Source organism: Anomaloglossus baeobatrachus, chromosome 9 (genome assembly GCF_048569485.1).
Source record: "Anomaloglossus baeobatrachus isolate aAnoBae1 chromosome 9, aAnoBae1.hap1, whole genome shotgun sequence".
Lineage (NCBI taxonomy): Eukaryota > Metazoa > Chordata > Amphibia > Anura > Aromobatidae > Anomaloglossus > Anomaloglossus baeobatrachus.
The window spans coordinates 22150630-22294808 of NC_134361.1; the positions used below are offsets into that span (position 1 = coordinate 22150630).

The following is a 144179-nucleotide window of genomic DNA, read 5'->3' on the forward strand; positions in this document are numbered from 1 at the left end:
CCGCTTCCAAAAGGAACTGGACATCTAAATATTATGGTATCCACCACCCTAAAGAGTGCGGTGGAACAATATGAATGTATTACATTAGCAAATCTTCATGGGCTGGAAAAAAAAATGTAAAAAAAAATATACGGATTGGTGGTGCAGTCATCCAGTTAGAAAACAAAAAGTTACTAAAAGAGGGTCATAAAAAAACAAAAATAAGTGGTGACAAAGGTTACACAATGTGGCAAACCGAAGAGACAGAAGGATTAAAAAGCGAGGGAAGGAGATAGTGCGGAGAAGCAAAACGAGGAGGAACTACACAAATACAGGCATCACAAAAAATCCAGAAAATAAAGAGCTACAAAGCTGGAGGGAAAGCAAAAAAGTAAAAAATGACTTTAATTCTCCTCACTCCTTCCCTCCAGAATCTACCCAGAATCCTTTGAGGCTCAGCCAATCAAAGAACAGCGTTATTACCTCATAGCGGCTCACATAACCAATAGAGAAGACTTTTTTCTTTTTTTCTTTTTTTTTTCAGAGTTTTCTTTTGTTCACGCGTTCGCAAGTTTGACTACCTCCAAAGGGAAAAAAATAAAGTTATATATATCTCTCACGTCTACACGGGGGGGGTGGCAGTGAGGTGTGTGAGAGTTGTGTCTCCCTCTGATCCCCTTCACGCCCGCTTATCTTTTTTTTTCTATTATTCGGGGGTGTTGGGTTATGAATACGGTTGGTTTTAGAAAACTTTGTGTTTTGTTTTTGGGGTTTTTTTTGAAGGGGGGAGGGATGTCCTATTTTCATATTGCTTTTGGAGAAAAAGGTTACAGAACTGGAGAGGGGGGACGTGTGTTGGTGTACATATATATAAAATGACATTCATGGGTGTGACTGAGGGTGTGGATGAGTTTTCGGGCTTGGTGGTATACTTGTATCTTATAGTCTATGTAGACATAGGGGGTCGGGATGACTATTGGTACTTGACACAATTGGTACAATAAAGAGACTAAAAAGCGGAACATCATTAAATGGAAACTACCGAGTGGGGCCGACCTGTGAAATGATGGAACGTTTGGGCCCCGCTATTCATAACTTGCCCTGTTTGGTGGCTTACAGATACTTAGTTAGTTCAGTCATCAGCAGAGTATTCTTCTCAGGGAGATATCACAGTATTTCTTATCTGGCCAAGAATGTCTTCTCCCAATAATTTGGGTATTTTAAACCTACTGAGTGAGGCAAGTGCCATGTAGACATCTCTGGGCCTGATATATTGGGAGAGGAAACCAAGAGTTGGGCATATCTCCATCAGATGTGCCTGCGGAACCCTTCAGAGCAGATGGTTTCCACCAATAGGTCGTGACATTGGGCCACTACAATGATTACTGCATGGAGATATGTACATGTAGCTTTACCTCCTACAGGTGAGGACGTCCCAGCTTTTATCCAGTGCCCCGAATGGATAATTGAACCACATTTTTCACCAAGCACTTCGAGATTTATGGAGTTGAACAATATCTGCTGGTCCACAAAGATGGTGTTTCGAGACTTCTTACTCAAAGTCCCTTCAACCTGATGTGGCCATATTGATTTCTATGGGTCAATAAACTCTTTAGTAGAGAGTATGGTATACACTCATGCGAGTACTAATCCATTCTTAGTCTGTGTTCCTTAGTTTTGACCTTGACGTTGCGGTTAGAAGCCCCATTGGGACCTCTCACTAGCTGAGTGAGAGAAAAGAAAAAGTGAAGGCGAGGCTCACCTTGACAAGGATAATAATAGACCCAAATAGTGCTTGAAGACCTTTAGATGACCATGCATGTTCATCCTGATCTGGAGGGACTTTGGCCATCAATGGTTTCTCAAGGACCAAATTATAAGTTCCTCTAGACTTTCCAGAGTCCGGACTCCACCATACACATTAGATAGATGTGAGCTTAACCCACCGATTTCGGCACAAGGAGCCAATAATATATATGGTGGTGTTCTCATTCTCCCAAGGGCAAATATTGGGGAAAAGAAGGGTCAGCCATATTGGATTTCAACATGCCTTATCTTTTTGTCTTTAAGTGAGATAAGTCAATGCTAGAGATGTCCGGTATAGGTTTTCTCCTCTCCCTATATGGAGCATATATTGATGTTTAGCCATGATGGGTCGGGGAGAATGGCGGTCTTTCAAGCTTTAATGATCCTATTTAGCTTTCACCAAATGGATTGATTATATCGGGACTTTTTCACATTTCTATAATGAACTATAGTACCACCCACTGTATGGACGCGGCTTTCACATTATGGACATGGTATAAGGTAGACCGTCCAAAAATGTTCACGTTACTTCTGCCCATGCATATAAGTGTACCCGGCCCCTCCAGGCAATGGCGGCGTTCGTTTTGTCAGCCATACAACATTGATTCACTAGTAACCAGTGATGGTGAGGCTCAGATATATGAAATAATGGGCACAATTTGGTTGCCTTCTTGACGGTATAGGTGCCCAGTCCCATTTCGAGGGGGGGTGGGGCGGTCAGGAGCACGGTGTATGAATGTGTCTTTGTACATACGGGGGGATATATTCGGGTGTGCGTGTGTTTTGTAGGGTGAATGTGTACGTACACACAACCCCCTCTCCCCCTGTACTCTCCGGCCCCCATCGTGGGCTATAGAATGCTACGTTTTGGGGGAGACATTGTGTTGAGTGTATTATCATTATTACTTTCTGCTCTTCCCTCTTATTTTTGGGGGGGGGGGTCTTTTCTTGGTTTCTTTCAATTGTTGTTTTTTTTGGGGGGGGGGTTAGAATCAGATTTTTTTTTTCTTTCACATTTATTAAAAGGAATCACTAAGAAACTGTATTGTGGTCTCCTCCGTTATTGCTGCTCCAGTGTCTCGCCCCCCGCCCGGTCTTGACGTTTCTCGTTATTTTAACTTCGACCTCTCTTTTTTTATCATTTCTTTTCCTTTATTTCTATGTTGCACCCCCCCTTCGCTGCTTGGTTCCAATTTTCTCCAGCGCTGTCAGTCCCTCTGTTTATTCTTCTCCCGTACCCCCCCCTCCCCACCCCCCTCTCCTTCCTGTATCTTCTAATGATTTTAGAAATTGCCTCCCTGGTTTCCATGGTAACTGTCACTGTCTTTAGATTCCCTTTGTATAAAAGCACCCCTCCCCTCCTATTAACCCCTTCATTGCCGCAGCTGTGAACGCTTCGCTCCACCTGTCTTATTGCTTTCGTCTGCACTGTAGGATGTGGATGATGGAAGGTCCTAATTTTGTAAAAAAAAAAAAAAAAAAAAATTTAAGAAAAAAAAACAACCCCAAAAATTTACTATAGTCAGAGGGTCAAAGATCGAACCTTGTCCGTCCGCATTCTTGGCTTTTGCAGCATAATTCTCCGCCATCAGGGGCTTGTCTTATTCCGGTCACACACTGCATAAGCTGCAGAGATATCTGACTCGGTCCCGGTGGGACTTGGCCCCGTGGCCTTCGCTAAATTTGATTAAAATCAATGTGGTCAATATTAGACGTATCGGCAAAAGCCGCTTTAATATTGACCACAGATGGCCGCCGCAGAAATTGATCAGAACTTAAGAGGACATGATAGTAATTGCTGCTGAAATATAAATGAAGATGGCCGACCCCGGCCTGCGTGTGGTGGCACCACAAAGCCCCCGACATGGCAGAAGATGGCCGTCTGTATGGCCTGAGTGGTCATCCATGACAGATGGCTGACCCCAGCCTATGTGTGCTGGCACCACAAAGCCCCCGACATGGCAGAAGATGGCCGTCTGTATGGCCTGAGTGGTCATCCATGACAGATGGCTGACCCCAGCCTATGTGTGCTGGCACCACAAAGCCCCCGACATGGCAGAAGATGGCTGTCTGAGTGGTCATCCATGACAGATGGCTGACCCCGGCTTATGTGTGGTGGCACCACAAAACCCCGACATGGCAGAAGATGGCCGTCCGTGTTGCCTGAGTGATCATCCATGACAGATGGCTGACCCTGGTCTGTGCGTGGCGGCACCACAAAGCCCCCGACATGGCAGAAGATGGCCGTCCGTGTTGCCTGAGTGGTCATCCATGACAGATGGCTGACCCCGGCCTGTGTGTGGTGGCACCACAAAGCCCCCGACATGGCAGAAGATGGCCGTTGTGTTGTCTGAGTGGTCATCCATGACAGATGGCTGACCCCGGCCTATGTGTGGCGGCACCACAAAGCCCTCGACATGGCAGAAGATGGCCGTCTGCATGGCCCAAGTGGTAATCTTGAGTATTAATATTTGCCCATTCAATTATGCGATGTCCGTTGTGTCCCATTACTAAAGCATTTTTATAGTTAATTGCTTTTTGGTATCAGCCATTTCAGACTAGGAAGAAAATGATTTCTGTATAAATTCCTGCCCCTGTAATCAAGAGATTATGTAACGTCTCCAGTGTTAATATTTGGGATGGAGGAGAAGCTCAGTAGATAGATCCGCCAAGCAAAGGTTTCCAGTCCCCAAACAATAAAAAAACCCAGCATATAGTGTACGGGAATTAGCCTGTCTGTGCAGGGCCGGAGAGCAGAGAGGGTCAGACAGGGAGAGTCCTACACACAGGCTGAATACAGTGTATGGATCGTGCTGAGCGGCAGGTGTAAGCAGCTACTAAAGGAGTATAAACAACACGGCACTATGGACAATCGATCCTTTATCACAACATGTCAGAACTAAACTCCAGCATTTGGACTGGTGGTCATTTAACATCCAAACTACACAGTCCGATGATTCTGTGTACATAGGACTTGTGCTGCCGTGAACAATGACAGTCAATGTACACAGGACAATGTGTTGCTGAGAAAGAAGACTTGAAGGGAATCTGTCACCAGGTTTTTGCCCCCCCATCTGAGAGCAGCATAATGTAGAGACAGAGACCCTGATTCCAGCGATGTGTCACTTACTGAGCTGTTTGCTGTCATTTTGATAAAATCAATGTGTTCTCTGCTTCAGATCTAGCAGTTATACAGAGCTCATGAATATGCTGGACTACCTGCAGCATGCCAAGTAGTCCTGTAATGATAATCTACTGCTGATTAAGATTGATTTTATCAAAACTACACTAAGCAGCCCAGTAAGTGACACATCGCTGGAATCAGGATCTCTGCCCCTATGTCATGCTGCTCTCAGATTAGGTGGCAAAAACCTGGTGACAGATTCCCTTTAAGCAATCATAAAAATCATTTACCCCAAACAGTCATCATTTGATTATTGACACTGCCCGATTATCGGGAAACGATGTTGTAGTCTGTGGCCAACGGACCTGAGCCCTGCAAAAATGCTACTACCTACAGCTTCCCTGTCACCTCTTCTAATTAGAAGGCCATGCAACATGATTACTTTATGGTATTAAGTTGGGAGAGGCCAACTACCTATAAACTGGGCAACTGTGCAAAGCTCTTATCTAAAAAAGGGACACAAACTGCATTATTTGTATTATTATTATTGAGTATCCAAGGATAGAATTGTAAAAGGACCTTTGGTGACATTACAGTCATGTGACCAAAGGAGAAATGGAAAATAAGGAGGAGAATCTGGTGCGCACTGCCAAAATGTGAGACATAAATAGTGTGTGTCACATACAAATGTATGTGCGTAACATGTAGCTTCTAGCAAGCTTCCTACAGTCAAGCCTTCCGGAAACCAGGATGCTTCCATCATTATACAAGAGCTTGGGCACATAAGTGTACATGGTCCATGGATGGTGCACGGCCTCCAAAAAGGCACATGACTATTGGTAACAAGTTTTGGCACGTTGCAAACCTGCCTCTCTGGGAATGGCGCCTCTGAAGGACGGCACATGCGGTTACTTTTCCCTTAGTATGTGACCCCCATGGAGCAGCGGAGGTGGTTGTTACACTCCTCCGGCTGTGTACGGCTATGAATGCCATAGCTAGGGTCTGGCTTGGAGCCACGGTGGCCCACCCCCGGGTATACCGGCCTCCATACATATCTAACACATAGGAGACGTGTGTGGACGAGGCCCCCGGGACCTCTCCTCTCGATAGCTCTGGGGGGACCTTTTCTTCCTGGCACCTAACAGCTTCCTAATGAATACTAATTATTGCAGGAATTCGTCATCACCGCTCTTCTAATTGCATTTTAATTAAGCATGTTAATTAGTCTAATTAGCGGCAGATAGCGGTGACAGTAACACTGAGCGCAGGAAGTGATGGGAGACAGCCGGGGTGACATGGAGGGTAATTATAGATGTGCGGCCCATACATTGCTATACTCAGCTCTGCGTCTATGCAGCTGGTGGGACTACAACTCCCAGCAGGTCCTGACAGAGTGCTGGGGGCCGGAGAGCCTATAGTTTCCTGTGGCGCCTTCATCACCTCATATTTCACACGATTTATTACCATAAATTACAACTCGGCGGCGGCGCGGCTGGAGATTTACATTTCGGCATCTATATTTAGGAACGTGCGCTGCGATTTACATACGATCCATATATTTCCATGTCTTCATAATCTGCCGGGATCTGACGTATTCAACATAAAGCCGTGATCCAGCGTTTATCGAGGAGCCGTCACTCCTCATAAATATGGAATCTTATTACCCGGTGTGAATCCCGCCGCTCTCCTGAATCTGGCGATGTCTTCCTTTTCTTCCTCGGCCCCTCCGTTCCTGAGATATGGCCACCTCTTCTCAGGGTATAAATCTAGAATTGTTACCAAGTGGGCGTGGTCCCCTACACGTTATAGGTGTGCTCATGAGGACCACGCCCATTTGGCTAACAAGACTGGATTTATATACCAGGATATCTCGGGAACGGAGAGGCGCAGGAAACAAACCGCCAGATTCAGAACAGCGGGATATTTGAGGCAAGTAATAGGTCCTCTTTAAAGAGTGAATGGAGTAGTAGCGCGCATGCATGACTGCGGCTCCATTCACTGTCTAAAGGCCGCTTTACACGCGGCGGTTTATCGTGCGATCGCACCCGCCCCCATCATTTGTGCGTTACGGGCAATTTGTTGCCTGTGGCGCACAAAGTCGTTTACCCCCGTCACACATACTTACCTTCCAGACGACCTCGCTATGGGCGGTGAACATCCTCTTCCTGAAGGGGGAGGGACGTTCGGCGTCACAGCAACGTCACACAGCGGCTGCCCAATAAAAGCGGAGGGGCGGAGATGAGCGGGACGTAACATCCCGCCCACCTTCCTTCCGCATTGCCGGCAGGACGCAGGTACGCTGTTGTTCGTCGTTCCCAGGGTATCACACGGAGTGATGTGTGCTGTCTCGGGAACAATGAACAACCGGCGCGCAGAAGGAGGAACGACATTATGGAAATGAGCGACGTGTCAACGAGCAACGATAAGGTGAGTATTTTTGCTCGTTCACAGTCGCTCGTAGATGTCACACTACGATATGTCATACGATGCTGGATGTGCGTCACTAACGACGTGACCGCAACGACATATCGTTAGATATATCGTAGCGTGTGACGGGGCCTTAATGGTGAGATGTTGACGCATGCGCATTACTTCTGAAAAGAGACTATATAAGTGGAAGGATCAGTGGTGACGCATGCGCACTACTGCTGAGAGTCCATAGCAGTGAAAGGATCAGTGGTGACGCATGCGCATTACTGCTGAAAGACCATAGAAGTGAAAGGATCAGTGGTGACCACCATTGTAATCACAGAACTGAATGATTTGATGCCTCCGCACTAACATTCAACATAGAGGTAAAGGGCGAGGTGGTCACACATGTAAACTACCTTTCCATTCCCACGGACGACACTCTACCACCACTAAGGATGGGGGGGTGGGGGCTGATAAATGTTGTTTATGGAATAATGCCTTTAAACGAGGCCATATAAGTCACCCCGATCTTCAACAGCTGAGGCTTCATTACGAGGTCACAGAAGGCGCCCTTTTATTTTTCGGAGTCTAGTGCTGGATGATAATTTGTCTAGTAGAGAAGGGAGACATCCAATATGTCTGGAATCACCCAGCTTTCCTGTAACCCTGAATGATAAATTATATATTATACATATATACACATACATACATACATACATACATACATACATACATACATACATACATATATATATATATATATACACATACACTAATTAGTCTATGAAGTATCCCACTCAGAATATTGAGGTTTCTTGGCTAGACCACAACACAAAAAGTGTTGTCATGGGGAATGACGCAGAGGAAGAGGAGCTGCGCACTAATGACACAGTGATAAGATCCTGTATGGCAGAATCAGATCTGCTTATTTTCCCTGAAATAGCGCCACCTTGAACGATGGCCAATTTTGGTACTGCAACTCATTCCATATAGAAAAATCAAGCTTAGGGCTTTTATGAGAGCGGTGCGGATATACTATATACGCTGGCTGTATCTACGCTGCTGCCAATTGCCACCCAGATCTTATACACACACAAGCAAAAAGTTGAAGGGGGTCAATTATCTCTAGTTTTTAATTTGCGCTGTTTTAAGCAAAATTTATTTGATATCGTCTGTTTTTAATTTGCAACTATGGGCGAGAATTTGGTACCCAGATATTTTTGGGGGAGAAATCATCATTTGTGACTTTTCTGAAAATTTCACTTTTTTTGAACGATTTTATTTCAGCGCCCAAATGGAAAAAACGAGATCTTATATTTATTTATTTTTGCACAGATAGAAACGAACGTGCAACATCTTGGGCGACTTTTCACTCTAAAAAGTTCCAAAAAAAAAACCAAACCCAAAACATTCGTTTTTTAAAAAAGCAATGGGGTCTGATCTAAAGAAAAAAAAGCAACGGGTCTGATCTAAAAAAGAGAAAAAAAGCAATGGGTCTGATCTACAAAGAATAAAAAAAAGCAATGGGTCTGATCTACAAAGAATAAAAAAAAGCAATGGATCTGATCTAAAAAGAAAAAAAAAAAGCAATGGGTCTGATCTACAAAGAATAAAAAAAAGCAATGGGTCTGATCTAAAAAGAATAAAAAAAAGCAATGGGTCTGATCTAAAAAGAATAAAAAAAAGCAACGGGTCTGATCTAAAAAGAAAAAAGCAACGGGTCTGATCTAAAAAGTTCTAAAAAAACAAAACAAACAAAACATAGTAGTTTCTGTATTTCTAATTCTTCGAGCTTTGTGCTCTCGTTTATGAATTCTCCAGGACGGAAGTGTCCAGTGTGAAAATGGAAAGACGACAAGAATTAAGTCGGTTAATAATGATCGGGATATGATGGAGATTTTTTTTTTTTCTTCGTAAACTAAATGCAACACAAAAACCTGATTTAAACAATGGGTGGTTTTCTGATGGTGGCGCCCCCCCCCCCCTCCTTCCCCCTGAATTGTACTGAGCCCCGTAACCACAGGAAGAAGGGTTATGCAGAGGGAAGGGTCTCTGCCGTGTAAGAGGCGAGGACAGAGAATAAGACACAGGAAGTGTTCACACAAGACGTCAGACGCAGCCGCCCCCTCCCCCCACACTGCGTGATGAGATCATCAGCGAGCAGGCGGCTCAGTGCTGCCATCTGGTGACACACATGGGCCATACGTGCAGGATGTGCAGTGACATCCCCCATCTGACCGGGGTTATATTATCATCTCCAGCCATCAATCACATTGCTTTCTTTTACTATTATTTAGTTGTATATAGTTACATATGTAAAATATGTATGTGGGGGGGAGGAAATGGGTACGATCTAAATAAAAAAAAAAGTTTCTCATCTATAAAAGGAAAAAAGCAATGGGTTTGATCTAAAGTAAAAAAAAGCAATGGGTCTGATCTAAAGTAAAAAAAAGCAATGGGTTTGATCTAAAGTAAAAAAAAGCAATGGGTCTGATCTAAAGTAAAAAAAGCAATGGGTCTGATGTAAAGTAAAAAAAGCAATGGGTCGGATCTAAAGTAAAAAAAGCAATGGGTCGGATCTAAAGTAAAAAAAGCAATGGGTCTGATCTAAAGTAAAAAAAGCAATGGGTCTGATCTAAAGTAAAAAAAGCAATGGGTCTGATCTAAAGTAAAAAAAGCAATGGGTCTGATCTATAAAGAAAAAAAAACAATGGGTCTGATCTAAAAGGAGAAAAGAAAAAAAGCAATGGTCCGATCATTTGCATTTTTTTCTTAGTTTTTTTTTGTATGCGTTGACTTTTTAAAACAATAAATTTTCTCTAAATTGTGCAATCAATATTATTTTTATGCTAAGTTTTAACACTTGCACAAAAATTGAAGGCACACAACCCTCCCCCCCAGAAAAAAAAAAAAAAAAAAGACAATGTAATGATGAATTGGGGATAATTTTTTTTCCTCCCAATGTCCCATCTGTATTTGTTGGCACTCCTCGCCCCCATCCTTATATCAGTGAGGTACGACTATCAGCGCCCCCAACTGATGGATAGGGTCGGGGGTGGAGATGAGCAAATCAATTCGAGAAGAATCCGAGTAAGTTTTAAAATTTGGGATTTTCCAGCTGTTGACTTTTTTTTTTGCTCCCGGCCTTTCTGCTGGATATGGGGTGACATAATATATTACACTCCCCTCCCTGTATCCTGGTGCTCTTCTTCTGTCCGGTTTGGTTTTTAGCCTGATTAGACCCCGCAACATCGTGACAAGCCGCGCAGAGTCCGGTCCCTCCTGGAGGCCCCGGGAGACTGGTGGGGGGGGGGGGGGGGTAGAGACTTTATACTAATTTATTCCATCCAAATCAGACTTCCCTGTGGAAGTGTGGCCGATCTGCTCATCCTCAGTCGAGGTTCTCCACTAAGCTCCACAGCGCCTCACTCTTGGTAGTGGTGACGTCTGGTATTACAGCTCAGTGGTGTTCAGTTGAGACGCTGCACATGACATTATGAAGCAATCCACAGGGTGCAAAGAATCAAACCCAAAACGGATCCAATACGGATAGCCAATTATACAGATCAGATTAATGCCCATTCAATTATGCTTCTAGCGTTGTAAGCGGGGGCCTTATCTAGTATGGCGCTTATTTAATAATTTATATATATCTGTCCGTTAATCCACATTGTATTATATTCATTTAGTCACATTTTTAGTGTTGTAAGCGAGGGCCTTATCTAGTATGGCGCCTTTACTCCTAAGTACCTGCTCCAAGTAATGCAGTATCGTAGCGGTACCTCCATTTCAGCCTATAAAATAGAATAAAACACTAAGTATTCCCTCTATGTTACCGCGCATGCGCGGGAATACTCTGCTCTGGATTATCATGTGACATCCATTCAATAGAAGCGCCGTAGTATTTGAGGCCCCACGCATGCGCGGTGTTATTATTTCTGATTAATTGTGGCGCTGCCGGGCTTCCGTCTGCACATGCGCGCTGCTTGTAACGTTCTGGGCACGCGCAATGTGGACGGCGGAGCTTGATTAACCCGGCTATTGGGCTTCTACCCACGTGTGCTCAATGCTTGGAATTCATTGGGCATGCGCATTTGTAGCGGTGACGGCATCTGCACGATTGCCCTGACCGCTCACAGCTGATCAGGGGAATACAGGCTATTTAAACCCCATGTTAGTGTGCAGCTCCATGACGCCTCTCCGGACTGTGGCAACATTATCTCTTCAGCATTGTCTGTCTTGCTATGGGTCTTTGACTGGCGCCATGGACCTGCAGATCTGATACCATACCTGTTTGGGCAAGTACCTTTATATCTCTGTGGTTTTTCTATTTTTCATGCCTTATGTGGTGCAGCTCTTAATCGTGTATTCTATGTTTAATACTATTACAACTTGTTGCTGATAGAATCTATCTGTCGTATAGCCTCCTGATGAACCACACGTCCATTATGTGGGGAAACGCGTCGCGTGGAGACTGCTGTAATTTTACCATTGAAATTGATGGCTCACTCCTACTAAAAGGGACACTTGGAGAGCACCAGTATATACTTACCTGGACCTATATGGACAGCAAACCTCCTACACCTTCTTTATTGTGTGGCGCTGCCTGAATAGACCAAATTATGGTCTCCAAGTTAAGTCCTGGGCTCTGACTTGATCCCTTCTATGTGAACCTTTATTTCTGTTGAATATCTGTGCCTATCCTTCAATTGTTTTGTACTATGTATATATTTATGCCACCTTGATGGTCATTATCTTTTTACTATAAATACACTACTGGTGTGATTTTCTATATCTTAATAAAGATTGTTATTTGGAAATATATATATATTTATATTTTTTACTGTTGAAATAATATTCCCGGGATTTGGTCCCAATTTAATATTACAGATTAATGCCAAAACCCGCTCATTGGTGGCCCTGGCCAATCAGCTAATGCATACGGGCGAGTAAAGACTCCCCCAACAGGCGGGTAAGAGAAGGGTCAGGCGTGAGTCTTATCCCCTGAACTAAACAGCGGCTTACTTCACTCTCCAAACTGAAAAGCTCAATGTGTATGGAGACAAGGGTAGTCCAGAAAAACCCTGTGGGGCGCCTGACCCACATTACTGATCCTGAGTTACCTCCTGTATTATACTCCAGAGCTGCACTCATTATTCTGCTGGTGCAGTCACTGTGTACATACATTACATTACTGATCCTAAGTTACCTCCTGTATTATACTCCAGAGCTGCACTCACTATTCTGCTGGTGCAGTCACTGTGCACATACATTACATTACTGATCCTGAGATACCTCCTGTGCACTCACTATTCTGCTGGTCCAGTCACTGTGTACATACATTACTGATCCTAAGTTACCTCCTGTATTATACTCCGGAGCTGCACTCACTATTCTGCTGGTGCAGTCACTGTGTACATACATTACATTACTGATCCTGAGATACCTCCTGTATTATACTCCGAAGCTGCACTCACTATTCTGCTGGTGCAGTCACTGTGTACATACATTACATTACTGATCCTGAGGTACCTCCTGTATTATATCCCAGAGCTGCACTCACTATTCTGCTGGTGCAGTCACTGTGCACATACATTACACTACTGATCCTAAGTTACCTCCTGTATTATACTCCGGAGCTGCACTCACTATTCTGCTGGTGCAGTCACTGTGTACATACATTACATTACTGATCCTGAGATACCTCCTGTATTATACTCCAGAGCTGCACTCACTATTCTGCTGGTGCAGTCACTGTGCACATACATTACACTACTGATCCTGAGTTACCTCCTGTATTATACTCCGAAGCTGCACTCACTATTCTGCTGGTGCAGTCACTGTGCACATACATTACACTACTGATCCTAAGTTACCTCCTGTATTATACTCCGGAGCTGCACTCACTATTCTGCTGGTGCAGTCACTGTGTACATACATTACACTACTGATCCTGAGATACCTCCTGTATTATACTCCAGAGCTGCACTCACTATTCTGCTGGTGCAGTCACTGTGTACATACATTACTGATCCTGAGTTACCTCCTGTATTATACTCCGGAGCTGCACTCACTATTCTGCTGGTGCAGTCACTGTGTACATACATTACTGATCCTAAGTTACCTCCTGTATTATACTCCGGAGCTGCACTCACTATTCTGCTGGTGCAGTCACTGTGTACATACATTACATTACTGATCCTGAGATACCTCCTGTATTATACTCCGAAGCTGCACTCACTATTCTGCTGGTGCAGTCACTGTGCACATACATTACACTACTGATCCTAAGTTACCTCCTGTATTATACTCCGGAGCTGCACTCACTATTCTGCTGGTGCAGTCACTGTGTACATACATTACACTACTGATCCTGAGATACCTCCTGTATTATACTCCAGAGCTGCACTCACTATTCTGCTGGTGTAGTCACTGTGTACATACATTACTTCTGCATTATCCTCCGGAGCTGCGCTCTGCTCTCACACTTGTGTTACACAGACACGGTGTTGTAGACGGCGTTTAATGAGCGGTAACAGAGGACTGTACATCACACGCTGTCAGACATATTTACATTCCAAGAAACATCAGATAACATTTCCACTTTTACATTGATGTTTGTTAGTGAAAAATTAGTAGAAAAATAGCTGCCCCCTGGAAGGGTGTGAGGATGGGGCGAGTGCGGGGGATGGGATAATCACTGCTCAGGGCCAGAGTTTCCTACTGAACTACAACTCCCAGCAAACCACAACCTCAGAGCCATCCACCCTGTGTCCCGTGGCTTCTGTAAGACCCCATCTTCCAGCATGTTGGGGGGGTTGTAGTAGTGGGAGCTCTGGAGATCCGCGCACGGTGTGAGGGGCAGGGGCCCACATTCTGCTCTGCTGTGCCTATGTCCCACCCACGCAGTCACGTATGGGGGAATTTTCTTATAGCCTAGAAAACTGAGGGGGCATCCAGCTCCAAAAAAGATAAAAACAAGCTGCTGTGCCCCGGTGGCTTCAGCCCAGGACAGAACATCACCAGAGCTGTGTGAAGGGGGCTGGCCGCTCTGCTAAATAGCCAAGCCAGCCGCCTTTCTGTCACAGTCTATGCACAGACGGAGCAGGGGGCTGGTGAGCAAATAAAGTCACAGGACCTCGTTACAGGGGCCAGGTCCGGAGGCCGTAGCCCCTGGACGGGAGCCTTGTGAGCCCTCCCACAACCTAGCGGCATCCCCAGAGCAGCTGATCAGCCGCCCTGGTGTGAAGTCACTGTTGTGGAGTGCAGCACGCAACGTTACATCGGGCCTGGAGGAAGAGGAATCGGGGATGCCGGGGGAAGATGGGGGTGGGGGTGGGGGTGGGAGTTTCACAAGGCTCCAGTCCAGTGACCACATACTACTGACCCGGCCGGTGGACCAGGGTCCTGCAAATTTAGTCAAACATCTCTAGAAGTCGGCCAACCCCAGCCCGCGTCCGGGACGGCCAACCCCAGCCCGCGTCCGGGACGGCCGACCCCAGCCCGCGTCCGGGACGGCCGACCCCAGCCCCTCATCCAGTGCCCAAACCCGAACTTGGATCTGTGATACCAGAACCATAGATAATTGAAGTATGTGCATATTTACACTGCAGAAATCAGTACAAAAATGATGAGCCGACCTATATACAGTGCAGGTTTATTTTTGACATTTTTCATGGGTTTTTTTAATCAAATTTCCCAAATGTCTTTTTTTTTTTTTTTTTTTTTTTTTTAATAGGAATTGTGCAAAAATTACCTGACTATAAGAAAGAGCACCACAGGAATAAAATTGCAAAAAACGCCTAAAGTTCATGATTTTTTTTTATTTATAATATATATATATATATATATATATATATATATATATATATATATATAAATAAATAAATTATATTTATATTCTTTTTTTTTTATTTTATTTCTTTTATTTTTTCTTTTTTTTGCAGGCAGAAAATCCGCAGTGTGCTATTGCATCTTACCAAACCTAATCATGGAAAAAACCTGCACTGCATAAATGTCCTCAGGTGCGAATTTTTTTTTAACCCTTATCCCTCACATTGGACGCACGGATGCACCTTTATAATAATTTTTTTTTTTTTTTTTTTTTTTTTGAGCTGGACAACCCCCCATCAAAGTAAAAAGATGAGTTCCAGATAAGGAGCTCCTAACCGACCTTTGAAGGGTTATTCCCATCTATGTGAGTTATTATATGTTTCTCATCACTGGGGGCCGACCACTGGGACAACCACGGATCCTAAAAGGGCAGTACCACCCCCGACAGTCCCCGTGTCGTTCACACCGGGCCGTGTTCCCGGGATCGGTGGGGTACGGGCAATCAGCCCTATGTCTCTGTAATATCCCTTTCATTTTTCCGATACTCTGGCCCGTTGTATAATCCGGCAGATTATAGACAGTTACTGCCGTGTGCCGTCCCCCATGGACATCGCTGGGTTCGGTCGTCGGCAGATTGTGTCGCCATCTACTGCGCTTTAGTTAGAAATCTAAAAAGAATTAGAAATTTTGCAACGACATTTTAAGGGTTAAGACGAGGAGTGAAGACGTTCAGCCTCGGTGCAAGGAGCCGCCCGCACCGGGAGACTGATCTACATCCTCCAGCAGCGGCGGGAGACTGAGATCTAAATCCAGCAGCGGCGGGAGACTGTGATCTACATCCAGCAGCGGCGGGAGACTGTGATCTACATCCAGCAGCGGCGGGAGACTGTGATCTACATCCAGCAGCGGCGGGAGACTGTGATCTACATCCAGCAGCGGCGGGAGACTGTGATCTACATCCAGCAGCGGCGGGAGACTGTGATCTACATCCAGCAGCGGCGGGAGACTGTGATCTACATCCAGCAGCGGCGGGAGACTGTGATCTACATCCAGCAGCGGCGGGAGACTGTGATCTACATCCAGCAGCGGCGGGAGACTGTGATCTACATCCAGCAGCGGCGGGAGACTGTGATCTACATCCAGCAGCGGCGGGAGACTGTGATCTACATCCAGCAGCGGCGGGAGACTGTGATCTACATCCAGCAGCGGCGGGAGACTGTGATCTACATCCAGCAGCGGCGGGAGACTGTGATCTACATCCAGCAGCGGCGGGAGACTGTGATCTACATCCAGCAGCGGCGGGAGACTGTGATCTACATCCAGCAGCGGGAACGTCCAACCGTTTACAAAGTGCAAATAACAAAAAAGACCAGGACAAATACTTACAAATCTAAAAAGATTTACCGTGCCCCGGAGAATAGGTACATAAAGTGCTCGGAGGGGAGGAGATGATTGGAGGAGATCTGGGGGTGCGCGTGTACGGAAACCGTCTGGCGGGCCGAGGAGTGTATGGCGGGAGGGGGTGGAGGCGCGCAGAGCGGAGCCGGGAGGGATCGGGATGACTAAGGCCCCCTGCTGGCGAGTGGCATGAACTGCAGCCTCACACGCTGATCAACCACAGGAAAAAGAAGGCAGCGATGATGAGGAAGAGGGAGTCCGGCAGCCCGAGCATCCGTCCCGGGGGGAGTCCAGTGTCTGCAAGAGGGAGACAAAGAGGATAAAGCTGCTTGTGCCCAGTATATCACAGAGCAAAAACCAAAGCCGAGAGCGACGGCCGCCTCCCTCCCCGCACACAGCACTGACCTGTATACAATCACTAATGAGGTGGAGGCAGCAGGTCCACAGCAGCACAGAGAATTTAAGAAACATTGTGCTTGAGGAAGGATAACTTGTCCAGCAGTGATTATAAGAGGAGGCGTCTTTGTGACAATTAAATAAGACTGCATTTCCGATCCTATCCACCAGATGGCCACGCAGGCACATACAGCAGCAACATCTCCCCATAGAGTATCATGAAATCAAGGAGCCCCCCATATCACAGAGAAGAGGCGAGGAAAGCTCTTACCTGCACGCGGAGCCGACTGGAAATCATTAGTGTTAAAGACTGTAGTAAAAAAGCCAAACGGGAACGCTCCGATGCCGAAAGACATGTGGAAGCCGGTGTCTGTGAACCCCGGGACCCCCTGAAAAACGGAGAAGACCGTGGTGAATATGACAGAGAGGCGTATATAGTGCACCAGCCCAGCTACTGCTAAACCCTGGAAGAACACGGCGCCCTCTGTGTGAGCAGCAGGCACCTAGTGGCAGGACAATGTCCCCAGTGCTGCCCCCCGGAGGACACAGCCCGCAATACAGTACAAAGCCACCTGCAGCCCAACAGCGCCCTCTACCTGCAGCAAGTGGAGGCTGCACCACCCAGCAGAGCCGCTCGCCCCTCACAATGCCCAACACAACTGGTGTGAACCTCCGAAAACCCAAACAGGACGGTGGAGAGAGATACTGTATAATGGGCGTCTGAGCAAAGCGGCAATACACGGGCAGCGGAGGACACGACGAGTGTAAGCTCTGGTACCGATCCCACAGACGTTAGTCACACGGCATCTGAGCCCCCATTCATGGGCTCAATATAAGAGGCCCCTGACAGGGGGGGGAGCAACTCACCCCCGCGGCCCGAGTCTCCGGTTCTGGCCTCTGTCCCTGAGGTCTCGGGGGAGTCTTCAACCTGAAGAGAAAATGGACAGAAATGAGGCAGAGGATAGTGGAGGTGACCGGAGCACGCGGTGTCTGTGCACTCCGCCGATACGTCAGGAGCAGCTACCCGAGACCCCCCCATTCATCAGACAGAGGGCACCACATTATTTTGGCCCCGGTCCGATCACCCCATCCCCCCCCCTGCAACCACGGAGATAAATCCGCACAGAAGCGGTATACGGGTGGAGGGTTTTATATGACCCCACAGCGATGTGCGGCCCTGCGGACGTTACCTGGGGTCCTGCTGATTCGTGTCCCCTCGGCCGTAGATGGGGATCACGTTCTCGCGGCTGATTCCTGCTTTGCACACCGGACACTCCTGACGCTCCGGCCGCGTCTCGAACCACTGGGGAGAGCAGAGAGGATGAGTGCGGGCGACGCCGCGAGAACTGTGTTATTAGCAGAGCCTTATGAGAGGGCACCACACGGCTGCCCCTGCGCGCCTGCCCCCGCACGGCTACCCTTGCACGCCGCCCCCGACACGCCTGCCACCACACGGCTACCCTTGCACGCCGCCCCCGACACTCCTGCCACCACACGGCTACCCTTGCATGCCGCCCCCGGCACGCCGCCCCCACACTACCTGCCCCCACACTACCTGCCCCAGCACACCACCCCCACACTACCTGCCCCAGCACACCGCCCCCACACTACCTGCCCCCACACTACCTGCCCCAGCACACCACCCCCACACTACCTGCCCCAGCACACCGCCCCCACACTACCTGCCCCCACACTACCTGCCCCAGCACACCGCCCCCACACTACCTGCCCCAGCACACCGCCCCCACACTACCTGCCCTCACACTACCTGCCCCAGCACACCGCCCCCACACTACCTTCCCCCACACTACCTGCCCCAGCACGCCGCCCCCACACTACCTGCCCCAGCAAGCCGCCCCCACACTACCTGCCCCCACACTACCTGCCCCCGCACTACCTGCCCCCGCACTACCTGCCCCCGCACTACCTGCCCCCGCACTACCTGCCCCAGCACTACCTGCCCCCGCACCACCTGCCCCCGCACCACCTGCCCCCGCACCACCTGCCCCAGCACCACCTGCCCCCGCACCACCTGCCCCAGCACCACCTGCCCCAGCACCACCTGCCCCAGCACTACCTGCCCCCGCACTACCTGCCCAAGCACTACCTGCCCCCGCACTACCTGCCCCCACACTACCTGCCCCAGCACACCGCCCCCACACTACCTGCCCCAGCACTACCTGCCCCAGCACACTACCTGCCCCAGCACACTACCTGCCCCAGCACTACCTGCCCCAGCACTACCTGCCCCAGCACACCGCCCCCACACTACCTGCCCCAGCACACCGCCCCCACACTACCTGCCCCCACACTACCTGCCCCAGCACACCGCCCCCACACTACCTGCCCCCACACTACCTGCCCCCACACTACCTGCCCCCACACTACCTGCCCCCACACTACCTGCCCCCACACTACCTGCCCCCACACTACCTGCCCCAGCACACCGCCCCCACACTACCTGCCCCAGCACACCGCCCCCACACTACCTGCCCCCACACTACCTGCCCCAGCACGCCGCCCCCACACTACCTGCCCCAGCACTACCTGCCCCCACACTACCTGCCCCCACACTACCTGCCCCCACACTACCTGCCCCAGCACTACCTGCCCCAGCACTACCTGCCCCCGCACCACCTGCCCCCGCACCACCTGCCCCCGCACCACCTGCCCCAGCACTACCTGCCCCCACACTACCTGCCCCCACACTACCTGCCCCCACACTACCTGCCCCCACACTACCTGCCCCAGCACACCGCCCCCACACTACCTGCCCCAGCACTACCTGCCCCAGCACTACCTGCCCCAGCACTACCTGCCCCAGCACACTACCTGCCCCAGCACACTACCTGCCCCAGCACACTACCTGCCCCAGCACACCGCCCCCACACTACCTGCCCCAGCACACCGCCCCCACACTACCTGCCCCAGCACACCGCCCCCACACTACCTGCCCCAGCACACCGCCCCCACACTACCTGCCCCAGCACACCGCCCCCACACTACCTGCCCCAGCACACCCTGCCCCGGCACACCCTGCCCCGGCACACCCTGCCCCGGCACACCCTGCCCCGGCACACCCTGCCCCGGCACACCCTGCCCCGGCACACCCTGCCCCGGCACACCCTGCCCCCACACTACCTGCCCTGGCACGCCGCCCCCACACTACCCCCACACTACCTGCCCTGGCACGCCGCCCCACACTACCTGCCCCCACACTACCTGCCCCCACACTACCTGCTCTGGCACGCCGCCCCCTTTAGCAGCGAGTCCGGCCGCTGCCGATCGATGTGAGGTCATTTCTAATAATAAAGTGACTTCTAGTAGTAGAATCGATTCTTCCCTTCTTATGCTGAGTGCGGCCACCCTAAACCTTCACCTCCTGCCGGCCGGCCGCTCCCACACATTATGGAGCAAGAGGCACAGGGCAGACTTAACTCCTTCATCACCAGACCTCTTCTAGCAATGTATTTACATCATCATTTTTTTTATGTTTCAATTTTTAAGTTTGTTCTGGAAACCATCAGCAAGCAGGAAAACTGAACACATCAATGTCAAAAATAACCACAATAATTTCCAGCCTTTTCTTAGGCTCTGCTGGGCGCAGGCTCAGGGTGAATCTGTCTCCTGCCCCCTCTGGCAGCTGCCAGTGTGACGCGGTTTGCTTAGCTGTAGTGCCGTGTGTTTCGGTCCCGACAAGAAGGCAGAAATCGACTTCTCATGGCCGCTCGGCAGGTCACCGGGGATCATTCAGAGCAGATCTGGCTGTTTGGGACATTTGACAGCGGCGCAGTTGGAGAGTTTGAGAAGACGTCCATCTAATCAAAGCGAGTCACAAGGCTTTGTAGGGCTGCACTGGTGGGAGCAATAGTGGGGGGGGACGGGGGGTCCGACATATGTAACATTCTTATAGTTCTGTTAATGGCGCAGTGTGAGGTTCGTGTTTTAAGCGGCGGATTGCTAATATTTTAGAACACAATGTTTTGATTGTGATTTATTGCATTTTTTGTGGAACAGGCAGCTGCCGAAATATGTGTATGTATTATATGTTAATGTCATTTATAGCGATACAATAGTATGCAAAAGTTTGGGTACCCCTGGTCAAAATTACTGTTATTGTGAGCAATTACGCAAGGTGATGAAATGATCTCTAAAAGGTAAAGTTACAGATGACAGATTTATTTTGTATTTTAGGCAAAAAAAAAAAAAATAAAATATATATATATATATATTTTCATCTTTCACATTTAATAAATTATAAAAAAGATAATAGACTGATGCAAAAGTTTGGACGCCCCTGGAGATTTGAATACTAATAACTTTGACCAAGATTTCAGACCTTAAATTATCCTGTTAGGGTTACAGCTTGTTCACCATTATCAGGTGATGTAAACTTCACAGCTTTATAAAAACCCGGCCTCCTTCAAAAACCAGCAGCCATGGATTTTTCTAAGCAGCTGCCTAGCACTCTGAAAATGATGGAGGCCACAAAGGAGGAGAAGGACATAAGAAGATAAAGCATCTTCAAGTTGCCATTTCCTCAGTTTGAAAAGTAATTAAGAAATGGCAGATACCAGGAACAGGGGAGGTCAAGATAAGGTCTGGAAGACCAATTTCTGTGAAAGCTGCTGGTAGGATTGCTAGAGGTAAATCAGAGCTCCTGCGTGACTGTAAAAGACCTTCAGGAAGAATTAGCAGACTCTGGAGTTGTGGTATATTGTTCTACTGTTCAGAGACACCGGCACAAATGGCCTTCATGGAAGAATCATCAGAAGAAAACCTCTCCTGCGTCCTCACCATATAATTCAGCATCAAGAGTCTGCAGAACATCTCAAACAAGGCTGATGCATTTTGAAAAAAACGATCAAAGCTGTGTGTGGATAAAAAAAAAAACAACCACACAGAATTCAAGAAAAGAACAACCATACAGCATTGGGGTGGATCAATCACGCTGTGGGGTTGTGTTGCTGCCAATGGCAGGAGGAACATTCCATGGGTAGAAGGAAGAATGGATGCAAAAAGAACAAGAGGTGTGAGAAAGAGATGGAGAGGAGAGAAAAAACAAAAGATGGATGAGAAAAAAAAAAATAAAAAAAAAGGGAGGAGGATGGATTTTACAACTGGATAATGATCCAAAACACATGTCAAAATCTACAATAGACGACCTCAATAGGCGCAAGCTGAAGGTTTTACAATGGCCTCACAGTGCCCTGATCTGAACATCATTGAAAATCTGTGGCCAGACCTCAAAAGAGCAGTGCATGCAAGACGAGCCAGGAATCTCACAAAACTGGAAGACGTCTCCAAGGAAGAGCAGAGCATGAAAGACGAGCCAGGAATCTCACAAAACTGGAAGACGTCTCCAAGGAAGAGCAGAGCATGAAAGACGAGCCAGGAATCTCACAGAACTGGAAGACGTCTCCAATGAAGAACAGTGCATGCAAGACGAGCCAGGAATCTCACAGAACTGGAAGACATCTCCAATGAAGAGCAGAGCATGCAAGACGAGCCAGGAATCTCACAGAACTGGAAGGCGTCTCCAAGGAAGAGCAGTGCATGAAAGACGAGCCAGGAATCTCACAGAACTGGAAGACGTCTCCAAGGAAGAGCAGAGCATGCAAGACGAGCCAGGAATCTCACAAAACTGGAAGACGTCGTCAAGGATGAGCAGAGCATGCAAGACGAGCCAGGAATCTCACAGAACTGGAAGACGTCTCCAAGGAAGAATGGATGAAAATCCCTCAAAACAAGAGCTGAAAGACTCTGGGCTGCTACAAAAAGCATTTACAAGCTGTGATAGTTGACAAAGGTGATGTTACTAACTATTAACTATGCAGGGTGCCCAAACTTTTGCATAGGGGCATTTTCCATTTTTTTTATTTAAAAATGTAAAAGATGAAAAAAAAATCTGCCTAAAATACAAAGGAAATGCGTCATCTGTAACTTTCTGCTTTTTAGAGATCATTTCATCATCAACTTGCTTAAATGACACAATAAGTCATTTTTACCAGGGGTGCACACACTTTTGCATGCCACTGTAGAGCAGACATTTCCCTTTTCTTCACTTGACGCTTCCTACTTTGCAGCATTCTCCTGCCTGTTTCCCCAGCTCTGTACATTCAGCGGATAATACAGAATATAGAGACGAGAACTCACCTGGTGAAGACACGGCCAGCTGCGGGAGAAAGCGAGAACACAGTCAGTAACCACCTGGCAGGGCATGCTGGGAGTTGTAGTCCCAGAGAATCGATATAGTGAATATTTACAGACAACAGACTGCTACATTTACCCAGAAAACAGCGCGGCCGCTTCCCTCCCAAATATCAGCTGTATGAAGCCTGACGAGAAAGTCAGGACTGTACAAGAGTGCAGACAGGTAGGGGTCCGGGAGGGGGGGGGGCTCCTCTCTTTCAGGGGTCCGGGAGGGGGGGGGCTCCTCTCTTTCAGGGGTCCGAGAAGGTAGGGGGGGGCTCCTCTCTTTCAGGGGTCCGAGAAGGTAGGGGGGGGGGGGGCTCCTCTCTTTCAGGGGTCCGAGAAGGTGGGGGGGCTCCTCTCTTTCAGGGGTCCGAGAAGGTGGGGGGGGGCTCCTCTCTTTCAGGGGTCCGAGAAGGTAGGGGGGGCCTCCTCTCCTTCAGGGGTCCGAGAGGGGGGGGCGCCTCTCTTTCAGGGGTCCGAAAGGGGGGGGGGCGCCTCTCTTTCAGGGGTCCGAAAGGGGGGGGGGGGGGGGGCTCCTCTCTTTCAGGGGTCCGAGAGGGGGGGGGGCGCCTCCTCTCTTTCAGGGGTCCGAGAGGGGGGGGGCGCCTCCTCTCTTTCAGGGGTCCGAGAGGGGGGGGGGCGCCTCTCTTTCGGGGGTCCGAGAGGGGGGGGGGGGCGCCTCTCTTTCGGGGGTCCGAGAGGGGGGGGGCGCCTCTCTTTCGGGGGTCCGAGAGGGGGGGCTCCTCTCTTTCAGGGGTCCGAGAGGGGGGGCTCCTCTCTTTCAGGGGTCCGAGAGGGGGGGGCTCCTCTCTTTCAGGGGTCCGAGAGGGCTAGTCTCTTTCAGGGGTGGGGTCTTCTATTTCTGGGGGTGCTCCAGGTGCCCATGCATGTTTTTCCCCTACGAGCTGTGATCCCTCCTTTCTCCTGCGGGGGCGCTGCAGGTAATGGGCACCGGTGGTATTTCATGCGCAGATCCCGGCGGATCTCGGGGACAGGACTCCCTGGAGACCGGCAGATCCCTCATTATAGGGGTCAGACACTGGGGAGAGGCCATATTTCTGGTGGAGATCCCCTTAAAGCCCTCAGCCTCACTATGTGGCAGAATATTTCCTGACTTCTCCCTCATAGTATCCGAGGTCGCACACACAGGATAATAAGACTAAACCCGTCAGTAACGTAAAGTGAGAACTGACCGTCCACAGAAACTCACCAGTACAGGTGTCCGCACACACTGACCACCGGCTCCCGAGCGGTCTCCAGGCAGATATTACATTCATAGGCCACACCGGGGCTGCCGGCAGCCGCCGCCATGGCAACCGAGAGACCGGAACCTTGCCGGGCCAAGGCGGAGCATAACGGTAGAGGTGCGGCATGTGATTGGGGCACAACGTAACCAGATCAAGCATCTGATTGGTACAACTGCCTGTCCATCAAGATAGCATGTTCTCATTGGCCAAGATTGACAGTTTGATGCAATGAGGTGTAATCCCTGAAAGAAAACGTTGATTGGCTGCAGGGAGTAAACTGCGACTATGAGTGGGCGAGATAGCTGTCTGTCAAATACTAGCCCCGCCTTGTTTATGTGTATTACATAATCACATGGCATTCAGACGTAACATACTCTGCTTTTTTTATTCAAGTAACTTTATAGGTACAAAGGATGAGTCGCAATGAACAAATCCTGTTTGTATACAGTAATGGTATCATTAACCCCTTTCTTTAGGGCCTATTTTGGCTTTAGAACTATACACAATAAAAAAAATTATTTTAAAGGAAAACTGTTGCCCATAGCAACCAATCAGAGCTCAGCTTTCATCTATTAATCTTGTTTGTTTGTTGTTGGTTTGTTGTTTTTTTAAAGGACCACAACCAACATTTTTTTTTACTTCTCAGCTTTTAAATCCCCCGACCCCTGTTTCATTCTTATGCTTCGGAGTGTTCACCTTTTATCTTGTGACTGGCCGGAAGTCAGAAGTTACGTCACAAGCTCTCAATGCATCATTATGAGAGACAGAATAAGGCCAGGACAGGACCAGGATGAGGCAAGAATGGGACCAGAACGAGGCCAAAAGAAGGAGAGAACGGGACCAGGATGAGGTGAGAATGGGACCAGGACAAGGCAGGAACGGGACCAGGACAAGGCAGGAACAGGACCAGAACAAGGAGAGAAATGGGCCAGGATGAGGCAAGAATGGGACCAGAACGAGGCCAAAAGAAGAAGAGAATGAGACCAGGATGAGGCGAGAATGGGACCAGGACAAGGCAGGAACGGGACCAGGACAAGGCAGGAACAGGACCAGAACAAGGAGAGAAATGGGCCAGGATGAGGCAAGAATGGGACCAGAACGAGGCCAAAAGAAGGAGAGAACGGGACCAGGATGAGGCGAGAATGGGACCAGGACAAGGCAGGAACAGGACCAGAACAAGGAGAGAAATGGGCCAGGATGAGGCAAGAATGGGACCAGAACGAGACCAAAAGAAGAAGACTATGAGACCAGGATGAGGCGAGAATGGGACAGGAACGAGGCGAAAAGAAGGAGAGAACGGGACTAGGATGAGGCAAGAATGGGACCAGAACGAGGCCAAAAGAAGGAGAGAATGGGACCAGGATGAGGCGAGAATGGGACCAGGATGAGGCGAGAATGGGAACAGGACAAGGCAAGAACAGCACCAGAACAAAGAGAGAAATGGGCCAGTATGAGGCAAGAATGGGACCAGGATGAGGCAAGAATGGGACCAGAATGAGGCCGAAACAAGCTGAGAACGAGGCCAGAGTAAGGCCAAAATTAGGTCAGGATGAGGCCAGAAGGAGACCAGAATGAGGCCAGGATAAGGCTAGAACGAGGTCAGGATGAGGCCAGAACAAGGAGAGAATGAGGCCAGAATGAGGTCAGGATAAGGCTAGAACGAGGTCAGGATGAGGCCAGAACAAGGAGAGAATGAGGCCAGAATGAGGCCAGGATAAGGCTAGAACGAGGTCAGGATGAGGCCAGAACAAGGAGGGAATGAGGCCAGAATAAAGTCAGAATGAGGTCAGGATGAGGTGAGAACGGGACTAGGACAAAGCCAGAACGAGACCAGGATCAGGCTACAACGAGGTCAGGACAAGGTCAGAACGAGGCTAGAATGAGGCAGAATAAGGCCAGAACAAGGAGAGAATGAGGCCAGAATGAGGTCAGGAAAAGGCCAGGATGAGGTCGGACCAGGATGAGGTCAGAACGGGGTCAAGATGAGGCTAGAACGAGGAGAGAGGAGAGAACGAGGCCAGAACAAGGACAGAACGATGCCAGGTTAAGGTGAGAACGGGACCAGGATGAGGCCAGAACAAGGTCAGGACAATACCAGAACGAGGTCAGGACAATACCAGAACGAGGTCAGGACAATACCAGAACGAGGTCAGGACAATACCAGAACGAGGTCAGGACAATACCAGAACGAGGTCAGGACAATACCAGAACGAGGTCAGGACAATACCAGAACGAGGTCAGGACAATACCAGAACGAGGTCAGCACGAGGCCAAGATGAGGCGAGAACGGGACCAGAACGAGGAGAAAATGAGGCCAGAGCGAGGCTCTCATAGACTTAGGCTAGGACCCCACTTTGCGTTTTTACCTTCGTTTCTGCAGCGTTTTGAGAAGCACCTTTTTCATGCCAAATGGCCTGCGTTTTGCGTTTCCATGATATTCAATGGATAAATGGTAATTTCCAGACCCCACTTTGCGTTTTAAAACGCTGCATTTAATTTGCATATTTTGTGGCAAAAACCATGCGTTCAATGAAGCACCTTGTCAATTGTTTTTGACATTTTGGGTGCGTTTTGCTAACATTGAAGTCAATGAGAAATGACAAAAAACCAAGATTCCTACAAATTCCTGTGTTTTACCTGCTTTTTCTGCAGAAAACATGCGTTTTGGACTTACAAAACGCATGCTTTTTGCACATTAATTTAACCCCTTCACGACCTTGGACGGATCTATCCGTCATGGATCGTGTCCCGTTAAGCCCCGCCCCCTGCCGCGGGCAGGCGGCGGTCGGCACACATATCAGCTGACATGTGTGCCTGCATGTTGCGAGTGGAATCGCATCCACTCGCAACATTTAACCCCTTAAATCTCGCTGCCAAAGTCTGGCATCGAAATCTATATGCGCGCGGCCATGTTTTTTTCTTACCGCCGCCCCCACCGGAAGTCACGTGAGTGATCACGTGACTTTCTGTGCTTGCCATTGTAGCACAGGGTCATGTGATGATGCCTGCAGCTACAAAGTTTCACTTTTGTTTTTCCTCGACACGGAGCAGAGGGAAACAGGAAGTGATTGAATCTGCTGTTTACAGCGGTATAGCTGTGATCAGCAGATAGGGCAGAGCGATCGGATTGCTGATCGCTATAGCCCCCTAGGGGGACTAGTAAAATAATAAAAAAAAAAAAGTAAAAAAAGTTTTAAAAAATAAAAAAATACAAAAAACCTAAAAGTTCAAATCACCCCCCTTTCACCCCATTGAAAATTAAAGGGTTAAAAAATAAATAAATATACACATATTTGGTATCGCCGCGTTCAGAAATGCCCGATCTATCAAAATATAAAATCAATTAATCTGATTAGTAAACGGCGTAGTGGCAAAAAAATTCCAAACGCCAAAATTACGTTTTTGGTCGCCGCATGTTTTACATAAAATGCAATAACAAGCGATCAAAACGTAGCATCTGCGCAAAAATGGTACCGTTAAAAATGTTAGCTCGAGATGCAAAAAATAAGCCGTCACTGAGCCATAGATCCCGAAAAATGAGAACGCTACGTGTTTCGGAAAATGGCGCAAAACGTGCGCCACTTTTATTGGACAAACTTGTGAATTTTTTTTAACCCCTTAGATACAAGTAAACCTAAACATGTTTGGTGTCTACAAATTCGCACCGACCTCAGGCATCACATAAATACATCAGTTTTACCATATAGTGAACACCGTGAATAAAATATCCCAAAAACTATTGTGCCATCACACTTTTTTTGCAGTTTTTCCACACTTGGAATTTTTTTGCATTTTTCCAGTACACTATATGGTAAAACCTATGGTTTCATTTAAAAGTACAACTCGTCCCGCAAAATACAAGCCCTCATATGGTAAGATTGACAGAATAATAAAAAAGTTACGGCTCTCGGAAGAAAAGGAGCAAAAAACAAAAACGCAAAAACGGAAAGTGCCCGGGGGCTGAAGGGGTTAATGATTTCATATATCCCTTTTCACACACACACATAATCCGACAATTAAATTAAAGAAAATTTATATTTTATTGCTATTTTTATAATAAAAACTATATCACAGCTATAATTTCATTATATATTTCTATTTTCTTTATAATTTCTGAAATTATGTATATAATCCTTTTTTTCTCTTTTTTCATTATTTTTGACAGTTTAAACTTTATTTAGCAGTGTCAAGATTTACAAAACGCATCTGCCAAAAAGCAGGTGGAAACGTATGTAAAAAGCGCTGGAAACGCATCAAAAACGCAGCAAATACGCATGCGTTTTTAGCGCTAAAATTCTGGAAAAGGCAACTTTGGTCAAATCAATTAAGTCCAAAACATGCGTTTAGAACTGCAGGTAGGTGAACGCAAAGTGGGGCCCTAGCCTAAGAGAAGGGCAGGGGGGGTTAGATATAAAGCATCGATCCACTGAGGAAAGAATAATAATAAAAAAAAAACACTGGAGTGCTAAAAACTGCCCCCCTCAAACTGCTCAAAACCTCATCCATGAAGTTTGTTAACCATTTAAGTGTGTCACAGGAACCAACCCAATGTGGAAGCAAAAAATTAAAATTTTACTTTTTCCCACAAAAAAAATTCTATAGCCATAAAATTTTGCATTTTCACAAAAGTAATAAGAGAAAATGCACCATTAAATTTGTTGTGCAATTTCTCCTAAGTACACTCATACCTCATATGTGGTGGAAATCTACTTTTGGGCGCACAGCAGGGCTCGGAAGGGAAGGAGCGCCATTTGAACTTTAGAGTGTAAAATTGTCTGGAATAGATAGTGGACGTCATATCGCATTTGGAGACCCCCTGAGGTGTCCAAACAGTGGAGCTCCCCCACAAATGACCCCATTTTGGAAATAAGATTTCTCAAGGAATTTATCTAGATGGTTGCTGAGCACTTTGAACCCCCGGGGGCTTCACAGAATTTTATAACGTTGAGCCATAAAAATAAATAAAATACACTTTTGCCACAAAATTGTTACTTCAACCAGATAGCTTTTTTTTCCAATAAGATAACAGGAAAAAATACAATTTATTGTACAATTTCTCCTTAGTACGTTGATACCTCATATGTGGTGGAAATCAACTGTTTTGGTGCATGGTGGGGTTCGGAAGGGAAGGAGCGCCATTTGACTGCAAAATTGTCAGGAATCATTAGCGTTTGTAGAGCCCCTGAGGTGCCTAAACAGTGGAGCTCTCCGAAAAGTGACCCCATTTTGGAATATAGACCCCCTCAAGGAATTTATCTAGATGTTTGGTGAGCGCCTTGAACCCTTAGGTGCTTCACGGAATTTTCTAACGTTGAACCGTGTTTTACCACCAAATCTTTTATTTTCACTAGGGTAACTGGACATAATGCACCATACAGTTTGTTGTGCAATGTCTCCTAAGTATGCTGATATCTCATCTGTGGTTGAAAATTACTTATGAGGCACAGGGCAAAGTGAAGAAGGGAAGGAGCGTCATATTGGAGTTCAGATTTAGTTGTAATCTATTGCGGGTGCTATGTCACATTGACAGAGCCTCTGAGGTGCCAGAACAGCAGAAACCCCCCACAAGTGACCTGATTTTACAAACTACACCCCTCAATGAATTGATCCAGGGGTCCAGTGGGCATATTGACCCCACAGGTATGTCACAAAATGTTATACTATTGGATGGCGAACAAAAATAATTACATTTTTACCACTTAACCCAAGATTTCCAATTTTCACAAGGGGAATAGGTAAAAAAAGCCCCATAATGTGTTGCACAATTTCTTCTGAACGTGGCAATACCGCACATGTGACTGTACAGTACTGTCTGGCTGCACCACAGGGCTCAGGAGGGAAAAAGCGCCATTTGATACTTGGTGCACAGGGTTTCCTAGAATAGTTTGCACACTCCATTTGCAGAGTGCCTCAGTGCCAGAACAGAAGAAACCCCCCCTCAAGTTACAATATTTTGGAAATTACACCCCTGTGTGAATTCATTTATGGGTATAGTGATGATTTAGTCTAAGGAAAACACCCATGCTGTCAAACACAGTGAATGTTGTAGAATTAAAAATTGCAGATAAGTCCTCGTTGTGCCCAGTACACTGTAGTGCCCGTACATTGTGCCCAGCTCGTTCTTCTGGAAACCTGCACCCTGTACATTTAAGTAGACAACAATGCCAAACATGTGGATCCTAACTATGGTTTAGGCACATTGTGGGGCTCAGAAGAGAGGGGAGCATTTGGATTTGGGGAACCAGATTTTGCTGGATGTCTTTTTTGAGGAGGGGAGCTATAGCGTTTTTTCAGGCTTTTGTGCTACTAGTAATGTGGAAGCCCCCTATATTCTGGTTAACTGATCAGGGACCTGAGTTGGGACAGTACGATTACAGCGATACCAGATTTATATAGTTTTTTTTTAGGTTTGGTGACTAACACACTAAAAATGCTTTTTACAAAATAAAGGTGTTTAGCATCACTGAATTCTGAAGGCTATAGTTTGTTCTTTTTTCCTGACACAGTCATGTGAGGGCTTGTTTTTTTTTTCAGGATGAGTTGAAGTTTTCATTAGTACCATTTTTGGCACATAATATTTTTTGATCGCTTTCTATTCCACTTTTTGTGAGGCAGAATCAGTAAGAAACAAAAATTCAGGAATTGGGTGTTTTTTTAGGGGGGGGGGTTAACGCCGCTCACTGTGCCCTGCCATAAAAGTGATAAGCTAGCTTTATTCTTTGGCTCAGTGAGATTACAGGGATAACACATCTATGTAGTTTTTTTTATGTTTTGCCCCTTTTACACCATAAAAACTATTTTATAGGAAGAAAAAAACAACCATGGATCACCATATCTGACAGCTGGAACCTTTGCCTCCTGATGATCCTTATATCCATAAGAAAGGGGAAACGCGTCGAGGCCATATAGAAATGATCATCTGAAGGGAAGTAACTGCATCTATATTCCCTTTTTCTTTCTTTTATATATAGTTTTGTGCAATCTGTACGATAAGTTATGGTAATCAGAAATTTACCCTATCACCTGTTTCAAGGGGTGACATCTTGATTTTCAGTAAACACTCTGTAATATATCAGTGAAAATCTTATCTGAACTGTAGGATGTATATGTACAGTTTCTTTTTTCTTTGTAGAATCATGTGTGATTTTTGAAAAACTGTTTAGAGAGTGTTCACCTTTGAGGCAGGGTGTATTAAGGGAAAGCCGACGTGGAACGGGGGCGCCCAAAACAGTTACGGCGTCAAACCCTCCGTTGGTAGGTAGGAGTTAGTGTGTATAGGGTGAGATAGGGACCCCATAGAGAGTGTCTCCCCTTCCACCTTACTCTGCCCCCATGGTTTCAATTATTATGTGATGATCAGAATGCATTGAGGATTAGTCATTTAGGCCCCTTTGCATATTTTTCATACAGATTGTACAATAATTGCATTTGATCTGATCCATGAATGTTTTAAAAAATGTTTTTGAATTTCTAAAAAATTGTTTAGTAATCATTCACCTTGAGGTAGGGTGCATAAGGGTAAGCCGACGTGGAACGGGGGCGCCCAAAAAGCTACGGCGTCAAACCCCCCGTCGGTAGGTAGGAGCAAGCATGTATAGGGTGAGATAGGGACTCCATAGAGACTGTCCACCCCTTCTACCTTTTTGTGCACCTATGGTGTAATGAATGCTTTTTGATATCTGGGGGGCATCAACAAAAAAAAAAAAAAAAAAAAATTAATTTTCTAAAAAAAAGGGGGTGTATGCTACACACACGCCAGCATATAATTCCCCATAGTTAAGGGCAGTCCCTTCCTTCTTGATTTAGAGGGATTCCATTTGGTAATGCCCCTTTTTTTGCTTGTATGCCCCTATGTGTGCTCACAGTCACTGGGTGTATTTTAACTAAATCTAGATATTAATAAAGGTTACATTTTATTCTGGTAATTGAGGTTCTTTATATTATTGTCTTTAAAACTCAATTCAATTGAACTGTTTTTTTGATAAAGATTTATAGGAAGAAAAAAACAAACAGTTTTTGCATTGCTGTATTCTGAGAGCTATAACTTTTTTCATTTTTCGCTGATGGAGCGAACGAGATGACGTTTGACAAGATGATGTTTTCAGCGGTACCATGTTTATTTATATATGACTTTTTGATTGCGTTTTATGCCACTTTCAGCTTCTTTAACGCCAAACTGTCGACCGCATGGGTACCCGGAGAGTGTGCTCACGGATCGGGGTCCGGCCTTTGAAGCAGAAGTGTTCCAGGAGTTTTGCCAATTATATGGGTGTAAGAAAATCAGGACCACACCATACCATCCCCAAACCAATGGGATGTGTGAAAAGATGAATCACCTGGTCCTGGGTCTCCTCAAGACACTACCGTTGGAAGAACGAAACCTGTGGCCGGAGAAGTTGCCTGACCTGGTAGACATGTACAACAACATTCCCTGCGGTTCTACCAAGTATACACCCGCGTATCTAATGAGAGCCCGACCGGGCCGGCTGCCGGTGGACCTGGGAATGGGCCTGGACGCTCCAGAGGCTCTTCCCTCCACTGCAAACTGGGATACCAAGCGACAGGCGCAGTACCGACGGATCCAGGAATATGTGGAAAAGAATCTGCGTCAGAGCCGAGAAAAACAAGAGCAGCGCTTCAACAGACGGGCTCCAGCTGTTCCCTTTGAGCCTGGAGATGTAGTGCTGAAACGGAAGAGGAGAACCCATAAACTTGATGATCACTGGGAAAGAACACCGTATGTCATACAGCCCACTGGATGGGAGAACGAGAAGACTTATCTGATTAGACGCGACCAGGGTAGAACCACGGTTACAGTTTCCAGGGACCACCTGAAGAAATGTCCACACCCCTTACGATTGGCGAATGAAGTTCCAGTCCCCATACCGAACGGGAAGAAGAAAGAGGTGATCCACACAGTGATGGGTGACTTCCCAGTAGACTGGCCTATGCAGAACGGTGCGGTGATTATTCCGGTGATAATGCTCCCACAACCCGTGGAAGAGGTGGAAATGGAAATAACCGCCAGTGAACCGCTTCAACCAGTGCCCATGGATGCACCTATACCAAGCCCCCGTAGGTCTCCACCTGCCATACCCGACAGACGGGAAGAGGAACCAGTTGTCTCCTCTGTCCCAGTGCCCCCCAATGACGTCATTGGGCCCAGAAGGTCCACGCGCCTCAACCTAGGTAGGCCCCCGCTTAGTTATAGGGAAAATGCCATCTAGGGGTGCGGTATGTTGATTGTGTATATATGTCGAATGAACCAGTAACTAATTAACCAGACACTCACCTGATTTGTAAAAAGAGTCCCTGTTGGCTATGAAGAGTTGGCCCCCGTTGGGACCTTAAGTCACGTGTCTCTTTTAAATACCCAAATCCACATGAGAAACTGCTCATGAACACGGCCGAGAACTTGCAGGCCACCCACGAACTAGTGGGTTTGTAAATAATTGTGGGCAGGAGTCCCGTTGACCACCTCCGGAGAGGCAGGTTGGAGGAGGGACCCGCAGCGGAGCAGGTTGGGGTCCGGTCACCACCAGGACCGGTGACCATCCTCCGGGGTTGGGGGTCCCCCTGGACGTGGGTCCCCCAGAATGACAGTCGGGTGCGAGATACCGTACCCGTTCCCGCTTGGGCAACCTGGACTTTGTTCTGCTTTCCGGACTGGGGAAGAGGGGTGCTGCCCGTTTCATAGGGGCAGCATCAAGGTTGAGGTTGTTTGGGTGGGTAAGCGGAAGAAATGGGACCCGTCCGTTATTATTAAAAATGTTTTATTACCATTAGTAACGTTAAAGTGACATGCCTCCCGTAAGGGAAGATTTGAAAAATGCATACTGTTTTTGTTTTATATCTTTCAGAAAAATAAAACCGGTGGCGGACGGGCAGCCCGCGGACGGTCTGCGTTTTACCAAGGGGGAGTGTGACGCCCTGGACCCCAGGGGTCACAGTACAGAACAACACACACACCCTCCCCCTCTCCTGGTAGGGAACACCCGTCAACAAAACCCTTGTTGCCTCCTCCAGGGTCTGATGTCCACACCAGGTGGGGCGGAGCCAGGTGGTTGGCCCCGCCCACCGAGGAGTTCACAGGCCTGGAGGCGGGAAAAACAGTTAGTTAGAGTTTGGAGTTCAAGTGTAGTGGAGTTGAAAAATGAAGGAGAGACTGTGTGTGTGTCTGGGTCGGAGCACAGGCACAGTCAGCAAGGTCGGCAGATGGTGGTGGCCGTCTGCAGGAGTTAGTGGACGTCCGCGGAACCATAGGACCGGGTCGGGCGGTGGCCCGCCGGTACCGAACCGGGGAGCGGAGGGAAGCTAAGCACCAAGGCAGGGTACTCAGACCCCGACTAGGCTCGGAAGTCGCCGTAACGGTCAAATTCTCTGATTGCGGTCTGGACCTCAGGGGTTCATTCTCACACAAGTCCCGTCAGAAGGCAACAGCCCAACCCGTCCAGATAAGAGCCACCGCCAACGGCCAGAGATCCAAGGGCCAGCGCCTGTGGGCAAACCGGGTTCTCCCGACACGTACAAGCCGGGGAGCGGACAACCCGTGGGAATCCATAGGGGTCAAACACTTACACACAGGTGCAGGGAAAGACAGCCACCATCAACCCGTCCGGGGAAAGTGAAGAAGCCGCAGCCGACTGCGGGCCCTGTCCATCCAGCCGTTTGGTTTACCAGAGACTCTGTCATTGATTCCCTGAGTGAGTACACCAGTGCCATCCGGCACAGCGCTGCACGGCTGCCCCGCATCCGCGCTGGCTCCCAGCATCGACACCTGCACCTAGCTCCTGCCCACCAACATCCATCCATCCCCCAACCGGGGCCCCGGGACCAACTGCCCCTACCTACGGAGGGGCTAACACCTCAGCTGCTCTCCGCCATCGCTCACGGGAACCCCCGTCACCAGCAGCGGTGGTGCCCACCATCATCACAACCCCGTGGGTGGCGTCACAACCGACATCCCACCACCAAACCTCCCCTTTTCACTCGTGGGCGAGGAGGCGCTGCTCGAGCCCCGGGTCCGGCCCCGTGCTCGAGCCACCGAGGAGCAGAAGCACCGGACCCGAGCGCCAGAGAGAGTCCCCCAGGCGAGCGGCGTTCCCCGAAAACCCCTCTCCGCCCGCAACAGTGCGCATGACCCAAACTTCGGGGTCACGCGCAATGAGCCGAAATCCAGCATCGGGCGGCGATGGCAGCGGAGAGGTGAGTGATATCATCCTGTGATGCTGCGTATTCATTAGCATGATAGCACACCCACAGGGGCCCACAAGCGCGTACTAACATGCTAATGGGGCTGACTAGCCAGGGGAACTAATGCCAGGGGGACTAGTCCCCTCCCTCATTATCATACAATACAAGATCTTTAGGAATACGTTTTGTAAAGATCTCATTATTTATGCTACTAGATACAGGGACGGTTAGGCAGGGATTAGCAATATGCACCCAGAACTGCTCGTGGTCCTGGGCGCATATTGGACCTGACAGATTCCTTTTAAGGGGAAAGACATGAGAGCATCAAATAGGGGGCATGGACGTGGCGATGCTGGTTGTGTAGCTGGAGAGGATGTGGCTGAAATTAAACATCTTCTTCTGGTAGTCGCAGGTGACTGACGGCTCTGGGTCATTTCGTAATCCTGAGTATCGCTGGGCAAATGGTGAGGCCAGAACAAGTAGAGGCTGAGAATGTCTCCAGCTGCTTTGCATTGTCTTCCACCCGGTCTCCTGAAATTGCAGAGTTGGCACCAGAGGATCACGGGCATCTTTCTTCCACCTCACCTCCCTACAAATTAGGCAGAAAGTCTAAGGCTATGTGCGCACTTACCGGATTTTGCCGTGGATTTTTGGCGGTTTTGCTGCATATTTCGCTGCAGAAAATGTTCATAACATCTCTGCAGTGATTCACCAGCAAAACCTATGGGCAAAAAAAATCTTGTGCGCACTGGGCGGAATTTGACAGCTGCATGTTTTGCTGCGGGATTCCCGCAGCAAAAACAATTGCATGTCAATTCTTTTCCGCACATCGCTGCGGGATTTCACTCCATTGACTCCAATATTAATCATGAAATCCCGCAGGGAATAACACAGCCAGCAAATTCTGTGCGGTTCACTGCGTTTTCCTGCGTTATTCCCTGCGGTATTTCGCGGTTTACCTCCGGTAATGTACATCGCTGCCTGCGGTTTTGCAGGGAAGTGATGTCATTACAGGAAGAGGAAGCCGTGCAGAGTAAACACACACAGATCACACACACACAGACATCACAGACACACACACACACACACACACAGACATCACAGATATAGAACACAGACACATCACAGACACACACACATCACAGACACACACACATCACAGATACATAGAACACACATAGAAAGAAAACGGAAATATAGAAAACAAAGAACGTGGGCTCCGCTGCATATTCACCGTCCAGCCGAGGTAAGCACACAGCGGCGGCCCGGTATTCTCAGGCTGGGGAGGGAGAGGGGCAGGGGTAATGTCCCCCGCCTCACTCCCCCTCCCGCAGCCAAGAATATCAGCCGCAGCTGCCCTGAGACTGTCGCATGCATTATGCGGCAGTACCGGAGTGTCCCCGGCTCTTCCTGCCGCCGTGTAGCAGTGGCAGCAGGGTAATACAAGGGGTTAATGGTGGTGGATCACCGCCATTAACTCCAGGCTTGATCATGGCAGCGTCTATGTGACAGCTGACATGATCAACCCGTAAGTAAAGTGAATAAAACACAGACACCGAAAAATCCTTTATTTTAAATAAAACAAACAAGCCTCGTTCACCATTTTATTAACCCCTCCCGCAGCAAAGCTCCGGCGTAATCCACAGCTCCGACATCCACAGCTCCGGCGTAATCCACAGCTCCGACGTCCTGCGCTGCTTACATCCAGCCGCGACTGTCACAGACACAGCGCTGAATGAAAGCAGCAGACAGCAGAGGTTATTACCGGTCATTTCCCACGGCCGGTAATGTGAACTCACTGCCGACCGTGGGAAATGTAGCGATCTGTCCTCTATCTGTCTGTCTATCTATCTATCTATCTATCTATCTATCCCTCTATCTATCCCTCTATCTATCCCTCTATCTGTCTGTCTATCTATCTATCTATCCTTCTATCTATCCCTCTATCTGTCTGTCTATCTATCCCTCTATCTATTCTTCTGTCTATCTATCTACTATCAAAGAATTAAATGACTTTTTTTTTTTTTCAATGTGCTTTATTGCATTGAATGCAATAAAGCACATCCCAACCCACACGCGGCAATACCGCGAACAATACCGCGGTGAAACCGCAGCAAACCGCGGCAAACCGCATGCGGTTTTCGGGTGCGGTTTGCCGCGGTTTTTTACCGCGGGTGCGGTAATCTTTAAGAGCATGCGGAATTTTCTCAAGAAAATTCCATTTCCCAGTGCGCACATAGCCTAAAGGCTGCTTTACATGGTACGACCGATTGTGCGATTTCACAATCGATCGTACCCGCCCCCATCCTTTTTGCGTCACGGGCAAATCGCTGCCCGTGGCGCACAAAGTCGGTAACCCCCGTCACACATACTTACCTCTCGTGCGACCACGCATTGGGCGGCGAACGTCCACTTCCTGGAGTGGGAGGGACGTTCGGCGTCACAGCGACGCCACACGGCCGCCGGCCAATAGAAGCGGAGGGGCGGAGATGAGCAGGATGTAAACATCCCGCCCACCTCCTTCCTTCCACATAGAGCCGGCGGCTGATGCGGGAGGCAGGTTCGCGATGTTCATCGCTCCCGTGGTGTCACACAAAGCGACATGTGATGCCACGGAAACGATGAACAACCGGCGCCCGATTTCAGAACCGATATTATGGAATCTAGCGAGCAGTACACGACTCACAATTTGTGAGCGATACTGCGTCGCTAGGAGGTGTCACACAGGCCGGCATCGCCAGCGATGCCGGATGTGCGTCACAAAAACCGTGACCCCGACGATCTATCGCACGATAGATTGTCTGGTGTAAAGCAGCCTTTAGGCTAAGTTCACACTTCCGTTGTTTTGCATCAGTCACAATCCGTAGCCTTGAGGAATTACGGTATCTCGCAAAATATTTTGCAGGAATCCTGTTTTTCCCCATAGGCTTCTATTAGTGACGGATTGTGACTGATGATGTGCATCCGCTGCGTCGCGGTCAGTCGTTTTTTAACTGACCGCCGGGCAGGAGCAACGCAGCCTGTAACGTTTTTTGAGCAGCGCGATCCGTAGGATTTCGCTGCGCATGCGCTCTCTGGCTCTCCGCCCCCATAACCAGGATAAACATCGGATAACCAAGCAATGCGCTTTGGTTAGTTACCCGATATTTACAGTGGTTACGGGTGCAGGGAGCCCGCGCTAAGCTGGTATCCAAGATAAATATCGGGTAACCAAGCAAAAAGTGCTTTGCTTATACCCGATGTTTACCCTGGATACAGTGTGCAAGGAGGCTGACACTTCACCACTCTGCTCCGCCCCCTCCCGCACTCCGCATGTGTACTCACACACACAAACTCACACTCACTCACTTGTCCCCAGCCCTGCAGTCCCCGCGGCATTGACGTCCTCAGCTCCACGGCCCGGCTCTGCTCCGCCCCCTCCCGCACTCTGCATGTACACACGCATGTAGACACACACACACTCACATACATACACACACACTCACTCACTCACTCACCTGTCCCCATCCATGCAGACCGCGGCACTGACGTCCTCAGCTCCGCCCCCAAACTCCGCCCTCCGCACACAACGGAGTCCGACAAAGAAATTCTTTTCTTTGTCACCGTTGTCATCCGTTGTACAACGCATCAGTCACATGCGTCAAGCAACGCACGTGACTGATGCAAAACAACGGAAGTGTGAACTTAGCCTAAAGCGGACCTTCTACGCTACGATATTGCTAGCAATATCGTACGCAAAAGCACCTGCCACCGTCATGCATGCGATTTCATGTGATCGCTGCCGCAGCGAACATTATCGCTACGGCAGCGTCACACGCACATACCTGGTCGGCATCGTCACTGTGACTGCCGAACAATCCCTCCCTCAAGGGGGAGATGCGTTCGGCATCACAGCGACGTCACTAAGCGGCTGGCCAATCAAAGCGGAGGGGCGGAGATGAGCGGGACGTAACATCCCGCCAACCTCCTTCCTTCCTCATTGTGGCCGGCCGCAGGTAAGGAGATGTTCCTCACTCCTGCGGTGTCACACACAGCGATGTGTGCTGCTGCAGGAGTGACAAACCACATCGATAAACAACCATTACCGATTTTTTGTTTTGGGACGACCTCTCCGTGGTGAACGATTTTCACCATTTTTCAGGTCGCTTAAGGTCGCTGGTAAGTGTCACAGCGATATCGTTAATGACACCAGATGTGCGTCACTAACAACGTGACCCGATAAAACATTAACGATATTGTAATGGATCAACCATTCAGACTGCATCATCAATGTAGAAATGGATTTGAACATGGCTTCAGCACTTGCCCACAAGGGGGCAGTGTCAGACTGTGCAATCACAGACACAGAGGTGGGAAATCCCCTACAGCTCGTGTGTTCTAGCCAGGAGGAAAAAGAGCGGCAAGAGAGGACAGACCCGGAGCTCAGCCAGGACAGAGCTACGTGTGGTCTCCCTGAACAGAGGGCTCTTTTGCAACCGGATTCTTGGAAGAATCACCCTGTGGAGGTGGTTTCTGCCAACCCCGGTCTGCAGGACTTTGTTTTCACCGAGGATCTAACCGGACTGCAGAGCATCGCGCCCGGAGTGCATATCCAGGGGCTGTGACAACTTGACTGCAGAGCATCGCACCCTGAGTGCAAGTGCAGGGGCCGTGACCTCCCTTTTTCTGCTCGGTGTTCCCCGGGACTAAGAGACTGATTAGAATCCGTTACCAGCGGGAGAAGATCAAAGGAGAAAACCGAGGAGCTGCATCCCTTCAGCGCTGCACTGGGACCCATCATCGTGAGACTCCAGGCCTGCGACGTGGGAACGGCATCTTCTTCTGGGATAGACTGGTACGTGACTGTAGGGAAAGTTAGGGAAAGTTGACGCCATTTCTTTGGTTTTTTTTTCTCTTTTCTTTTTTTTTCCTTGCTGCGTACCCGGAAGGAGTGAAGATCCGGGGACTCCACCATACACATGTGCGCAGATAGTTCGGTTGACTGTGTTATAAATATGTTTCATAGTAAAGAAATGTTACTACCGGTAAAATCTGAGTATGGGGATTTTGTTGGAATAGAGCATACACACACACCCGCGGCCCTACCACCGGTCGCTTCATGTGGCGTAGTCGGCAGGATGTGTGACCAACAAAATCATCCCCCGGTAGTAACTTATAACCGGACAGCTCCCCCGCCGTCTATTGTCAATCAGGTGAGAAAGTTTGACGGACGGAACTATCCTGTAACTGAATGGACTGAACAACTTAAGATAGTGGGGGAAATGTATAACACTGATCCTAAGACCTTAGCAGAAATGGCCATGCTAACATTAGAGGGGGAAGCGTGGACGACAGTCAGGCTGGAGACGGTTAGGGGCCAGCGTACGTTGGATGACTTGGTGCGGGTGCTGGAGAACACCTATGGGCCGACCACATATGCAGGAACATTGCGTTATATGTTCTTCCGGCGTACTCAGCTCGAGTCGGAGGACATTCCTCAATATGCCAATGCCCTTCAAGTGCTGCTAGAACAAGCCTGTAGAAAAGAAGAACAGATAGCTAGTACGGGTGCCCGTGACCTGGTGTTGAGAGATCAGTTCGTGACCAGATTGAGAGACCCGTACCTTAACCGCTCATTGCAAGATCTACTCCGGATAAATCCGGCCTTTACGTTCGCTGAGGTCAAACAAGAAGCTATAGAACGTTCAAGGGGACCTGTCGTGGAGACACAGACATATACCGCGGCTTGCAGGTCCATATCTGGTATCGGGACTCCGAACAGCGACACGGAGGAACTGAAGCAGATGGTGGCAGAGTTGCAGAAACAGGTGTTACAGCTCACCCTGGACCAACAGGTGGGCCGGCAAGCGAGACAACAACTCAGCCGGCCGATGGGAAGATGCTGGACATGCGGCGACCCCCGCCATAGAGCAAACCGTTGCCCCCAGAACGTTCAAGTTCATCCACGGTCCGATCTACCAGAACCAGCAAGTCATGTCTCACAACAGCGGCCGCCTTTAAAACTAGACGCCCCTGCCAAAGAGGCTCACTCGGCAGGGGAGGCCAGAGCGAGGGGTGTGGGAAAACAGAGCCAGCCACGGAGCAAACTTGCATCAAATAGCCCCACCCTGGAAGTATTACTGGAAGGGATCGCCGTACAAGGGTTAATGGATACTGGGTCTCAGGTATCCACCATCTCCGAGCAGTTCTACGAAGAATGTCTAAAGCCGCGGGTTGCCTATGACCCTGATACCGCCATCAAGATCAAAGCAGCCAATAATCTACCCATTCCGGTGACGGGAGTTGCCTGGATGAACACCGAAATCTGTGGCCAAGATCTCGGGAAGAGAGGGATAATCGTGGTCAGGGAAGGCTTTGGATCAGAAACGCCCATGATTATTGGGATGAACATCTTGAAAGACCTGAATCTGGTGTTGTTTACCAAGAGGGGGCCCAAGTACTGGCAAGAAGTGACCGCACATAGGGCCACCCGCCGTGCCTTTCAGCAAGTGGCCCGGACCTGCAACCTCCAGCGAATGACAGAAGAACAACTGCCACTGGCCACGATCACCGTACCCCGCCATACTAGGATCACCTTACCGGCTGGGAAAGAGACAGTTATCTCACTACCCCTTAGCACCACGAGACAGCTTGAAGGCGTGGAGGTGCTGATTGAGCCGCGCACCCCGAAGGAAGGGAAGCTGAATCCACTAGTCGCTCGAACTCTAGCAGTAGTGAGAAAGGGAAGAATTCCTGTCAGGCTGGGCAACACGGCTAACGTGAGCGTTGACCTAGAAGCCGGGACACAGCTCGCCCGAGTCTACGCTCTAACCGAAGAGGTGAACCCTATGAGCCCCCTCCAGTTTGTACTGTCTACAGAGGGAGATTGGACAGTGACGGTCTCTGCCATGGCCGCTGTCGCGGGTGACACCAACGCGGGGCGAGAACTACGAGAGAAGTGTCAGTTGGACGTATCCCAATACTCCAAACGGGAGGTGTCCCACGTGGAAGAGCTACTTCAAGAGCATCAGGCGTCCTTTGCCCGGCATGACACCGACTTTGGGTGCACCACCAGTATCAAGCACGAAATCCCCACAGGTGACGCTGCTCCTATCCGTGAAAGGTACCGCCAAATACCTCCCCAGCAATACCAAGAAGTGAAAAATCTCCTGAATTCCATGCTACACGCTGGAGTGGTACGAGAAAGCCAGAGCCCCTGGGCTGCACCGGTGGTGATAGTCAAGAAGAAGGACGGGTCCCTGAGGTTCTGTGTGGACTACCGCCGTTTGAATGCTTGCACCACCCGGGAATCATACCCTTTGCCAAGGATCGAAGAATCCCTGACAGCCCTGAAGAAAGCCAAATACTTCTCTTCGTTGGATCTGGTCAGCGGATATTGGCAGGTACCCATGCACGAGAAAGATAGAGAGAAGACTGCTTTCATCCTACCCATGGGCCTGTACGAGTTCGACCGGATGCCCTTTGGTCTGAACAACGCGCCGGGGACTTTCCAGCGGCTGATGGAGCGCTGCTTGGGAGACTTCAACTTCGACTTCACCCTCATCTACCTGGACGACATTGTAGTCTATTCGGCCACATTTGAAGAACACCTGCAGCAGCTGGGCCGTGTGTTCAGTAGGTTGAGAGAACATGGCCTGAAGTTGAAACTCAGCAAGTGCCGTCTTCTGCAGCCCGAGATCAATTACCTGGGCCACCGGATCTCAGCTGAAGGTGTCCAGCCATCTTCAGAGAAGATAGCCGCCGTACGGGATTGGCCGCAGCCCACAAACGTCAAGGAGGTCAGGGCTTTCCTGGGGTTGGCCGGTTCGTCAAAAACTTCGCCCGGCTTGCTGCACCCTTGCATGACCTGCTTCGAGGGACCACCAACAGCCCCAGAGGACGACCCATCAGCTGGGGACCCAGCCAGGAAGAGTCCTTCCAAGCCCTAAAGGGTGCCTTAACGTCTCCCCCCATCCTGGCATATGCGGACTACAACCTGCCCTTCCAACTACACACCGATGCCAGTCTACAGGGTCTAGGGGCAGTACTTTCACAGGTACAAGAAGGCAAGGAACGGGTCATAGCCTATGCCAGTCGGTCCCTACACGAGGGCGAGAAGAACACCACCAATTATAGCTCGCTCCGGCTGGAGCTGTTAGCCCTAACGTGGGCTATGGCGGAGAAATTTGCAGGGTACCTCACGGGGACCGAAGTACTAGTCCTGACCGATAACAACCCATTGGCCCACTTAGAAAATGCGAAGCTCAGAGTCATGGAGCAGCGTTGGATGGCTCGGCTCTCCAAGTTCAATTACAAGATCAAATATAGGGCTGGAGCTGAGAACCAAAATGCGGACAGCCTGTCTAGAGTGTCATACCCCTTACTCAACCGAGACCGGGATGAAGAATTAGAAGGGGACGAGACGCCTGACTTTGCAAAGCTCGCCCAACAGATGATGGATTACCGCCAGTTCGTTGTGGGCGAAGCTGGAACTCCAGTGGGGGTCGCCTTGCCACCCCAGGAGTGGTGCAGGCTCCAGGACCAGAACCCTGAATGGGCTCTACTCAAACAATGGGTGAAGCGGCAGCAGAAGCCTCCCGCCGATATACGGGCACGACTGTCTACCGGGACCTTGATCCTGCTCAGTCAGTGGGACCGGCTGATTCTGAGAGAAGGAGTGCTATACCGAAAGGTTCTCTTGTCGCACATGCTGGAGGAATGCACACAAGTTGTGGTGCCTGATCAATTGGCTCGTGAGATGGTGGCCAAAGCCCACAAAAGGAATGGACACTTCGGAATAGACAAGACCTTTCGGTGGATTCAACAGTCCATCTATTGTCCGGGGCTCCGCAAGCTGGTTGAAGACGTCTGCCAAACCTGTCGCACCTGTGAACTACACAAGTCCCCTGAGCAGCGTGCACCTGTCCAGACAATTAAAACATCCAGGCCCCTTGAGCTGTTGATGGTGGACTATCTGCTGATTGGGACGGCGAGCAGTTGCTATCAGTACTGCCTAGTCATGGTGGATCACTTCACAAAATTCGCTGTCGCTCTTGCTACCAAAGACCAGACGGCTGAATCGGCTGCACGGGCCATCTGTCGACAGTTCATCCACGTCTATGGGTGTCCGGAGAGGTTGCACTCCGACCAGGGGGCTTGTTTCGAAGGCCGAGTCATCGAAGAGCTGCATCGGATGTATGGGATCCAGAAGTCGAGGACCACTCCTTACCACCCACAAGGGAACGGTGCATGTGAACGCTTCAACCGGACTCTACTCCAGCTGATCCGCACCTTGGCCGATGATAAGAAAGACCAATGGCCCCAATTCCTTCCCGATCTAGTATGGGCCTACAACAACCAGGTCCACTCCGTGACTGGTTACACCCCACACACCCTTCTCTTTGGCCGCCCCGGAAAAGGGGTCCATGACCTGAACCTATTCCGCCCTGGAGAGGATGTCTGTCATAACTACCCCTCCTGGCTAAATGCTCACCGACAGAAGATGGAGACTGTACACCGGCTGGAGAGCCAACAAATCCGGGGCCAGATACATGCTGACCCACTCCCCGTGCAAGAGCACCCCTTGAAGTTGGGACAGCTAGTCCTGCTCCGTATCAAGAAGCCACAAGGGAAACTTCGAGCCAAGTGGGAGACTGAGGTCTACCGGGTAATCGAACGCCCCTACCCCAACGGGCATGTATACCGAGTGCGGGGTGAAGACAGTCGCAGCATCCGCACTGTGCACCGAAACATGTTGCGTCCCTGCCGATCCCAGCCTGACTCCCCCACCACAGTACCCGGAGGGGTGACGCTGCCGACACGACTGACGTCACGGACGTTTCCCAGCATAGTGATCACGTCGACTCTGAGACTGGTGACCCACCTACACAACCCAGTTCTTCCCCCGGAGTGCTGACTGAAGTGGGGCGTAAAGACAGTGACGGGGAGGGGAACAACCGACCCTTGAGACGCACTGACCGCACCACTGCTAGGATCCCGCCAGGGCGGTCTTACAGGGACAAGTATATATGGCCCACTTCTCAACCAACCCCTGTGACATCTGCAGTCATCACTGCCTGGGAACCGACGGTAGTTGACAGGGACTGCCAACCTTTAAGTGGGGGGGTATGTAATGGGATCAACCATTCAAACTGCATCATCAATGTAGAAATGGATTTGTGCAATCTGAGACTGTGCAATCACAGACACAGAGGTGGGAAATCCCCTACAGCTCGTGTGTTCTAGCCAGGAAGAAAAAGAGCGGCAAGAGAGGACAGACCCGGAGCTCAGCCAGGACAGAGCTACATGTGGTCTCCCTGAACAGAGGGCTCTTTTGCAACCGGATTCTTGGAAGAATCACCCTGTGGAGGTGGTTTCTGCCAGCCCCGGTCTGCAGGACTTGGTTTTCACCGAGGATCTAACCAGACTGCAGAGCATCGCGCCCGGAGTGCATATCCAGGGGCTGTGACAACTTGACTGCAGAGCATCGCACCCTGAGTGCAAGTGCAGGGGCCATGACCTCCCTTTTTCTGCTCGGCGTGCCCCGGGACTAAGAGACTGATTAGAATCCGTTACCAGCGGGAGAAGATCAAAGGAGAAAACCGAGGAGCTGCCTTCCTTCAGTGCTGCACCGGGACCCATCATCATGAGACTCCAGGCCTGCGACGTGGGAGCTGCATCTTCTTCTGGGATAGACTGGTACGTGATTGCAGGGAAAGTTAGGGAAAGTTGCCGCCATTTCTTTGTTTTTTTTTCTCATTTCTTTTTTTTTCCTTGCTGCGTACCCGGAAGGAGTGTATGTGTCGACCTGGCAGTAAACGACTTTAATAACATCCTATATACCATGGCAGAGCTAGCAGGCCTCAGAAGGACCAACTCCAAGAGACCTACAAATAAACAAGGCCAAAAATGGTTTGATAAAGAATGCAAGGCACTGCGCAACTCCCTAAGGGTAGCCTCAAATCAAAAACACAGAGACCCGGACAACAAGGAGCTAAGAGTGGTCCATGACACCCTACAGAGGCAATACAAGCGAACCCTCAAGGAGAAAAAACAAAAGCACATCTCCCACAAACTGCAGCAGCTCGAAGACTCCCTCCAGGACAACTCATTCTGGGAGACATGGAGCCATATCGGTACAAGTCCCAAGCAAAGCACCCTCCACATTCAAAATGGCAACATCTGGCACAGCTACTTCAAGGGCCTCTACAAGAATATCCCAGAAGACTACCTAACCCCAGAACAAGAGCATATAATGACTAAACTGAGGGACATGGAGGAGACAATCAAGGACTTTCAAAATCCTCTGGACATACCAATCAGTGTGCTGGAAATAAAAGACAGAATCAAACTGCTAAAATGTAAGAAGGCCGCGGGCAGTGATGGCATCCTGCCAGAGATGATCAAATGCAGTTCCCCAGAAATACATGCAGCACTGGCAAAACTATTCACCCACGTCCTGAGTGCCGGCTACTTCCCTCAAAGCTGGAATCAAGGTCTCATAACGCCCATCTACAAGGATGGAGACCGATATGACCCAGCAAACTACAGAGGGATCTGTGTCAACAGCATTCTGGGAAAACTGTTTAACAGCATCATTAATAAAAGGATTATCGCCTTCCTCACCCAGGGTGATGTCCTCAGCAGAAGCCAAGCTGGGTTCATGCCAAACCACCGCACCACGGACCACATTTACACCCTGCAAAGCCTCATCAAGACCCACGTCCACGACAAAAAACAGGGGAAAATATTTGCATGTTTCGTGGACTTCAAAAAGGCCTTTGACTCAGTGTGGCATCCAGGCCTGTTCCTGAAACTTCTGGAGAGCGGAATAGGTGGCAGAACCTACGACGTGATCAAGAGCTCATACACTGAGAACCGATGCAGCGTGAAGGTGAACGGGAAGAGGACGGCTTTCTTCCGACAGGGCCGTGGGGTCAGACAGGGCTGCAGCCTGAGTCCAACTCTATTCAACATCTATATAAATGGACTAGCAGCAGCTCTAGAGTCCTCCCCCACTCCAGGCCTCAGTCTGCATGACCAAGAGGTGAAGTTCCTGCTGTACGCAGATGACCTCCTGCTACTCTCCCCAACTGAAAGAGGCCTCCAAGATAGCCTGGCAGTACTGGAAACATTCAGCACCACATGGGCGCTTCCCATCAACCAAAAGAAGACCAAAGTCATGGTGTTTCAGAAGAGGAACCAGAACAAAATAAACACTCCCTCCTTCACATTAAATGGCTCCACGCTGGAGAAAACCAGCAGCTATACCTACCTCGGTCTGGAGCTAAGCAATAACGGGAGCCTCAAGCAAGCAGCAGAAGCCCTGAAAGGAAAAGCATGCAGAACCTTCTATGCCATCAGAAGACAACTGTACCACCTCAAACCACCTGTGAGAGTCTGGCTCAAGATATTTGACAGCGTCATCACCCCTATACTGTTATATGGCAGCGAGGTATGGGGCCCAGTGACCTACCCAGACCACACAAAGTGGGATTCCAGCCCTACCGAAGTCTTCCACATGGAGTTCTGTAAATATCTCCTCCAAGTCCATCGCAGCACCTCAAACATAGCCTGTCGGGCAGAGCTGGGCCGATTCCCCTTATGGTTCACTATACACAAGAGGGCGCTATCACACCAGGCGCACATACAGAACAGCAACCCCAGCTCCTACCATCATAAAGCCCTGCTGAGCCGGAGCCCAGAGCAAGCCAGGAACCCCGGCAGCCAGTCCAGCCAAAGTCAGCAACACCCCCTGACAAAAGCCCAAATAAAAGAGATCTCAGAGAGCCGCAAGATGCAATACATAGAGGACTGGAAGAGTGAATTAGAGAACTCCCAGAAACTCACCATCTACCGGTCACTGCGGAGGGACTACACTCTGGCCCCATATCTGGAAAGGCTACGCCACCCCAAAGACAGGCAGACCCTGAGCCTGTACAGACTGAGTGCCCACAGCCTAGAGGTGGAAACAGGGCGGCACCGACAGACATACAAGCCGCGGGAGAACAGACTGTGCCACCACTGCCAGCAGGGGGCTCTGGAGGACGAGACGCATTTCCTACTGCACTGTGACAAATACTCAGCAGTGAGGGCCTCCCACTTCCAGAAATTTACCACCCATAGCCCGGGCTTTCCATCCATGGATGAGGACATGAAACTCCGCAACCTACTGGGGGAAGAGGAATCAATGGTGGAGATCGCCGCCCAATATGTCACCACATGTCATAAGCTGAGGGGAACCTAAGACCCCTAAATGGACTGTCAGAGCCCAAATTGTGCCTCCCAACTCCCCATAACCCTGATCCCCTCCCACCTTACTTACTGTATTACTCTTGCTTTGGCAACACTAACTGCATTTTGGTCCTGCCAATAAAGCATATTTGAATTTGAATTTGAATTTGAATTTGAGTGAAGATCCGGGGATTCCACCATACACATGTGCGCAGATAGTTCGGTTGACTGTGTTATAAATATGTTTCCTAGTAAAGAAATGTTACTACCGGTAAAATCTGAGTATGGGGATTTTGTTGGAATAGAGCATACACACACACACGCGGCCCTACCACCGGTCGCTTCAATATCGTAGCGTGTAAAGCCCCCTTAAGACCCAAGTCATGCAGCAGTCACTCCTGCTTTTTGATGGTGCCTCTGGTTGGGGTAACATGGGCCATCCACGGCGACCTGCTCCAGAGATAGAAGAGACCGAGTGCACTGATACCCAACCACTTGTGTTGGTGGATGAGTCTGTAGGAAGACTACTGCACACGGTCAGAGGACCCACAGGTCTCTGCTGCTTTCTGCAGTGTGCAGATCAGCAAAGAGGGGAGGGGAGGACTGGGTGGAACATGATAATACGGGGGATGGGAGGAGAAGGGGGAGGATGAGATCCTAGATCCCACATGGCTAAAGACCTTCTGAGTGTTGTGCACAGTTTAGAGGAAGAGGAGGTGCTCATACTGACCCAGCAGTGCAACAGAAAAGGAAACAGCCAGTACGTCGGCTGCTAGTGTCCCGTACCGAGGAAATGAGCACACCAAAGCCAACTCATAGGAGCTCCCTGGTATGGCATTTCTTCCAGGAATGTCCAGACGACAGGAGACGGGTGGTCTGCACGCTGTGCAGTCAGATCCTGAAGCGAGGCACAAATGCTCTGAACCTGAACACCACCTGCATGATGCGTCATATGAATTCAAAGCACATGCAGCAGTGGAGAGCACTGAAAGACCAGGAAAGATCTGAGGCTCCTCCTGCTCCTTCTAATGGTACGTTCTCAGATTCTTCCTCCAGCTCACAATCACCAGGACCACCTGGCTCCCCACAAGAAGAGGACGTGACCGCACCACCACCAGCAGCGTCACCGAACATCTCCACACAGTCCAATGGAAGTCCTCAGCTCTCCATCCCCCAAACCCTGAAGAGAAAGAGGAAGCACCCCACTACCCACCCACGAGCCATGGTCCTGAATGACAGAATTTCACGATTCCTGACCTTTGAAATGCTGCCATTCCAGCTGGTGGAGACTGACAGTTTTAAAGAACTGATGGCGGTAACTGTCCCGTGGTATGTTGTTCCCAGCCGCTACTATTTTTCCAGGCAGGCCATCCCTGCCCTGCGCACACATGTTGCGGACAACATCAGGGATGCACTGCGCAACGCCATCAGTGGCAAGGTCCACATAACTGCGGATACGTGGACTGGTAAGCACGGGCAGGGACGTTATATCTCCCTAACCGTCCACTGGGTAAATGTAGTGGAGGCTGGGCCAGAGGTGGAAGGCGTTCTAGCACATGTCCTACCACCACCGAGGATTGCTGGACGTTTCTCTGTGCATGTTCCCTCCTCATCCGTCTCCACTTCCTCCACCACCTCCTCATCCAGTCAGAGTAAGACCTGCACCACCAACTTCAGCACAGCCAGGGGGAAACGACAGCAGGCTGTTCTTAAACTCATCTGTTTGGGGGGAAAATCCCACACCGCTCAGGACCTGTGGACAGGGATCAAACAACAGACAGATGAGTGGTTGTTGCCGGTGAACCTCAAGCCCGGCCTAGTGATGTGCGATAACGGGCGAAATCTCGTAGCAGCCCTGGGCCTAGGCAGTTTGACGCACATCCCTTGCCTGGGGCATGTGCTGAATCTGGTGGTGCAGAGCTTTCTTACAAATTACCCACATATGTCAGAGCTGCTGCAGAAAGTGCGGGACGTCTGTGCACACTTTCGGCATTCTAACCCTGCTGCTCGTCTATCTGTGCTGCAGCGTCACTTCGGCCTTCCTGCTCATCGCCTCATTTGTGACGTACCAACACGGTGGAACTCCACGTTGCATATGTTGGAGAGACTGTGTGAGCAGCAGGAGGCGATAGTGGAGTTTCAGCTGCAGCACCACAACTTCACCACCAAGGAGTGGGCCTCCATGCGGGACCTGTGTGCCGTGTTGCGCTGCTTTGAATACTCCACCAATATGGCCAGCATTGATGATGCCATCATCAGCCTTATTATCCCACTTGTATGCCTGCTTAAAAAAACACTCCAGGCAATGATGGATGAGGAGGTGGCACAGGAGGAAGAGGAACAGGAGGAAGAGGAACAGGAGGAAGAAGGACCTTTCACACCATTATCAGGCCAGTCATCCACACATGGCTCGGAGGGTGGTTTCCGGTACCAGCAGCGGTCAGGTACACAACTCTCCAGCCAGGGGACAATTTGGGAGGATGAGGAAGAGGAGGACGACGAGGAACTGTGTTCACAGCCGAATGGCACTCAAAGCAGCTCAGGGGCATCACTGGAGCGTGGCTGGGGTGATACAGAGGACACAGACAATATACCTCCCACCGAGGACAGCTTGTCATTGCCTCTGGGCAGCCGGGCACACATGAGCCAATACATGCTGGTGTGCCTGCACAACGATCAGCGAGTTACCAGGATTGTGACCAGTGCTGATTACTGGGTGGCCACCCTGCTGGATCCCCGCTACAAGGACAATGTGCCATCCTTACTTAGGTCTGTGGAGAGGGATCGGAAAATGCGAGAGTTCAAGCTCACTCTGGTAGAGTCACTACTGACGGCGTTCCCACCTGACAGCGAGGACTCAGGGAAAGAACAAGGCAGAGGAGGAGAAGGCAGTGGCCCAAACAGCTGGAGCACCGGTACCACTTCTAAAGGGAGGTTTAGCATGGCTAAAATGTGGAATACCTTCCTCAGCACACCACAAGATCCAGAACCTCGATCTAATTCGATCCGTATTAGCAGGAAGCAGCGTTTCAACAACATGGTGGAAGACTATGTGTCCTCAAGTATCCAAGTACTGAGTGATGGATCTGCCCCATTTAACTTCTGGGTCTCGAAATTGGACACATGGCCCGAGCTTGCCCTTTACGCTCTGGAGGTGCTGGCCTGCCCTGCCGCAAGTGTACTGTCGGAACGTGTGTTTAGCACGGTAGGAGATGTGATCACAGACAGGCCTAGTTACCTGTCCACAGCTAACATGGACAAGCTAGCATTCATTAAATTGAACCAGGCGTGGATCACACAGGACTTGTCCGGACCTTTGCCTGAATAGAGAACTATACCAGCCATTGTTATACTCTATTTGCCATTCCCTGTGTTTTGGGAGCTCCCCAATTACATTTGTATAAAAAGCAAAACCAGTCTTGGCTCCCTCCTTCTCTACCTCTTCCACCTGCACCGCCTTGTCCAACTCCACCTCCTCTTCCATTTACATCTCTGCCTCAAGGTTCAAGGTTTTTTTTTCTTGTATTTATTATTGGTTATTTTCAGTCATTTTCCTAAGCACAAAAACAAAAAAAAAGAGTTGGCTACCTCCTTCACATCCTTTACCTACACCACCATGTTCACCTCCACCTCCCCCTCAACTTGGACCTTCACCTCCTGGTTCCAGAATTTTTTTTTTGTTTTTTTATTCTGATATTTTAAAGGATGATGTTTGTGATCTGTGGGGAACTCTTCCAACTTTGGTTGTCTGGATTCATTCTGAAAACTGGCTCTGTAGGGGCATTTTTAGCATTGTTGCTCTGTTTGGGGACTCTTCCAAGCCTCTCGGCAGAACATCAGCTGCTCTATGTCCACAGCAGCTGTAGGGTACGTAACTGGAGCTGAAAATTTGGCTCTGTTAGGGAACTGTGAAAATACACTTTGTGTGGGGGCACTCTTAAAACGTTTTATCTGTGTGGGAACTTGGAAATCAGTCTTCATGGGGGGCACTCTTATAATTTTGGCTCTGTGGGGGAACTCTTAAAATTTGACAAATGACAACAAACAAGTGTGGTGCCGCACCACCGTGTTACCTGAGCCCGTGGTGCGATGGATCAGAGACGGGAGGGAATTGCACGATGACTCCGTGCTTTATTGTAGGTGCATAAAAAATGAGTGGGGCCGGATGCTGGCGCTCAGAAGGACGATGGCCATTTAGCGCAACTGCACTTCTACGGGTCCTTGCAATACCTAAGCAAGGACCCGTAGAAGCGCAGTTGCGCGAAACAGCCATCGTCCTTCTGTGCGCACGTATCCGGCCCCACTCATTTTTTATGCACCTACAATAAAGCACGGACTTTTATGTGACAGCGTGTGCCACTCTCCTCTCGTGGATACTAATACACTTTCTTTTTACTTTCTATTTAACCATGATTGCAATGGTGTCAAACATCTTTGTCATTTCCCAATCCACATTTGTGTGCAGAGCCATCGTCCCCGTTTTGCTTCCTTTTACAGCCCCCGAAGCCTTTACGCTGACCATTTTACATCTTTTAGAGCACAGAAGTTTGGGTCACCATTGACTTCTTTGGGGGTTTTGGTTTGGGTCAAGTTCAAGGACCAAACTTTTAAATAAAGTCCTGCCAAACCCGAATATCCACGGGTCCAGTCATCACTACTCTTAATATAAAGAGTCCTCACCTTCTGACAATTCTTTTTCAGCAAAGACACCAAAAAAAGTAAAGGGAAGGTGTCGTCAAAAAACAAAAAAAAATCAATAACTGAAAAACGGTGAAGTAGTGTTTTCATTTTATGTTTAAATATTATTTGTTTTTAATTGAGTAAAATATACATAAAAAAATAACACTAGGGGGCGCAGCTGCTGAAATACTACTGTAGAGCTAGCTCACATTACAGCTGCAGTAAAAGTGGGTGGAGTCTGCTCTCCTGTGTGTGATGTCACCTCCCCCTTCCAATCTGGGTGTTTCCAAAAGGATAAGAGAGAATGAAGTTTAGGATCACAGTGCGGAGCCATTTTGTTGGTGACTGCAAAGTGATCCTAATATGTCTAAGTATCACAGAGGACTGCTGGCATAGTGCGCCACTGTATACTATGCCCCTATGTATACTGTGCTCCACTCTATACCACGCCCCATGCTATATACTGTGCTCCGCTGAATACCGCGCTCAGCTGTATACCATGCTTCTCCTTGCGGTTTATTCAGGAAATCTTTTGCGGGGAACTCATTGCTGTATGCAACTAGTTGTCGCCTGAGACATGTTATAAATAATATATCCACGGGTGAATGTATACGTGCCAGGAGATGATGTACGGATACAGCATTTTATGATAATGAATGTAAAATCATTAATAACAGATTCAGATCTAGAGGATACAGCCCTACTGTGATTGAGAGAGCAAAACAGAAAGTGACCCAGCACAATAGAACACCGACCCAACGGACAAAGACGCACATAACACTCCTGATAAAGGAAATACGGAGGTAGTATTCTCAACTACCGTATTTCTCGTTTTATAAGGTGCCCCGGATTATAAGACGCACCCCAAATTTAGAGCTAAAAAGGTAAAAAAATTAAACATCTGGGGTTCATTTTATAATCCGGTGGTGTCTTACCGGAAAGTGGCAGCAGCGGTGGTGGAGCGGGGGTCACCGGAAGCATCAGTGGTGGTGGAGCAGGTTGATGTTGCGGGCGCTGCACAGGGAGGCCCAGATGCTCAATGCAGAGCTGTGCTGGGGTGGTCGGTGCTGCTCTATGCTGGGGTGATGGGCGCTGCTCTATGCTGGGGTGGACGGCGCTGCTGTGTGCTGGTGCTCGCTGCGGGCACTGGTCATTTATGATGATGTCGGCGATGCGGGCTTCAAAGAAATGGCGCTTGCGCAGATGAGAGCTTGAGAGCGCAAGCACCGACTCTGGGCGCCATTATTTGAAGAACTTACTGCAGTGCTGACATCTTAAGCAGCAGCGCCGGCCGATGCAAACAGCCTTACCGAGCAGTGTTGGGCGGCCGCAGAGCCTAACCAGGCGGCCGCCGGTCGTCGCACAGAGCTGCGTCAGCCACTGCACAGAGCCTCGCCGGGCAACTCCGGCTGCTGTACAGAGCAGCACAGCATTGCCCTTCCTCAAGTGACCACGCCTCCCCCCCTTCCGTTAACCTATATTTGGATTTTAAGATGCACCTATCATTTTTCTCCCAAATTTTTGGGAGGGAAAGTGCGCCTTATAATCCGAAAAATACGGTAAATACACCAATGATTACTATAAGGTGGTCGATATCATCAAACAATTCCTTCCCATTCTTTCAGTAGACGATAGCCTAAAAACTCTTAGATGAAGGGGTTAAATTCGTGTCTAAATGGGATCTAAGATTAGGAGGTATTATTTCCCCAAGCGACCACACAAACCGATCTGAACGGAAAAAAGAAAAATTTCAATATTTGGCTCATTTAAGTATGAAAAAAAAAAATCATGCGGATTATGCAAATATATGAATAATACAAACATTACCAAGTGATGTGTTTCAGGTAAAGAGTATAATATAAGATCCATGATGAATTGTGGTACAGACGACTTAGTATATGCTATGTCATGTAATTTATGTCAGACAATATATTGGAAGCACTACATGCACGTTAATAAGGCAGAGGGTTTCAGAACATATATATGATGCCTGTAATGCAACCACTAGGAGCCTTTCTGGAGCCTCACACCATTTTCTGAACAGGCACCAAGGATATTGTGATAGTTTAAGGGGTACTTTGCACGCTGCGACATCGCTAGCCGATGATAGCGATGCCGAGCGCAATAGCACCCGCCCCCGTCGCACATGCGATAACTTGTGAACATTATCGCTAAGGCAGCTTCACACGCACTTACCTGCCCTGCGATGACGTTCTGGCCGGCGACCCGCCTCCTTCCTAAGGGGGCGGGTCGTATGGCGTCACAGCGACGTCACACGGCAGGAGGCCAATAGAAGCGGAAGGGCGGAGATGAGCGGGACGTAAACATCCCGCCCACCTCCTTCCTTCCGCATTGCCGGTGGAGGCAGGTAAGGAGATGTTCCTCGCTCCTGCGGCTTCATGCACAGCGATGTGTGCTGCCGCAGGAACGAGGAATAACATTGTACCTGTTGCTGCAGCGAAATTATGAAAATGTCTGACACTACACAGATCACCGATTTACAACGCTTTTGCAATCGTTTATCGGTGCATCTAGGCTTTACACGTTGCAACGTCGTTACCGGCGCCGGATGTGCGTCACTTTCGATTTGACCCCGACGATATCTCAGTAGCAATGTCGCAACGTGCAAAGTACCCCTAAGGGTTAATGCCCTAGAAAAGGGGTTCATGCCCAAGAGAGGGGGAGATCTGAAAACTATTTTCCATCATAGAGAAAATAAATGGATCTCGCAGATGGAATCACAGACTCGCTTGGGCATGAACATCAAAAACTAATTAACCTATGTACAGTATATTATCATTGCCCTCTGTCTTATGCTAATCTGTCCTGCATTGTTTGTTAATTAGCTTGTCTCACCTGGTTTAAGGGGTACTTCTCACAAGGGAGATCTCTGCTGAATCACAGGTTTTGTGACGTACCTGTGACCTCATCAGCGATCTCGCTGTGTGTGACACTAAGCAGCGACCTGGCCCCTGCTGTGAAATCACTGATCATTACACACTGTTCTGGTTCATTTTTTGCTCGTTGGTCTCCCGCTGTGCAGCACGCATCAGTGTGTTTGACGGCGGGAGACCAACGAGCACCGACTCTGTATAAGCAGCATACGCTGGTAACCAGGGTAAATATCGGGTAACTAAGCAAAGCGCTTTGCTTGGTTACCCGATATTTACCCTGGTTACCAGCATACACCGCTTAGCGCTGGCTCCCTGTATACGTAGCTAGGGTACACATCGGTTCCTTGAGGAATAAACTGTTTCCTACAACGGCTACCGTAATTCCTCAAGGCGGCGGATAGCAACGGATGCCATTCAACGCAAGTGTGAAAGTAGCCTTATACAGCCTGGTGCAGACTGCTCTAATACAGCCCGGTGCAGACTGCTCTAATACAGCCTGGTGCAGACTGCCCTAATACAGCCTGGTGCAGACTGCCCTAATACAGCCTGGTGTAGACTGCCCTAATACAGCCTGGTGCAGACTTCCCTAATACAGCCCGGTGCAGACTGCCCTAATACAGCCTGGTGTATACTGCCCTAATACAGCCTGGTGTATACTGCCCTAATACAGCCTGGTGTATAATGCCCTAATACAGCCTGGTGCAGACTGCCCTAATACAGCCTGGTGCAGACTGCTCTAATACAGCCTGGTGCAGACTGCCCTAATACAGCCTGGTGCAGACTGCCCTAATACAGCCTGGTGTATACTGCCCTAATACAGCCTGGTGCAGACTGCCCTAATACAGCCTGGTGCAGACTGCCCTAATACAGCCTGGTGTATACTGCCCTAATACAGCCTGGTGCAGACTGCCCTAATACAGCCTGGTGCAGACTGCCCTAATACAGCCTGGTGTATACTGCCCTAATACAGCCTGGTGTATACTGCCCTAATACAGCCCGGTGCAGACTGCCCTAATACAGCCTGGTGTAGACTGCCCTAATACAGCCCGGTGCAGACTGCCCTAATACAGCCTGGTGTATACTGCCCTAATACAGCCTGGTGTATACTGCCCTAATACAGCCCGGTGCAGACTGCCCTAATACAGCCCGGTGCAGACTGCCCTAATACAGCCCGGTGCAGACTACCCTAATACAGCCTGGTGTAGACTGCCCTAATACAGCCTGGTGTATACTGCTCTAATACAGCCCGGTGTATACTGCCCTAATACAGCCCGGTGCAGACTACCCTAATACAGCCTGGTGTAGACTGCCCTAATACAGCCTGGTGTATACTGCCCTAATACAGCCTGGTGTAGACTGCCCTAATACAGCCTGGTGTATACTACCCTAATACAGCCTGGTGTATACTGCCCTAATACAGCCTGGTGTAGACTGCCCTAATACAGCCCGGTGCAGACTACCCTAATACAGCCTGGTGTAGACTGCTCTAATACAGCCTGGTGTATACTGCCCTAATACAGCCTGGTGTAGACTGCCCTAATACAGCCTGGTGTATACTGCTCTAATACAGCCTGGTGTATACTGCCCTAATACAGCCTGGTGTATACTGCCCTAATACAGCCTGGTGTATACTGCTCTAATACAGCCTGGTGTAGACTGCCCTAATACAGCCTGGTGTATACTGCTCTAATACAGCCTGGTGTAGACTGCCCTAATACAGCCTGGTGCACACTGCTCTAATACAGCCTGGTGTATACTGCCCTAATACAGCCTGGTGTATACTGCCCTAATACAGCCGGGTGCAGACTACCCCAATACAGCCCGGTGTATACTGCCCTAATACAGCCTGGTGTATACTGCCCTAATACAGCCTGGTGTATACTGCCCTAATACAGCCGGGTGCAGACTGCCCTAATACAGCCTGGTGTAGACTGCCCTTATACAGCCTGGTGCAGACTGCCCTAATACAGCCTGGTGTATACTGCCCTAATACAGCCGGGTGCAGACTGCCCTAATACAGCCTGGTGTATACTGCCCTAATACAGCCTGGTGTATACTGCCCTAATACAGCCTGGTGTATACTGCCCTAATACAGCCCGGTGTATACTGCCCTAATACAGCCCGGTGTATACTGCCCTAATACAGCCCGGTGTAGACTGCCCTAATACAGCCCGGTGCAGACTGCCCTAATACAGCCTGGTGTATACTGCCCTAATACAGCCTGGTGTAGACTGCCCTAATACAGCCTGGTGTATACTGCCCTAATACAGCCGGGTGCAGACTTCCCTAATACAGCCCGGTGTAGACTGCCCTAATACAGCCCGGTGCAGACTGCCCTAATACAGCCTGGTGCAGACTGCCCTAATACAGCCTGGTGTATACTGCCCTAATACAGCCTGGTGTATACTGCCCTAATACAGCCCGGTGTATACTGCCCTAATACAGCCCGGTGTATACTGCCCTAATACAGCCCGGTGTATACTGCCCTAATACAGCCCGGTGTAGACTGCCCTAATACAGCCCGGTGCAGACTGCCCTAATACAGCCTGGTGTATACTGCCCTAATACAGCCTGGTGTAGACTGCCCTAATACAGCCTGGTGTATACTGCCCTAATACAGCCGGGTGCAGACTTCCCTAATACAGCCCGGTGTATACTGCCCTAATACAGCCCGGTGTAGACTGCCCTAATACAGCCCGGTGCAGACTGCCCTAATACAGCCTGGTGTATACTGCCCTAATACAGCCTGGTGTAGACTGCCCTAATACAGCCTGGTGTATACTGCCCTAATACAGCCGGGTGCAGACTTCCCTAATACAGCCCGGTGTAGACTGCCCTAATACAGCCCGGTGCAGACTGCCCTAATACAGCCTGGTGCAGACTGCCCTAATACAGCCTGGTGTATACTGCCCTAATACAGCCTGGTGTATACTGCCCTAATACAGCCCGGTGTATACTGCCCTAATACAGCCCGGTGTATACTGCCCTAATACAGCCCGGTGTATACTGCCCTAATACAGCCCGGTGTAGACTGCCCTAATACAGCCCGGTGCAGACTGCCCTAATACAGCCTGGTGTATACTGCCCTAATACAGCCTGGTGTAGACTGCCCTAATACAGCCTGGTGTATACTGCCCTAATACAGCCGGGTGCAGACTTCCCTAATACAGCCTGGTGTAGACTGCCCTAATACAGCCCGGTGCAGACTGCCCTAATACAGCCTGGTGCAGACTGCCCTAATACAGCCTGGTGTATACTGCCCTAATACAGCCTGGTGTATACTGCCCTTATACAGCCTGGTGCAGACTGCCCTAATACAGCCTGGTGTATACTGCCCTAATACAGCCTGGTGTATACTGCCCTAATACAGCCTGGTGTATACTGCCCTAATACAGCCCGGTGTATACTGCCCTAATACAGCCTGGTGCAGACTGCCCTAATACAGCCCGGTGTAGACTGCCCTAATACAGCCCGGTGCAGACTGCCCTAATACAGCCTGGTGTATACTGCCCTAATACAGCCCGGTGCAGACTGCCCTAATACAGCCCGGTGCAGACTGCCCTAATACAGCCCGGTGCAGACTGCCCTAATACAGCCCGGTGCAGACTGCCCTAATACAGCCCGGTGCAGACTGCCCTAATACAGCCCGGTGTATACTGCCCTAACACAGCCCGGTGTAGACTGCCCTAATACAGCCCGGTGCAGACTGCCCTAATACAGCCGGGTGCAGACTTCCCTAATACAGCCCGGTGTAGACTGCCCTAATACAGCCCGGTGCAGACTGCCCTAATACAGCCTGGTGTATACTGCCCTAATACAGCCCGGTGCAGACTGCCCTAATACAGCCCGGTGCAGACTGCCCTAATACAGCCTGGTGCAGACTGCCCTAATACAGCCCGGTGCAGACTGCCCTAATACAGCCTGGTGTATACTGCCCTAATACAGCCCGGTGCAGACTGCCCTAATACAGCCTGGTGCAGACTGCCCTTATACAGCCTGGTGCAGACTGCCCTAATACAGCCTGGTGTATACTGCCCTAATACAGCCTGGTGTATACTGCCCTAATACAGCCTGGTGTATACTGCCCTAATACAGCCTGGTGTATACTGCCCTAATACAGCCTGGTGTATACTGCCCTAATACAGCCTGGTGTATACTGCCCTAATACAGCCCGGTGTATACTGCCCTAATACAGCCTGGAGCAGACTGCCCTAATACAGCCTGGTGTATACTGCCCTAATACAGCCTGGTGTATACTGCCCTAATACAGCCCGGTGTATACTGCCCTAATACAGCCTGGTGCAGACTGCCCTAATACAGCCTGGTGTATACTGCTCTAATACAGCCTGGTGTATACTGCCCTAATACAGCCCGGTGTATACTGCCCTAATACAGCCTGGTGCAGACTGCCCTAATACAGCCTGGTGTATACTGCCCTAATACAGCCTGGTGTAGACTGCCCTAATACAGCCTGGTGCATACTGCCCTAATACAGCCTGGTGCAGACTGCCCTAATACAGCCTGGTGTATACTGCCCTAATACAGCCTGGTGCAGACTGCCCTAATACAGCCTGGTGTATACTGCCCTAATACAGCCCGGTGCAGACTTCCCTAATACAGCCTGGTGCAGACTGCCCTAATACAGCCTGGTGTATACTGCCCTAATACAGCCTGGTGGGGGGGGGTGGTCGAAGGAACAGCCAGGGGCAGAGTGTGGAGCTGAGTGGGCAGAAAGAAAGAAGGGAAGAAGAGAAGAAGTGTCCTCAAGGGTGAAGCAGAATTGGTGTGGGTCCAGTCTGTGTTAGCCGGAGTGGGAGCCAGGTGAAGTGGAGTAGCCGGGCACATCCCCCACTAGAGGAGACGACAAGGAAAGATTTCCCCGGACAGGAATTGTGACCGTGCGCTGCAAAATCCGTGCATTGAGCTGTCTGTGAAACTCTGTGCAATAAAGATGTCGTCTGGTTTATCTGATCCCTGCCTGAAGAGTCTTCCTGCGGCTGACAGTATGCTCTTTTCCACCACACTCTGCCCCACAGAACAATCCCCTGTCCCAATAGTGACGGCGGAGCCGGGGGTAAGCCTGATAGAAAAAGGGGCCACGACTACAATCCCCGAGGCACCCCTAGCACCCCGTTACACAAGTAGAGGCTGAGAATGTCTCCAGCTCCTTCACATTGTTTTCCACACAATCCCCTGTGAAAATGCAGAGTTGGCACCTGAGGATCACGGGCATCTTTCTTCCACCTCACACCCTTCTAAATTAGGCAAAACGTCTGAGCCCCAAGTCATGCAGCCGTCACTTCTGCTCTTTGATGGCTCCTCTGGGTTGGGTAACATGGGACATCCACCACGACCTGCTCATGAAGTAGAAGAGACCGAGTGCACTGATGCCCAACCACTTGTTGTGTTGGTGGATGACTGTGGGAAGGCGAGTGCACAGGGTCAGCGGACCACCAGAGCACATCTCACAGGATGAGGGGACACAGGTCTCTGCTGCTGCTTTCTGCAGTGTGCAGCCCGGCAAAGAGCGGAGGGGGAGGAGTGGGTGGAAGCTGATAATAGGGGGGAGTGGGTGGAAGCTGATAATAGGGGGGAGTGGGTGGAAGCTGATAATAGGGGGGGATGGGAGGAGAAGGGGGAGGAGGAGATCCTAGAAGCCACATGGAGTCCATGCCTTGTGAGTGGCGTGTGGAGTTGATAGGAAGAGGAGGTGCTCATACTGATCCAGCAGCACAAGCAAAGAGGAAGCAAGCCCCGTGTACAGCCCATAGCCGGTATGTCGGCTGCTACTGCCCACCGTGCCGAGGAAATGAGCGCACCAAAGCCAACTCAAAAGATCTCTCCGGCATGGCATTTTTTCCAGGAGTGTGCTGACGACAAGACACGGGTGGTCTGCACGCTGTGCAGTAAGGTCTACAAGCGAGGCTTAACTGTTAAGACCCTGAGCACCACCTGCATGTCGAGGCATCTGAATGCAGAGCACAAGCTGCAATGGAGTACACACCTGAAAAACCTGGAAACATCTGAGGCTCCTCCTGCTCCTTCTAATGGTACGTTCTCAGATTCTTCCTCCTGCTCACAATCACCAGGACCACCTGGCTCCACGCAAGAAGAGGACGTGACCGCACCACCACCAGCAGCGTCACCGAACATCTCCACATCGTCCCATGGAAGTCCTCAGCTCTCCATCCCCCAAACCCTGAAGAGAAAGAGAAAGTACCCCCCTACCCACCCACAAGCCATGGTCCTGAATGACAGCATCGCACGATTCCTGGCCTTTGAAATGCTGCCATTCCAGCTGGTGGAGACTGACAGTTTTAAAGAACTGATGGCAGTAACTGTCCCTTGGTATGTTGTTCCCAGCCGCTACTATTTTTCCAGGCGGGCCATCCCTGCCCTGCACACACAGATTGCGGACAACATCAGGAGTGCACTGCGCAACGCCATCAGTGACAAGGTGCACATAACTGCGGATACGTGGACTGGTAAGCACCGGCGGGGACGTTATATCTCCCTAACTGCTCACTGGGTAAATGTAGTGGAGGCTGGGCCAGAGGTGGAAGGCGTTCTAGCACATGTCTTACCACCACCGAGGATTGCTGGTCGTTCCTCTGTGCATGTTCCCTCCTCCTTCAACTCTGCTTCCTCCACCATCTCCTCATCCGGTCAGAGTAAGACCTGCACCACCAACTTCAGCACAGCCAGGGGGAAACGACAGCGGGCTGTTCTGAAATTCATCTGTTTGGGGGAAAAATCCCACACCGCGCAGGACCTGTGGACAGGGATCAAACAACAGACAGATGAGTGGCTGTTGCCGGTGAACCTCAAGCCCGGCCTAGTGATGTGCGATAACGGGCGAAATCTCGTAGCAGCCCTGGGCCTAGGCAGTTTGACGCACATCCCTTGCCTGGGGCATGTGCTGAATCTGGTGGTGCAGAGCTTTCTTACAAATTACCCACATATGTCAGAGCTGCTGCAGAAAGTGCGGGCCGTCTGTGCACACTTTCAGCATTGTAACCCTGCTGCTCGCCTATCTGTGCTGCAGCGTCACTTCGGCCTTCCCGCTCACCGCCTCATTTGTGACGTACCAACAAGGTGGAAGTCCACCTTGCATATGTTGGAGAGACTGTGTGAGCAGCAGCAGGCGATAGTGGAGTTTCAGCTGCAGCACCACAACTTCACCACCAACGAGTGGGCCTCCATGCGGGACCTGTGTGCCGTGTTGCGCTGCTTTGAATACTCCACCAACATGGCCAGCGCTGATGATGCCATCGTCAGCCTTATTATCCCGCTTGTATGCCTGCTTAAAAAAACGCTCCAGGCAATGATGGATGAGGAGGTGGCACAGGAGGAAGAGGAACAGGAGGAAGAGGGACCATTCACACCATTATCAGGCCAATCATCCACACATGGCTCGGAGGGTGGTTTCCGGTACCAGCAGCGGTCAGGTACACAACTGTCCAGCCAGGGGACAGTTTGGGAAGATGAGGAAGAGGAGGAGAACGAGGAACTGTGTTCACAGCAGAATGGCACTCAAAGCGGCTCAGGGGCATCACTGGAGCGTGGCTGGGGTGATACAGAGGACACAGACAATATACCTCCCACCGAGGACAGCTTGTCATTGCCTCTGGGCAGCCGGGCACACATGAGCCAATACATGCTGGTGTGCCTGTGCAACGACCGGCGAATTACCAGGATTGTGACCAGTGCTGATTACTGGTTGGCCACCCTGCTGGATCCCCGCTACAAGGACAATGTGCCATCCTTACTTTCATCAGTGGAGCAGGATCGGAAAATTCGAGAGTTCAAGCTCACTCTGGTAGAGTCACTACTGACGGCGTTCCCACCTGACAGCGGGGACTCAGGGAAAGAACAAGGCAGAGGAGGAGAAGGCAGTGGCCCAAACAGCTGGAGCACCGGTCCCACTTCTGAAGGGAGGTTTAGCATGGCTAAAATGTGGAAAACCTTCCTCAGCACACCACAAGATTCAGAACCTCCATCTAATTCGATCCGGATTAGCAGGAAGCAGCGTTTCAACAACATGGTGGAAGACTATGTGTCCTCAAGTGTCCAAGTACTGAGCGATGGATCTGCTCCATTTAACTTCTGGGTCTCGAAATTGGACACATGGCCCGAGCTTGCCCTTTACGCTCTGGAGGTGCTGGCCTGCCCTGCCGCAGGTGTACTGTCGGAACGTGTGTTTAGTACGGTAGGAGATGTGATCACAGACAGGCCTAGTCACCTGCCCACAGCTAACATGGACAAGCTAGCATTCATTAAATTGAACCAGGCGTGGATCACACAGGACTTGTCTTGACCTTTGCCTGAATAGAGAACTATACCAGCCATTGTTAGGCTATGTGCCCACGTTGTGTATTTGCGTGCAGTTACGCTGCGTATTCCACTGCAACGTAACTGCATGCGTCCTGTGTCCCCAGCACAATCTATGAAGATTGGGCATTAGCCACGCGCACGTTGCGTTTTAGAACGCAGCGATTTGCCTTGCTGCCAAAACACTGCATTCTAAAAAGCAACATGTCACTTCTTTTGTGCGTTTCGGTTGCAATGTCTGTCTCTCTGTCTGTCGGTCGGTCGGTCTCCGTCTCCCCCCTCTCTCATACTCACCGATCACTGACCGAACACCGGCGCGGCACTGCATGGCTATCACACTTCAGCGGCTTCTCCAGCTTTTGAAAATGCTGGCCGCTCATTATTCAATCTCGTATTCCCTGCTTCCCCCGCCCACCGGCGCCTATGATTGGTTGCAGTCAGACGCGCCCCCATGCTGAGTGACAGCTGTCTCACTGCAACCAATCACAGCCGCCGGTGAGCGGGTCTACGTAGTGCAGTAAAATAAATAATTTAAAAAAAAATGGCGTGCGGTCCCCCCCCATTTTGATATCAGCCAAGATAAAGCCACACGCTGAAGGCTGGTATTCTCAGGATGGGGAGCGCCACGTTATGGGGAGCCCCCCAGCCTAAAAATATCAGCCAGCAGCCGCCCGGACTTGCCGCATCGATTAGATGCGACAGTCCCGGGACTCTACCCAGCTCATCCAGAACTGCTCTGGTGCGGTGGCAATTTGGGTAATAAGGAGTTATTGGCAATCCATAGCTGCCACTAAGTCCTATGTTAATCATTGCAGGCGTCTATGAGACACCCCCAATGATTAACCTGTAAGTGAAAGTAAATAAACATATAGACCCAAAAAAATCCTTTATTTGATATAAAAGACAAAAAACACCCTCTTTCACCACTTTATTAAAATCCCTCCAGGTCCGGAGTAGTCCTCACGAGGTCCCAAGACGCATCCAGCTCTGCTACATGAAGCTGACAGGAGCAGCCAAAGAACACCGCCGCTCCTGTGAGCTCCACGCAGCAACTGAAGTGAGTCGCACTGTCAGCGGAGACGTCACTCAGGTTACCCGCGACCACAGGTCTCGGGTGGAGGTCTCGAGCTAGCTGGGTAACCTGAGTGACGGCATTGGTGATCACGCGGCTCACTTCAGTCACTCAGGAGATTTGCAGTCACCAGTGAGTCCTTCACCTGTGATTGCAAATCAAGCCGCGGCACACGCACAGAGATGCGCGATCACAATGAAGTCGGGTGAAGTTCATTCTGATCGTGCGGCTGTCTCTCGCAGCCAGCCATGCTCTTTTTGACAGTCCGGTCCCACTCGTCTCTGCTGCAAGTCTATGGGGATTAATAAAACGAAAAACTTATGACACATAATGCAAAGTGACAGTGGCCCTGCAATACCATGAGAGCAAAGGCTCACTGTTTACTCCATTGAATTGAGGAACCAGAGGAGAAAGGAGTAGTTTTCAAAAAAGGTTAAAACAGCTTTATTTATCATACTATTAAAATCAATGACAAAACAGTATACAAATATCTGACATGCAATAAAAGCTGCAAACATGAAATGACATGTGAGGAGAGGTGAAAAAAGCCTGTGCCAGTGCTGGCAATATACCGAGTGAAATGCACCCAAAATTACCTCCTGACAATGGGGTCAGCCCGAGGGCGGATAATAAATCCCAGCAGGAAAAAGGGGGAACAGACCGGGGGTCTGTGGTTACCGGCTCCCAAAAATGACCTCCTAAAAATCAGATCAGCCCAGTGGCGTTAATCATCCATGATTAAGCAAATAGTATAGCGACAGCGAAACGTACGTCGGATGCCTTAGGGGGTTTCCCTTGCCTACCGCCTGCCTGTTCCAGTGCCACCCCTGACTGGTAATTATAGACCCTATGGTTTCTCTCCCTCCCTCCTGCTGGGACTCATTGTTCGCCACTGGGCTGATCTGATTTTTAGGAGGTCATTTTTGGGAGCCGGTAACCACAGACCCCCGGTCTGTTCCCCCTTTTTCCTGCTGGGATTTATTGTCCGCCCTCGGGCTGACCCCATTGTCAGGAGGTAATTTTGGGTGCATTTCACTCGGTATATTGCCAGCACTGGCACAGGCTTTTTTCACCTCTCCTCACATGTCATTTCATGTTTGCAGCTTTTATTGCATGTCAGATATTTGTATACTGTTTTGTCATTGATTTTAATAGTATGATAAATAAAGCTGTTTTAACCTTTTTTGAAAACTACTCCTTTCTCCTCTGGTTCCTCAAGTCTATGGGGATGCAGCAGAGCCGAGTAGGACCGCACTGTCAGAAATGTGCGTTCTGGATGCTTTTCCCATAGCAGAGCAAGCATCCAAAACGCATGAATTCTGTAGTTACAATGCGTCTCAGAACGCAGCTTTTCGGCTACACATGCAGTGACTTACACGCTGTGGAATAGAACGCAACGTTTGCATACAGCCTTATACTCTATTTGCCATTCCCGGTGTTTTGGGAGCTCCCCAATTACATTTTGTATAAAAAGCAAAACCAGTCTTGGCTCCCTCCTTCTCTACCTCTTCCACCTGCACCGCCTTGTCCGACTCCCCCTCCTCTTCCATTTAGATCTCTGCCTCAAGGTTCAAGTTTTTTCTTTATTTCATTTATTATTGGTTATTTTTAGTCATTTTCCTAAGCACAAACACAAAAAACAATAGAGTTGGCTACCTCCTTAAAAATCCTTAACCTACACCACCATGTTCACCTCCACCTCCCCCTCCACTTGGACCTTCACCTCCTGGTTCCAGACTTTTTTTGTTTTTTTTTATTCTGATTTTTTTAAAGGATGATGTTTGTGATCTGTGGGAAACTCTTCCAATGTTGTCTGGATGAACTCTGAAAATTGACTCTGTAGGGGCATTTTTAGGAATGTTGCTCTGTGGGGGAACTCTTCCAAGGCTCTCGGCAGACCATCAGCTACTCTATACCCGCGGCAGCTGTAGGGTATGTAACTGGAGCTGAAAATTTGGCTCTGTTGGGGAACTGTGAAAATAGGCTTTGTGGGGAGGGGCACTCTTAAAATGTTTTATCTGTGTGGGAACTATGAAATCAGCCTCTGTGGGGGCACTCTTATAATTTTGGCTCTGTGGAGGAACTCTTAAAATGTAACAAATGACAACAAACAAGTGTGGTTCCGCACCACCGTGTTACGCTGCGGTGGATCAGAGAGGGGAGGGAATTCCACGAGGACTCAGTGTAGCGGTGCTCACCAAAAGGAACAAGTCCAGAGAGAATCCACGAGAGAGCTGAACAGTGGCATACGCTGTCACATAAAAGTCCTTGCTTTTTTTGTAGGTGCATAAAAAATGAGTGGGGCCGGATGTTGGCGCTCAGAAGGATGATGGCCGTTTAGCGCAACTGCACTTCTACGGGTCCTTGCAATACCTATGCAAGGACCCGTAGAAGCGCAGTTGCACGAAACGGCCGTCGTCCTTCTGTGCGCACTTATCCGGCCCCACTCATTTTTTTTTATGCACCTACGATAAAGCAAGGACTTTTATGTGACAGCGTGTGCCACTCTCCTCTCGTGGATACTAATACACTTTCTATTGTCTTTCTATTTAACCATGATTGCAATGGTATCAAACATCTTTGTCATTTCCCAATCCACATTTGTTTACAGAGCCATTGTCCCCATTTTGCTTCCTTTTACAGCCCCCGAAGCCTTTACGCTGACCATTTTACATCTCTTTTACAGCACAGAGGTTTCGGTCCCCATTGACTTCTATGGGGGTTTGGGATCAAGTTTGGGTTAAGTTCAAGCACCAAACTTTTAAATAAAGTCCTGTCGAACCCAAACATCTACGGGTCCAGTCATCACTACTCTTACTATAAAGAGTCCTCACCTTCTGACAATTCTTTTTCTGCAAAGACACCAAGAAGGTAAAGGGAAGGTGTAAAAAAAAATTAAAAATTCAATAACTGAAAAACTGTGAAGTAGTGTTTTAATGTTATGTTTAAAAATTGTTTTGTTTTTTTTTGATTGAGTAAAATATACTTTTTTTTTAAAACAAAAGTTTCATATTTTCCACTCTTAAACACTAGGGGGAGCAGCTGCTGAAATCCTACTGTAGAGCTAGCTCACATTACAGCTGCAGTAAAAGTGGGTACAATCTGCCCTTCTGTGTGTGATGTCACCTCCCCCTCCCAATCTGGCTGTTTCCAAAAGGATAAGAGAGAATGAAGTTTAGGATTACAGTGCGGAGCCATTTTGTTGGTGACTGCAAAGTGATCCTAATATGTCTAAACTATCACAGAGGACTGCTGGCATAGTGCGTCACTGTATACTATGCCCCTATGTATACTGTGCTCCGCTCTATACCATGCCCCATGCTATATACTGCGCTCCGCTGAATACCGCGCTCAGCTGTATACCATGCTTCTTGCGGTTTATTCAGGATATCTTCTGCGGGGAACTCGTTGTTGTATGCAACTAGTTGTCACCTGAGACATGATATAAATACTATATTCACGGGTGAATGTATACGTGCCAGGAGATGTTGTACGGATACAGCATGTTATGATAATGAATGTAAAATCATTAATAACAGATTCAGATCTAGAGGATACAGCCCTACTGTGATTGAGAGAGCAAAACAGAAAGTGACCCAGCACAATAGAACACCGACCCAACGGACAAAGAGGCACATAACACTCCTGATAAAGGAAATACGGAGGTAGTATTCTCAACTACTGTATTTTTCGTTTTATAAGGCACCCCGGATTATAAGACGCATCCCAAATTTAGAGCTAAAAAAGGTAAAAAAAAAAAAGTAAAAATCTGGGGTTCGTTTTATAATCCGGTGGTGTCTAACCGTAGGGGGGCAGCAGCAGTGGTGGAGCGGGGGTCACAGGAAGCATCAGTGGTGGTGGAGCAGGTTGATGTTGCGGGCGGTGCAGAGCTGTACTGGGGTGATCGGCGCTGCTGTGTGCTGAGGTGGTGGGCACTGCTGTGTGGTGGGCACTGCTGTGTGCTGGTGCTCATTGCGAGCACTGGCCATTCTGATATCGGCGGTGCGAGCTTCAAAGAAATAGCGGCCAGAGTTGACGCTTGCGCACAGGAGGGCTGTAGCTGAGAGCTCCATCTGCGCAAGCACCGACTCTGGTGCCATTATTTGAAGAACTTACCACTGACATCTTGAGCAGCAGCGCCGGCCACCGCACAGAGCCTTGCCGGGCAGCGTCCGGCGGCTGCCCAGAGCTGTCGGACAGAGCTGCGCCAGCCATTGCACAGAGCCTCGCCGGGCAACTCCGGCCGCCGCACAGAGCAGCACAGCATTGCCCCACTCTTCCCCCCCCCCCCCCCTCCCGGTAAGCTATATTTGGATTTTAAGATGCACCCATCATTTTTCTCCCAAATGCTGTCATGTGACCGGAGCATGTGACCCGGAAGTTACAACACTGCCACTGTACTGTATACACTGTACTGGCATGCGCCGGAACCGGCGAAAAGCAGGATATGTGAAACCGGCCTAAGATTAGGAGGTATTATTTCCCCAAGCGACCACACAAACAGATCTGAACGGAAAAAGAAAAATTTCAATATTTGGCTGCCCACGAAGGGGTCATTTAAGTGTGGAAAAAATCATGCGGATTATGCAAATATATGAATAATACAGACATTACCAAGTGATGTGTTTCAGGTAAAGAGTATAATATAAGATCCATGATGAATTGTGGTACAGACGACTTAGTATATGCTATGTCATGTAATTTATGTCAGACAATATATTGGATGCACTACACGCACGCTAATAAGGCAGAGGGTTTCAGAACATACGGTATATATGATGCCTGTAATCCAAACACTAGGAGCCTTTCTGGAGCCTCACACCATTTTCTGAACAGGCACCAAGGAAATTATGATAGTCTAAGGGTTCATGCCCAAGAGAGGGGGGGGGGCCTATTTCTGGTTTAATTCCTTTTCTACCCCCAATCCAGTATGTGAAAGACTAGGAGTGGATAAGGACGTGTAGTCTAAATTGCGTCCCTCTTCTTAATTTTTCATTGGATTTTTTAACTCCCAGATGGATTGATGTATTTTAGTACTGAGTAAAATAAAGGATTTTTATTTTTAATACAACTGGGACGTGATAGCTGGACATCTTCCTTTTTCATACCGCGCTCCTCAGTATACCGCGCTCTCCTGTATTCCGTGCTCCGCTGTATACCGCGCTCCTCAGTATACTGTGCTCTGCTGTATACCGCGCTCCTCAGTATACTGTGCTCCGCTGTATACCGCACTCCTCAGTATACTGTGCTCCGCTGTATACCGCTCTCCTCAGTATACTGTGCTCCGCTGTATACCGCGCTCCTCAGTATACTGTGCTCCGCTGTATACCGCGCTCCTCAGTATACTGTGCTCCGCTGTATACCGCGCTCCTCAGTATACTGTGCTCTGCTGTATACCGTGCTCTGCTGTATACCGTGCTCCGCTGTATACCGCGCTCCTCAGTATACTGTGCTCTGCTGTATACCGCGCTCCTCAGTATACTGTGCTCCGCTGTATACCGCGCTCCTCAGTATACCGCGCTCTCCTGTATTCCGTGCTCCGCTGTATACCGCGCTCCTCAGTATACTGTGCTCTGCTGTATACCGCGCTCCTCAGTATACTGTGCTCCGCTGTATACCGCACTCCTCAGTATACTGTGCTCCGCTGTATACCGCTCTCCTCAGTATACTGTGCTCCGCTGTATACCGCGCTCCTCAGTATACTGTGCTCCGCTGTATACCGCGCTCCTCAGTATACTGTGCTCCGCTGTATACCGCGCTCCTCAGTATACTGTGCTCTGCTGTATACCGTGCTCCGCTGTATACCGCGCTCCTCAGTATACTGTGCTCTGCTGTATACCGCGCTCCTCAGTATACTGTGCTCTGCTGTATACCGCGCTCCTCAGTATACTGTGCTCCGCTGTATACCGCGCTCCTCAGTATACCGCGCTCTCCTGTATTCCGTGCTCCGCTGTATACCGCGCTCCTCAGTATACTGTGCTCTGCTGTATACCGCGCTCCTCAGTATACTGTGCTCCGCTGTATACCGCACTCCTCAGTATACTGTGCTCCGCTGTATACCGCTCTCCTCAGTATACTGTGCTCCGCTGTATACCGCGCTCCTCAGTATACTGTGCTCCGCTGTATACCGCGCTCCTCAGTATACTGTGCTCCGCTGTATACCGCGCTCCTCAGTATACTGTGCTCTGCTGTATACCGTGCTCCGCTGTATACCGCGCTCCTCAGTATACTGTGCTCTGCTGTATACCGCGCTCCTCAGTATACTGTGCTCCGCTGTATACCGCACTCCTCAGTATACTGTGCTCCGCTGTATACCGCACTCCTCAGTATACTGTGCTCCGCTGTATACCGCGCTCCTCAGTATACTGTGCTCCGCTGTATACCGCGCTCCTCAGTATACTGTGCTCCGCTGTATACCGCTCTCCTCAGTATACTGTGCTCCGCTGTATACCGCGCTCCTCAGTATACTGTGCTCCGCTGTATACCGCGCTCCTCAGTATACTGTGCTCCGCTGTATACCGTGCTCCTCAGTATACTGTGCTCCGCTGTATACCGCTCTCCTCAGTATACTGTGCTCCGCTGTATACCGCACTCCTCAGTATACTTTGCTCTGCTGTATACTGTGCTCCGCTGTATACCGCGCTCCTCAGTATACTTTGCTCTGCTGTATACCGTGCTCCGCTGTATAGCTCACTCCTCAGTATACCATGCTCTGCTGTATTTTGTGCTCCGCTGTATACCGCGCTCCTCAGTATACTGTGCTCTGCTGTATACCGTGCTCCGCTGTATTCCTCACTCCTCAGTATACCATGCTCTGCTGTATTCCGTGCTCCGCTGTATACTGCGCTCCTCAGTATACTGTGCTCTGCTGTATACCGTGCTCTGCTGTATACCTCACTCCTCAGTATACCATATGCTCCGCTGTATACCGCGCTCCTCAAGAGAGTAGTGGCGAGGAGAACGGCAGGGGGGAGAGCGGCAGCTGGGGGGAGAGCAGTGGTGCTGGCGTTGTGGACTCCACAAAGATGGCGACAATCACCTTCCTCTGCTGTGATCTGGACAGCCCAGGGGGCGTGTCCATTTCACAGCAGAATCTGTTTCTGTGTTAGGCTATGTGCGCACTTACCGGATTTTGCTGCAGATTTTTTGCGGTTTTGCTGCATGCTTCGCTGCAGAAAATGTTCATAACATCTCTGCAGTGAATCACCAGCAAAACCTATGGGCAAAAAAAATTCTGTGCGCACTAGGCGGAATTTGACAGCTGCATGTTTTGCTGCGGGAATCCCGCAGCAAAAACAATTGCATGTCACTTCTTTTCCGCACGTCGCTGCGGGATTTCACTCCATTGACTCCAATGTAATCGTGAAATCCCGCAGGGAATAACGCAGGCAGCAAATTCTGTGCGGTTCACTGCGTTTTCCTGCGTTATTCCCTGCGGTATTTCGCGGTTTACCTCCGGTAATGTACATCGCCTGTCTGCGGTTTGCAGGGAAGTGATGTCATTACAGGAAGAGGAAGCCGTGCAGAGTAAACACAAACACATCACACACACACAGACATCACAGACACATAGAACACACATAGACACAGACACATAGAACACACATAGAAAGAAAACGGAAATATAGGAAAAAAAACACGTGAGCTCCGCTGCATATTTACCTTCCAGCCGAGGTAAGCACACAGCAGCGGCCCGGTATTCTCAGGCTGGGGAGGGAGAGGGGCAGGGATAATGTCCCTCGCCTCACTCCCCCTCCCGCAGCCGAGAATATCAGCCGCAGCTGCCCCGGCACTGTCGCATGCATTATGTGGCAGCACCGGCGTGTCCCCGGCACTTCCTGCCGCCATGTAGCAGTGGCAGCAGGGTAATACAAGGGGTTAATGGTGGTGGATCACCGCCATTAACTCCAGGCATGATCATGGCAGCGTCTATGTGACAGCTGACATGATCAACCCGTAAGTAAAGTGAATAAAACACAGACACCGAAAAATCCTTTATTTTAAATAAAAGAAACAAGCCTCGTTCACCATTTTATTAACCCCTCCCGCACCAAACCTCCGGCGTAATCCACAGCTCCGGCGCTGCTTACATCCAGCCGCGACTGTCACAGACACAGCGCTGAGTGAAAGCAGCAGACAGCAGAGGTAATTACCGGTCATTTCCCACGGCCGGTAATGTGAACTCACTGCCGACCGTGGGAAATGCAGCGATCTGTCCTCTATCTATCCCTCTCTCTCTGTCTGTCTATCTATCTATCCCTCTATCTATTCTTCTGTCTATCTATCTACTATCTCAGAATTAAATGACTTTTTTTTTTTTCTTTTCAATGTGCTTTATTGCATTGAATGCAATAAAGCACATCCTAACCCGCACGCGGCAAAACCGCGGCAATACTGCGAACAATACCGCGGTGAAACCGCAGCAAACCGGGTGCGGTTTGCCGCGGTTTTTTACCGCGGATGCGGTAATCTTTGAGAGCATGCGGAATTTTCTCAAGAAAATTCCATTTCCCAGTGCACACATAGCCTTAAAGGGAAACTGTCAGCAGAAATTTCGCAATTAAACTAAAAGATTCCCCCTCTGCAGCTCCTGGGCTGCATTCTATAAAGGTTCCTCTTGCTACTGGCCCCCCTTTCAGACCTAAATAAACACTTTATAAAACCTTACCTTTTGGTATGCTAATGAAGTTTTATGGCCACGAGGGCAGATTGTTTTTTGTCCGTTATTCGCCCTCCACGGGCACGAGATTATGGGCGGGTACTTGGATGACGCTGCTGATGACATTCACAGCGCCGCCCATAATCTCGTGCCTGTGCAATAACCTCACCAGCGATTACGCTTTGCACAGGCTCAGTCCCGCGATAGTGCCACTGGGCATGCGCGAGACTGCGGGAGAACTGCGTTACATGAGGGCGGCGTCCTCATGTATGTAAATGAGCAATGGGGGACGGCGAGCAGCGGCAGGATGGCGAATAACGGACGAAAAACAGCCCGCCCTCGTGGCCATAAAACCACATTAGCATACCAAAAGGTAAGATTTTATAAAGTGTTTAATTAGGTCTGAAAGGGGGGCCAGTAGCAAGAGGAACCTTTCTAGAATGCAGCCCAGGAGCTGCAGAGGGGGAATCTTTTAGTTTAATTGTGAAATTTCTGCTGACAGGTTCCCTTTAAGTATAGGGTCGAAGCCCGACAACGGTCTTCTATGCACAGGGAGCTGCCGTATTTGAGGTGAGTAAATGTCGTTACACACAGCAAATCCAAGATGGCAGCCCCCAGTGTTTCAGTAAAACTAGAATTAAATAAAAACTAAATAAACAATGAATTTAATTTTGAAGTAAAAATACTTGATTCCATAATCACTATTATTAATACAAAAATAAAAAAACGCGACACCTTCCCTTTTAACATTCAGGTGGATGTTGTGGACGAGCTCATCCTCGGACATTGTCATATGGCCAAGTGAAAGAGCCAGACACAGGGCCTTGTTCATCTGGAATTTAATGGTGGACTTTACTTCATCAAATTTTGCCACCATGTTTTCATTGTGTGTTAGAAAGGAAGGAAATTCTCCAGTCTTGTTCAAACCAGGTCCCAAAATATGAGGAATCTGCGTGATCCGTGCTTCAGAGGCTTCTTAAGGCCTTCTATGTCCATGTGTATATATGAGTCCTGGCCGCTGTGTAGAAAGTAAAAAACACTTTATAATACTTACCTAAACGGTTGATGCGGTGCAGATGGGCATCTCCGTTCTCCGGTACCACCACCGCCTCTTTCGGCCATCTTTGTCCTCCGTCTTCTGAAGCCTGGGTGCAGGACGCATCCTACGTCATTCAAAATAGCCAACACTAGGGTCCTTTGATCTGACCTGAGCAGGGCAGATCAAAGTATTGTAGTGCGCATGCGGGGGACCTCAATGCCGGGTATTGTGGATGACGTCGGACGCGTCATCCACACTAGTTTCAGAAGAAAGAGGACAAAGATGGCGGAACGGAGATTCCCATTCAACCAGGGCTGTGGAGTCGGAGTCGTGGAGTCGGAGTCGGAGCTCATTTTGGTGGAGTCGGAGTCGGAGTCGGTATAAAATGCACCGACTCCGACTCCTAAAATATATAATAAATTGGGGACAGGAGTGCAATGCAGAATGTGCTGAATATTTTACTAAATAATAACATTTAGTATAATGCTTATATTTAAGTGAAAAATTTATTGTAGTACAATGTGAACATCAGACATTTAATTGTTTTTATGATACAATAATCAAGATATTTGGATAGAACATAAAATATTTATTGGAATACAACTTTAGAACACAAAAAACTAATAAATTGTAAATATGTAAAATATATATATATATATACAGTGTATATACACACACAAGATATATATGTAATCTACTGTATATTACATAGTGTATTACATATTTACAATTTATTACAGTTTTTTGTGTTCTAAAGTTGTATTCCAATAAATATATTTTATGTTCTATCCAAATATCTTGATTATTGTATCATAAAAATTATTAAATGTCTGATGTTCACATACACATGTTCATGTATTACAATAAATTTTTCACCTAACTATAAGCAATATATGTAGGAGTCGGAGTCGGAGTCGGAGTCGGAGTCGGAGTCGGAGTCGGAGTCGGAGTCGGAGTCGGAGTCGGAGTCGGAGTCGGAGTCGGTGCAAGAGAATTTGAGGAGTCGGAGTCGGAGTCGAAGGTTTGGCTTACCGACTCCACAGCCCTGCATTCAACCCATCTGCTCTGCACTGACCGTTTAGATGAGTATTATAAAGTGTTTTTTACATTCTACACAGCTGCCTCGGCTCTTATATAGATCATGTTAGAATACTGTATATAAGATCCCACTGGTGGTGGCCGCAGCTTATAGGTCCCAAATCTAGTGACAGGTTCCCTTTAAGGAATGTGCTCCTCAAAACATCTGAGGTCATGACAACCCCACCAGACCTCAACCAGAAGACAATAAAATATTACACTCCTTATCTAAGAACTACTTCAATATTTACTCTCACAAGTGTTTCTCCTCTTCCTATCCTCATCTGCACTTGTGTTATACAGCCCAGTGCAAACTGCCCTAATACAGCCTGGTCCATACTGCCCTAATACAGCCTGGTGTAGACTGCCCTAATACAGCCTGGTGTATACTGCCCTAATACAGCCTGGTGTATACTGCCCTAATACAGCCTGGTGTAGACTGCCCTAATACAGCCTGGTGTATACTGCCTTAATACAGCCTGGTGCAAACTGCCCTAATACAGCCTGGTGTATACTGCCCTAATACAGCCTGGTGTATACTGCCTTAATACAGCCTGGTGCAAACTGCCCTAATACAGCCTGGTGCAAACTGCCCTAATACAGCCTGGTGCAAACTGCCCTAATACAGCCTGGTGCAAACTGCCCTAATACAGCCTGGTGCAAACTGCCCTAATACAGCCTGGTGTATACTGCCCTAATACAGCCTGGTGTAGACTGCCCTAATACAGCCTGGTGTAGACTGCCCTAATACAGCCTGGTGTATACTGCCCTAATACAGCCTGGTGTAGACTGCCCTAATACAGCCTGGTGTAGACTGCCCTAATACAGCCTGGTGTAGACTGCCCTAATACAGCCTGGTGTAGACTGCCCTAATACAGCCTTGTGTATACTGCCCTAATACAGCCGGGTGCAGACTGCCCTAATACAGCCCGGTGTAGACTGCCCTAATACAGCCCGGTGTAGACTGCCCTAATACAGCCCGGTGTAGACTGCCCTAATACAGCCCGGTGTAGACTGCCCTAATACAGCCCGGTGTAGACTGCCCTAATACAGACTGGTGTAGACTGCCCTAATACAGCCTGGTGTATACTGCCCTAATACAGCCCGGTGCAGACTACCCTAATACAGCCCGGTGTAGACTACCCTAATACAGCCCGGTGTAGACTGCCCTAATACAGCCCGGTGTAGACTGCCCTAATACAGCCCGGTGTAGACTGCCCTAATACAGCCCGGTGTAGACTGCCCTAATACAGCCTGGTGTAGACTGCCCTAATACAGCCTGGTGCAGACTGCCCTAATACAGCCTGGTGTATACTGTCCTAATACAGCCCGGTGCAGACTGCTCTAATACAGCCTGGTGTGTACTGCCCTAATACAGCCCGGTGTATACTGCCCTAATACAGCCTGGTGTATACTGCCGTAATACAGCCTGGTGTAGACTGCCCTAATACAGCCTGGTGTAGACTGCCCTAATACAGCCTGGTGTATACTGCCCTAATACAGCCTGGTGTATACTGCCCTAATACAGCCTGGTGTATACTGCCCTAATACAGCCTGGTGTAGACTGCCCTAATACAGCCTGGTGTAGACTGCCCTAATACAGCCTGGTGTATACTGCCTTAATACAGCCTGGTGCAAACTGCCCTAATACAGCCTGGTGTATACTGCCCTAATACAGCCTGGTGTATACTGCCTTAATACAGCCTGGTGCAAACTGCCCTAATACAGCCTGGTGCAAACTGCCCTAATACAGCCTGGTGTATACTGCCCTAATACAGCCTGGTGTAGACTGCCCTAATACAGCCTGGTGTATACTGCCCTAATACAGCCTGGTGTAGACTGCCCTAATACAGCCTGGTGTAGACTGCCCTAATACAGCCTGGTGTAGACTGCCCTAATACAGCCTTGTGTATACTGCCCTAATACAGCCGGGTGCAGACTGCCCTAATACAGCCCGGTGTAGACTGCCCTAATACAGCCTGGTGTATACTGCCCTAATACAGCCCGGTGCAGACTACCCTAATACAGCCCGGTGTAGACTACCCTAATACAGCCCGGTGTAGACTGCCCTAATACAGCCCGGTGTAGACTGCCCTAATACAGCCCGGTGTAGACTGCCCTAATACAGCCCGGTGTAGACTGCCCTAATACAGCCCGGTGTAGACTGCCCTAATACAGCCCGGTGTAGACTGCCCTAATACAGCCCGGTGTAGACTGCCCTAATACAGCCCGGTGTAGACTGCCCTAATACAGCCCGGTGTAGACTGCCCTAATACAGCCTGGTGTATACTGCCCTAATACAGCCTGGTGTATACTGCCCTAATACAGCCTGGTGTATACTGCCCTAATACAGCCCGGTGCAGACTGCCCTAATACAGCCCGGTGCAGACTGCCCTAATACAGCCCGGTGCAGACTGCCCTAATACAGCCCGGTGCAGACTGTCCTAATACAGCCCGGTGCAGACTGCCCTAATACAGCCTGGTGCAGACTGCCCTAATACAGCCTGGTGCAGACTGCCCTAATACAGCCTGGTGCAGACTGCCCTAATACAGCCTGGTGCAGACTGCCCTAATACAGCCTGGTGCAGACTGCCCTAATACAGCCTGGTGCAGACTGCCCTAATACAGCCTGGTGCAGACTGCCCTAATACAGCCTGGTGCAGACTGTCCTAATACAGCCCGGTGCAGACTGTCCTAATACAGCCTGGTGTATACTGCCCTAATACAGCCCGGTGCAGACTGCCCTAATACAGCCCGGTGCAGACTGTCCTAATACAGCCCGGTGCAGACTGCTCTAATACAGCCTGGTGTATACTGCCCTAATACAGCCTGGTGTAGACTGCCCTAATACAGCCCGGTGAATACTGCCCTAATACAGCCTGGTGCAGACTGCCCTAATACAGCCTGGTGCAGACTGCCCTAATACAGCCCGGTGCATACTGCCCTAATACAGCCTGGTGTAGACTGCCCTAATACAGCCTGGTGTATACTGCCCTAATACAGCCTGGTGTATACTGCCCTAATACAGCCCGGTGTATACTGCCCTAATACAATATTAAGACCACAAACCAGCAGTGTAATATACATTCTTATACTCTCATAATTTCTGATATTACTTATATAATAATTCAATTAGACACTGGGACTATATCAGAGCAGGGCATAAATCGTATCATATATAGTGAGAAGAAAGAGGAACAAACGATCAAAGCCCAATAAAGTCAATTTTATACAAAAAGTGATTTTTTATTTTGCAAGTGTTATTACAAGTATTACAGTGGGCACAAATTATGCATCATATATATCATAAAACTTGAATTTACACAGCGGAACTGTGAAGTTGTGACCAACAATAGCATATCCTATTACAGTATATATCCACCAATCATATTTACAGTATCTATGTTGATGTAATAGAGAATATGATACTCAAAGATATCCAGCATATTATCTATATATATATATATACCAATAATTTTTATAAAAATAATTTTTACAAATAACCAGCCGGGGTCACTATATACCAAAAATACCTGATACTGATATCAAAAATAGAGACCTCTATGTCATATGCTGGATATTGAACTTTTATTCAGTGATACCATACTAAATATCAAAGTTGGTGGATAATCCCATATTATGTGGCATGTCTGCATGCTAGAATACTCCTAAAAGAGATTGTGCCAAACAGGCAGCAGGGATCGCTATATCATGATTTAATTTAAGAGTCAATACATGGCAAGAGGGGAGACCTTAATATCATGTGCTAGATATCAAGCCAGATATTCAAAGCATGCAAGCCTCCAATCCGCATACCATACTGGATGTCCAGCTGACGAACAGACTCATGTATTATGGTGATACCATTGGTTCTATTAATAATCAATATATAACCAGACTGGCAAACAATCCCGTATATTATGGCATATTGTAATCACCCAAGTCAATGGTCACCAAAATACATAGAGTGTATTTATCACTGCATGCCATATTCCACAGGATAGTTCTAACAAGTAAACGGCAGGGGTCACCATACCATAGGTTTTACTAGTGGAAAGAACAGACCCATATCACCTATACTGGCTGTCCGAGTTGTAAAATCTCAAATCGACCTCACCGCGTTCAGGCCAAGGTTACCTAAACTACCGCTATTGCAGCATGTCACAGACATCAAGCCATAATGGACACTAAAACACATAGATTATAATTACCGCTGTATAGAGGACTCCCGACACGTGTTTCGGCTTCTCAACCTTCGTCAGGGGGCGTGAGACTGCCCTAATACAGCCTGGTGTATACTGCCCTAATACAGCCCGGTGTATACTGTCCTAATACAGCCCGGTGCAGACTGCCCTAATACAGCCCGGTGCAGACTGCCCTAATACAGCCCGGTGCAGACTGCCCTAATACAGCCTGGTGCAGACTGCCCTAATACAGCCTGGTGTATACTGCCCTAATACAGCCTGGTGTATACTGTCCTAATACAGCCCGGTGCAGACTGCTCTAATACAGCCCGGTGCAGACTGCTCTAATACAGCCCGGTGCAGACTGCTCTAATACAGCCCGGTGCAGACTGCTCTAATACAGCCCGGTGCAGACTGCTCTAATACAGCCCGGTGCAGACTGCTCTAATACAGCCCGGTGCAGACTGCTCTAATACAGCCCGGTGCAGACTGCTCTAATACAGCCCGGTGTAGACTGCCCTAATACAGCCCGGTGTAGACTGCCCTAATACAGCCCGGTGCAGACTGCCCTAATACAGCCCGGTGCAGACTGCCCTAATACAGCCCGGTGTAGACTGCCCTAATACAGCCCGGTGTAGACTGCCCTAATACAGCCCGGTGTAGACTGCCCTAATACAGCCCGTTGTAGACTGCCCTAATACAGCCCGGTGTATACTGCTCTAATACAGCCTCTTCTCTACTGGGAATTTTTTTATGGGGAAAGACATGAGAGCATCAAATAGGGGACATGGCCGTGGCGATGCTGGTTGTGGCTGGAGAGGACGTGGTCTGTGCCTTCTACATCCTCAAATTAAACATCTTCTGGTAGTCGCAGGTGAGTGAAGGCTCTGGGTCATTTCGTAGTCCCGAGAACCTCTGGGCAATGGTGAGGCCAGAACAAGTAGAGGCTGAGAATGTCTCCAGCTCCTTCGCATTGTTTTCCACATGATCCCCTGGTGAAAATGCAGAGTTGGCACCTGAGGATCACGGGCATCTTTCTTCCACCTCACACCCTTCTAAATTAGGCAAAACGTCTGAGCCCCAAGTCATGCAGCCGTCACTTCTGCTCTTTGATGGCTCCTCTGGGTTGGGTAACATGGGACATCCACCACGACCTGCTCCAGAAGTAGAAGAGATCGAGCGCACTGATGTCCAACCACTTGTTGTGTTGGTGGATGAGTCTGTGGGAAGGCTAGTGCACAGGGTCAGCGGACCACCAGAGCACATCTCACAGGATGAGGGGACACAGGTCTCTGCTGCTTTCTGCAGTGTGCAGCCTTGCGGAGGGGGGAGTGGGTGGAAGCTGATAATAGGGGGGATGGGAGGAGTGGGTGGAACATGATAATACGGGGGATGGGAGGATGAGATCCTAGAAGCCACATGGAGTCCATGCCTTGTGAGTGGCGTGTGGAGTTGATAGGAAGAGGAGGTGCTCATACTGACCCAGCAGCACAAGCAGAGAGGAAGCAAGCCCCGTGTACAGCCCATAGCCAGTATGTCGGCTGCTACTGCCCACCGTGCCGAGGAAATGAGCGCACCAAAGCCAACTCAAAAGATCTCCCCGGCATGGCATTTCTATCACGAGTGTGCTGACGACAAGACACTGGTGGTCTGCACGCTGTGCAGTCAGATCCTGAAGCGAGGCTTAACTGTTAAGACCCTGAGCACCACCTGCATGTCGAGACATCTGAATGCAAAGCACAAGCTGCAATGGAGTACACACCTGAAAAACCTGGAAACATCTGAGGCTCCTCCTGCTCCTTCTAATGGTACGTTCTCAGATTCTTCCTCCTGCTCACAATTACCAGGACCACCTGGCTCCACGCAAGAAGAGGACGTGACCACACCACCACCAGCAGCGTCACCGAACATCTCCACACAGTCCCATGGAAGTCCTCAGCTCTCCATCCTCCAAACCCTGAAGAAAAAGAGGAAGTACCCCCCTACCCACCCAAAAGCCATGGTCCTGAATGACCGCATTGCACGATTCCTGGTCTTTGAAATGCTGCCATTCCAGCTGGTGGAGACTGACAGTTTTAAAAAACTGATGGCACTAGCTGTCCCACACTATGTTGTTCCCAGCCGCCACTACTTTTCCAGGCGGGCTATGCCTGCCCTGCACACACAGGTTGCGGAAAACATCAGGAGTGCACTGCACCACGCCATCAGTGGCAAGGTCCACATAACTGCGGATACATGGACCAGTAAGCACCGGCAGGGACATTATATCTCCCTAACTGCTCACTGGGTAAATGTAGTGGAGGCTGGGCCAGAGGTGGAAGGCGTTCTAGCACATGTCTTACCACCACCGAGGATTGCTGGACGTTCCTCTGTCCATGTTCCCTCTTCCTCCAACTCCGCTTCCTCCACCACCTCCTCATCTGGTCAGAGTAAGACCTGCACCACCAACTTCAGCACAGCCAGGGGGAAACGACAGCGGGCTGTTTTGAAATTCATCTGTTTGGGGGAAATATCCCAGACCGTGCAGGACCTGTGGACAGGGATCAAACAACAGACAGATGAGTGGCTGTTGCCGGTGAACCTCAAGCCCGGCCTAATGATGTGCGATAATGGGAGAAATCTCATAGCAGCCCTGGAGTTAGGCAATATGACGCACATCCCTTGCCTGGGGCATGTGCTGAATTTAGTGGTGCAGAGCTTTCTTACAAATTACCCACATATGTCAGAGCTGCTGCAGAAAGTACGAGCCTTCTGTGCACACTTCCAGAGTTCTGACCCTGACGCTGCTTGCCTGTCTGCACTGCAGCGTCACTTCGGCCTTCCAGCTCACCGCCTCATTTGCGATGTACCAACAAGGTGGAACTCCACCTTGCACATGTTGGAGAGACTGTGCGAGCAGCAGCAGGCGATAGTGGAGTTTCAGCTGCAGCACACATGGGTGAGTCGCTCTTCAGAACAGAACCACTTCACTATGAATGAATGGGCTTCCATGCGGGACCTGTGTGCCGTGTTGCGCTGCTTTGAATACTCCAGCAACATGGCCAGCGCTGATGATGCCAGCATCAGCGTTACTATCCCGCTTGTATGCCTGCTTAAAAAAACGCTCCAGGCAATGATCGATGAGGTGGTGGCACAGGAGGAAGAGGAACAGGAACCACCATTATCAGGCCAGTCATCCACACATGGCTCGGAGGGTGGGTTTTTGTACCAGGAGTGGCCGCCAGGTACACAAGTGTCCAGCCAGGGAACAGTTTTCAAGGATGAAGAAGAGGAGGAAGAGGAATCATGTTCACAGCAGGATGAAAGTCAAAGCAGCTCAAAGGCATCACTGGAGCATGGCTGGGGGGATACAGAGGACCCAGACAATATACCTCCCACCGAGGACAGCTTCTTGTTGCCTCTGGGCAGCCTGGCACACATGAGCCAATATATGCTGGTGTGTCTGCACAACGACCTGCGAGTTGCCAGGATTGTGAGCAGTGCTGATTACTGGTTGGCCACCCTGCTGGATCCCCGCTACAAAGACAATGTGCCATCCTTACTTCCATCAGTAGAGCGGGATCGGAAAATGCGAGAGTTCAAGCTCACTCTGGTAGAGTCACTACTGACGGCGTTCCCACCTGACAGCGAGGACTCAGGGAAAGAACAAGGCAGAGGAGGAGAAGGCAGTGGCCCAAACAGCTGGAGCACCGGTACCACCTCTGAAGGGAGGGTTATCATGGCTGAAATGTGGAATACCTTCTTCAGCACACCACAAGATCCAGAACCTTCATCTGATTCAATCTGTATTAACAGGAGGCAGCGTTTCAGCAACATGGTGGAAGAGTATGTGTCCACACGTGTCCAAGTACCAAGTGATGGGTCTGCTCCATTTAACTTCTGGGTTTCCAAATTGGACACATGGCCCGAGCTTGCCCTTTACTCTTTGGAGGTGCTGGCCTGCCCTGCCGCAAGTGTACTGTCACAACGTGTGTTTAGCATAGCAGGGGGTGGGCATAACGACAAGCGCGCCAACCTATCGGAGTACAATGTGAGCAAGCTAACATTCATTAAAATGAACCAGGCGTGGATCACACAGGACTTGTCCGGACCTTTGGCTGACTAGAGAACCATACCAGCCGCACCCAGACATTGTTATACTCTATTTCCCATTTCCTGTGTTTTGAGACCTCCCCATATAAATTTTTAAAAAAACAAAATCGGTCTTGGATCCCTCCTTCTACACTTCTTCCACCTGCACCGCCTTGTCCAACTCTACCTCCTCCTCCACTTGGCTCTCCGCCTCCTGGTTACAGATTTGTATTAGTTTAGTTGTTTTTTTCTTCGTAATTTTTTTTGTCATTTTCTTAAACCAAAAAAAAACAAACAAAAAACAAACCTGTGTTGGCTCCTTTCTCCTCCACCACCGCACACACTTCCACCTCTGCCTCCACTTGACGTTCCATATATATATATATAAAATGCTATTTGAAAGGGATTGTGTGCTCTGTGGGGGAACTCTTCCTGATGTGGCTGTGTTGGTGAAGTGTGAAAACTGGCTTGTAGGGTATTTTTAACATTGTTGGTAGGGTACGTACCCACGATCAGGACTCGCTGCCTCCTAGATGCGGCGGGTCCTGACTTTTGGGGCCACAAGTCTCCTCAACAGGAGAGACCACAGCTGCTTGTATCCAGAATCTGGGCTCGGGCAGTCCTGGTCTCTTCTGTTCTCCCGGCGTTTTGGCCTCAGCGTTTTGGATAGAGCTGAAACATGCTGCGTCCTAAACGCTGTGAACACTGATCGTGGGCACGCAGCCTTAAGGGTATTTTTTTAAATCCGATAAATTTTTATTTTTCACCAGGTATACAAAACATGTGTTTATATTTTCAGCAATAATGAGCAGAACTATAAACTTTCCCTCCCCAACACCCCCCCCCCCTCGGCGTACATATTACCCATATCAATATCAAAGATCTTACATTTTAACCCTTCAATAGCATATATTAGAACGTATAGAACTATCTATCTCTGCCCATAGTCCAACATCTCCCAACTGTAATATTTATCCATATTGGAACCACGGATTCCACAATCTCAAAAAGTGCAAGTTGTTTCCTTTTCCCATATCTGCTTCTCTCCATTCGAGCAATATGAATAACATATGTGACCAATCCCCCTCTAGTCGGTGGGTCCCCGGCATCCAGCGTTTGGCAATTCCTTTCCTCGCCGCATACAGCAGTCTGGCTATCACTATTGTAAAATTGTTGTCTATTCTAATTTCCTCCACGTAACTTAGAAGACAGACCAGGGGATGTCTGGGACGTTTACATCTATAAGCTCCTTCTATTCTATTAACAACAGTTATCCAAAAGGGGGCCAACATCATGTGTAAAATGCCGGCCCCTTCTCCATTACATCCAGGACAGTCGGAGTTACTCCTCAATCCCGTTTTACACATATTAGCGGGGATCTATATGCCCGATGCACCACGTAGAGGTGGGATAATCTGGCTGGTCACTCATTGATAATTTCGGTATGTATTCCAGGACACTCTCCCACACCTCATCAGTGATCCCGTCTATCTCTGCCTCCCATTTAGTCCTAGTGTTTACAGGGTGATCAAGCAAATATGTATACACTAGGTCCCTATATATAGTAGATATGATTCCTCTTGTGGGTCCATTACTACACACATATTTCAGTACTAGGTCTGCCTGTACCAGCAATGATTGCTTAACCCCCTGAGCCACCATTGCATGCGCCAACCGTTTATAGTGGAACCACCCAAGTGGGGATATCCCAAACTCCTCCTGTATTTGTGTAAACGGTTTCAGACATCCCTGGCTAAGAATTTGACCCATATACCATATACCTTTACGTGCCCATTCCTTAATTTTGCCTCTCTTGTATTTCTCAGAGCAGTTTTCATTGTCCCAGAACGGAGAGAATTCAGTTATTGCTGTAATCCCTCTTATTTGCTTGATCTTCCTCCAGATTCTATTCATCAGGCTAGGTGTGGGGCTCGTTTTTCCTACTCTCCCAAATGATCCGTCCTCCAGTCCGAACACTAATGGTTTCCGATGCAGAACATGCCCTAACAGTCTGGATGCCTTAAGGGTACTTTACACGCTGCGATATCGGTACCGATATCGCTAGCGAGCGTACCCGCCCCCGTCTGTTGTGCGTCACGGGCAAATCGCTGTCCGTGGTGCACAACATTGGTTATACTCGTCACACGTACTTACCTGCCTAGCGACATCGCTGTGACCGGCGAACCGCCTCCTTTCTAAGGGGACAGCTAGCGTCACTAGCGCCATAGCGACGTCACTAGGCGGCCGCCCAATAGAAGCGGAGGGGCGGAGATGAGCGGGCCGAACATCCCGCCCACCTCCTTCCTTCCTCATTGCCGGCGGGACACAGGTATGGTGAGGTTCCTTGTTCCTGCGGTGTCACACGTAGCGATGTGACCTCGCTACTCCCCAGTCAACGATTTTTGGTAAATGAACGACCTCTCCAAAACCAACGATTTTTACCTCTTTTGCGATCGCTTTAGGTCGCTCAAAGGTGTCACACGCTGCAATGTCGCTAACGGCGCCGCATGTGCATCACAAACACAGTGACCCCGACGATATAACGTTAATGATGTCGCAGCGTGTAAATGGCCCTTAACTCTGTGGGGGAACTCTTCAGGGTCCCGCACCGTCCAATCCGGATCCAATATCATCTGATCGGTTTGCTGGAAGGTAAAGCGATCAGATGATGTGTCAGGTTCAAGGATGTGAATCACACGACACAGCAGCTGATTGTATAAAAGCTGTGTATATAAGTATATAATCAGCTGATGCATCAGTGAAAAAAAAAGTGCTAATTACCGGCAGGCAGGAGTCTGATCCCGTCCGATCGCTGCAGGAGCTGCCGGTAATCAGTGCGGTCTCCTGACGGCAGGATCAGCTGATAGGTTAAGCCGTCCGGGCGCTAAAAAGCCGGCGTCACCGTGAGACTTACTATCAGCTGATGCGTCAGGTGACCGCATCAGGTGATCCACCACCAGGTCCTGCAGCCATCGGACGTGCCCGGGGAGACTGCACACAGCCGGAGCGGCAGTACCGGGAGAGGAGCCGGGAGTCTGCAGACAGGTGAATATGACTTTTTTTCTACTGTTCACTTTTGATTTTGCAGCTGCTTCCATCTCCCGCCCGGACATGGCGCAGGACGAGAGGTGGAAGCAGCGGTGGCGGTACCGGGAGGATTCACGCTTCTGTGTTTACTGACAGAAGGAATCCTCTTCCTGTACACGTCACTTTACTACCCACCTCCTGCGTTTATAGCTGCGTTGTTAGTCATAGAACCGCACTAAAATGCAGCTATATTTGCAATTTGCGTTTTCATTGTGTTTTTGAACATCTCATTGAACTCAATGGGTGGAAAACGCAGTGAAAAACGCAAAAATAATTGACATGCTGCGTTTTTGTGGGCACCACAAAAACGCAGCTAAAAAAAACGTGTGCAGACAGCAAAAATGAAAACTCATAGACTTTGCTGGGGAAGCAAAGTCATGCAGTTTTCTGAGCAAAAACGCACCCGAAAAACGCGCAAAAACACCGCGAAAAACGCACTGTGTGAACTTACCCTAGGTGAGTATTATAAAGTGTTTTTTACGTTCTACACAGCGGTCTGGGCTCTTATATACGGTATGTTAGAATGCTGTATATAAGATCCCACTGGTGGTGGCCGCAGATTATAGTCGCGAAATCTGGTGACAGGTTCCCTTTAAGGAATGTGCTCCTCAAAACATCTGAGGTCATCACAACCCTCAACCAGAAAACAATAAAATATTACACTCCTTATCTAAGAACTGCTCCAATACTTACTCTCACAAGTGTTTCTCCTCTTCCCATCCTCATTTGCACTTGTGTTATACAGCCCGGTGCAGACTGCCCTAAAACAGCCTGGTGTATACTGCCCTAATACAGCCCGGTGCAAACTGCCCTAATACAGCCCGGTGCAGACTGCCCTAATACAGCCTGGTGCAGACTGCCCTAATACAGCCCGGTGCAGACTGCCCTAATACAGCCTGGTGTATACTGCCCTAATACAGCCTGGTGTATACTGCCCTAATACAGCCCGGTGCAAACTGCCCTAATACAGCCCGGTGCAGACTGCCCTAAAACAGCCTGGTGCAGACTGCCCTAATACAGCCCGGTGCAGACTGCCCTAATACAGCCTGGTGTATACTGCCCTAATACAGCCTGGTGCAGACTGCCCTAATACAGCCTGGTGTATACTGCCCTAATACAGCCTGGTGCAGACTGCCCTAATACAGCCTGGTGCAGACTGCCCTAATACAGCCCGGTGCAGACTGCCCTAATACAGCCTGGTGTATACTGCCCTAATACAGCCTGGTGTATACTGCCCTAATACAGCCTGGTGCATACTGCCATAATACAGTGTGGTGTATACTGCCCTAATACAGCCTGGTGCAGACTGCCCTAATACAGCCCGGTGCAGACTGCCCTATTACAGCCTGGTGCAGACTGCCCTAATACAGCCCGGTGCAGACTGCTCTAATACAGCCTGGTGCAGACTGCCCTAATACAGCCTGGTGCAGACTGCCCTAATACAGCCTGGTGTATACTGCCCTAATACAGCCCGGTGCAGACTGCCCTAATACAGCCCGGTGCAGACTGCCCTAATACAGCCCGGTGCAGACTGCCCTAATACAGCCCGGTGCAGACTGCCCTAATACAGCCTGGTGTATATGTGGCGCCCTGGACAAGCCAGGTCGTCACAGAACTACACCAACACACCCCACACCCCGGCTAGGCACACCGAAGCCAAACACAAATCTTTGTTGCCTTCCTCCAGGGGCTGATATCCACACCAGGGGGTGGGCCCCGTGGGCCCCGCCCACTGAGGAGTTCACAGTCCTGGAGGCGGGAAAAGGAGTTAGAGATCAGTTTCAGAAGTGAAGTGGTAGAGGAGCAAACAGAAAGTGGTCCGGGTGTGTGGCCCGAGCACAAACAGCAAGGTTGGCAGATGGTGGTGACCGTCTGCAGGAGTGGCCGATTGGAGCAAACCGTAAGGACCGTGGACGGGCGGTGGCCCGGCGGTACCGGACCGGTGAACAAAGAGAAGCCAGCACCATCCGGCAGGGCTTACGGACCCCGACAAGGCTAGGAATCGCCGTTGAAATTGTCAAATCCGTTAGCGAAGGGAACCTCCAGGGTTTCCCAGCAGTCAGTCCCGATAGAAGGCGACAGCTCAAACCGTGAAGGGAAACACAGTCACTGCCAAGGCTAAAGTTCCCAGGGCCAGAGCCTGCGGGCAAAAAGGGGCTCCTTCAGCACCCATCCAAGCTGGGGAGCGGGTTACCGGTGGGAACCCATTGGAACCGCACATACTACACAGGTGCAGGGAAAGGCAGTCACCATCAACCTGCCGGGGAGGAAAAACACCGCAGCCGTCTGTGGGACCCGTCCATCCAGCCGTTTGTTTCACCGGAGACTGTGTATTCGTTACTGGCTGAGTGAGTACCACCGTGCCGTGCGGCACAGCGCTGCCCCCGCGACCCTGCACCTCGCCAGGCCCCGTAACCCGCCTGCCAAACATCCCTACCCCATCACCGGGCCCCGGGACAACCAACCCCCTACCCACGGAGGGGAGAACCAACATCCAAGCTGCTCCCTGTCACCGCTCCCGGGATCCCCGTCCAGAGCAGCGGTGGTGTCACCAACCTCACCACAACCATGGGTGGCGTCACGGACAATATCCCTAAACCACAAACATTCCCCTTTTTACTCACAGGCGAGGAACGCCGCTCGAGTCCCCGGGATCCGGCCCACCGCTCGAGCCACCACCGAGCAGCAGCAGCAGCCGGACCCGAGCAGTGGGTGAGCGCAGCGTCCCCTCCTCCGCCCTCGACATATACTGCCCTAATACAGCCTGGTGTATACTGCCCTAATACAGCCTCTTCTCTACTGGGAGGAATTTTTTTTATGGGAAAGACATGAGAGCATCAAATAGGGGACATGGCCGTGGCGATGCTGGTTGTGGCTGGAGAGGACGTGGTCTGTGCCTGCTACGTCCTCAAATTAAACATCTTCTTCTGGTAGTCGCAGGTGAGTGAAGGCTCTGCGTCATTTCGTAGTCCCAAGTGCCTCCGAGCAATGGTGAGGCCAGAACAAGTAGAGACTGAGAATGTCTCCAGCTCCTTCACATTGTTTTCCACACGATCCCCTGTGAAAATGCAGAGTTGGCACCTGAGGATCACGGGCATCTTTCTTCCACCTCACACCCTTGTAAATTAGGCAAAACGTCTGAGCCCCAAGTCATGCAGCCGTCACTTCTGCTCTTTGATGGCTCCTCTGGGTTGGGTAACATGGGACATCCACCACGACCTGCTCATGAAGTAGAAGAGACCGAGTGCACTGATGCCCAACCACTTGTTGTGTTGGTGGATGACTGTGGGAAGGCTAGTGCACAGGGTCAGCGGACCACCAGAGCACATCTCACAGGATGAGGGGACACAGGTCTCTGCTGCTTTCTGCAGTGTGCAGCCCGGCAAAGAGCGGAGGGGGGAGTGGGTGGAAGCTGATAATACGGGGGATGGGAGGAGAAGGGGGAGGATGAGATCCTAGAAGCCACATGGAGTCCATGCCTTGTGAGTGGCGTGTGGAGTTGATAGGAAGAGGAGGTGCTCATACTGATCCAGCAGCACAAGCAAAGAGGAAGCAAGCCCCGTGTACAGCCCATAGCCGGTATGTCGGCTGCTACTGCCCACCGTGCCGAGGAAATGAGCGCACCAAAGCCAACTCAAAAGATCTCCCCGGCATGGCATTTCTATCACGAGTGTGCTGACGACAAGACACTGGTGGTCTGCACGCTGTGCAGTCAGATCCTCAAGCGAGGCTTAACTGTTAAGACCCTGAGCACCACCTGCATGTCGAGACATCTGAATAGAAAGCACAAGCTGCAATGGAGTACACACCTGAAAAACCTGGAAACATCTGAGGCTCCTCCTGCTCCATCTTCTGCTGTGGTCTTGGAATCTTCCTCCTGCTCACAATTACCAGGACCACCTGGCTCCACGCAAGAAGAGGACGTGACCGCACCACCACCAGCAGCGTCACCGAACATCTCCACACAGTCCCATGGAAGTCCTCAGTTCTCCATCCTCCAAACCCTGAAGAGAAAGAGGAAGTATCCCCCTACCCACCCACAAGTCATGGTCCTGAATGAGAGGATTGCACGATTCCTGGTCTTTGAGATGCTGCCATTCCAGCTGGTGGAGACTGACAGTTTTAAAAAACTGATGAGGGTAGCTGTCCCGTGGTATGTTCTTCCCAGCCGCCACTACTTTTCCAGGCGGGCTATGCCTGCCCTGCACACACAGGTTGCGAACAACATCAGGAGTGCACTGCGCAACGCCATCAGTGGCAAGATCCACATAACCGCGGATACATGGACCAGTAAGCACCGGCGGGTACGTTATATCTCCCTAACTGCTCACTGGGTAAATGTAGTGGGGGCTGGGCCAGAGGTGGAAGGCGTTCTAGCACATGTCCTACCACCACCGAGGATTGCTGGACGTTCCTCTGTCCATGTTCCCTCCTCCTCCAATTCCACTTCCTCCACCATCTCCTCATCTGGTCAGAGTAAGACCTGCACCACCAACGTCAGCACAGCCAGGGGGAAACGACAGCGGGCTGTTTTGAAATTCATCTCTTTGGGGGAAATATCCCACACCGTGCAGGACCTGTGGACAGGGATCAAACAACAGACAGATGAGTGGCTGTTGCCGGTGAACCTCAAGCCCGGCCTAGTGATGTGCGATAACGGTCGAAATCTCGTAGCAGCCCTGGAGTTAGGCAATATGACGCACATCCCTTGCCTGGGGTATGTGCTGAATCTGGTGGTGCAAAGCTTTATTAAAAATTACCCACATATGTCAGAGCTGCTGCAGAAAGTGCGGGCCTTCTGTGCACACTTCCAGAGTTCTGACCCTGATGCTGCTCGCCTGTCTGCACTGCAGCGTCACTTCGGCCTGAAAGCTCACCGCCTCATTTGTGATGTACCAACAAGGTGGAACTCCACCTTGCATATGTTGGAGAGACTGTGCGAGCAGCAGCAGGCGATAGTGGAGTTTCAGCTGCAGCACACATGGGTGAGTCGCTCTGCAGAACAGAACCACTTCACTACAAATGAATGGACCTCCATGTGGGACCTGTGTGCCGTGTTGCGCTGCTTTGAATACTCCAGCAACATGGCCAGCGCTGATGATGCCAGCATCAGCGTTACTATCCCGCTTGTATGCCTGCTTAAAAAAACACTCCAGGCGATGATCGATGAGGTGGTGGCACAGGAGGAAGAGGAACAGGGACCATTCACACCATTATCAGGCCAGTCATCCACACATGGCTCGGAAGGTGGGTTCCTGTACCAGGAGTGGCCGCCAGGTACACAACTGTCCAGCCAGGGAACAGTTTTGGAGGATGAAGAAGAGGAATCATGTTCACAGCAGGATGAAAGTCAAAGCAGCTCAAAGGCATCACTGGAGCATGGCTGGGGGGATACAGAGGACCCAGACAATATACCTCTCACCAAGGACAGCTTCTCGTTGCCTCTGGGCAGCCTGGCACACATGAGCCAATACATGCTGGTGTGCCTGCACAACGACCAGCGAGTTGCCAGGATTGTGAGCAGTGCTGATTACTGGGTGGCCACCCTGCTGGATCCCCGCTACAAAGACAATGTGCCATCCTTACTTCCATCAGTAGAGCGGGATCGGAAAATGCGAGAGTTCAAGCTCACTCTGGTAGAGTCACTACTGACGGCGTTCCCACCTGACAGCGGGGACTCAGGGAAAGAACAAGGCAGAGGAGGAGAAGGCAGTGGCCCAAACAACTGGAGCACCGGTACCACCTCTGAAGGGAGGGTTATCATGGCTGAAATGTGGAATACCTTCTTCAGCACACCACAAGATCCAGAACCTCCATCTGATTCAATCTGTATTAACAGGAGGCAGCGTTTCAGCAACATGGTGGAAGAATACTTGTCCACACATGTCCAAGTACCTAGTGATGGGTCTGCTCCATTTAACTTCTGGGTCTCCAAATTGGACACATGGCCCGAGCTTGCCCTTTACGCTCTGGAGGTGCTGGCCTGCCCTGCCGCAAGTGTACTGTCACAACGTGTGTTTAGCATAGCAGGGGGTGGGCTTAAAGACAAGCGCATCAACCTATCGGAGTACAATGTGGGCAAGCTAACATTCATTAAAATGAACCAGGCGTGGATCACACAGGACTTGTTCGGACCTTTGCCTGAATAGAGAACCAAACCAGCCGCACCCAGCCATTGTTATACTCTATTTCCCATTTCCTGTGTTTTGAGACCTCCCCATATACATTTTTAAAAAAACAAAATCCGTCTTGGATCCCTCCTTCTACACTTCTTCCACCTACACCGCCTTGTCCAACTCTACCTCCTCCTCCACTTGGCTCTCCACCTCCTGGTTAAAGATTCTTATTTGTTTAGTTGTTTTATTCTTCGTAATTTTTTTGTCATTTTCTTAAACCAAAAAAAAAACAAAAAACAAACCTGTGTTGGCTCCTTTCTCCTCCACCACCGCACACACTTCCACCTCTGCCTCCACTTGACGTTCCATATACATACATACATACATACATATATATATATATATATATATATATATATATATATATATATAATGTGTGTGTTTGTGTGTGTGTGTGTGTATGTGATATTTATTATATACACTGCTATTTGAAAGGGATTGTGTGCTCTGTGGGGGAACTCTTCCTGATGTGGCTGTGTTGGTGAAGTGTGAAAACTGGCTCTGTAGGGTATTGTTAGCATTGTTGGTAGGGTACGTACCCACGATCAGGACTCGCTGCCTCCTGGATGTGGCGGGTCCTGACTTTTCATGTCACAAGTTTCCTCTGCAGGAGACCACAGCTGCTTGTACCCAGAATCCGGGCTCGGGCAGTCCTGGTCTCTTCTGTTCTCCCGGCGTTTTGGACTCAGCGTTTTGGATAGAGCTGACACATGCTGCGTCCAAAACGCTGTGAACACTGATCGTGGGCACGCAGCCTTAAGGCCGCTTTACACGCTACGACATCGCTAAAACGATCTCGTTGGGGTCACGGAATTCGTGACGCACATCCGGCCGCATTAGCGATGTCGTTGCGTGTGACACCTATGAGCGATTTTGAATAGTCGCAAAAACGTTCAAAATCGCTCATCGGTGACATGCCCCCTCAGTATCGAATATCGTTGCTGCTGCAGTAACGATGTAGTTCGTCGTTCCTGCGGCAGCACGCATCGCAATGTGTGACACCGCAGGAACGAGGAATCTCTCCTTACCTGCCGCCGGTGTCAATGAGGAAGGAAGGAGATGGGCGGGATGTTTACGTTCCGCTCATCTCTGCCCCTCCGCTTCTATTGGGCGGCCGCTTAGTGACGTAGCTATGACGCCGAACGAAACGCCCCCTTAGAAAGGAGGCGGTTCGCCGGTCACAGCGACGTCGCTAGGCAGTTAAGTAGTGTGACGGGTCCGCGCTATTTTGTGCGCCACGGGCAGCGATTTGCCCGTGATGCACAAACGATGGGGGCGGGGGCGCACGCTAGCGATCTCGGTCACGATATCGCAGCGTGTAAAGTGGCCTTTACTCTGTGGGGAAACTCTTCCAACCTTCTCCGCAGACCGCCAGCTCAATCCCAAATCCAACTACAAATTTTTTAACTGCAGCAGCTGTAGTGTATATTACAGGAGCTGAAATTTTGGTTCTGCGGGGAACTGTAAAATCACTCTCTGTGGGGGGCACGCTTAAAATTTGTATTTTATTAATTTATTTCCTATTTAACCATGATTGCACTGGTGACAGAACCATTCTAAGTACTTTTCCGTTTTGCTTCCTTTTACAGCCCCCTAGTACTTACTATGACCATTTTACTTCCATTTTACAGCACAGAAGTTTGGGTCTCCATTGACGTCTATGGGGTTCAGGGTAGACTTTACTTCATCAACTTTTGCCACCTTGTTTTCATCTTGTGTCTGAAACCAGGTACCAAGATGGAAGGAATCTGCTTGATCAGTGATTAAGAGGCTTCTTAAGGCCTTCTGTGTCCATGTGGGGTTAGTCATCTGCTTTTGCCTCATCACAGTTCTGGTGGTCTCTCAAAACAGAAACTGAAAATTGGGTTGTGGTGTAGACTATAGCTTGACCTAATAATAATAATTTTTATTTATATAGCACCAACATTTTCCGCAGCGCTTTACAATTCAGAGGGGACATTTACAGACAATATGAGATAATACAAATATCAAAATTCAGATACCATGAGGAGTGAGGGCCGCGCTCGTAAGCTTAGGGCCACTTCACACATAACGAGATCGCTAATGACATCGTTGCTACGTCACAGTTTCTGTGACGAAACAACGACTTCACCAGCGATCTCGTTATGTTTGACACGTACCAACGATCCGCCACCTGCTGAGAGATCGTTGGTCGTTGCTGTATGTCCTGGGCCATTTTTGGCTTGTTGGAGCCTACTGGGCAGGATGGATCTGTATGTTTGACACCTATACCAACGATCTCGTTAACGACCTAGATGAGAACTTAAAGTGTGACACGTAGGCGTGTAGTTGCGTCGCCTTTTCCGTGCCCCCCGCTGCATCGTTACTAAAGTCGTTGGGAAAATGACCAACGATCCGGGAACTGTGATGTAGTAACGATCTCGTTAACGATCTTGTTATGTGTGACTGGACGTTTACAGTCTATACGGATATAGGGGAGGCACAAAAGGTGAATGGGGGGAGAAAAGCTTGTCATATATGGTCCAGCCATCGAATTAATAGGGTATTCAAAACCAGCTGCATGGACCGGTCGCCAGCCACAATTTATACAGGTACAGAGTGTAAAAAATACATGAAGAGGAAGGAACCAGAAGATACAGGGACAAGAACTGGAAGTAAATTTTATAAAGGGCAGAATGTGACTTGATTAGATCAGAGCGGTGAGGTGATAGGCTAGTCTAAAGAAATGCGTTTAAAGGTGTGGATGTTGGGAATTAATCGGATTGTTCTTGGTAGTGTGTTCTAGAGCATAGGCGCAACTCGTGAGAAATCTTGAAAACAGGAGTGGGAGGTTCGAATTGTTGAGGATGTCAGTATTAGGGGTACTATGCACGCTGTGACATCGCTAGCGATCTCGTTAGTCATGTGAACTTCTAGATCGCAAGTGCGATCTTTCGAGATTGCACCTGCGTAAAATGACCTATGTGCGATCCCGAAACATCGCACTTGCGATCTAGAATTTCACATCGCTAACAAGATTGCTAGCGATGTCGCAGCATGTAAAGTACCCTTAAGTGAGTGTTATCACGAATGTGACCAGGTGTGAATTGCACCAAGGGCTGTAAAAGTTGATCAATCCACAAGGAGATCCCTTCATTTAAGGAGTTAATACTGGCCACAATGGACCTGAATGGCGGAGGAAAGGTCTCCTTGTGGATTTTTGGCAAACCATGAAGAACAGGGCAAACTGGAGTATCAACCAACAAAAAAATCTTTTACTTTTTTGGAAAACAAATCCCTTACTTAAACACTCCATAAGCAAAATGTCTAGATCAGCTTTAACACTAGAAGTCCCAGAGAGGGGTCATTTAAAATTTCTACCTTTTGGAACCCAGAGACGGGTCGAATGACCTGAAGGATTTTAGCTAACATCCTATAATCACTGTCTTTTGTTCTGTAATTAAAGCCATTACAGTCGCATCCCCGTAGGTTGTTGTTTTCCATTGAGTTTAGCCATTTAGTTTCTAGTTAGTTCTATTCAATTTGGACTAAGGGTCATTTGACCCTCTTTTGGGACTTCAGGGGGGAGCTCAAAATTTATTGGGACTTCTAGTGTTAATCTTTGATGTTGGATCACTAGCTAGGGGGAGATACGTCTCAGTGTCCTGGTTTTTTACCAATTTTACCAATTTCTTTTTCATAAAGCATAGCATCCAGAATAACTGAGACCCCACCTTTATCAGATTGGCGAAACACAATTCTATCATTCTTTTTTAATTGCTCCAATGCTAATTTCTCTTTTTTTGGTCATATTATCAATACTAGCATTATTTTGGTTTTCTAAAAGGGCTCTAATTTCTTTTTCAATGATGGATTGGAACATATCCATTGCAGGGACTCTCGACGTTAGTGGATAATAATCTGGATTAGGCACCTTAGTAATTATAGATGAAGACCTAGGGAAAGAACAACTCTCTGTCTGAAGCTCCATTAGAACATCGCTAGCCATATGTTCCCTCATGTCCATACAACAATCCTTTGTTGATATTCTGGTCCTGAGGAAGAGGTTTTTACACCTCGAAACGCGTAGACCTATGGAATAAAAGAGTTATTAATTTATCAACATTTCTACATCTCATTCTGGCGGATTGCGCGGGATTAACCCCTTTTTCTCCTCCTACTTTGAAGACCCTTCCACGTGGGGCCGCGGCAGCCGCAATTATCTCATGCTATCTATGATGGTTGTGACCCTTCACAACCACAATTGGTGAGTGTATTATATTATATACTACCTCGTTGTTTATCTGGTAAGACCCTATCAGCGCTTCTGTTTTCTAGCTATATTAATGAATTTAATTTAAATTTTGCTCTGTCATCCTACTCTGTAGAAGCCCCTTTTTTGGATATTTGTTTGGAAGGAGAAGCCAGTACTGGTACCATACAGAGAAAACTATCGCAAACCAACATTGCCATCCACATCACGTTACTAATAATCTACCGGTGGGGGAATTTCTTCGGGCGCGGCGACTGTGCTCTTCTGAGACCAGTTTCCCAGATGAATGCAATATAATGAGAAAGAGATTTTCCGAAAGGGGTTATTCACAAACTGCTATACAGAGAGCGATTAATATTGCATCCAGTAGGTCCCGGGATTCGTTATTATATCCAGAAAAATATCCAGATTTAAAATCTAAACATAATGCAGGTAAAAAATTTGATAAAAATAAAATTACTTTTTCTACCATTTTTTCCACAGATTTTTACAAAATGACTACTTTTATCAAAAACTATTCTAAAATATTATATCAGGATGATAAATTAAAGGCTATATTAAAAAAATGGAATTAATTTTGTATCAAAAAAGGCCCCTAACATTGGCAATATTGTCTCCCCCCGCATGTATCTTGATAAACGGGAGAACCAGAATAAGAACTGGCTCGGTGTGGCTTGCGGTAGATGTAATCTCTATAAAATCCTTAATAAAACATCTCTATTTAGTGATAATCATACTAAACAATATAAGATTAGATCTTTCATAAATTGTTCTAGTACACATGTAATTTATAAAGCGGACTGCAGCAAATGTAAAAACATTATATTGGATATACCACCAGAACTACAACGCATATCTGAACATGGTGCGGTAATTAATAAAAATACTAGAGTTAATAAAGGTTTCTTCGCATTGTTAAACATCTTCTTCTGGTAGTCGCAGGTGAGTGAAGGCTCTACGTCATTTCGTAGTCCCGAGAACCGCTGGGCAAATGGTGAGGCCAGAACAAGTAGAGGCTGAGAATGTCTCCAGCTCCTTCACATTGTTTTCCACACGATCCCCTGGTGAAAATGCAGAGTTGGCACCTGAGGATCATGGGCACCTTTCATCCACCTCACACCCTTCTAAATTAGACAAAACGTCTGTGCCCCAAGTCATGCAGCAGTCACTTCTGCTTTTTGATGGCTCTGGGTTGGGTAACATGGGACATCCAACTGGCGTTGCCCCAGAAGTAGAAGAGATCGAGTGCACTGATGCCCAACCACTTGTTGTGTTGGAGGATGAGTCTGTGGGAAGGCTAGTGCACAGGGTCAGCGGACCACCAGAGCACATCTCACAGGATGAGGGGACACAGGTCTCTGCTGCTGCTTTCTGCAGTGTGCAGACCGGCAAAGAGCGGAGGGGGGAGTGGGTGGAAGCTGATAATAGGGGGGAGTGGGTGGAAGCTGATAATAGGGGGGATGGGAGGAGTGGGTGGAACATGATAATACGGGGGATGGGAGGATGAGATCCTAGAAGCCACATGGAGTCCATGCCTTGTGAGTGGCGTGTGGAGTTGATAGGAAGAGGAGGTGCTCATACTGATCCAGCAGCACAAGCAAAGAGGAAGCAAGCCCCGTGTACAGCCCATAGCCGGTATGTCGGCTGCTACTGCCCACCGTGCCGAGGAAATGAGCGCACCAAAGCCAGCTCAAAAGATCTCTCCGGCATGGCATTTCTTCCAGGAATGTGCTGACGACAAGACACGGGTGGTCTGCACGCTGTGCAGTCAGATCCTGAAGCGAGGCTTAACTGTTAAGACCCTGAGCACCACTTGCATGTTGAACCATCTGAATGCAAAGCACAAGCTGCAATGGAGTACACACCTGAAAAACCAGGAAAGATCTGAGGCTCCTCCTGCTCCATCTTCTGCTGTGGTCTTGGAATCTTCCTCAAGCTCACAATTACCATGGCCACCTGGCTCCACGCAAGAAGAGGACGTGACAGCACCACCACCAGCAGTGTCATCTACTAGCTGCACACCATCCCATGGAAGATCTCAGCTCTCCATCCTCCAAACCCTGAAGAGAAAGAGGAAGTACCCCTCTACCCATCCACGAGCTATGGACTTGAATGACAGCATCGCACGATTCCTGGTCTTTGAAATGCTGCCATTCCAGCTGGTGGAGACTGACAGTTTTAAAAAACTGATGACACTAGCTGTCCCACACTATGTTGTTCCCAGCCGCCACTACTTTTCCAGGCAGGCCATCCCTGCCCTGCACACACAGGTTGCGGACAACATCCGGAGTGCACTGCGCAACGCCATCAGTGGGAAGATCCACATAACCGCGGATACATGGACCAGTAAGCATAAGTGGGGACGTTATATCTCCCTAACTGCTCACTGGGTAAATGTAGTGGCAGCTGGGCCAGAGGTGGAAGGCGTTCTAGCACATGTCCTACCACCACCGAGGATTGCTGGACGTTCCTCTGTCCATGTTCCCTCCTCCTCCAATTCCACTTCCTCCACCATCTCCTCATCTGGTCAGAGTAAGACCTGCACCACCAACTTCAGCACAGCCAGGGGGAAACGACAGCAGGCTGTTCTGAAATTCATCTGTTTGGGGGAAAAATCCCACACCGTGCAGGACCTGTGGACAGGGATCAAACAACAGACGGATGAGTGGCTGTTGCCGGTGAACCTCAAGCCTGGCCTAGTGATGTGCGATAACGGGCGAAATCTCATAGCAGCCCTGGAGTTAGGCAATATGACGCACATCCCTTGCCTGGGGTATGTGCTGAATTTAGTGGTGCAGAGCTTTCTTACAAATTACCCACATATGTCAGAGCTGCTGCAGAAAGTACGAGCCTTCTGTGCACACTTCCAGAGTTCTGACCCTGACGCTGCTCGCCTGTCTGCACTGCAGCGTCACTTCGGCCTTCCAGCTCACCGCCTCATTTGCGATGTACCAACAAGATGGAACTCCACCTTGCATATGTTGGAGAGACTGTGTGAGCAGCAGCAGGCGATAGTGGAGTTTCAGCTGCAGCACACATGGGTGAGTCGCTCTGCAGAACAGAACCACTTCACTACGAATGAATGGGCTTCCATGCGGGACCTGTGTGCCATGTTGCGATGCTTTGAATACTCCACCAACATGGCCAGCACTGATGATGCCAGCATCAGCGTTACTATCCCGCTTGTATGCCTGCTTAAAAAAACACTCCAGGCGATGATCGATGAGGTGGTGGCACAGGAGGAAGAGGAACAGGAACCACCATTATCAGGCCAGTCATCCACACATGGCTCGGAAGGTGGGTTTTTGTACCAGCAGCGGCCAGGTACACAACTGTACAGCCAGGGAACAGTTTTGGAGGATGAAGAAGAGGAGGAAGAGGAATCATGTTCACAGCAGGATGAAAGTCAAAGCATCTCAAAGGCATCACTGGAGCATGGCTGGGGGGATACAGAGGACCCAGACAATATACCTCCCACCGAGGACAGCTTCTCGTTGCCTCTGGGCAGCCTGGCACACATGAGCCAATACATGCTGTTGTGCCTGCACAACGACCTGCGAGTTGCCAGGATTGTGAGCAGTGCTGATTACTGGTTGGCCACCCTGCTGGATCCCCGCTACAAAGACAATGTGCCATCCTTACTTCCATCAGTAGAGCGGGATCGGAAAATGCGAGAGTTCAAGCTCACTCTGGTAGAGTCACTACTGACGGCGTTCCCACCTGACAGCGAGGACTCAGGGAAAGAACAAGGCAGAGGAGGAGAAGGCAGTGGCCCAAACAGCTGGAGCACCGGTACCACCTCTGAAGGGAGGGTTATCATGGCTGAAATGTGGAATACCTTCTTCAGCACACCACAAGATCCAGAACCTCCATCTGATTCAATTTGTATTAACAGGAGGCAGCGTTTCAGCAACATGGTGGAAGAGTATGTGTCCACACGTGTCCAAGTACCAAGTGATGGGTCTGCTTCATTTAAGTTCTGGATCTCCAAATTGGACACATGGCCCGAGCTTGCCCTTTACTCTTTGGAGGTGCTGGCCTGCCCTGCCGCAAGTGTACTGTCACAACGTGTGTTTAGCATAGCAGGGGGTGGGTGTAAAGACCTGCGCGTCCGCCTATCGGAGTACAATGTGGGCAAGCTAACATTCATTAAAATGAACCAGGCGTGGATCACACAGGACTTGTCTGGACCTTTGGCTGACTAGAGAACCAAACCAGCCGCACCCAGACATTGTTATACTCTATTTCCCATTTCCTGTGTTTTGAGACCTCCCCATATAAATTTTTAAAAAAACAAAATCGGTCTTGGATCCCTTCTTCTACACTTCTTCCACCTACACCGCCTTGTCCAACTCCACCTCCTCCTCCCCTTGGCTCTCCGCCTCCTGGTTACAGATTTGTATTAGTTTAGTTGTTTTATTCTTCGTAATTTTTTTGTCATTGTCTTAAACCAAAAAAACAAACAAATCTGTGTTGGCTCCTTTCTCCTCCACCACCGCACACACTTCCACCTCTGCCTCCACTTGGTGTTCCAGATATATATATATTGTGTGTGTGTGTGTGTGTGTACATATATATATATATATATATGTCATAAACGTGAGAACAAGAGTTTTTAAAGTGCACAAAAAATACAAATTTTATTGAACACACCATATATATATATATATATATATATATATATATATATATATATATATACACACACATTACTATTTGAAAGGGATTGTGTGCTCTGTGGGGGAATTCTTCCGGATGTGGCTGTGTTGGTGAAGTGTGAAAACTGGCTCTGTAGGGTATTTTTAACATTGTTGGTAAGGTACGTACCCATGATCAGGACTCGCTGCCTCCTGGACGTGGCAGGTGTTGATTTTCGGGGCCACAAGTCTCCTCTGCAGGAGACCGCAGTGGCTCGTGCCCACAATCTGGGCTCGGGCAGTCGCGGTCTCTTCTGTTCTCCCGGCGTTTTGGACTCACCGTTTTGGATGCAGTTGAAACATGCTGCGTCCTAAACGCTGTGAACACTGATCGTGGGCACGCTGTGACATCACTGTGTGCATTAGGAAGACCATGATAATTATAAGCTGTTAATGTGGAGACCTTGCTAATCATTGTGATGGTGCGGTGTCACTTGTGGAGGGAATGTGCAAACACTGAGGACCCAATCTGTTCTAGACTAAAGGCCGCTTTACATGCTACGACATCGTTCAAGCGATCTCATTGGGGTTACGGAATTTGTGACGCACATCCGGCCGCTTTAGCGATGTCGTTGCGTGTGACACCTATCATCAATGCGATCGCAGCATTCAGGAGACAGGGATCTCCTACTTCTCCTTGGCAATCGGGCTCCTGTAATGCAATCGCAGGGTCCCGATCGCTGCCATTGTAACCCTTGATCGTCACCATGACGACAACGGGTTACTGAGGTACAGATCGCCTCACAGACCAGGGCACCTACATCATTGGAGTTCCCTGCAGCAAGGTCCCACAGTAAAGACCGCGAGGCCTAGGTGCAGGGAACCCCGGTATCGTCAAAAGGTGAACCAAGCTCAAGCCGGTGGATCTGCAAGAAATTCCGGTGAACTGACGGCATGCACTCGATTCATCTTGCGACATCACCGGAGTTCCCTTCAGAAGAAAGGTCCTGCAGTAAAGACCGCGAGATGAGGAAATGACTGCAGGAAACCCCAGTGATGTAAAAAAAGCACATAAAAACGCACAAAAAAGCAACGTGTGCAAACAGGACATAGAATAGAGCAGTAAATAAGGCGAGTGACGTGAAGCAGAATGATCAGGATGGGAAGGGGACAAACAGTTGTAGCAGTAAATATTGGAGCAGTTTACAGATAAGAAGGGGAATTTCTATTGTCCTCTGATTGAGTTTGGGGTTCGTACCAGATACCTAGTATCTAGTGTAGTGATGGGCAGTCCGGCTCTTTTTGGTGATCCGGTTCCCATGGCTCCGCTCACCAAAAAGAACCGGCTCATTCGGATCGTTCTTAGCTCCCTATTAAATATGTGTTCACCCCAGGTGAACACATATTTAAGATTATAGTAACGCCGATGAAACCCCACCCACTTACAAGGGACCAATTAGATTGTTGAGTGGGCGGGGTTTTGCCGCAGGTGGGTGGGGTTTCAGCGCCGAAAAGAGCCGTTTAGAGATTTTAGTTGCTCTCACTGGGGATCTGTCTCCTGTCAGTCACAGCAGGGAGCCGGATCTTTGTGTCGGATCGTTCGCGACTGACACATCACTAATCTAGTGCTGAACTCAGAACATAGACTTCTAAAAGGATGTATGTGTTACTGTTCAGGTTCAATTGCCAAAAAATAGCTTGTTGAAAGGCTGCAGCGCAACAAATCAGCCACCTTTTCATTTTCCGAATCCATCACAGCCCAGCCAAGTATTGGCATGGCTATGATTAACTGGCACACTACATGACCCTGATTGTATAAAGGCCGGATCACGGGCTGCACCGCCATTCTGAGAATTTCTGCGCGATGTGGGAGCCAGGGAGGGTGAGTACAATGTTGTTGTTTTTTGTATTAAACAGAACGGAGTCATATTTACAAAGATGGGGACATATATACCAGGAGAGGGACAGTATATACCATAATGTGCCCAGTAAGGGGACAGTATATACCAGGAGGGCCCGAAGAGGGGGACAGTATACACAAGGAGGGGGACAGTAGATACCAGGAGGGGGACAGTATACACAAGGAGGGGCCCAGTATGGGGACCAATATACCAGGATGGTGACATATATACCAGGATGGGGACATATATATTAAGATGGAGGACATATATACCAGAATGGGGGACATTTTTTACCAGAATAGAGTTATATATATATACACCAGGATGTGGGCTAGAATGGGGAATATATGTACTAGGATGGGAGACATAAATATCAGGATAGGGACATATATCAGGATGGGGGGCTTATATACCAGGATGGGGACATATACTGTACATCAGGATGGGGGGACATATATGCCAGGATGTTGGGCATATATACCAGGTGTTGGGGGTCATATTTACCAGGAAGGAGCCAAGGATAGGGGACACTAGAACAGAATGGGGGACGTTACTACATAATGGGGGGGACCTCGTATATCTTTATAGGACTTAGAATGCAAAATGTATGCTTAATGTATACATACATATACCTACATCTGACCAACATAAGGGGGAGGCGGGGACAAGGTCCAAATTTTGCACCAGGGCCCATCAAACTCCAGTTACACTGGGGCCCATCAAACTCTAGTTGCCCCATTGCCTAATGGAGGCTATTGCATACTGCCCTAATACAGCCTGGTGCAGATTGCCCTAATACAGCCTGGTGTATACTGCCCTAATACAGCCTGGTGCAGACTGCCCTAATACAGCCTTGTGCAGACTGCCCTAATACAGCCTGGTGCAGACTGCCCTAATACAGCCTGGTGTATACTGCCCTAATACAGCCTGGTGCAGACTGCTCTAATACAGCCTTGTGCAGACTGCCCTAATAAAGCCTGGTGTATACTGCCCTAATACAGCCTGGTGCAGACTGCCCTAATACAGCCCGGTGCAGACTGCCCTAATACAGCCTGGTGTATACTGCCCTAATACAGCCTGGTGCAGACTGCCCTAATACAGCCTGGTGCAGACTGCCCTAATACAGCCCGGTGCAGACTGCTCTAATACAGCCCGGTGCAGACTGCTCTAATACAGCCCGGTGCAGACTGCTCTAATACAGCCTGGTGCAGACTGCCCTAATACAGCCTGGTGTATACTGCCCTAATACAGCCCGGTGCAAACTGCCATAATACAGCCTGGTGTATACTGCCCTAATACAGCCTGGTGCAGACTGCCCTAATACAGCCCGGTGCAGACTGCCCTAATACAGCCTGGTGTATACTGCCCTAATACAGCCTGGTGCAGACTGCCCTAATACAGCCTGGTGCAGACTGCCCTAATACAGCCTGGTGCAGACTGCCCTAATACAGCCTGGTGCAGACTGCCCTAATACAGCCTGGTGCAGACTGCCCTAATACAGCCCGGTGCAAACTGCCATAATACAGCCTGGTGTATACTGCCCTAATACAGCCTGGTGCAGACTGCCCTAATACAGCCTGGTGTATACTGCCCTAATACAGCTTTCTGACAACTCTGCTAGTTGGGATGACATGGCCCATCCACCTGGCGTTGAAGCAGAGGTGAATGAGACCGAGGGCAACGATGCCCAACCACTTCTTGTGTTGGAGAATGAGTACATTGCAGGGCTAGTGCACACGGTCAGCGGACCACCGCAGGACACCTCAGAAGATGAGGGATAGTGATATGTCGATCGCGAACAATCAGACACAAAGATCCGGCTCCCTGCTGTGACTGATAGGAGCCGGCACCCCAGTGAGAGCCACTAAATTTTCTTAATGGCTCCCACTGGAAATAAAATATTGGTGTTTGGTGGGCGAAACCCTGCCCACCTGAACAAACCCCACTCACTCAGCAAGTTAATTGGCCTGTTGGGAGTGAGCGGGGTTTAGCCGCAGGTGGTCGTGGTTTCGGTGACATTAACACAAGCTTAAATATGTGTTCACCTGGGGTTTAATAGGGAACAATGAATGATCTGAAAGAGGCGGCTCTTTTTGGTGAGCGGAGCCATGGGAACTGGATCACCAAAAAGAGCCGGACTGCCTATCACTAATGAGGGGACACTGGTCTCTGCTGCTGCTTTCTATAGTGTGCAGACCAGCAAAGAGGGAAGGGGTGAGGAGTGGGTGGGACATGATGATGCGGGAGATGGGGGGAGGATGATGAGATCCTACACGACACACAGAGTCAATGCCTCCTGAGTGGCGTGCGCAGTTCGGAGGAAGAGGAGGTTCTCATGCTGACCCAGAGCACAACAAAAGAGGAAGCAAGGTGCAAAAGCCCAGTGAACAGCCCATAGCCAGTACGTCGGCTGCTACTGACCACCCTGCTGAGGAAATGAGCACACCAAAGCCAACGCAAAAGATCTCCCCGGCATGGCATTTCTTCCAGGAGTGTGCTGACGACAAGACACGGGTGGTCTGCACGCTGTGCAGTAAGGTCCTGAAGCGAGGCGTAAATGTTCTGAACCTGAGCACCACCTGCATGTCGAGGCATCTGAATGCAAAGCATGAGCTGCAGTGGAGTACACACCTAAAAAAACAGGAAAGATCTGAGGCTCCTCCTGCTCCATCTTCTGCTGCCATCTCAGAATCTTCCTCCTGCTCACAATCACCAAACCAACCTGGCTCCCCACAAGAAGAGGACGTGACCGCACCACCACCAGAAGCAGTGTCACCTACCAGCTGCACACCATCCCATGGAAGATCTCAGCTCTCCATCCCCCAAACCCTGAAGAGAAAGAGAAAGTACCCCCCTACCCACCCACGCGCCATGGTCCTGAATGACAGCATTTCACGATTCCTGGCCTTTGAAATGCTGCCATTCCAGCTGGTGGAGGCTGACAGTTTTAAACAACTGATGAGGGTAGCTGTCCCACAGTATGTTGTTCCCAGCCGCCACTACTTTTCCAGGCGGGCCATCCCTGCCCTGCACACACAGGTTGCAGACCACATCAGGGATGCACTGCGCAACGCCATCAGTGGCAAGGTCCACATAACCACCGATACATGGACTAGTAAGCACGGGCGGGGACATTTTGTCTCCCTAATCGTCCACTGGGTAAATGTAGTGGAGGCTGGGCCAGAGGTGGAAGGCGTTCTAGCACATGTCCTACCACCACCGAGGATTGCTGGACGTTTCTCTGTGCATGTTCCCTCCTCATCCGTCTCCACTTCCTCCACCGTCTCCTCATCCAGTCAGAGTAAGACCTGCACCACCAACTTCAGCACAGCCAGGGGGAAACGACAGCAGGCTGTTCTTAAACTCATTTGTTTGGGGGAAAAATCCCACACCGTGCAGGACCTGTGGACAGGGATCAAACAACAGATAGATGAGTGGCTGTTGCCGGTGAACCTCAAGCCCGGCCTAGTGATGTGCGATGACGGGCGAAATCTTGTATCAGCCCTGAGCCTAGGCAATATGACGCACATCCCTTGCCTGGGGCATGTGCTGAATCTGGTGGTGCAAAGCTTTCTTAAAAATTACCCACATATGTCAGAGCTGCTGCAGAAAGTGCGGGACGTCTGTGAGCACTTTCAGCGTTCTCACCCTGATGCTGCTCGCCTGTCTGCGTTGCAGCGTCATTTTGACCTTCCAGCTCACCGCCTCGTATGTGATGTACCAACAAGGTGGAACTCCACGTTGCATATGTTGGAGAGACTGTGCGAGCAGCAGCAGGCGATAGTGGAGTTTCAGCTTCAGCATCACCACTTCACTACCAAGGAGTGGGCCTCCATGCGGGACCTGTGTGCCGTGTTGCGCTGCTTTGAATACTCCAGCAACATGGCCAGTGCTGATGATGCCATCATCAGTGTTACTATCCCACTTGTATGCCTGCTTAAAAAAACACTCCAGGCGATGATCGATGAGGAGGTGGCACAGGAGGAAGAGGAACAGGAGGAAGAGGGACCATTCACACCATTATCAGGCCAGTCATCCACACATGGCTCGGAGGGTGGGTTTCTGTACCAGCAGTGGCCACAAGATACACAACTGTCCAGCCAGGGGACAGTTTGGGGGGAGGAGGAAGAGGAATCGTGTTCTCAACAGGATGACATTCAGAGTAGTTCAAAGGCATCACTGGAGCATGGCTGGGGGGATACAGAGGACACAGACAATATACATGTCACCGAGGACAACTTCTCGTTGCCTCTGGGCAGCCTGGCACACATGAGCCAATACATGCTGGTGTGCCTGCACAACGACCAGCGAGTTGCCAGGATTGTGACCAGTGCTGATTACTGGGTGGCCACCCTGCTGGATCCCCGCTACAAAGACAATGTGCCATCCTTACTTCCATCAGTGGAGCGGAATCAGAAAATGCGAGAGTTCAAACTCACTCTGGTAGAGTCACTACTGACGGCGTTCCCACCTGACAGCGAGGACTCAGGGAAAGAACAAGGCAAAGAAAGAGAAGGCAGTGGCCCAAACAGCTGGAGCACCGGTACCACTTCTGAAGGGAGGGTTAGCATGGCTGAAATGTGGAATACCTTCTTTAGCACGCCACAACATCCAAAACCTCCATCTGATTCAATCCGTATTAGCAGGAAGCAGCGTTTTAACAACATGGTGGAAGACTATGTGTCCACACATGTCCAAGTACCTAGTGATGGGTCTGCTCCATTTAACTTCTGGGTCTCCAAATTGGACACATGGCCCGAGCTTGCCCTTTATGCTTTGGAGGTGCTGGCCTGCCCTGCGGCAAGTGTACTGTCACAACGTGTGTTTAGCATAGCAGGGGGTGGGTGTAAAGACAAGCGTGTCCGCCTATCCGAGGACAACGTGGGCAAGCTAACATTCATTAAAATGAACCAGGCATGGATCACACAGGACTTGTCCGGACCTTTGGCTGACTAAAGAACCACACCAGCCACACCCAGCCATTGTTATACTCTATTTGACATTCCCTATGTTTTCGGACCTCCCCAAATAAATTTTTTAAAAAACAAACCCAGTTTTGGCTCCCTCCTCTATGCCTCTTCCACCTACACCGTATTGTCCGACTCCACCTCCTCTTCCACTTGGCCCTCTGCCTCCTGGATCTAGACAATATTTTTTTTTATTCTGTTATTTTAAAAGGGTTCTGTGGGGGAACTCTTGCAATTGTGGCTGTTTGGGTGAACTCTGAAAACTGGCTATGTAGGTACATTTTTAACATTGTTACTCTTGTTACTCTGTGGGGGAACTCTTCCAAGTCTCTCGGCAGACCGCCAGCTCGATCCTGAATCCAACTACAAACTTTTTAACTACAGCAGCTGTAGTGTATGCTACTGGAGCTGAAATTTTGGCTCTGTGGGGGAACTGTGAAAACAGGCTCTGTGGGGGCACTCTTAAAATTTGTTTTTTATTAATTTACTTTCTAGTTAACCACGATTGCACTGCTGACAGACCCCTTCTAAGTAAATTTCTCTAGCCAAATTTTTTTTTCAGGGTAATCTTCCCTGTTTTTCTTCCTTTTAGAGCACTCTAGCTCTAAAGGGGACTTTACACGCTACGACATCGCTAATGCGAACTCGTTGGGGTCACGGAATTGGTGACGCACATCCGGCCACATTAGTGATGTCTTTGCGTGTGACACCTATGAGCGATTTTACATCGTTGCAAAAACATGCAAAATCGCTCATCGGTGACATGGGGGTCCATTCTCGATTATCGTTACTGCAGCAGTAACGATGTTGTTCCTCATTCCTGCGGTAGCACACATTGCTCCGTGTGACGCCGCAGGAACGAGGAAGCTCTCCTTACCTGCCTCCCGGCCGCTATGCGGAAGGAAGGAGGTGGGCGGGATTTTCGTCCCGCTCATCTCTGCCCCTCCGCTTCTATTGGGCGGCGGTTCAGTGACGCAGCTGTGACGTCGCTGTGACGCTAACTGAACCGCCCCCTTAGAAAGGAGGCGGTTCGCCGGTCACAGCGACGTCGCCAGGCAGGTAAGTATGTGTGACATGTCTGGGCGATGTTGTGCAGCACAGGCAGCGATTTGCCCATGTCGCACAACAGATGGGGGCAGGTACCCACGCTAGCAATATCGGTACCGATATCGCAGCGTGTAAAGTAGCCTTTACTATGACCATTTTACATCTCTTTTACAGCACAGTGGTTTGGGTCCCCATTAACTTCTTTTGGGTTTGGGTCAAGTTCGAGGAAAGAACCAAACGTTTAAATAAAGTCCTGCCAAACCTGGCGAACCTGAACATCCACAGGTCCCTTTTACAGTACAGACGTTTAGGTCCCCATTGACTGATCTGGGATTCAGGATGGACTTCATCAACGTTTGCCACCACTTTTCATCGTGTGTTAGCAAGGAAGGAAATTTTCCGGCCTTGTTCAAACCAGGTCCCAAGATAGGAGGAATCTGTTTGATCAGTGATTAATAGGCTTCTTAAGGCCTTCTATGTCCATGTGGGGTAAGTCAACTGCCTTTGCCTCATCACTGTTATGCTGGTTTCACAAAACACAAACTAAAAATTTGGGTCGTGGTGTAGACTTTAGTTTGACTGTTCCAGAGAAATGTGTTTTTTTTTGAGGGTCGTAGTATTTAAGGTTGATCTGGAGTTCCACGGTTGGCAGAAATTTTCTTTTCTTGCTCTTTGCTCCGACCAATACTTCCCTCCCTGCTTCATAAAGTGGTCACCAGAAACTCTACTACTCAGGATCAACACAGGGAAAACTCAGCGAGGAGAAAAGGGATTACCTCAGTTAAGGAATGTGCTCCTCAGACCATCTGGGGGCATCACAACCCCGACCAGACCTCAACCAGAGGACTAAAATAATAATAATAATAATAATCTTTATTTCTATAGTGCCAACATATTCCGCAGCGCTTTACAATTCAGGAGGATCATATACAAACAAGTAACAGTTATAGAAATACAATATTTAGAGGAAAAAAAACGAAAAAACACAACCCTGCTCGTGAGAGCTTACAATCTACAATGAGATGGGGGGGAGAGGCAAGGTTCAAGTGTTTATTTACAATGACAATCCAGCCATCTCACGGAAATGGGGGATAGATAATGGTTTCCTGGACCAGTGGGCCAGAGCCTTGAGATGCCTTTGGGTGCCATGGAGTTTGACGTGGAGTTATGTTGTGAGAAGTTGTAGAGGGACTATGTGAATCGAATCTGATTAGGGAGTGTGATAGGCCGCCCTAAAAAGATGCGTCTTTAGGGTGCGTCTGAAGCTGAGTAAGTTATGATTTGTCCTAGCTTCTTGGGGAAGAGCGTTCCAGAGGGTTGGTGCAGCTCGGGAGAAGTCTTGGATCTTGGAGTGGGAGGTTCGAATTAGTGTGGATGTTAGTCGAAAGTCGCTTGCAGAGCGTAGAGAACGGGTGGGGTGATAGACAGAGAGGAGGGTAGAGATGTAGGGGGGCGCCGCACTGTGGAGAGCTTTGTGGGTGAGAACAAGCAGTTTGAATTGGATCCTGTGATATATGGGCAGCCAGTGCAATGACTGGCACAGAGCAGAGGCATCCGAGTAGCGGTTAGCCAGATAGGTGACCCTGGCTGCTGCATTAAGGATGGACTGTAGAGGAGAGAGTCTAGTTAGAGGGAGACCAATTAATAGAGAGTTACAGTAGTCAAGGTGAGAGTGGATCAGGGCCACGGTGAGGGTTTTTGTCGCTCTCACCCTCCTTATTTATGAACTGCTCCAATATTTAGTCCTCTTCCCATCCTGATTTTTCTTCTTCACGTCACTTTATTTATTGCAATATACTGATAGTTCTGCTTCACGTCACTCGTCTTATTTATTGCTGTATTCTATGTCAAGTTGTGCATAAATAGGTGACTCTTCAGATTTTGTGTTATGCTGAGCCTGGTGAGGAGACCTGAGGGTCTCGAAAGCTGCTATTATTACCATCTTTTCAGTTAGCCACTAAATGATATCAACCACGGAGGACTCAAATTTTATTGCATTTTTTCTATCTACTGCTTAACACAGTACAAAGATATATTTTACCTGTATAGAAGGAACAAGATCCTCACAATCGCTGCATCAACTTGAGCCCTTCATATAAAACAAAGGTAATAAATAAATAAATCTTTATTTTTATATAGCACTTTACATACATCAGGAACACTGTTCCCATTGGGGCTCACAATCTGTATTCCCTATCTGTATGTCTTTGGAGTGTGGGAGGAAACCAGAGAAACCCACGCAAACACGGGGAGAACATACAAACTCCTTGCAGATGGTGTCCTTGGTGGGATGACTCCTACTAATCACACACGCGGTCACACATGGACGGGTGATACCTCACATTGCTCACGTATGTAGCCGCTGATTACTCATTTCGGGGTGTGGATTGTAACCCGGCAGCCGTCACATTTTAATTGCCAGAATAGTCGTTTATCTGGATTGGGCAATCGGCCTTTATTTTTTAGGCTGTGTGATTCGTCCCATGGATGTCAGAGATCACCGTGGTCATGTGATTGGTCCCTTCATACTTGAGTTATATGGGCCATTGGGCATCCTACCCTTGGCTTGAAAAGACAGAGAACATGTTCACCCAGATCACCAAGGGCCTCCAGTAAAGGCCGCTTTACACGCTGCGATGTCGCTAGCGAGATCGCTAGCGTGCGTACCCGCCCCCATCGGTTGCACGTCACGGGCAAATCGCTGCCCGTGGCGCACAACATCGCTCGGAGCCATCACATGTACTTACCTGCCTAGCGACGTCACTGTGACCGGCAAACCGCCTCCATTCTAAGGGGGCAGTTCGTTCGGCGTCACAGCGACATCACTAAGTAGCCGCCAATAGAAGCGGAGGGGCGGAGATGAGCGGGACGTAACATCCTGCCCACCTTCTTCCTTCCTCATTGCCGGCGGCCGCAGGTAAGGTGAGGTTCCTCGTTCCTGCGGTGTCACACATAGCGATGTGTGCTGCCGCAGGAATGATGAACCACATCGTACCTATAGCGGCAACGATATTGGGGAACTGGACAGCATGTCAACGAGCAACGATAAGATGAGTATTTTTGCTCGTTAGCGGTCGCTCGTACGTGTCACACGCAACGACGTCGCTAACAAGGCCGAATGAGCATCACAAATTCCGTGACCCCAACGACATCGCTTTAGCGATGTCGCTGCGTGTAAAGCGGCCTTAAGGCTGGGATCAGATGGGCTTTGTAACGCTCGTGGTTGGTGTAGAGACAGCGAGCGGGATTAGTGGACTCACTGAACCACAAGGGGAACCTGGGCTTTCCCTTTAGTGGGAGGAGCTTAAGTAAGCATTTACTGCAGGTGGACGCCAGGTACCACACCCAGGGCAGTGCCCGGGATCACAGCAGCTGTCCCCCGAACAGGTATGGACACTGGTATGGACACAGGTATAGGCAGATACAGTCTCCAGTGCAAGGCCACTACAGCTGGGATGGCTGAGGCAGGCAGGACAATGTGTATTGACAGGAATGGTGGGCATGGTAGGGACAGACTGGGATGGGAAGGCGGAAACAGGTACAGGAACAGCTAACTGGTACGGGGCAGGAGCACGGGACCTGATAACTAATTAGACATACAGGACACTGACTAACTGAAGGTGTTGCTCAGGTACCTCCTCTAATGGGAGGGTTCCTTAAATATATAGTGCCTCTAAGCCATAGGTTGAGAGGCATTTCCTGGAAATAGCGCGTTGCCTCTTTAACGGATGTTGTGGAACATTACATTTTGGATTACATCAGAAGTTCCTGGATTTATTTTGAAGTAATAAATTGGTGAAAAAGGGAGCCTGGGGAAGTCTTTATTCAAATAAACGTTTTTTCCCCCCTATGTCTGTGTGTTTTAACTCTACACTTACCGGGTTACTAATGGAGGCGCCTCTCCATTACTAACCCCTGGTCTTGATTCCAGCTGTCAATTCTCAGCTGACATCAACCCCACAAGTTTTACCACGATTACCACCGCACCAGGGCAATTGGGAGCAGCTGTGTAAAGCACCAGAGTTGGCACATCTAATGTATGCGCCACTTCTGGAGCGGCTGCGGACTGCTATTTTTAGGCTTGGAAGAACCAAATAACCATGGGCCTTCCCAGCCTGAATATACCAGCCCCCAGCTAACTTGTTTACCTTGGCTGGTTATCAAAAATAGGGTGGAGCCCTAGTTAGTTTTTAAAATTATTTATTTATTTAAATAATTAAAAGAAAAAAATGGCTTGGAATCCCCTCTGTTTTTGATAACCAGCCAAGGTAAAGAAGACAGCTGAGGGTTGGCAGTTGCCCCCTTTTTGCTTCCTTTTGCAGCCCCCTAAGTCCTTACTACGACCATTTTACAGCACAGAAGTTCGGGTCTCCATTAATTTACATGGGGTTTGGGGTCCGGGGTCAAGTTCCTTTCTCGAATCGAATGGTTAACTAAAGTCCAGCTGAACCTGAACTTCCAGGGATCCGCTCATCCCTAATTTTGATCCGTAGTACTCACCTCACACTGATCAGATCTAATAGATGAATCTATAAAGCGGAAAATGTCCTGAAGTCTCTCACATCTCAGTTATGGAGACTACCTCAGAGTCACTGCTCTAGGTGTCCATAGTGACCAATCAGAGCTCAGCTTTCACTTTACCTCAGCAGCTTCAATGCTGAATGCTGCACTCTGGTTGCTATAAGCAACCAGGACGTTCTTACTTTGAGGCAATTGTCATAAATGAGTCCCCAGTTATTTCTGCACTGGTTGTTGACAGCTGTTGCTATAGTTACAGACTTTATAGAGCCTTATCATGTTGCCCCATCTTAGAGACTATATGGTTGCTGCCCCTTTAAGAGCGACTCTTAAGGGCGCTGTCACTTTCCTTAAGACCCTTTGGGCAAAAAACTGTGGTTTTGCATTCAGCACCCAGACACTTGTTTAATCCTTTATTGAATGTTTGTTTGTATATGAACCTCTGAAATGTAAAGCGCTGCGGAATATGTTGGCGCTATAGAAATAAAGATTATTAATATTATTAGATTAGTTAGACCTAATAATGGCTCCCAGGTTTAGCAAAGGGTTAAACTGCGGCTCCTTCCAGCAGAGTCGGGGGATCATAACTTTCTATTGGCGATGGGTGAACATGTGATTATTAAAAATGACCTTTGATTCATAGATCCAATCACGCAACCTTTGTGTTTTCCCGGCTCCGCTCCCCTACATTACATACTGGGAGCTTTCACTCATAGGATGGAAGATTGGAGGAGATCTGAGCCAGAGGAGAAAGAGTTAACACGATACCGAACTGCAACAAATCCAGGGAGTATAAGGGTTAATGGGGTGGTTAATCTGATCCAGAGCCGCGCAAGGGGTTAATGTTCTGAGGCTGAGCAGCTACAACTACCAGTACGATCTGTGGGGTGGTAGAAAGGGTTAATGCGCTGAGGCTGTGCAGCTGTAGGTCTAAAGTGCAAGGAAGGGTTAATGCTCAGAAATTTAGAAAACTTGTGCTGCTGGAAGGGTTAATGATGTGAGCTGCAGCTCTAGGGAGCAAGAGGGGTTAATGCTGTGAGTTGCAGCTCTGGGGTGAAGGAAGCGGTTAATGCTGTGACCTTCAGCTCTGGGGAGCAGGAGGGGTTAATGCTGTGTGCTCAGCTGTGGCGTGCAGGAGGGGTTAATGCTGTGAGCTGCAGCTCTGGGAGCATTAGGGGTTAATGCTATGAGCTGCAGCTCTGGGGAACAGGAGGGGTTAATGCTGTGAGCTCAGCTTTGAGGAGCAGGAGGAGTTAATGCTGTGAGCGGCAGCTCTGGGGAGCAGGAGGGGTTAATGCTGTGAGCTGCAGCTCTGGGGAGCAGGAGGGGTTAATGCTGTGAGCTGCAGCTCTTGGGAGCAGGGGGAGTTAATACTGTGAGCGGCAGCTCTGGGGAGCAGGAGGGGTTAATGCTGTGAGCTGCAGCTCTGGGGAGCAGAAGGGGTTAATGCTGTTAGCTGCAGCTCTGGGGAGCAGGAGGGGTTAATGCTGTGAGCGGCAGTTCTGGGGAGCAGGAGGGGTTAATGCTGTGAGCTGCAGCTCTGGGGAGCAGGAGGGGTTAATGCTGTGTGCTGCAGCTCTGGGGAGCAGGAGGGTTAATGCTGTGAGCTGCAGCTCTGGGGAGCAGGAGGGGTTAATGCTGTGAGCTGCAGCTCTGGGGAGCAGGAGGGGTTAATGCTGTGAGCGGCAGCTCTGGGGAGCAGGAGGGGTTAATGCTGTGAGCTCAGCTCTGGGGAGCAGGAGGGGTTAATGCTGTGAGCAGCAGCTCTGGGGAGCAGGAGGGGTTAATGCTGTGAGCGGCAGCTCTGGGGAGCAGGAGGGGTTAATGCTGTGAGCGGCAGCTCTGGGGAGCAGGAGGGGTTAATGCTGTGAGCTGCAGCTCTGGGGAGCAGGAGGGGTTAATGCTGTGAGCTCAGCTCTGGGGAGCAGGAGGGGTTAATGCTGTGAGCGGCAGCTCTGGGGAGCAGGAGGGGTTAATGCTGTGAGCTGCAGCTCTGGGGAGCAGGAGGGGTTAATGCTGTGAGCGGCAGCCTTGGGGAGCAGGAAGGGTTAATGCTGTGAGCGGCAGATCTGGGGTGCTGGAGGGGTTAATGCTGTGAGCGGCAGCTCTGGGGAACTGGAGGGGTTAATGCTGTGAGTGGCAGCTCTTGGGAGCAGGAGGGGTTAATGCTGTGAGCGGCAGCTCTGGGGAGCAGGAGGGGTTAATGCTGTGAGCTCAGCTCTGGAGAGCAGGAGGGGTTAATGCTGTGAGCTGCAGCTCTGGGGAGCAGGAGGGGTTAATGCTGTGAGCGGCAGCTCTGGGGAGCAGGAGGGGTTAATGTTGTGAGCGGCAGCTCTGGGGAGCAGGGGGGGTTAATGCTGTGAGCGGCAGCTCTGGGGAGCAGAAGTTAATGCTGTGAGCGGCAGCTCTGGAGTGCAGGAGGGGTTAATGCTGTGAGATGCAGCTCTGGAGTGCAGGAGGGGTTAATGCTGTGAGCGGCAGCTCTGGGGAGCAGGAGGGGTTAATGCTGTGAGCTCAGCTCTGGGGAGCAGGAGGGGTTAATACTGTGAGCTCAGCTCTGGGGAGCAGGAGGGGTTAATGCTGTGATCTCAGCTCTGGGGAGCAGGAGGGGTTAATGCTGTGAGCGGTAGCTCTGGTGTGCAGGAGGGGTTAATGCTGTGATCTCAGTTCTGGGGAGCAGGATGGGTTAATGCTGTGAGCGGTAGCTCTGGTGTGCAGGAGGGGTTAATGCTGTGAGCTCAGCTCTGGGTAGCAGGAGAGGTTAATGCTGTGAGCGACAGCTCTGAGGTGCAGCAGGGGTTAATGCTGTGAGCTGCAGCTCTTGGGTGTAGAAGGGGTTAATGCTGTGAGCTGCAGCTCTGGGGAGCAGGAGAGGTTAATGCCGTGAGCGGCAGCTTTGAGGTGCAGGAGGGGTTAATGCTGTGAGCTGCAGCTCTGGGGTGCACAAGGGGTTAATGCCGTGAGCTGAAGATCTGGGACAGAGAAGGGGTTAATGCTGTGAGCTTCATCTCTGAGGAGAAAGAGGGGTTAATGCTGTGAGTTGCAGCTCTGGGGTGCAGGAAGGGGTTAATGCTGTAAGCTGCAGCTCTGGGGTGCAGGAGGGGTTAACGCTGAGAGCTTCAGCTCTGGGGTGCACAAGGGGTTAATGCCGTGAGCTGAAGATCTGGGGAATAGAAGGGGTTAATGCTGTGAGCTTCAGCTCTGAGGAGAAAGAGGGGTTAATGCTGTGAGTTGCAGCTCTGGGGTGCAGGAAGGGGTTAATGCTGTGATCTCAGCTCTGGGGAGCAGGAGGGGTTAATGCTGTGAGCGGTAGCTCTGGTGTGCAGGAGGGGTTAATGCTGTGATCTCAGTTCTGGGGAGCAGGATGGGTTAATGCTGTGAGCGGTAGCTCTGGTGTGCAGGAGGGGTTAATGCTGTGAGCTCAGCTCTGGGTAGCAGGAGAGGTTAATGCTGTGAGCGACAGCTCTGAGGTGCAGCAGGGGTTAATGCTGTGAGCTGCAGCTCTTGGGTGTAGAAGGGGTTAATGCTGTGAGCTGCAGCTCTGGGGAGCAGGAGGGGTTAATGCTGTGAGCTGCAGCTCTGGGGTGCACAAGGGGTTAATGCCGTGAGCTGAAGATCTGGGACAGAGAAGGGGTTAATGCTGTGAGCTTCATCTCTGAGGAGAAAGAGGGGTTAATGCTGTGAGTTGCAGCTCTGGGGTGCAGGAAGGGGTTAATGCTGTAAGCTGCAGCTCTGGGGTGCAGGAGGGGTTAACGCTGAGAGCTTCAGCTCTGGGGTGCACAAGGGGTTAATGCCGTGAGCTGAAGATCTGGGGAATAGAAGGGGTTAATGCTGTGAGCTTCAGCTCTGAGGAGAAAGAGGGGTTAATGCTGTGAGTTGCAGCTCTGGGGTGCAGGAAGGGGTTAATGCTGTAAGCTGCAGCTCTGGGGTGCAGGAGGGGTTAATGCTGAGAGCTTCAGCTCTGGGGTGCACAAGGGGTTAATGCCGTGAGCTGAAGATCTGGGGAATAGAAGGGGTTAATGCTGTGAGCTTCAGCTCTGAGGAGAAAGAGGGGTTAATGCTGTGAGTTGCAGCTCTGGGGTGCAGGAAGGGGTTAATGCTGTAAGCTGCAGCTCTGGGGTGCAGGAGGGGTTAATGCTGTGAGCGGCAGCTCTGGGGAGCAGAAGGGGTTAATGCTGTTAGCTGCAGCTCTGGGGAACAGGAGGGGTTAATGCTGTGAGCTGCAGCTCTGGGGAGCAGGAGGGGTTAATGCTGTGAGCGGCAGCTCTGGGGAGCAGGAGGGGTTAATGCTGTAAGCGGCAGCTCTGGGGAGCAGGAGGGGTTAATGCTGTGAGCGGCAGCTCTGGGGAGCAGGAGGGGTTAATGCTGTGAGCTGCAGCTCTGGGGAGCAGGAGGGGTTAATGCTGTGAGCTCAGCTCTGGGGAGCAGGAGGGGTTAATGCTGTGAGCGGCAGCTCTGTGGAGCAGGAGGGGTTAATGCTGTGAGCTGCAGCTCTGGGGAGCAGGAGGGGTTAATGCTGTGAGCGGCAGCCTTGGGGAGCAGGAAGGGTTAATGCTGTGAGCGGCAGATCTGGGGTGCTGGAGGGGTTAATGCTGTGAGTGGCAGCTCTTGGGAGCAGGAGGGGTTAATGCTGTGAGCGGCAGCTCTGGGGAGCAGGAGGGGTTAATACTGTGAGCTCAGCTCTGGAGAGCAGGAGGGGTTAATGCTGTGAGCTGCAGCTCTGGGGAGCAGGAGGGGTTAATGCTGTGAGCTGCAGCTCTGGGGAGCAGGAGGGGTTAATGTTGTGAGCGGCAGCTCTGGGGAGCAGGGGGGGTTAATGCTGTGAGCGGCAGCTCTGGGGAGCAGGAGAAGTTAATGCTGTGAGCGGCAGCTCTGGAGTGCAGGAGGGGTTAATGCTGTGAGCTGCAGCTCTGGAGTGCAGGAGGGGTTAATGCTGTGAGCTGCAGCTCTGGGGAGCAGGAGGGGTTAATGCTGCGAGCTCAGCTCTGGGGAGCAGGAGGGGTTAATACTGTGAGCTCAGCTCTGGGGAGCAGGAGGGGTTAATGCTGTGATCTCAGCTCTGGGGAGCAGGAGGGGTTAATGCTGTGAGCGGTAGCTCTGGTGTGCAGGAGGGGTTAATGCTGTGATCTCAGCTCTGGGGAGCAGGAGGGGTTAATGCTGTGAGCGGTAGCTCTGGTGTGCAGGAGGGGTTAATGCTGTGAGCTCAGCTCTGGGGAGCAGGAGAGGTTAATGCTGTGAGCGACAGCTCTGAGGTGCAGCAGGGGTTAATGCTGTGAGCTGCAGCTCTTGGGTGTAGGAGGGGTTAATACTGTGAGCTGCAGCTCTGGGGAGCAGGAGAGGTTAATGCCGTGAGCGGCAGCTTTGAGGTGCAGGAGGGGTTAATGCTGTGAGCTGCAGCTCTGGGGTGCACAAGGGGTTAATGCCGTGAGCTGAAGATCTGGGACAGAGAAGGGGTTAATGCTGTGAGCTTCAGCTCTGAGGAGAAAGAGGGGTTAATGCTGTGAGTTGCAGCTCTGGGGTGCAGGAAGGGGTTAATGCTGTAAGCTGCAGCTCTGGGGTGCAGGAGGGGTTAATGCTGAGAGCTTCAGCTCTGGGGTGCAGGAGGGGTTAATGCTGAGAGCTTCAGCTCTGGGGTGCACAAGGGGTTAATGCCGTGAGCTAAAGATCTGGGGAATAGAAGGGATAAATGCTGTGAGCTTCAGCTCTGAGGAGAAAGAGGGGTTAATGCTGTGAGTTGCAGCTCTGGGGTGCAGGAGGGGTTAATGCTGTAAGCTGCAGCTCTGGGGTGCAGGAGGGGTTAATGCTGTGAGCTGCAGCTCTGGAGTGCAGGAGGGGTTAATGCTGTGAGCGGCAGCTCTGGGGAGCAGAAGGGGTTAATGCTGTTAGCTGCAGCTCTGGAGAGCAGGAGGGGTTAATGCTGTAAGCCGCAGCTCTGGGGAGCAGGAGGGGTTAATGCTGTAGCTCTGGGGAGCAGGAGGGGTTAATGCTGTGAGCGGCAGCTCTGGGGAGCAGGAGGGGTTAATGCTGTGAGCCGCAGCTCTGAGCAGCAGGAGGGGTTAATGCTGTAGCTCTGGGGAGCAGGAGGGGTTAATGCTGTGAGCTGCAGCTCTGGGGAACAGGAGGGGTTAATGCTGTGAGCTCAGCTTTAAGGAGCAGGAGGAGTTAATGCTGTGAGCGGCAGCTCTGGGGAGCAGGAGGGGTTAATGCTGTGAGCGGCAGCTCTGGGGAGCAGGAGGGGTTAATGCTGTGAGCTGCAGCTCTGGGGAGCAGGAGGGGTTAATGCTGTGAGCTGCAGCTCTTGGGAGCAGGAGGAGTTAATACTGTGAGCGGCAGCTCTGGGGAGCAGGAGGGGTTAATGCTGTGAGCTGCAGCTCTGGGGAGCAGAAGGGGTTAATGCTGTTAGCTGCAGCTCTGGGGAGCAGGAGGGGTTAATGCTGTGAGCGGCAGTTCTGGGGAGCAGGAGGGGTTAATGCTGTGAGCTGCAGCTCTGGGGAGCAGGAGGGGTTAATGCTGTGTGCTGCAGCTCTGGGGAGCAGGAGGGTTAATGCTGTGAGCTGCAGCTCTGGGGAGCAGGAGGGGTTAATGCTGTGAGCTGCAGCTCTGGGGAGCAGGAGGGGTTAATGCTGTGAGCGGCAGCTCTGGGGAGCAGGAGGGGTTAATGCTGTGAGCTCAGCTCTGGGGAGCAGGAGGGGTTAATGCTGTGAGCGGCAGCTCTGGGGAGCAGGAGGGGTTAATGCTGTGAGCGGCAGCTCTGGGGAGCAGGAGGGGTTAATGCTGTGAGCGGCAGCTCTGGGGAGCAGGAGGGGTTAATGCTGTGAGCTGCAGCTCTGGGGAGCAGGAGGGGTTAATACTGTGAGCGGCAGCTCTGGGGAGCAGGAGGGGTTAATGCTGTGAGCTGCAGCTCTGGGGAGCAGAAGGGGTTAATGCTGTTAGCTGCAGCTCTGGGGAGCAGGAGGGGTTAATGCTGTTAGCTGCAGTTCTGGGGAGCAGGAGGGGTTAATGCTGTGAGCTGCAGCTCTGGGGAGCAGGAGGGGTTAATGCTGTGTGCTGCAGCTCTGGGGAGCAGGAGGGTTAATGCTGTGAGCTGCAGCTCTGGGGAGCAGGAGGGGTTAATGCTGTGAGCTGCAGCTCTGGGGAGCAGGAGGGGTTAATGCTGTGAGCGGCAGCTCTGGGGAGCAGGAGGGGTTAATGCTGTGAGCTCAGCTCTGGGGAGCAGGAGGGGTTAATGCTGTGAGCGGCAGCTCTGGGGAGCAGGAGGGGTTAATGCTGTGAGCGGCAGCTCTGGGGAGCAGGAGGGGTTAATGCTGTGAGCGGCAGCTCTGGGGAGCAGGAGGGGTTAATGCTGTGAGCTGCAGCTCTGGGGAGCAGGAGGGGTTAATGCTGTGAGCTCAGCTCTGGGGAGCAGGAGGGGTTAATGCTGTGAGTGGCAGCTCTTGGGAGCAGGAGGGGTTAATGCTGTGAGCGGCAGCTCTGGGGAGCAGGAGGGGTTAATGCTGTGAGCTCAGCTCTGGAGAGCAGGAGGGGTTAATGCTGTGAGCTGCAGCTCTGGGGAGCAGGAGGGGTTAATGCTGTGAGCGGCAGCTCTGGGGAGCAGGAGGGGTTAATGTTGTGAGCGGCAGCTCTGGGGAGCAGGGGGGGTTAATGCTGTGAGCGGCAGCTCTGGGGAGCAGAAGTTAATGCTGTGAGCGGCAGCTCTGGAGTGCAGGAGGGGTTAATGCTGTGAGATGCAGCTCTGGAGTGCAGGAGGGGTTAATGCTGTGAGCGGCAGCTCTGGGGAGCAGGAGGGGTTAATGCTGTGAGCTCAGCTCTGGGGAGCAGGAGGGGTTAATACTGTGAGCTCAGCTCTGGGGAGCAGGAGGGGTTAATGCTGTGATCTCAGCTCTGGGGAGCAGGAGGGGTTAATGCTGTGAGCGGTAGCTCTGGTGTGCAGGAGGGGTTAATGCTGTGATCTCAGTTCTGGGGAGCAGGATGGGTTAATGCTGTGAGCGGTAGCTCTGGTGTGCAGGAGGGGTTAATGCTGTGAGCTCAGCTCTGGGTAGCAGGAGAGGTTAATGCTGTGAGCGACAGCTCTGAGGTGCAGCAGGGGTTAATGCTGTGAGCTGCAGCTCTTGGGTGTAGAAGGGGTTAATGCTGTGAGCTGCAGCTCTGGGGAGCAGGAGAGGTTAATGCCGTGAGCGGCAGCTTTGAGGTGCAGGAGGGGTTAATGCTGTGAGCTGCAGCTCTGGGGTGCACAAGGGGTTAATGCCGTGAGCTGAAGATCTGGGACAGAGAAGGGGTTAATGCTGTGAGCTTCATCTCTGAGGAGAAAGAGGGGTTAATGCTGTGAGTTGCAGCTCTGGGGTGCAGGAAGGGGTTAATGCTGTAAGCTGCAGCTCTGGGGTGCAGGAGGGGTTAACGCTGAGAGCTTCAGCTCTGGGGTGCACAAGGGGTTAATGCCGTGAGCTGAAGATCTGGGGAATAGAAGGGGTTAATGCTGTGAGCTTCAGCTCTGAGGAGAAAGAGGGGTTAATGCTGTGAGTTGCAGCTCTGGGGTGCAGGAAGGGGTTAATGCTGTGATCTCAGCTCTGGGGAGCAGGAGGGGTTAATGCTGTGAGCGGTAGCTCTGGTGTGCAGGAGGGGTTAATGCTGTGATCTCAGTTCTGGGGAGCAGGATGGGTTAATGCTGTGAGCGGTAGCTCTGGTGTGCAGGAGGGGTTAATGCTGTGAGCTCAGCTCTGGGTAGCAGGAGAGGTTAATGCTGTGAGCGACAGCTCTGAGGTGCAGCAGGGGTTAATGCTGTGAGCTACAGCTCTTGGGTGTAGAAGGGGTTAATGCTGTGAGCTGCAGCTCTGGGGAGCAGGAGAGGTTAATGCCGTGAGCGGCAGCTTTGAGGTGCAGGAGGGGTTAATGCTGTGAGCTGCAGCTCTGGGGTGCACAAGGGGTTAATGCCGTGAGCTGAAGATCTGGGACAGAGAAGGGGTTAATGCTGTGAGCTTCATCTCTGAGGAGAAAGAGGGGTTAATGCTGTGAGTTGCAGCTCTGGGGTGCAGGAAGGGGTTAATGCTGTAAGCTGCAGCTCTGGGGTGCAGGAGGGGTTAACGCTGAGAGCTTCAGCTCTGGGGTGCACAAGGGGTTAATGCCGTGAGCTGAAGATCTGGGGAATAGAAGGGGTTAATGCTGTGAGCTTCAGCTCTGAGGAGAAAGAGGGGTTAATGCTGTGAGTTGCAGCTCTGGGGTGCAGGAAGGGGTTAATGCTGTAAGCTGCAGCTCTGGGGTGCAGGAGGGGTTAATGCTGAGAGCTTCAGCTCTGGGGTGCACAAGGGGTTAATGCCGTGAGCTGAAGATCTGGGGAATAGAAGGGGTTAATGCTGTGAGCTTCAGCTCTGAGGAGAAAGAGGGGTTAATGCTGTGAGTTGCAGCTCTGGGGTGCAGGAAGGGGTTAATGCTGTAAGCTGCAGCTCTGGGGTGCAGGAGGGGTTAATGCTGTGAGCGGCAGCTCTGGGGAGCAGAAGGGGTTAATGCTGTTAGCTGCAGCTCTGGGGAACAGGAGGGGTTAATGCTGTGAGCTGCAGCTCTGGGGAGCAGGAGGGGTTAATGCTGTGAGCGGCAGCTCTGGGGAGCAGGAGGGGTTAATGCTGTAAGCGGCAGCTCTGGGGAGCAGGAGGGGTTAATGCTGTGAGCGGCAGCTCTGGGGAGCAGGAGGGGTTAATGCTGTGAGCTGCAGCTCTGGGGAGCAGGAGGGGTTAATGCTGTGAGCTCAGCTCTGGGGAGCAGGAGGGGTTAATGCTGTGAGCGGCAGCTCTGTGGAGCAGGAGGGGTTAATGCTGTGAGCTGCAGCTCTGGGGAGCAGGAGGGGTTAATGCTGTGAGCGGCAGCCTTGGGGAGCAGGAAGGGTTAATGCTGTGAGCGGCAGATCTGGGGTGCTGGAGGGGTTAATGCTGTGAGTGGCAGCTCTTGGGAGCAGGAGGGGTTAATGCTGTGAGCGGCAGCTCTGGGGAGCAGGAGGGGTTAATACTGTGAGCTCAGCTCTGGAGAGCAGGAGGGGTTAATGCTGTGAGCTGCAGCTCTGGGGAGCAGGAGGGGTTAATGCTGTGAGCTGCAGCTCTGGGGAGCAGGAGGGGTTAATGTTGTGAGCGGCAGCTCTGGGGAGCAGGGGGGGTTAATGCTGTGAGCGGCAGCTCTGGGGAGCAGGAGAAGTTAATGCTGTGAGCGGCAGCTCTGGAGTGCAGGAGGGGTTAATGCTGTGAGCTGCAGCTCTGGAGTGCAGGAGGGGTTAATGCTGTGAGCTGCAGCTCTGGGGAGCAGGAGGGGTTAATGCTGCGAGCTCAGCTCTGGGGAGCAGGAGGGGTTAATACTGTGAGCTCAGCTCTGGGGAGCAGGAGGGGTTAATGCTGTGATCTCAGCTCTGGGGAGCAGGAGGGGTTAATGCTGTGAGCGGTAGCTCTGGTGTGCAGGAGGGGTTAATGCTGTGATCTCAGCTCTGGGGAGCAGGAGGGGTTAATGCTGTGAGCGGTAGCTCTGGTGTGCAGGAGGGGTTAATGCTGTGAGCTCAGCTCTGGGGAGCAGGAGAGGTTAATGCTGTGAGCGACAGCTCTGAGGTGCAGCAGGGGTTAATGCTGTGAGCTGCAGCTCTTGGGTGTAGGAGGGGTTAATACTGTGAGCTGCAGCTCTGGGGAGCAGGAGAGGTTAATGCCGTGAGCGGCAGCTTTGAGGTGCAGGAGGGGTTAATGCTGTGAGCTGCAGCTCTGGGGTGCACAAGGGGTTAATGCCGTGAGCTGAAGATCTGGGACAGAGAAGGGGTTAATGCTGTGAGCTTCAGCTCTGAGGAGAAAGAGGGATTAATGCTGTGAGTTGCAGCTCTGGGGTGCAGGAAGGGGTTAATGCTGTAAGCTGCAGCTCTGGGGTGCAGGAGGGGTTAATGCTGAGAGCTTCAGCTCTGGGGTGCAGGAGGGGTTAATGCTGAGAGCTTCAGCTCTGGGGTGCACAAGGGGTTAATGCCGTGAGCTAAAGATCTGGGGAATAGAAGGGATAAATGCTGTGAGCTTCAGCTCTGAGGAGAAAGAGGGGTTAATGCTGTGAGTTGCAGCTCTGGGGTGCAGGAGGGGTTAATGCTGTAAGCTGCAGCTCTGGGGTGCAGGAGGGGTTAATGCTGTGAGCTGCAGCTCTGGAGTGCAGGAGGGGTTAATGCTGTGAGCGGCAGCTCTGGGGAGCAGAAGGGGTTAATGCTGTTAGCTGCAGCTCTGGAGAGCAGGAGGGGTTAATGCTGTAAGCCGCAGCTCTGGGGAGCAGGAGGGGTTAATGCTGTAGCTCTGGGGAGCAGGAGGGGTTAATGCTGTGAGCGGCAGCTCTGGGGAGCAGGAGGGGTTAATGCTGTGAGCCGCAGCTCTGAGCAGCAGGAGGGGTTAATGCTGTAGCTCTGGGGAGCAGGAGGGGTTAATGCTGTGAGCGGCAGCTCTGGGGAGCAGGAGGGGTTAATGCTGTGAGCGGCAGCTCTGGGGAGCAGGAGGGGTTAATGCTGTAGCTCTGGGGAGCAGGAGGGGTTAATGCTGTGAGCTCAGCTCTGGGGAACAGGAGAGGTTAATGCTGTGAGCGACAGCTCTGAGGTACAGCAGGGGTTAATGCTGTGAGCTGCAGCTCTTGGGTGTAGGAGGGGTTAATGCTATGAGCTGCAGCTCTGGGGAGCAGGAGAGGTTAATGCCGTGAGTGGCAGCTTTGAGGTGCAGGAGGGGTTAATGCTGTGAGCTGCAGCTCTGGGGTGCACAAGGGTTTAATGCCATGAGCTGAAGATCTGGGACAGAGAAGGGGTTAATGCTGTGAGCTTCAGCTCTGAGGAGAAAGAGGGGTTAATGCTGGGAGTTGCAGCTCTGGGGTGCAGGAAGGGGTTAATGCTGTAAGCTGCAGCTCTGGGGTGCAAGAGGGGTTAATGCTGAGAGCTTCAGCTCTGGGGTGCACAAGGGGTTAATGCCGTGAGCTGAAGATCTGGGGAATAGAAGGGGTTAATGCTGTGAGCTGCAGCTCTGGAGTGCAGGAGGGGTTAATGCTGTAGCTCTGGGGAGCAGGAGGGGTTAATGCTGTTAGCTGCAGCTCTGGGGAGCAGGAGGGGTTAATGCTGTGAGCGGTAGCTCTGGTGTGCAGGAGGGGTTAATGCTGTGAGCTCAGCTCTGGGGAGCAGGAGAGGTTAATGCTGTGAGCGACAGCTCTGAGGTGCAGCAGGGGTTAATGCTGTGAGCTGCAGCTCTTGGGTGTAGGAGGGGTTAATACTGTGAGCTGCTCTGGGGAGCAGGAGAGGTTAATGCCGTGAGCGGCAGCTTTGAGGTGCAGGAGGGGTTAATGCTGTGAGCTGCAGCTCTGGGGTGCACAAGGGGTTAATGCCGTGAGCTGAAGATCTGGGACAGAGAAGGGGTTAATGCTGTGAGCTTCAGCTCTGAGGAGAAAGAGGGGTTAATGCTGTGAGTTGCAGCTCTGGGGTGCAGGAAGGGGTTAATGCTGTAAGCTGCAGCTCTGGGGTGCAGGAGGGGTTAATGCTGAGAGCTTCAGCTCTGGGGTGCAGGAGGGGTTAATGCTGAGAGCTTCAGCTCTGGGGTGCACAAGGGGTTAATGCCGTGAGCTAAAGATCTGGGGAATAGAAGGGATAAATGCTGTGAGCTTCAGCTCTGAGGAGAAAGAGGGGTTAATGCTGTGAGTTGCAGCTCTGGGGTGCAGGAGGGGTTAATGCTGTAAGCTGCAGCTCTGGGGTGCAGGAGGGGTTAATGCTGTGAGCTGCAGCTCTGGAGTGCAGGAGGGGTTAATGCTGTGAGCGGCAGCTCTGGGGAGCAGAAGGGGTTAATGCTGTTAGCTGCAGCTCTGGAGAGCAGGAGGGGTTAATGCTGTAAGCCGCAGCTCTGGGGAGCAGGAGGGGTTAATGCTGTAGCTCTGGGGAGCAGGAGGGGTTAATGCTGTGAGCGGCAGCTCTGGGGAGCAGGAGGGGTTAATGCTGTGAGCCGCAGCTCTGAGCAGCAGGAGGGGTTAATGCTGTAGCTCTGGGGAGCAGGAGGGGTTAATGCTGTGAGCGGCAGCTCTGGGGAGCAGGAGGGGTTAATGCTGTGAGCGGCAGCTCTGGGGAGCAGGAGGGGTTAATGCTGTAGCTCTGGGGAGCAGGAGGGGTTAATGCTGTGAGCTCAGCTCTGGGGAACAGGAGAGGTTAATGCTGTGAGCGACAGCTCTGAGGTACAGCAGGGGTTAATGCTGTGAGCTGCAGCTCTTGGGTGTAGGAGGGGTTAATGCTATGAGCTGCAGCTCTGGGGAGCAGGAGAGGTTAATGCCGTGAGTGGCAGCTTTGAGGTGCAGGAGGGGTTAATGCTGTGAGCTGCAGCTCTGGGGTGCACAAGGGTTTAATGCCATGAGCTGAAGATCTGGGACAGAGAAGGGGTTAATGCTGTGAGCTTCAGCTCTGAGGAGAAAGAGGGGTTAATGCTGTGAGTTGCAGCTCTGGGGTGCAGGAAGGGGTTAATGCTGTAAGCTGCAGCTCTGGGGTGCAAGAGGGGTTAATGCTGAGAGCTTCAGCTCTGGGGTGCACAAGGGGTTAATGCCGTGAGCTGAAGATCTGGGGAATAGAAGGGGTTAATGCTGTGAGCTGCAGCTCTGGAGTGCAGGAGGGGTTAATGCTGTAGCTCTGGGGAGCAGGAGGGGTTAATGCTGTTAGCTGCAGCTCTGGGGAGCAGGAGGGGTTAATGCTGTAGCTCTGGGGAGCAGGAGGGGTTAATGCTGTGAGCGGCAGCTCTGGGCAGCAGGAGGGGTTAATGCTGTGAGCGGCAGCTCTGGGGAGCAGGAGGGGTTAATGCTGTAGCTCTGGGGAGCAGGAGGGGTTAATGCTGTGAGCTCAGCTCTGGGGAGCAGGAGGGGTTAATGCTGTAGCTCTGGGGAGCAGGAGGGGTTAATGCTGTGAGCGGCAGCTCTGGGGAGCAGGAGGGGTTAATGCTGTAGCTCTGGGGAGCAGGAGGGGTTAATGCTGTGAGCCGCAGCTCTGAGCAGCAGGAGGGGTTAATGCTGTAGCTCTGGGGAGCAGGAGGGGTTAATGCTGTGAGCGGCAGCTCTTGGGAGCAGGAGGGGTTAATGCTGTGAGCGGCAGCTCTGGGGAGCAGGAGGGGTTAATGCTGTAGCTCTGGGGAGCAGGAGGGGTTAATGCTGTGAGCTCAGCTCTGGGGAGCAGGAGGGGTTAATGCTGTAGCTCTGGGGAGCAGGAGGGGTTAATGCTGTAGCTCTGGGGAGTAGGAGGGGTTAATGCTGTAGCTCTGGGGAGCAGGAGAGGTTAATGCTGTAGCTCTGGGGAGCAGGAGGGGTTAATGCTGTAGCTCTGGGGAGCAGGAAGGGTTAATGCTGCAGCTCTGGGGAGCAGGAGGGGTTAATGCTGTAGCTCTGGGGAGCAGGAGGGGTTAATGCTGTAGCTCTGGGGAGCAGGAGGGGTTAATGCTGCAGCTCTGGGGAGCAGGAGAGGTTAATGCTGTAGCTCTGGGGAGCAGGAGGGGTTAATGCTGTAGCTCTGGGGAGCAGGAAGGGTTAATGCTGCAGCTCTGGGGAGCAGGAGGGGTTAATGCTGTAGCTCTGGGGAGTAGGAGGGGTTAATGCTGTAGCTCTGGGGAGCAGGAGAGGTTAATGCTGTAGCTCTGGGGAGCAGGAGGGGTTAATGCTGTAGCTCTGGGGAGCAGGAAGGGTTAATGCTGCAGCTCTGGGGAGCAGGAGGGGTTAATGCTGTAGCTCTGGGGAGCAGGAGGGGTTAATGCTGTAGCTCTGGGGAGCAGGAGGGGTTAATGCTGTAGCTCTGGGGAGCAGGAGGGGTTAATGCTGTAGCTCTGGGGAGCAGGGGGGGTTAATGCTGTAGCTCTGGGGAGCAGGAGGGGTTAATGCTGTAGCTCTGGGGAGCAGGATGGGTTAATGCTATAGCTCTGGGGAGCAGGGGGGGTTAATGCTGTAGCTCTGGGGAGCTGGAGGGGTTAATGCTGTAGCTCTGGGGAGCAGGAGGGGTTAATGCTGCAGCTCTGGGGAGCAGGAGGGGTTAATGCTGCAGCTCTGGGAAGCAGGAGGGGTTAATGCTATAGCTCTGGGGAGCTGGAGGGGTTAATGCTGCAGCTCTGGGGAGCAGGAGGGGTTAATGCTGCAGCTCTGGGGAGCAGGAGGGGTTAATGCTGCAGCTCTGGGGAGCAGGAGGGGTTAATGCTGCAGCTCTGGGGAGCAGGAGGGGTTAATGCTGTAGCTCTGGGGAGCAGGAGGGGTTAATGCTGTAGCTCTGGGGAGCTGGAGGGGTTAATGCTATAGCTCTGGGGAGCAGGAGGGGTTAATGCTGCAGCTCTGGGGAGCTGGAGGGGTTAATGCTGTAGCTCTGGGGAGCAGGAGGGGTTAATGCTGTAGCTCTGGGGAGCTGGAGGGGTTAATGCTATAGCTCTGGGGAGCAGGAGGGGTTAATGCTATAGCTCTGGGGAGCAGGAGGGGTTAATGCTGTAGCTCTGGGGAGCTGGAGGGGTTAATGCTGTAGCTCTGGGGAGCAGGGGGGGTTAATGCTGTAGCTCTGGGGAGCTGGAGGGGTTAATGCTATAGCTCTGGGGAGCAGGGGGGGTTAATGCTGTAGCTCTGGGGAGCAGGAGGGGTTAATGCTGCAGCTCTGGGGAGCAGGAGGGGTTAATGCTGTAGCTCTGGGGAGCAGGAGGGGTTAATGCTGTAGCTCTGGGGAGCTGGAGGGGTTAATGCTATAGCTCTGGGGAGCTGGAGGGGTTAATGCTGCAGCTCTGGGGAGCAGGAGGGGTTAATGCTGCAGCTCTGGGGAGCAGGAGGGGTTAATGCTGCAGCTCTGGGGAGCAGGAGGGGTTAATGCTCCAGGGATCAGGACCGCACAGATCAGACAGCAGGGCTGTAGCCCCCACAATCCCTTGCGGTAATGAGGCGCTGAGGACTACAGTGCCCATAATGCCGTGCGCCGGCTCCGCCTCTCAGTGAGTCTCCATCTGCAGACAGCAGTGGGCACCGGGCTCCGTCCTCCTCCTCCGCGGCCTCCTGCCCCCGATCTGCCGCGTCCTGTGCCTCCCCCGCCCCCTCCTCGGCCCCTTCCCTCCTTTCCCTGCTGTCTCCCTCTCCTGTCATCTGTCTGCTCTGTGCGGCCATTGATACATTGTAGCCCCTGTCATTTTCCTGTTTCCTTCATCTCCCCCTCCCCAGTAATTCGTGCTCTGCTCCCCTCTTGTCTCCATCTCCCCCTCTTCCTGTCTTTCTTGCAGCAGCTGTTGGATTTGGCATCTTCTCCCCCAGATTTCCATTCTGGGGGTGCCCTCTGGGTCCCATCACCCCCCGCAGGCAGTTAGTACCGTCCGTTTTGACACTTTTATAATAGGAGTGGACCGTTACATCAGCATCCTGGGGGGGTGGGTGGCAGAGAGAGCCGAAGAGGTGGAGCAGATGGTACCTGATTGTGCGGAGATTGCACCCTGCTGGCATTGGTACAGGAGGTAACGGGAGGGGCAGGAGAATCTGGGAAAGCGGTGCAGCCGGAAACTTTGGGAGGAACCGTAATGGGTACGGATTAGGGGCCGTGTGAAAAGTTTAGGGGGGCAGAGGTGCGAAAGTCAACAATAGCTATAATGTGTGCCCCATAGGAGAGAAGGGGGTACCATGTGCCGGGGGCTCCAATCCTCTCTCTGCTTTCATCCCAGGGTTGGCTGAAGCCCAGCAAGAAGCCCGGAGCCCGAGAGGGACCCTCTGTACAGGTCAGTGATGGCGGATACGGCATATCACTCGTGTAATCGTGTGTATAATGTATGGGGGGAGGGGAACACACCTGTGCACTACAACTCTCAGCTTTCTGGTGGGAGTTGTTGATTCCAGCTGCGCAGCCTCGTGGTATAATCCGCACATGTGTGTGCGCGCGGCGTTATCCCAGGTCCTTGTACCGTAGGGATTGTCGTAGATCGCGGACGCGTCAGATTTTGCAGTTTGTGGGTCAGAAAGAATAGTAAAAGAATGTAAAAAATGTGAAAATTCCTGATCCCTGTTTACTCCGACTGGGGGGGTGAAAATGAGCCTAATGTTCCATAATGAGAGCGGTGCGAGGGGATCGTGTACTGGGGGCGGGGGTCCAATCTCTATGATTAGCCATGGATTGATAGGTGCTCGGTGTCACGGGGCCGCTCTGGGCCGTGGTTAGTTTCGGGCCATTACACAGTCCCATATTACCGCTGCGGTGCATTGGAAACTATTGACGGGCTGCAAAATAATTCCTGTATCCCGGAGTGTTGTGGGCAGGATCGTCGCACCTATCCTCCAATAATCCGGCACTGGTCAGTAATGGAGGGACAGGTCCTGGACGGGTGATAGCACCGCCTACGAGGAGTCGATGCTCAGCAAAGATCACAAGTTCTGGGGGACGGATATAGAGCAAATCTGCTTAAAGGTCCTCTGCAAAAAAAGCTACAAGAATTCCTGTAATACTCTTCCTATTCGTTTCTACAGGAAATAACCTCCTGTTCACACTTATGAATGCGGCATTTTTTTTCCCACTTGCAGTTTTTGAAAAATGCCTGGTGGAAAAAAATAAAGTGCTGATAGGACCTGCTCCAACCTCCACAGGCTCTATCAAAAGGCTGCAAAAATAGACTTCCATAGCTCTTCAGGAAAAGATCTCCTCCCAAAATAGTGAAGTGAGTGCAGCTCTGGAGTATAGTACAGGAGCTAACTCAGGATAAGTAATGATTTAATAATAATTTTATTCATTTATATAGCGCTATTAATTCCACAGCACTTTACATACATTGGCAAAGTAATGTACGTATACAGTGAGTGCAGCTCAGTAATAGGATCAGTAATGTATGTACACAGTGACTGCACTAGCAGAATAGTGAGTGCAGCTCTGGAGTATAATACAGGAGGTAACTCAGGATCAGTAATGTATGTACACAGTGACTGCACCAGCAGAATCGTGAGTGCAGCTCTGCAGTATAATACAGGAGGTAACGCAGGATCAGTACAGGATCAGTAATTTATATTTATAGGGACTGCACCAGCAGAATAGTGATAAGTAATGTACGTACACAGTGAGTGCAGCTCTGCTGTATAATACAGGAGGGAACTCTGGATCAGTACAGGATAAGTAATGTAATGTATGTACACAGTGACTGCACCAGCAGAATAGTGAGTGCAGCTCTGGAGTATAATACAGGATGTAACTCAGGATCAGTAATGTAATGTATGTACACAGTGACTGCACCAGCAGAATAGTGAGTGCAGCTCTGGAGTATAATACAGGATATAACTCAGGATCAGTAATGTATGTACACAGTGACTGCACCAGCAGAATAGTGAGTGCAGCTCTGGAGTATAATACAGGATATAACTCAGGATCAGTAATGTATGTACACAGTGACTGCACCAGCAGAATAGTGAGTGCAGCTCTGGCGTATCGTACTCCAGTAGAGGATAATTGATCTAACTTATCTACACACGTGGACATCGCCTACTTAATTTTAGAGATCTGCTGATTTGAAGTTACAAATCCATACCTGAAGCTGCACTAGTGTTGGATAGTGGAATACAGTTTGATTCTATTGTTTTTTCTAATTAGTTTGATAAACCCCAGAATATTCCTAGTCAGAAAATGAATACATAATTTTGGGCAGAGCCTGTAGTGCGCAGCTCCTTTTACATAGTTACGATATGAGGCAGCTCCAGGGATCACTTAAAGGGGTTGTCCAGTGGGGAAAGAAAAATATTGGCAAAAGGTCTGAGTGGCTTACAAAATGAAGTGCTATTTGGCTACCTGCTCTCATCATTCTCTTTCCAGGGTTTTCTGTGTCCCCGTTGGTCTCTACTTCTTTGTCACGACACAGGAAATGCTAAGAAATGGCTGAGCCAATCGCTGGTCTCAGGAGGGGCGCACCATAGCCAGATACTGGCTGAACACCGGTTCCTGTGTAATACGGGGACCAGGGAGTAGATTAGAGGGGACCAAACAAACAAGTTCTCCAAACAAGAGCAAAGAATCTGACTGAGCCCTTTGCTAAATTTTCCTCCAGTGTAGGACCTGAGGGGGCGGAGCCTGACTACTGTTCATAATGAATGCTCCGCCCCCTCACTGGATTAGGAGTTGGGTTTTACCCCACAGAAATCAATAGGTTAAATCACTAAAAAAAAATGATAACTATTTGATAGCTGTTTTTTCATTTTTAAGCATTCATTGTTTCTTAGAGAATTCCTTTAAGACCCCAGGTGGCGCCATGCCTATGTGTAATGTAATCACGCGGCGGCGCTCCCGCTGAGGGGACCTATTTCAGTGATATTTAGCCTTGTGTAGATGGGTATAGACACAGTCTCCCTTGTCAGAGCTGTAGCTTTCCAGCCTGGAGATGTTTGGGTTTTAGCCATGTTTTGTAGTTGCTAGTGGCAACTACCTATCAGATTTCAGCTCTTATGTATCAGATACCCCTTGGAGAGTGAAAGAAGCCACCTGATTGGGCGCTATAGACAACTGCTGCTAGGTTATCAGAAAAGGCAGAAAAGCCTTTTACTTTGATAAGATTTGCCAAATGTTAAAAAAGACACCCCTCATATAATGGTAATAAATCGTATGGTCTCAGACACAACAAGGCCTCGTTGTCCATAGCGACCAATAAGAATTCTTGTTTCAGTTCACCAGGTCAGGTTTTGAAACAGAAGCTGATCTGTGATTGGCTGCTGTGGGAGCTCAGGCCTCTGCAGCAGTCTTTTTACCAATATATTATATATACCTTCAGCAGCTGTGATTTCCCAGCAGTCAGCGGGGCAGGTGCCCATCACACCTGATACCGCCTTATCCCCGAATTACCTCAGGGGCCTGAGATCTGCCGCCCTCCATGTTCACACAGCTCCGTGAGATGAAGAGTCCCTGCAATTACCTCACATCAAAGCTTATTCTGCCCAGAAATGGCTGATTACAGAGAGCAGTAGAGCCGTCTCCTCCCAGCACTTGGCTATAGATCTACCCCCTCTTGTTGTGGCTGGGCGAGTGCTCGTTCCGTCGCCCAGGCATTGGTCACTGTCTCCTTATTTTGGCCGGGCAGTCCCAGCTGCCCCACAGTGACCCACAAGTTTCACAACCTCCAGGGACCTCGGGTTTCTTCAGAGAAACAAACCAAACCCTGAAGACGTCACGGACTTCCTGCAGAATTTACCACAGAGGAAAAAACATATCTACAACCTCCGAGGATGAGTAATAACTGCGTCAGCTGCAGTCTGTATATAGACCCAATCTACTGTGTACATATATTGCATCAATTGTCCTCTAGTGTTATACTCCAGAGCTGAACTCACTATTCTGCTGGTGGAGTCAGTGTACATACATTACTGATCATGTACTGATCCTGAGTTACATCCTGTATTATTCTCCAGAGCTGCACTCACTATTCTGCTGGTGCAGTCACTGTGTACATACATTACTGATCCTGTATTATACTCCAGAGCTGCACTCACTATTCTGCTGGTGCAGTCACTGTGTACATACATTACATTACATATCCTGTATTATACTCCAGAGCTGCACTCACTATTCTGCTGGTGCAGTCACGTGTGTACAGACATTACATATCCTGTATTATACTCCAGAGCTGCACTCACTATTCTGCTGGTGCAGTCACTGTGTACATACATTACATTACATATCCTGTATTATACTCCAGAGCTGCACTCACTATTCTGCTGGTGCAGTCACGTGTGTACAGACACTACATTACATATCCTGTACTGATCCTATATTATATTCCAGAGCTGTGCTCGCTATTCTGCTGGTGGAGTCACTGTGTACATACATTACAGTACTGATCATGAGTTACCTCCTGTAGTATACTCCATAGCTGCACTCACTATTCTGCTAGTGCAGTCAGTGTACATACATTGCATTATTGACCCAGAGTTGCATCCTGTATAATACTCCAGAGCTGCACTCACTATTCTGCTGGTGCAGTCACTGTTTACATACATTACTAGCCTGTACTGATCCCGAGTTACCTCCTGCATTATCCTCTAGAGCTGCAGTCACTATTCTGCTTGTGCAGTCACTGTGCATGTATTGATCCTGTACTGATTCTCTGTTATACTGCATTATACTTCAGAGCTGCACTCACTATTCTGCTGATAGTCACTGTGTACATATAATACCATACTGATCTTTTTAGCTTGTATCTTATTCCAGAGCTGCATTCACCACTCTACAGGTTTCCGAGCTAAAATCTCCCAGAATTCCCTGCTTGTTCTGGTGATTTACTCTCTAAAAATGTATAGTACAGAGTCTGGTGATCTGATAACAGGTCCTATAGTACATTGCAGTCCACTAAACTGTTTTGCGTCTCTTAACAAGCTTGCTGACTGTTTCCAATAACAACCAGCAGAATTCTGAATGCTGCTCCGAGCTTTGCTTTATGAAGCGACACGTAATTTGGCTTGTTGTATGTTTATTGAATGCTGTGAGCTGAACAAGAATTCTAGATCTTCTCCGTGGTGTCCGCATAGTTGGAGTCTTGTTTCTGCCCTTGGGGGACATGTGAGGTAGCAGATATTTTAGTAAGTGGTGGAGGTGTCACAGCTCACCCCCCCCCCCCCCCTCCCCGCTTCACTTGTTCTCGGTCTGAAGGAAAGGTCTTTACATTTTTATCACTTTTAGTGTCTCTCTTGAACTTTTGCTGGGACTTCTTAGATTCTTACAGCTTTATTCTTGGCGGTGTTTGGCTTTGATGTTTGGTCATTGTGGAGCTTGGCGCTTCGGTCACGTCTTTGTGATCAGGATCCAATATGGTTTCCATCCTCTCATCCAGTTTGTGGCTTGTACTTTAGCTTGAGTCACCTTTTGGCTAAAAGAAAACGTGGCTGGTGCTAAACTGAGCCTAAGACCACCATGTCTGAGATAGCCACCTATTCTATAGGGCACCGCATAATCCTGATCATAAAGGATGGGAAGTAATTGTTTTCTGCCTGCCATTGTCAGCCATATTGGATTTCCTTGGTGCAGCTATTGCAGGGCTGGATATATTAGTAGAAACACTTGTGGCAATGTAGCAGAGCTGGGTATGTCCTGATCCACTTTCGTGGCAATGTTGCAGAGCTGGGTATGTCCTGATCCACTTTCGTGGCAATGTTGCAGAGCTGGGTTTGTCAGGAGGCACACTTGTGACAATACAGCAGAGTCCAGTGATGTAGCGGAGCAGGTTATGTCCTGAGGCACGCCACACCTGTTGAGGTAGCAGAGCCCTGATACACTGTATGTCAGGAATGGAACCTGAGGCAATGTAATAGAGAATGTGGCTGGAGTTGCGGAGTGGACGCGGACTACCTGAATACTCAGGCGGCTGCTTGAGCCTACCTAGAAGGTCTAAGGGCAGGACATCAGAGGTGCAATCTGAGAGTGAGTGGAGGCAGGAGGAGGCCGCACTCAGCTCTGGATCCAGGAGAAGGGCATGACGCGTATATGGGGGAGGCTGAATGAGGCGGCCATCAGATACCGTATCTACGGTGGTTGAGCACCTTCAGGGCACCCATCACATCACTTTCATTATGTACGTCTATGCTGGGATGGATCTGTCCTGTAGTATCTTGTGGCGGGGATCTGATTGATCACCCACAGTTCTGCTGGGAAGTGTATTCCTGTGATCACATCATGGAGAAAGGAAGTAGCTAGCTTCTTCTCCTGCCCCTAAGACAGCCAGAAAAGTTAGATGAATGTTGGCCGAGCACGCTGACTTTGGCAGCACCAGACATCCATCTCCTCTGTATGGGGGGGGGGGGGTGTCCTGACTTTCTCCTATTGTCAAATGTTGGGGAGAAATAAAGGTTGGGCATGTTCGATGTCTACATGCCCAATCACTTGGTCCCATGGGAGATAATCTGCTGCTGGAGGTGATTGGTACTGGCTTATTTCATCAAGCGGGCGATGGGTGGTTGGAAGTAATAGCTGTTGACTGATCTAAGGTGTTTGGCCATGTCAAACTGTTTACGTAGATGCCCCAATGCCGGCCCCTGTGAGCCCCGGCCTCGTAAACTGTGTCCAGGTCACTTCTATGAAATGGATGTCAGGCGTAGCCAAGTCTGATCGTCTCTCGTCCGGTGTCTGTGGCCCTAGATCTGATCTTCGGGCCTATATTGCATCATCGGTCTTCTCTGTAGTGAGAGTGGACATGGCGCAGGCCTCAGCACCACGGGGTGAAGGCCGAGCGATGGAGGCTGCCTGGGATCCAGTAAATAGGACAATGATCTGGGCCTGGAGAGACGTCAGCAGCTGCGACAGGAGGGAGAAGGGGGTGTGCGGAGAGAAGAGGCCTCTGTCATTGATGGCGGCGGAGGAGGAGAGTGAGGGGGAGACAAAGCGATCAGTGATGAGGAAAATATCAGGGCAAAACAGAAGTTTACAACGCTGTGATCCCGTCTGGAGGCCGCGAGGATCACACCTGTCCTGCGCAGTCAGCGCCGAGGGGCACGGATTCAGCTGTCCGTCCCGTGACATCCGCCATACTGTGCCCAGACAGGCTGTAAACCGGGCCGGGACCCTGCGCCCGAAATACACAAGTATTACATGTGACCAGTCGTCTGCTGTGTAAAACAGTCAATGTAAAGTAACCCAACCCTAGCCGCTGTGGAACCACAAGTCACAGCATGTTCTTTAACCCCTGTCCTAATGGGCTGTTACCTTCTATTGTCAGTGTATTGCAAACAAAACTTTATAGTTTTAAATTTTTTTTTTTTTTTTAATCTGATTACTAGGGCAAGGGGAGGGAAAGTGTCTGTGTGTCTGTGTGTCTGTGTGTCTGTGTGTCTGTGTGTCTGTGTGTCTGTGTGTCTGTGTGTCTGTGTGTCTGTGTGTCTGTGTGTCTGTGTGTCTGTGTGTATAGATATACACATACATATGTATGTATGTATGTATATGTGTATATATATATGTATATATATATATATATATATATATATATATATATATATATATATATATATATATATATATATATATATATATATATATATATATATATATATATATATATATATATATATATGTATAATCTTAAGAAGAATCTGATTAATAAGACCTATTGCTTTGCATGTTCTCATGCCAGTTTTAACCCTTGTGCTCTCCGCAGGTAGTCCGTCAAGCTCCGTGTGATGTCATCAAATGTCGTCAAAGCTGCTTCTCCATTGGCTAGCTCTGTGACAGGTAAGCACCGCCATATTAGTGGGGGTTTATAAGGTTAAGTCTTGCCTATCTGCATCCATCCTTAACCCAAATAGATCTAAGTTATTACTGATCTGCTATGATTGGTGACTCCTACATTATCAGTAGGAATTCACGGTAGTCTAATTCACCATCTACATTGTTGTTCTTACATGCTTTACACTGCAGCTTTGCTTTTTTTATACTGGCTATGAAATAATGTGTAACTGCACAGACAGGAAACATATGACATGTGAAGTCTGTGGGGGTCCTGTTGTTGATATCCTCTCAATCATTGAGATAAAGGGGCTGAAACTAGGAGAGGCCAGGTCAGCTTGTAAAGTCTACAAGTCCGTCTTCTGATTAGAGGGGATCTCCACAAACTCGGGACTACACAATGTCAGGCAGCAGCGGCAAAAGCAACCAAGATTTTATGGTGTATATAAAAAGCGAGATTGGATCCCAACGTATTGTTACCCCTCTATAAATCACTTGTAAGGCCACATCTGGAATATGGGATCCAGTTTTGGGCTCCACATTTTAAAAAGGACATTCAGAAGTTTGAGTCAGTTCAAAGGCGGCAACTAGATTATTACAAGGAATGGAGGCCGCCCGTATGATGAGGAATGGAGGCCGCCCGTATGATGAGGAATGGAGGCCGCCCGTATGATGAGGAATGGAGGCCGCCCGTATGATGAGGAATGGAGGCCGCCCGTATGATGAGGAATGGAGGCCGCCCGTATGATGAGGAATGGAGGCCGCCCGTATGATGAGGAATGGAGGCCGCCCGTATGATGAGGAATGGAGGCCGCCCGTATGATGAGGAATGGAGGCCGCCCGTATGATGAGGAATGGAGGCCGCCCGTATGATGAGGAATGGAGGCCGCCCGTATGATGAGGGGGAAAATGGCGTCTCAGAGGAGATCTCATTTATATGTATAAATACATGTGTGGTCAATATAAAGGACGGGCACATGACTTATTCCTTCCAAAGACAATACTAAGGACCAGGGGGCACTCACTGCGAGTGGAAGAAAAGCGATTCCGACAGCTAAATAGGAAAGGGTTCTTTACAGTTAGAGCGGTCAGACTGTGGAATGCCGACCACAAGAGGTAGTAATGGCTGACACTATAACAGCTTTATATCAGGGCGGATGATTTCCTCACTACACAACATTGTGGGTTATAAATGATTTTATGACAAAATGTAGAACTGGTGGAGGAAGGGGGAACCAGATGGACCGGGGGCTTTTTTAACCTATGTAACAGGATTCCCACCATCATGGAGATGAATGGGCTGAAACTAGGAGAGGCAAGGTCAGCTCATAAGTCTACGAGTCCCTCTTCTGATCGGTGGGGGACTCTGTTGTTGCGATTCCCCATTGATCACTGAGAAAAAGGAGCTGAAACTAGGAGAGGCACTGTCAGCTGATAAGTCTCGGTCCCTCTCCAGCCAGTCCGGCACACGGTGAGCACCTCTGATTCAGCCATCAGTTTCCTATCGCCCCCCCCCCATCCTCTGGTGCCTCCGATCGGTCCTCAGGACCCTGCAGATGCTGTTATGGCCCCGGCTCCTCAGTCTGTTTCCAGTTAATATCTTACCAAGTGGATTTGCAAGGATTTAGTTGCAGCTTGCGGTGCCCCTCGCTGCGTCCGGCCTCTGACTCACTTATTACAGAATGGCTTGGCAGACGGGCAGCTGTTATCACTCAGATCTGCCGGGCTGATGGCCGCCACCGCCGGAGCTGGCAGGAAGGATTACTCTAACAAGAGAAGATGACGGGCAGTGTCCAGTCACTGACACCAGGGGCCAGATCTGCAGGTAACCCTTTAATGGAGACCGGAGCTGGGTACCTGTATATTGGGGGATGTGCGGCTGGGTGGGTGGGTTCACTTACTTATGCAGTGATACTGCCCGGCATGCGTATTGTAGATTTCCGTTACCACATCTAGTTGGCCCCTGATGGTGAATATCTGCTAGCGAGGAGATGGGGGAAGTGACAATTGCAGGGGGAACATAGTATGATATGCCGGGTATACTAATAAATGACCGACCACCAGCCCTAGATGGGTGGGGTGGGGTGGGGGGGGCGACCACCAGCCCTAGATGGGTTGGGGGGGGGGGCGACCACCAGCCCTAGATGGGTCCGGTCTACCAGAGCAGGAGTTGTGCTTGCGCTGGCCCTGGGACCTGCTGATCAGTGTAGGTGACGACGGTGACAGAAGTTCCAAACTCCTCCTTTGCCACTTTTCTTTTGAGAGAAAAAAAATAGTGCTCAATGGACTTTTTTTTTTCCTCCCCCCTTAATCTCACATTTTGTGCTATACAGCGTGTAAATGAAGCGTGCGCCGTGTGCTTCCCTTGTTCTGGGAAGGTGATTTTACTTTGCGCATGCCTGATCATATGCTTAGTCAGTACAGCATAGAACTGGCGCAAGTGCAGAGATTGATCAATCATTTGGCAAGAGTGCGAGACAACTTGGCTTATGCAATTTTATGTCTTTGCAAATGTCCTGGTAAACATGTAGCACGCAAGACTCGAACATGTCTCACCCACAAACACCTTAATCTCCCTTGCACTGCACAGAATAGATCTGGTGCATGCGCATGTTGGCTGTATGGTGGTGGATAGAGCAATGAATCTCGCTGGGAACTTTTGTTTTCTTGATGCAGTAGCTTTATGATTGAAGCCAATGACTGCGCATGCGCCGTTTCTGTGCAGTACTGATCAAGCACAAAATTGAGCTGCACGAGGCTGATTTATAAGAGCCTTTGTAAGTGTCAAGATGAACCGGTGCTAAAACAGTGGTTTTGTGATGATTGACATGTTTAACTCTGCATATGTCACAGAATAAGAAAGGGAACCTGTCACCAGATTTGGCGACTATAAGCTGCGGCCACCACCAGTGAGCCCTTATATACACATTCTGGCATGCTGTATATAAGAGCCCAGGCCACTGTGTAGAAGGTAAAACTCACTTTATAATACTCACCTAACGGGCGGTGCAGACTGGTCGGATGGGTGTCTCTGTTCCCCAAGGTCAGTGCCTCCTCTTTCGGCCATCTTTGTCCTTCTTCTGAAGCCTTGATGCATGACGTGCTGTACGTCATGCACACGCGCCGGCATTGAGGTCCTGCGCAGGCGCACTTTGATCTGCCCTGAGCAGGGAAGATCAAAGTATTGTGGTGCGCCTGCGCAGGACCTCAATGTCAACTAGCGTGGATGATGTGGGACGCTTCATGCACCCAGGCTTCAGAAGAAGGAGGCTAAAGATGGCCAACTGAGGAGGCGCCGGTACCGGAGTATGGAAACGCCCATCCGGCCAGTCTGCACCGCCCTTTAGGTGAGTATTATAAAGTGAGTTTTACCTTCTACACAGCGGCCTGGGCTCTTATATACAGCATGTCAGAATGCTGTATATAAGAGCTCACTTGTGGCCGCAGCTTATAGGCCCCAAATCTGGTGACAGGTTCCCTTTTAATCTTCCTGCGCAAAATGGGGGCAAAGGCAGTGTGCATGCGCCGGGTCCAGGCTGTGGATGATGCATGTGGTGTCTTCTTCAAGAAGCGATAAAGGGTCTGTCTTGTGCCGATTCACCAGGACACTTGTAGGGTTGCGCCCGGTGGATACTTGACATACGGCGCATGCATTTAATTTTTCTGATCTATCCAGAACTAATGGGCAAAAAGTTTTAGGAAAGTATTTCTAGCGCATCTTCCCAGTTTCCATGGGTAAATAATGGTGACTGGGCCCCTTCTAAATACCGATTGATCAGCGGAGTGGTAGAATTGCATGTTATCGCTCTATAGATAAGGATTGGAAGAAAAAAATGTAGCCGGAGATCCCCGGGGTCGGGATTTCAGAGTTGGAGAGTTGCACTTGGCCGGAGCCCAGTCGGTCTTCACGTGACCCGGGGCCGTCTGGGCACCAGGGGCGGCAGCAGAAAAATGTCAGACAAAGGGCTAACACACCAGCACAAAAGAGGGATTGACGGAGGTTCCCGGGCGTCGGAGGTCGAGGGAGGCAGGAAGAGGGGGGTACGATGGCGATGCAGGAGTGTAGAGCGATGGACGAGGCCTACAACTGATGGAATAAAGAATTGCATGCTTTTTCACCCGGAGGAACGCGGTCATCCCTACTATAAGCCTGATGTAATGTCACGGGAGGCGAGAGCAGGTAAGATGACGAGATACGGGCGGCCTCGCTACTTAATGGTGAGATAAGGGCGCTTATCTGCGTGCGGCCCAGGCGTGGTCACTGCTCGCTGTGTATGGATTCACGCTCGCCTGCACCGTAAGTAATCTCTGGAGCGCCGATATTACCACGGTCTACCGGCGCACAATTTATTATGCATTTTAGGAGTCAGTCAGTTTTATACAGACTCAAGCCGCAAGTTGCATTCATCCGTCAGGGCATGCTGGGGTTTGTCTTACCATTGCTGGAGGCTGACAGGTTGCTGACGGCGGTCACTACACGCTGGGAGCTGCAGTATTAGACCAGTTAGTGGGGCTGCAGGCCTCGGCTATCAGCACATGGTGATGGGAGTTGTTCTGCAGCAGCTGGAGGGGCTCCAAACAGGAGGCCGCGGGTCCGCAGGGACATAAGAAATGTGTATAAAGGGGATAAATAACGAAATGCTAGAAGCC

At 50.0% G+C, this 144179-nt stretch overlaps 3 protein-coding genes and 1 pseudogene across 6 annotated transcripts in view; 2 read left to right on the plus strand and 2 right to left on the minus strand.

The window, feature by feature from the left end:
* Nucleotides 1–13830: 13830 nt before the first annotated feature.
* On the minus strand, nt 13831–24512 carry RNF5 (ring finger protein 5). Of its 2 annotated transcripts, XM_075323253.1 has the most exons (6): nt 24354–24512; nt 23105–23123; nt 18139–18251; nt 17816–17876; nt 17220–17337; nt 13831–16849 (listed from the first exon to the last, which is right to left on the minus strand). In XM_075323253.1, exons 1-6 carry the CDS (start codon nt 24452–24454, stop codon nt 16755–16757), a joined length of 507 nt encoding a protein of 168 aa, XP_075179368.1. In that variant the 5' UTR covers nt 24455–24512; the 3' UTR covers nt 13831–16754. The 2 variants fall into 2 exon arrangements, with proteins under 2 accessions (XP_075179368.1, XP_075179367.1); XM_075323252.1 differs by lacking the exons at nt 23105–23123; nt 24354–24512 and adding an exon at nt 20186–20302.
* Nucleotides 24513–49468: 24956 nt separating this feature from the next.
* Nucleotides 49469–52975, plus strand: LOC142250307 (zinc finger BED domain-containing protein 6-like). Its single transcript, XM_075322447.1, has 2 exons — nt 49469–50400; nt 50431–52975. The coding sequence occupies exons 1-2, from the start codon at nt 49589–49591 to the stop codon at nt 52121–52123; spliced, it is 2505 nt and encodes an 834-aa protein (XP_075178562.1). The 5' UTR covers nt 49469–49588; the 3' UTR covers nt 52124–52975.
* Nucleotides 52976–68501: 15526 nt separating this feature from the next.
* On the minus strand, nt 68502–113405 carry LOC142251728 (large ribosomal subunit protein uL1-like; annotated as a pseudogene).
* Nucleotides 113406–131302: 17897 nt separating this feature from the next.
* Nucleotides 131303–144179, plus strand: part of AGPAT1 (1-acylglycerol-3-phosphate O-acyltransferase 1) — a 20881-nt gene continuing 8004 nt past the window's right edge. The window contains exons 1-3 of one of the 3 annotated variants that reach the window (XM_075323255.1): nt 131303–131671; nt 132025–132078; nt 139462–139535. In XM_075323255.1, the coding sequence (XP_075179370.1) occupies nt 139484–139535 (52 nt within the window). In that variant the 5' untranslated portion in view covers nt 131303–131671; nt 132025–132078; nt 139462–139483. Of the gene's footprint in view, nt 131672–131869; nt 131888–132024; nt 132079–139461; nt 139536–143562; nt 143710–144179 lie in introns of those variants that run through there. The other 2 variants (XM_075323256.1, XM_075323254.1) reach the window with 2 other exon arrangements.

Coding starts and splice junctions, on each gene's coding strand:
- RNF5 (XM_075323253.1), bottom strand. CDS start 24,454: ATGGCGGCGGCTGCCGGCAGCCCCGGTGTGGCCTATGAATGTAATATC. Junction 17,877..18,138: donor ACGAATCAGCAGGACCCCAG/GTAACGTCCGCA, acceptor TTTTCTCTTCAG/GTTGAAGACTCCCCCGAGAC. Junction 16,850..17,219: donor CCAGTCGGCTCCGCGTGCAG/GTAAGAGCTTTC, acceptor TCCCTCTTGCAG/ACACTGGACTCCCCCCGGGA.
- LOC142250307 (XM_075322447.1), top strand. CDS start 49,589: ATGAGCACACCAAAGCCAACTCATAGGAGCTCCCTGGTATGGCATTTC. Junction 50,401..50,430: donor CGTTTCTCTGTGCATGTTCC/CTCCTCATCCGT, acceptor TTCCTCCACCAC/CTCCTCATCCAGTCAGAGTA.